Here is a 142,742-nt window from a genome sequence, read left to right on the forward strand (position 1 = left end):
AGACTTGTGATATTGCCATAGGTTGAATACAGGAAAACAGTATCGAATTATACTAATAACTGAAGATCTACCATGCAGCTTATTCTTTCATCACTAACGATCTCATTGGATAGCTGAAGCAGAAAACCTCTGCCTTCACCAGAGTACAACTGCATGCGTGTCAGTGATGGGTCATGAGCAAAACGCTTTGTAGTGAATCAGAAGAGCCGACTCCCATTGAGTGAGAGCCGGTGTTGTCTATAATATGTGAAACATATGTCAAATGTATCCCTCATGAATGATATCAAATCAACTTGAGCCACAGACAACATTCCCGTAACAAGGTAGAAGCCGCAGTCAGTTTTTGGCAGTGACTTTTATATATCCTTTATTTATGCAGTTAAAAAACCAATCTTGTTGACATTAAAAATGGCTTTTGTCATTGTCTTTTGGACAGCAGAAATTGGCCCTGATCCCTCACTCTGATCAGTGTTGGGAAGATGTGGCCATGGATGGGCCAGCGCATCCAGTGTGACAGGGAGAAAAACAGTGGGCAATGTGTGTTTTCTCGTGAGGCGAAGAGATCTATGACAGCCCGGCCGTATCTCTGCCAAATCTGCTCCACCACCTGTGGGTGAAGCCTCCATTCTCAGAACAGTGGATTCCCCCTGATCAGGAGGTCCGCCCCCCTGTTCAGAATTACTGGCAAGTGAGTTGCTTGAAGGGAGAGGAGCCGTGTGCTGCTCCACACAATTATTTCCCTGGCTAACCTGTATAGCTGTTGGGAACGGGTACCGCCCTGGTTGATATGAGCAACTACAGTGGAGTTGTCTGTTTTCACTAAAACATGTTGAGCTTCTGAAAATACTTCTGAGCATCACCTAAGCCTGACAGGTTTAGCCACAAGGCTCTCTCACCCGAGACTGCAAGGCCCATAACTTGCGACACCCTTGGACTGCTCCCCTGGAGGAGCGAAGAATGAGCTCATTAACCACGCAGATTTCATCTCAGAGAGCTGGGTTTGGGGAACCAGAGTCAAGCTGACGGCTCATGTCTTCCAGAATTTCTGCCTGATATGCTGATAGCAGTGTGACTGCATTAAGCAAGCATACTGACTGTGCAGCATATTTGTACATCCTTTGATAAATAGATGCCGTGAAGCAATCCATCTTGCTGGGCAAAGAAATGCCAGAAGAAGCTGAGACTGCCCTGCGGTTAGGGTGAAGGTGATATGCCACTGAAGGCTCCACTGCTGGGGGTTCAGTCAGCCCCAGTTCACCCATCCCCTGGATCTCAAGCTTAGAGCAGCCCTTGGTCGGAAGCTTGCTTTTAAAAGGGCTTGACCAGGAGTGACTCATTTCTTTCATGCAGGCAGAGACTGCTGGCAGAAGCTGCTTTGATGGCAGCAGGGCTGGTGGGAGCCTCTTGCCATCATACAGGTCGCGTTCTGCCCCTTCGGTATCCCGGGCAGCTGGCCATGGGATGCCTAGCTTGGTAGAAGCCCGTTTGCAGACCTCGTACAAATAGCTGTCCTCCGGGGGTGCAACTTCAGCCCCACTCGGTGGCCTGGACTGCTGAGGAGGGAAGGTAGAGTCATCCTCCTCCTCATCCATGTCCTCTAGGTTGAGGAGGTCGGAGTTGGCATCGCCCTCCGCATCTTCGCCACCCGGCTTGCCCACATTTTGATCGAGAAGGTCCTCGAACAATGGGGGCATGAGCGGGGACTCTTCTTCCATCATGTCTGCCCAGCTGGAGGCTCGCGGATGACGGATATCACTCATAGCAGTAGCAGCCGACAGGCAGGGGTCCTGACTGTTCGTTACTGCTACCCTCAGCCTCCTTTCCAGGACTTTCTCTGGCATCAACGCACAGTGTGGGCATCCCTGGGGGTCTGCCAGTGAAGCCTGAGCATGCTTGGCACCCATACAGACAATGCACGTTGGATGAGGGTTCCTGCCCGAGATGGTGGCACCGCATGATGCAGGGCATGGGCGGGATACAGCCTCTTTGGCCTTCGGTTCCGACCCTTTGGCGGGGGTAGGAGCCGTAGACATGGTTAGCGGAAAGGGGTGAGACTAGCCTACACAAGGCTCATCGCGACACGTTAGCCCGTACGTAGCTAGGACTAGCAGCGGGGGTTAAATCCGAGCTAGTCGCCACGGGAGTCAGCTCGTCGTGTCATCTTAGCTGCACTCCGCTAGCAACTTAATACTAACCAAACCGTAGGTTGACTAACAAGCTAATGCTAGTGAGATGCTAATATGGTTTGTGGCTTGCTAACAAGTTAATGCTAGCCGGACACTGAAAAAATAGCTCGTCGTAATGCGTTAGCCCGAGTTACACAACGTCGGCTACCTCGCTAGCTAAAACCAGGTTTCTCACGGGAAGAAAGCGAGAATGAGTTAGGAGGGGCTGGTCAGCCGTGTTAGAATGAAGGGGCGGAGCCCTGAGCACGGCTCGACATGTCTGTCATAGACAGACATGTTGTCATTGGAGTAATTCCCGTAGTGAAACACCGAGCGTAGAAAAAGAACTGAAAATTCTAGATCTCAGAATTATACAAAAAAGTCTTTTTCAGGGAACACAAAATGGGTTAAGAATTTAAAGCTGTTCTGCAGCAATGGAGGTTGATCAAGCCTTGAAAGTTGGTGCTACTCATTGTTACAAGTGGTGCAACTTTTCGGGATTAGTTACAACCCCCTTTGACTGCACAAAAGCAGTCTTGCAACACACTGTGGTGCCATAATCTTGTGTGCATCAGTAGAATGGTATTGTGCTGTAGAAAGTAGTGTGTTGCTACAAAAAAATGGTGTGAAAAGGGGAACTTTTCCATGTTTATTATATTTTCTTGCTGCGATTGTTCTTGTTTTATTGTAAGGTGACCTTGAGGGTCTTAAAGGCGCCTATAAATAAAATGTATTATTATTATTATTATTATTATTATTATTAACTAACAATGGAAGAGAGACGGACCATCATACCACTTAAAAAAGGTAGGTCTTTCCTACAATGAAGTTGCAAAGAAAGTCAAGGTGTCAGTGAGTACAGTTTCCTTCACCATCAAAGGGCACTCAGAAACTGGGTTAAACTCATACAGGAAGAGATCTGACAGACCCAAAGCCATAACTGAATCAGAGGACAAGTGTCTGAGAGTTGAAAGCTTCCATGATAAGCGGCTCAGAGGATCACAGCTTAATTGTGGTCATAGTAAGCATATTAAGTTTCAGTCTCAACTCTGAAGAGAAGACTTCAAGTTGCAGGTTTGACAGGACGAGTTGCAGCAAGAAAACCACTGGTAAGACGTCAGAATAAAACAAAGGGGCTTGCCTGGGCCATAAAACAGTGGATTACTGAAGACAGGAAGACGGTTTTATGGACTGGTCAATCAAAATGTGAAATCTTCAGTTTATCACGCAGGATCTTTGTACACCGTTGACTAGGCGAAAGGATGGTTCCACAGTGTGTGGTGTCAACTGTCAAATATGGAGGATGAAGTGTGATGTCTGGGGTTGTATTGCTGGATCCAGGGTTGGTGACTTGTACAGAGTGAGAGGCACCCTGACCCAAATTGGCTACTGCAGTACACTGCAGCCCCATCCAATATTCTCTGGTATGTACCTATTTGGTCATGGGTTCATCCTACAGCAAGACCCAAAACACAAGCCCGAGGTATGACAGAACTACCTCAGGAAAAACAGAACAAGATGGTAAGCTTGAAAACATGGAGTGGCCAGCACAGCCTCCAAACTTAAACCACATTGGGTTGTTTTGAGATGAACTGGACAGAAGAGTGAAAGCAAACGTACATACAATGCCACACATTTATGGTAACTTCTGCAACAGATATGGGAAGAACTTTCTGAAGAACCTTTGATTTCTATTGTAGAAAGAAGGCCATGGGTGTGTTCAGCTGTTATATCTGCCAAAGATGGCTACTTTGAACAGTCAAAAGTTTATATAAATTATTATAAATTGATTCCATGATTTCTTTTTAAACTCCAATTGCTTATTTGTACTATGCTTTTATTTCAGAGTGCAATGAGACAAACTGCAGAATTTTCAATAAAAAAATAAAATAAAACAAAGTTGGGGTTGATCGCTTGATCTTTAGTGTATGTCATTTTACGGAGTTTATAAGTTAAACTTGAAAACCACTTCAAAGCATTTTCTTCTTTTCAGTTAATGTGAAAACAGCTAATTCCACCACATTTGAACATTCAGTCACATATTTAAACATATATTTACTTAATGTTTCATTTACTTTAGGTAATTCTATTTCAATTACATTTGTATTCAGCATCAGCTGAACATAATACACTTTCAATTCAAATGCAGAGGGATATTTTGTTTCAAAAGAGATAAGTTAATTCTCCCCAAAAAGAGAACTCTAGCTAAAATCAACTCCGTCCACATGTAAACCCAAAGAACGAAGTCAAACGCTGCCAAGAACATGCCAAATCCTAACTGTGTAGAAATGTTGGCGAATCAGAAGTCTAGAAGCCTGGGAGGGAAAGCGGAAACGGGTTTGTTAAGTACTTCTGAAAAGCTTTGGAGGTTTTCTGGAAAAACCAGCTAATTTTTTGTTACTTTTTAAGTGCCTTCACTATTTCAGATGTTAATAACTGAAGACAGTATTTTGGCTGGTGTAGACTCACAACTTAGGAATGAACAAAATGCATACAGAGCGTGCAGAGCGTGGGGAGTGAGTTGGAGGGTGGGGTGGGCTGCTTTTAACTATGTAAAGCACTTTGTGCTACATTTTTTATATGAAAAGTGCTTTATAAATAAAGATTGATTGATTGATACAGCATACACGAGTTTCATTTAAAAAAAGAAATGTATTCAAAACCGACGTGGGGATTTGGGTTTTGAGAGCATCTGTGTTGAATATAGAAGCCACTACGAAAGTTCACCCTGACTCCTTTGTCTTTCTAAATAGAGGGACAGTGTGTGTAACTGCGTGTGTATATGTAAGCGTGTAAAAACTGCAGGTAGTAAGATTAAAAGCAACACTATTATCCGCATGTGGGGAAGTAGAACTTCATCTCATGTAAAAAAAAAAACGTGGCGCACAGCGTGACGTCAAAAACGGCGCACAAATTTGACATAAATAACTAAATCTCCGTTTTCCTTGACCACGCCTAACCGCAAAACAGGCGTTGCGGTTTCGAGCATCTCCGCCGTGGCAGGAATTTTTTAAAATCTAAACACAGGGATACAAGTATAAAGCACCATTGACGTTGCAGTGACGACGTCAAGGGTGAGTAATGGATGGCACCTCTCACGCCACAAGTAGCCTGACTTTAGCCATATTGTTTTGTTAAGCTTGCTCTTTTAATTAGCGTCTGGAAAGTGTTTTAATTTCAGGTCTGGTGGTATCAAGGGCGGAGATTTCGGTTTTGGCATTGGTGGGGACGGATGATTGGGGCGAACTCTGCCCTGTTTCTTCTTGTTTTTTTTCCTTCTTGTCTTTGCTTCTTGAAAAAGAAAGAGAAATATACTTGCCTACATATGCTATTCTACATGTTTTTAAACCATTTAAAATTACAATTCATAGTTTTATATGTGAATTATATATGTTAAATTACTATTAAACAAATTACTAAGTATTTTAGACTTTAGTTTACTTCAGCCATATTCCATATAAATCAGATATCATACAAAAATAAAAAAATAGCTTCAAATACAGTCATGACAATAAAAGAATATGACTTTAAGGACTTAACAACATTACTTCAGTTATAGTACACCAACATCTCTTATACATGAGCACTAAGGGAACACTGAATGACCTGGTGGTTTTTGTCCATAAAACTACTCATCTAAGATTACCACAAAGTAAAAGATCTCTCAGCAAAATTAAGCAACATTTTAGGCGCACTATTGCCCCCATCAAATCAGTGAGCTGGGTTTTTTTTTTTAATTCTGAACATAAACTACTGTTACAGCAACAGACATGGACTACTGGTGCCCCACACAACAACTCAGTGTCCACTATGTGAAGGAGCCAAACACATGCCTGCTCCTCTCTTTAGCTGAAATGAACTGCTGGCATATTTGTTTTACATCTATACTGTCCAGTCTCTCCTGGTGGACATGGCAACACGTTATTCATGGTTACATACAATTTTAGACTGATGTGGGCCAAAGCCTAGCACATACTTGCCCTGTTGGGGGGGGAGTGGTATACATATACATTAGTGATGGGTAGATGAGGCCTCGTGAAGCGTTTCAGCACATTCCCCAAACTGTATTGATACTGTGTCGACACAGTGTTGCTGTTTTGCTCCATACTGACACCTGCTGGACCTTAAATATCATTGCAGGCAACTTACTTGAGACTCACAACAGACACTGATTCAATGACCTAGTCATTCTTGTATACACTGTAAGGTATTGTACTTTCCATGGAATCATTTTATATCTTTTTTTTTTTTGACACCATTTCCCCAGCTTTGGAAAACACACGCTCACAGGGCACAGATGAAGCTGGGGTACACAAAAACTGTAAAGCCAGGTGGAAAAGGTTCGAATAAGATGTCTTCCTATTCCCCCAGTACGTTAAAGGATCCTCTGATCTTGGAATGTTTCTCTCTGCCAAGTAGCGCTTTTGTTTGTGTAAGGAAGCTTCGCAGAACAGATGTGACATTTAACCTGCATAAAATAAAATAAATAATTTACCCTGCAAGTCACATTGCTTTTTTTCCTATTCTGATAGATTACACTGAAACAAAGACAGATAAACAGCTACACAATTATACAGTGAAGTCGCGTTTATTATTATATTTACAAATATTTACAAAATATCACAGTTTTTGTCTTGGTCGTATCATTTTATTTTGTTGTATTTATCCGCGACACCTTAAAGGCCGGTCTGTAAAAATATTGTCTGACATTAAACTGGTCTGTGACGCAAAAAAGGTTGGGACCACTGAAGTACAGAATCAGAGAGTTGCTAGTTTGTTTTGCTGTGACACTTATCCTCAGATATCCTCAGATCTGAACAGACTAATGAGTACCGGGAACACTGAATTTCCCGGCGGAACCCACCGGAGGGTTTATTAATTTTTATCTAATCTAATCTAATCTAATCAATGAACCTCGTGACTCATTTCTCTCAAACAAACCATTTTCTGAGCTGGTAGAAAAACCTTTTTCTGTTTGTTGATGTGAAAGTTTGCTTTGATTCTGTGCAGAAGAGACAGACTCCAGAAAAAGCTGATAAATGAAATATACTATATATACTATGTAAACTTAAATGTTTCATTGCGAGATTCTGTCTGTGGTGTTTGTCTCTTATACAGGTACAATGATGACATCATGTGGTCTGCTAACTGCCCAGAACAAACCAGGTAAAAATCTGATAAACATTAAAATGAATTTTCTCTTTATCATCAAAAATTAGTAGAGTTACATGGACAGATTACTCGGCAGGAGAACAATCTAATTTTGACTTTAAAAAATAAAAGTGTGACTGCTGGAATTATGCTTGTCTGTTAGTTCCTCTGAAGAGCATTGAGGTGGAGCTGGAGGTGAGGGACCATGTGGCTACAGTGGTCTCCATTCTGAACTATAAGAATAAGGAGGACAAACCATTAGAGGCTGTTTTTGTCTTCCCTCTGCCTGGAGACGCTGCTGTCTGTCATTTCAGTGCTAAGATCGGACAGACACAGATTGTAGCTGAGGTGATGGAAAAACAGAAGGTGAGCTGGACAGTAAATATAACCTGATTATTGTTATTTTTAATCTTACTTATAAACACAGTGAATGTCACTGACATGTGCCACCTGTCCTTCAGGCTCGTGAGGAGTATGATGATGCTCTGAGCTCGGGTCAGCAGGCCTTCCTATTGGAGGAGAGTGATCAGAGTCCAGATATATTCTCTCTGAGTGTGGGCAGTCTGCCTCCAGGAGAGAGCGCCTCCATCAGGTTGGAGTACGTGACTGAGCTGGCTGTGCAGGCTGATGATGGTCTGAGGTTCTGTCTGCCTGCTGTGCTCAACCCTCGATACCAGCCTCGGGGTAGGAAAAAACGTTGACACTAACAGAAAGCCTCAAACTCACACCTCTGCATAGAAAAAGGTTTCATAACTGCAACTATGGTGGTGGAGGAATTTCCAACCTCTTTCTCTCTCTCCGTCTCTCTTCCTCCATAAATAAAATATTTTTGAATTTGTTATGTAGACAAAAAAGATAAACTTGAAAAGAATTAAGCGTAACATGGAAACATAAACATTGAAAGCAACTGTCTTTCTCAACACTTTATTTTCAAGTCCAGAATCTATAACATGATTAGGGGATGGACTTTGGGGTTACGGAGTATCTGTGCTGTGTTAGGCTATGTCATTCTTTCTTTCTCATTCTGCATTTATTCTGTCTTTCAAACATACAAAATTATTTGATTGCCCTTCCACCATTACTATAACTGCAGTTTCTTTGCTCTTTGTGTCATTTCTAGCCACAATTTAAACACAGGGGTTACTGTGGCTCCTCTGAAAGAGAACACCTCAAATCAGAAGTACTTGACTCCCTGGTATAACTCGCAAATGTGCACCTTAAAGCAGATAAAGTAAGCTAGAAACAGTGTCTCACTAATTAAGAAGATCATCATTTAGCTTAAAAAATAGTTTTTTGCTTTATAAAAAAGCCTTCAGTAAAGCTAGAAGGTTACTATTCATCACTGATTGAAGGAAATAAGAGCAACCCTAGGTTTCTCTGCAGCATTTTATTCTATTACATTGTCTACAATTGTGTACAGTATCTTATTCTTATCCTTTTCCAGTGTTTTTCTAATTTTTACTATGTAACTTTGCACTGTCCACTTTCTGCTGTAACAAAACAAATTTCCCACAGGTTGGACTAATAAAGGTTATCTTATTGTATCTTATCTTAGCACTGTAGTCAAGCTGACAAAAAGTCAGAGCTCTGCTGAGCCAACCATTCCTTTAACGTTAAATAGTAATGAATTCATGAATGTCTTCACAAATACAATTTTAACTACTAGAGGAAAAACATACTCATAATCATCTCACTGACTTAACAATGTGTAGAGTTACTTTCAGTACCAGTGGTATTTATTTCATCTTTTTCTTCAATTGATCTTTCTGAGTTAACTTCAGTAATTACTTCATTACTTCCTCCTGCTACGATTTGTTCCCCCGGTTCAAATCACGGACAAACAGTATCCCACAGTTGTTTATGTTTTTAAACCCATTTTGCACAGAGAGGCATTTTTTGAAAAATGTATTGATAGCAATGTTGAATATTATTACAGAGGGAAAAAAAAACTACACACACACCGTGACGCCTTTGTAAATGGAGGAACAGTAACTGCGTGTGTGTATGTAAGCGTGTAAAACCTGCAGATAGTCAGATTAACAGTATTTTGTGTCTATCTGCAATTCATCTCATGTAAACAATAACGTGGCGCACAGTGTGACGTGAAGAAAGCCGCATACCGTTGTTGTTGCGTGGCAAACGCTGTATTCCTCGTCCACGTGTAAATGCAAAAAAGGAGTTTTAAAAAATCTCAGTTATCGGTGATTCAAAAACGTCGTTTACGTGTGGACGAAACAGCTGCGTTTTCAAAAATACCTGTGTAGGTACGGACGTAGCGTAAAAGAGTTAGTAGTTACTCTCTTACTACCTGTCATTTATTGCAGATTACTTGTATTTGCTTAATTGTTTACTAAATGTTTGAGATGTGAAATAAACCGCAATGGAGCAAAATATGGGTGTGTGTGGTTGGAGGATGTGTTTGTGTGTGTGTGGGGGGGCGCGAACAGTTCTCTTGTAAAACAAAGGGGGGCCTAGCAAAAAAAGTTTGGGAACCACTGCCTTAGTTACACTGCAATAGGTCAAGGTTCCAATGAAGCATTAAGTGTTTTTCTTCACTGAGTGTTTTTTCACTCACTATACGTTTACACATACCTCTGCATTTAATTCAAGTTCTCTTCCATGGCATGTCTTTGTCCTGTTTTCCTCCTCTCACCCTGAACCGGTCTTGGCAAATGGCTGGCCCTCCCTCAACCTGGTTCTGCTGGACGTTTCTTCCTGTAAATAGGGAGCTTTTCCCTCTCATTGTTGCCAAGGAACTTGCTCATAGGGGGTCTTTCGAGTGTGGGGTTAGTGCCCTACAGTCTGTCTTTCTCTGCCCGAGTGTCCTCTCCTCGTCCAATCTCTAAAGTAGAGTCCAACTGTTCCCTGGACCCTCTCCAGTACCTCAACACTGATCAAACCCAGGCCACGGTAGGTAGAATGCTGATGTTTCTGCTGTGTGTGGTTGTTACTTATAACTGAGAATTAAATATGAATGTGTTTGTGGTGTGCAGGTCAAACTGGCTGCAGGACACAAGTTTGACAGAGATGTTGAACTGCTGATTTATTACAAAGATGCTCACCAGCCCACTGCTGTGGTGGAGGCAGGACAGGCCTCTGCTGAGCCGGGTGAGTGGAAATGATAGGAGTAGTTGGTTTGAAAATGTAAAAAAAAAATTGCTTATCTACTGCTGCTTGGAAGTTCAATTTGTTGGCATAAACCAAAAACAATTTCTCCCATTTTTTATTTTTCAGGCTCTCTGATGGGTGATCCAGTGGTGATGGTGAGTCTGTACCCTGAGTTCCCCCAGTCTGCGATGTCTTCATGTGGAGAGTTTGTGTTCTTAATGGATCGATCTGGAAGTATGAGTAATACTCGCATCCGCAGTGCCAAGGTATTCATAATATATTTAGTCATAAACTCATAAAAAGTTTCATGTTGTTCCTCTCACACAGTGGCTTCACCATCTTATCCATGTTCCCTTAAGGATACTCTGCTGCTCCTGTTGAAGAGCTTACCAAAGGGCTGCTGTTTCAACATTTACAGTTTTGGGTCCAGATATGAACACATCTTCCCGTGAGTCTCTCCCAGCCCAACAAAGGTCCTTTTGTCCTTGACATGAAATACATGCATGTTTGTATTGGTGTCTGTGTGATGGCAGTAAGAGTGTGGAGTACAGCCAGCAGACCATGGAGGAGGCTCTAAATACAGTTGAGCAGATGGAGGCTAATCTTGGAGAAACAGAGATCCTGGAGCCCCTAAAACATATTTACAACCAGCCCTGCATTCCCAATCAGCCTCGACAGGTAACACACACTCACATGCTCTTCTGGTTTGCTGTCCTCGTGGGGACATCCCAATAACATAATGCTTTCCCTAAACTTAACCATTAACCATAAACCAATTGTAACCCTAAAACACTAAAACCACAATTTAAGTGTGAAAAATGCCTCCAACAACGTGGGGACCTGGATTTTGGTCCCCACCAGTACAGTAAATTTCAGACTTTGGTCCCCACCAAGATAGTAAGAACCCATATGCGCACACACACACACACACACACACACACACACACACACACACACACACACACACACACACACACACACAAACTGCTTTGCATTAATCTCCTGGAAATTTCCTTTGAACTTAATTTTACTTTCTGCTTGCCTTGCTTTAGCCTTAGAATCAGAATAACTTAGAACAACTTCATCTTAAAATATAATGATTTGGGATATTTTAGCTTTTTTTATATCACCATGAAGATGCTTTATAGGGATGTATCTACATAGAGCAGATTCAGTTTCATAAAAACATTGGACAAAACTTGGACCACACACGCTCTACAAATGTTTCTCAGCATTGGCATTAGTGTACAATCTAACTTTTAATATATCACATATTTTAACCCTGTGAATATAATCGTTGTTCATGTAACAGCTTTGTTCTTTAGTTTGGAGTTCATACTAACTGTACATTGTTCTTTGCACACTACCACAAAAACATTTGTGTTTCTGAAACCTAACTCAGCTCTCAGAACAAGCTGTGTGTTTCTGGGTCTGATGTTATGTCTTCATGTGCCAACTCTCCTCTCTAGCTGTTTGTCTTTACTGATGGAGAGGTGAGGAACACCAAAGAAGTGATAGATCTGGTGAAGAAGAACTCAGATTCTCACAGGTGAAACCACAAAAACACAAGTACGTCTACACAATTACAGAATGTCCAACATGTCCTCTATGTAGAAAACTGTTGTATTGCAGGTGTTTCTCTTTTGGGATTGGGGAAGGGGCCAGCTCTGCTCTCATCAATGGGATGGCCAAAGAAGGAGGAGGTCACGCTCAGTTCATCACAGGGACTGACAGGATGCAACCAAAAGTAAGACATTAAACACAATTAAAAGTCAAGTTAAGCATTGCAGCAGCAGCAGCAGATACATATTTGTGATCAGACCTGCAATGAGTAAAATGTCTGTTCCAACTGTTTGTATATATTTGGAGAGTTTTTCATTATTTTTCAGGTGATGCAGTCGCTGCGATTTGCTCTGCAGCCGACTGTGGTCGACATCTCAGTCACATGGGATTTACCAAAGGAAGTGTCTGTCACTGTCCTCTCTCCACCAATCACAGCACTTTTCCAGGGTCAGAGGTCACTGATTTATTCCCAGCTCAGTGGACAGGTAGGAGCAGCAGCCTCTCATGTTGTTGTTTAACTATTTCATGACTTCTGACCCTGTGATGCTGTGTCAGAGCTCAGAGGCAGCAGAGGGCTGTGTGACGGTGAAGTACAGTCTGGCAGGTCATCCCTCTGAGAACCAGCTGCACTTCAGTCTCAGACCTGCAGAGGACACTGGGTAAAACAGAGTTTAAGAAACTCAGTACTTTTCAATGGTTCATGACTTTAGATATATTGGGTTGAAAATAGCAGTAGATTACAATGAATATGAACTGAAATATGTTGTGTTCACATCTGAAATAAAGTATTTAAATAGGTCAACCACTGACATTTACTTCTTATTGCATAATCTTGGTGACTAAGAGTCGACATGAGTAATTAACCCTCTCAAGGCAGGCGTTGCCGATTTGCAACAGTTAAAAACTAACAACCTGATTACCCCACATACATATTTTATGACTTCTTTTTACTCAGAAGTGATTGAATGCAATAGGATATTAACCCTCTCAGGCTCAAATTAAACTTTTTGTTGCTAATGCACAACCAAGTCCTGCAGTGGTACTTCTGAGTCTCTTCATAACTTCTACTCCGCATGCTGAGCTTATCCACAAACCTTTTAAATAAAGTAAAAAAGATAACATTCTCTTGTTTGCTGTAATTACTAACCACTCACACAGGAGGAGACACTTCTTTCTCACTATCAGTGAGAATGAATCAGTGGAATTTGCTCATTGAGATATTAATTATAAATTCTTTTAGTCTTAATCACAAATATTGTAACAATCCAAACTCTAATATCAGCGCTATCAGCAGGTTTAAAACCTGAAGAAAGTGCTCATGTGTCATTTGGATTTTGATTACTTCTAGGTATGAGCATTTGTTTTCAATCATGGTATCTGATGTGATTTTTGGGGAGTTTGACTCCAACTCTATATAACCTTTAAAAAATACAATGGTAAAAAAAACAAAGAAACACTTAAGTCACCCATCTCTTGGTGTGTTCCTTCTTATCTGCAGATTAACAGTCCACAGGTTGGGTGCTCGAACTCTGATTCGCTCCCTGGAGATGGAGGAGAGAGAGCACAGAGGACAGCAAGTTGGAGGTGTGAAGGAGAAGGTGGTGCATCTCAGTGTCCAAACAGGAGTGAGCAGTTCTTTCACTGCCTTCATTGCTGTCAACAAAGACAACAGCGAAGTGATTCAAGGACCTCTTGTGTGCAGAAATGTTCCGACACCCTGTGAGTTTTTGCCAAAAGCAAAGCTAAAAGTCAGCCACAGCTCTGAAGCAAAGATGGTTGAGCATGAATAAAACCAGTAAAATGTTTGGTTTAAGAGAAGGTCAGACCCAAATGAAAAGAATGATTAGCAACAAGATGGTAAAAATAATGTAGGTACTGATCAGACAGCAGTATGAGAGAGAGGGATGCATGTAAAAAAGCATTGGTTACCCAATAAATTTGTTCCCTAATACTTTTAAGTGTTGATGGAGTCTTTACGTCATCTTACAGTAGTTTTGACCCAGAGGATTCTGCAAATCGTTATAATATTGTCAGCCAGCAACTTTTGGTGTGTATGAGTTATGTAGGAGTTATGTTATGTTATTTTAGTTATAAAATCTATGGCATTATTTTTGTGCCTCTGCTCTGAGTGTATGTATATTATTTTTGTAAGTACAAATGTTGCATTTTCAGGAGAAAATTATTTTGAATGAAGAAAAGCTTAATTTGAGCGAACAAAATTCATTGCTGCTAAATGTATTTCAGTGTTTGCTAATATCTATATACACACACAATAACAGCCCCTCTCGCTCAGTTGTTGGCATTTTCTCCTGCTCAGATCTCTGCTCTGTGTGCTCATAGACATCTACCGTCCTGCTCTCAGTGTGACGATCATGCTTTCAACACCTCTGCTTACTGCACGCTCAACTCTTTCTGTACACTGTTGTAAATGTGCCACAAAACCAACCAATCACAGTTTTGGATGCAAAAATTCTGGTTGGCTCGCTAGCTACTGTATTCCAAAAAACACTGTCCAAAATGTAGCTAAATCCAGTGGACTGGTTTGGTTTAAACTAGACTAAAACCAACAATGGTCTTAAAAAATAATATTTTTTAAAATAAAATAATTAAACATACTAACTGAAATGGGTTGGGCTACACCTTGGACAGTGTTTCTGGAATGCAGTAGCTAGCAAGCTGATTGGAGACCAATACAGCCAATTGTTTGTGGTGAGTCATGTATGAAGCACAACAGCCAAAAGGTTTGAAAATTCTTTTTACTAACGTGTTTTCACCTTTCTTTCTTTTTTCTTGTTCTTTTTTTGCGTTCTCAGCATTCAAGGGATTAGGTAAGGAAAAATGTCTTCTTTTGTTTGTTTGTTTTTTTTAATATTTTGTGTTTTGTAATTATAAGCATACCCACTTAGCAAAATTGGTATGGCCTGGATCTGGCCCACACAATGTGCTTACACATGGCCCACATACCGCAAAGAATGACGGCCCTTTGGTGGTCCAGATCTGGTTTGCCAGAGATGGCCCACACATGGGCCAGAACAAGGTCAGTTGCAGGCACACTGGTGGTCCTGTGCCTTATGTCAGCCTTATGTGTACTTTAATCAAGCCATGTAATAACAACATGTGCCGGAACATAATAGCGCAAAAGTAACATGACGAAACTCTGTTCAGAGAATGGACTAATTCTTTTATAGCTGCCATGACACCAGTCAGTCAGAAGTGCCGGCTTGATACCAGATCTGGGCCAGACCTGCTTGCTATTTGGGTAGGCTGCTGTCTAAAGCAACAAAAAACATATGAACCAGTTCCTGACATATAGCAGTTGAAGAGTTTTCATTGTCCTACATTTAAGAGAGATGCCATTGCATTTGTTGCACATTTGTTTAGTCAGGGCTTCCACAGCCAGTGGAATTGGAGCAGCTTTACTTTGTTTAGATGACCATCACTGCACTGGATGGATGCGGATTTCTATTTATCAGGAAGGAATGAACTTAATCTCAGTGTTAGTCATATGAAAGTAATGAATTACCAGATCACCCAATTGGACTGTAGTGTGTGTGTGTGTGTGTTTTTTATAATAATGACTTGAGCTTTACTGAGTTGCGGTCTCTCTAATCTCTCAGCAGCTCATTGCTATGAACCAACAAAGTCTCACAGCAAAAAAGGGCTATTTCCTCACATGAAGAAGAAACTACCTGTCTTTTGGAACTCTCATAAGATGCCTGCCAAGCATTATGCTGCTTCACATATGTTTGTTTACGAAGGTAATGTTGGTTAAAAGTAGACACATAAATCTTTTAGTTTCCATCTTTTACAGAATATCAGGGCACCCAATAAATTCTTCATTGTTGTTGCCACATCAGACTCATCTTACCATAACACTGCACTGCAAAACTTTACATGGGAAGAAGTGAGCGCAGTTTGGTACCACAAAAAAAGGAGCAAAAAGTGCCTTACTGTAAATTTACTGTATAATATTTATTTTTTTTAATTAGATAGAAAGGCCATGACTGGACACTTGATGTTCAGTTATTATTTCATCTTTGTACTTTTTTTTTCCCAGCTGCTGTGCATGAGCACCTATCCAGAGACCCTTTGCTACAGTTAGTCTCCCTCCAGGAGGCGTCTGGCTGCTGGCTGCTTGATCCAGCTCTGGCTACTGCACTGGGAAAGACCAGCAAGGAGGTGAAAAAGTCAAAGCCTGAAAAGGTGGGTTTTTGTCAGTTTCAGTCATTACAAAAAGTGATGATATGCATGTTAATCAAATTTTATGGTACAAAATATAGAAAGAAATTACAAATATTAAACATAACATAACCCAAAAGATGAAAATGAAGTCAGCTGTAGTAAAAACTGGCAAAAAGTATTTCCCTCATAAGAGGTGTCCGTGAAGGTATTTGCCTTATGTTACATTAGTTATGTTATCACAATTGTAAAAACTAAGATCAGAACCCTTTTATGTAAAGGTAGTTTGTTGAGATTATGTGTGTAGAAGCATTAATTTGTCTTGGTGTACCTACATTCACATGTAACTGGCTGCCTGTTGCTGTTTTAACTCCATTACTTTCTGTTGTTGCCCGTTCTCTGTGCCATGTATTGCCTGGTGTTCATATAAGAGCCGGAAAGCCCTGGGTTTCATGGGGGCAGGGTTGGTTGTAATTGAAGGGACCCAGGCTTCTCATTCCAAGTACCACAGGGGTCACTGAATGAAAAATTGCTTCCTTGAAAAAGACTAAAATTACAGTTCAGTGTAGAATATTACCTAAAATAAACTATATACAAAATGCCTTCAAATGACAGAGATGCAGAAATGTGTGGATTTCCTCCAGAGCCATGGCTCAGTGTCTGTGTGTCTAAATTAGTCTCACAGACCTGAATATGACACTGGAAGCCATTTATATTTCTGAACCTGTTTAAACTGCTGCTCACCACTAACAAGCACAAGCATCAATTTTGGACTTTTAAACCTTTTCATAAGTTTTGCATCTTTTCCTTCTGATTTAAAATCTCCCTTATGGTCATTCATACTACACAAAGTAATTAAGCAATAAACAATTAAATGACCGAGAAGTTAATTTTTCACTTTCATCTATAGAAATTTGTTTGGTTTTTTTGTGACTAACAAAAACTGGACAGTCTAGAGAATTTTACACATTTATTTACTATAATTTAAGTTCAAAGAGTCGTACTGACAGGTTTCCTTCTATGTTACAGCAGGTTTTTCTTCATTATGTAGAAAAACGGTTAAATATGTAACAACTTTAGTTTCAGTGGTCCGACCCACTTAAGATCAAAGTGGGCTGAACGTGGCCTACGGTGTAAAATTAGACACATCTGGTCTAAACAGAGTATTGCAGGAGATGATGCTCTATCAAATACCTTCAGAAATACCCCAGGATAACAGCAATAACACTGCAGGAGAGAGAAGCCTCTGGCAAAACACACAAAATAAGTGTGCATGGCTTGTTTATTGTACTGAATAAAGTCAATTGCTCTCAGGCTCGGTGTGTGTGTGTGTGTGTTTGTGCTCCCTGTTTTATTTGTCTTTTATTGGGGAATTAGGGCAACAATGAAGTGTGGGCCACCGTTCTGGCTCTGATCTGGCTTCATGCTTTCAAGATGGATGCAAAGGACGAGTGGGAGCTTCTGGCTATGAAGGCTGCCTCATGGCTCCGTGCTCAGAATGGTAGTAACACGATAATAACAGAAAATGCTGCATATCCATGACACAAAGTTAAAGTGAGCTATTCTTGCAAATTCATTCTTTAATCCTTGTGTTTTGTGTTCTTAGCACCATGTGAGTCAGAGTGTGTGGACGCTGGAAATGTCCTGTTGGGTTCCAGCGTGAAGAAAGAAGCTCTGGGACTCTGAGAGTTTTCTCAAAGAGCTAGTTATGCCAAATGCCTTTTGATTCAGTGTTGTGTCTTCTTCATTCACGTTTTTCACTGACTGTGTGTTTATACATAATTCTGCATTTAATCATCAGTTATTATTAATCTCTGGCTCTCTTCCATAGCGTGTCTTTTGTCCTGCTCCCTCCACTCAGAAATAAGAGAGAAAGCACACTAATGTGCACACTAATGTACACGCTTAATGTGCCCTACACGCTTGTGCCTTGGGAAACGTTCGTCTTTGTGATTAAGATGTGTATATTAGCAAGCAATTTATTTTTAATTTTTTTGTACATTTCAGTTAGAAAAACGAGGAGAAGCCTTAAGAAAGGAAAGGGTTTAAAAAGCTCTTCAAAGTCAAGAAAAGCAAGCCTTGTGGAGATCTCTTCTGTTGTGTTTGCTGGCTGTCAAGCTTCACATTGTTACGTGGTGTGAGGGCAGCACGAGGCAACTACTGTTGTGATTTGGAGCTATATAAACAAAACTGAATTAAATTGTACTGAATGATGTCTCCGCTGTTATATTTATTGTTCATGTTTCATTTTTATTTTGTTGCAATTGTTCTAAATGCTTTTTGAACTTAATCAAACTATTTTATTTGTATTTCCATTTGTGCCTTGAACTGAAAATTAAAAATTAAAATTGGTGCTTGGAAGATTAAGAATTTTTCTTTGGTTTAACTCAGTCCTTCTGAGTAAAGATCTATAGCTTCAGTTCAAGAAAATGAATAATGGTATACAGGAGTACAGTATCAAATTACACTGATAACTGAAGAACTACCATGCGGCTTATTCCTTCATTCTTTATTAACAGGACAAGTCACATTAAAGCTTTACAATAAAAAAGACATGTAACAAACACAAAACATCAGAGAATAATAAGTTTATCAAAACACAAGTTCTAATAAGTAAACGTGAGCAAAGGCTGTAAATGTAAAAGCTACACTTTAGCATAAAATATAATGCGTAAACATACCATTACAGACATATCTGAAACCGAACTGGAACTCTTAAACTCACTACTATCGTTAAAGCTTTTAATGTGTAAAGATAAAGTTGATAAGTTAATTTCCTGTTAGGGCATCTGTGAAGCCTCGCTCACTAAATGATCTCATTGGAGGGATGCAGCAGAAAGCCTCTGACGTCACCGGAGTAGAACTGCGTGCGCGTATTGTAGACGCATAAGCTTGAACTTCACACACATACTACAGATCGGTGCTTATCGGACACACAAATCCCTCTATTCAAAGGTATGCTTTTCTCCAATTCATTGTAACTTTTCTTTAGACGTTGTAACCTGACGCACTTCATAAAAAACGCCGTAAGAAGTGTGCTGACAGGAGCTGTATACAGATGCAGTCTGTATTTTCCTTTTTATTTACTGGCAGAATAATATCAAAACTTGTTCTGAGTCCAAAAAAAAATCTCAACCAGGGCTGCTGCAGTAGGCGGTGAAACGTAACGAGTTTGGGTACCTCATATTTCAGTGGCGAGAAACACAATTTGTTGTCTTTTCAAGCTAAATCGCGATGCTGTGGCCCAGTTAAACACGTTAATGCAGGGGTTTAAGACCCAAATAAACCCGGCGTGGTTTGCAGCGCCGCTGCAGGGGAGACGGACGCACCTGAGCTGCAACCAATCACGCCTCGCCGCCTTAACGTCTGTGCTATCTATGCTGTTGTGTTGGTATGTGTCGGGCTGTGAGCTGAAAAGCTACAGCCGGCTGTGCGTGAAAAGTGGTCAATAAAGAGATGCTGAAAAGCATGTTCATGCAAACATCATCGGGTCTGCCTGATATGTTTACAATGGGACTTCTACTCCTGAACCTCTGCGCATATCCCATATGCGCACAGCGTCTGCAAATCGGGGCTGTATGAAGTCACTTTAATCTTTACCAGGACTGTAAGCTGTCATCTGTGAGGCATGAGCGGTGTTTGTTTGTAACATAGTTACAGAGATATGCAAGCAGTTTCTTGAGCGTTTCTGTAAAAGTAACAATCAATAAATTTGCATCATTTGCAAAAATCTTCTCACCTGTACTTAACCTTTTGTTTTTTTCTAACTCATCAGCCTGTCAATTAGACATCATCCCTGCTATATTTGTTGTTGGGGGGGGGGGGGGGGGGGGGAGTCAGAGATGATATAAATAATTAAGTAAAAAAAATAAGCTAGATTAGACATCTACATTATTGTAAATTATCCATCTTGATTTTTAGCACTTCTGATGATACGCTGTAACAGAAGTAAATCCTCTCCGGTGTCCCAGAACTTCCATTTGTCCAGCATATAAGATGACACAAAGCTGCTGCCATAAACACACACATTACTGGGAATATAGTTACTCAAAGATGACAAACTGGGGAAAAAAGAGATGGAAGCCCTGACTAAAACAAACAAAGAGGAAGAAGACCATGAATCAACCACACAATGTGCCATTGGATCCAGGCTTCTGTTCTGTAAAACTAGACTAACAGAAACCAAAACCAGGAGTAACGGTAACTCTCAACTCAACCTATACTTGATAAATAAAACTATTAAAGGAACAGAAAGATGAAACCGATGCTGATGGATTTTAGGTAGATGGAGAGGACCGAAACACCAGTTGGCGACCCCCATGTTGTGCTGTCTTCATGAGCGCCCACATTCAGCACTAAGAATAAATCACAGATGTGAGAGAGCAGGTTAATGAAGGTGACAATATAAACACAACAAGACGATGACCGGACCGATGCTCTCATGCCGCACATAGCAGCGCCCCAAACTTAATGCATGACCTGATGTGTATGATCGTGAAACATTAGGTCTGCTCCTAAACAGGGTGTCATTTCTAGCTTTGGACTTTATTTGGATTTAAGCTACAAATTAAGGTCATACAATCATCCTTATTTTTAATAAGAATTGTGGGAAAAGTAAAAAAAAAAAAAGGTTTAAATTACAAGTGAAAGACATGAACATGCCTTCATTTTATCTACTCCAATTCTGTCTGCTAAAGTTACAGCCAAAAGTTCATCCCCTACTTCCAGTTTATTTAAAGTTCAGCTGCCAGATGTTGAAAAAATTTATAGAGAAAAGGCTCTTGGATGCTTAATTGTTTTCTTTAAAACTTTGCAAAGCTTTTAAATCCTTATATTACGTAACTATTCCCTAGTTCTAGATTTAGATCTTAACTGTTTCTCAGTCAGATCCTCCTAACTATCATTGTCATCTGTTAGTTATTTGGCTTCTGGAGCCAAAATGAAAGCAACACTAAATTCTTTTATTTGGAGTAAATCTCTGTGGTGGTTGTCTCTTGCACAGGAACAATGGTGAGAGCCTGTGGTCTGCTAACTGCCCAAAAGGAACCAGGTAAAAAGTTGATGAAAATCCAAAATGGGCAGGAGACTAAACTAATTTTGAAGTTAATCAAAAACAGTTGTTTGGATGTTTATGTTTTTCTTTTAGTTCCTCTGAAGAGCATTGAGGTGGAGCTGGAGGTGAGGGACCATGTGGCTACAGTGGTCTCCACCCTGAACTACGAGAATAAGGAGAACAAACCATTAGAGGCTGTTGTTGTCTTCCCTCTGCCTGGAGACGCTGCTGTCTGTCATTTCAGTGCTAAGATCGGACAGACACAGATTGTAGCTGAGGTGAAGGAGAAACAGAAGGTGAGCTGGACAGTAAATATAACCTGATTATAAGTAAGATTCAAAATAACAATAAACACAGTGAATGTCACTGACATGTGTCACCTGTCCTTCAGGCTCGTGAGGAGTATGATGATGCTCTGAGCTCCGGTCAGCAGGCCTTCCTATTGGAGGAGAGTGATCAGAGTCCAGATATATTCTCTCTGAGTGTGGGCAGTCTGCCTCCAGGAGAGAGCGCCTCCATCAGGTTGGAGTACGTGACTGAGCTGGCTGTGCAGGCTGATGATGGTCTGAGGTTCTGTCTGCCTGCTGTGCTCAACCCTCGATACCAGCCTCAGGGTAGGAACACTTCAAAATACTTGGACCAGAAATGGTTAAACCATATTAGGTCTTGAACCAACCTCACAACAGTGACAGAACACAATATATGGCAGAAAAAGCATCAAAGTTCAACTTTATTTTCTCGAAGAAAAGATACCACATAACACTGTGACTGTCAAACATATTTATCAGATTAGAAAAAATGTAAAAGACTTGTGCCAGCCTTGTACCTAATTTCCCTGAAACCTTTAATTGGACCAGATGTTTTTAGAAGCTTTAATATTTAATGCCTTATTGTTCACAGCATTTCTAACCTGATGTTGTGTACAGGTAGTGAAGGTGTTCAGGTGACTTCTGTTCCAGCCTCTCTGGTGCCCTACAGTCTGTCTTTCTCTGCCCGAGTGTCCTCTCCTCGTCCAATCTCTAAAGTAGAGTCCAACTGTTCCCTGGACCCTCTCCAGGACCTCAACACTGATCAAACCCAGGCCACGGTAGGTAGAGTGCTGATGTGTCTGCTCTGTACTTATAACTGAGAACTAAATATGAATGTGTTTGTGGTGTGCAGGTCAAGCTGGCTGCAGGACACAAGTTTGACAGAGATGTTGAACTGCTGATTTATTACAAAGACGCCCACCAGCCCACCGCTGTGGTGGAGGCAGGACAGGCCTCTGCTGAGCCGGGTGAGTGGAAATGATAGGAGTAGTTGGTTTTCAAAGACAGATTTTTAATATCCCCATTCTTTCACTCAAAAGTTTGAATATGTATGAAAAAACCACTGAAAAGCAAATTTATATAAACTTTTTTTTGTCTGTTATTTTTCAGGCTCTCTGATGGCTGATTCAGTGGTGATGGTGAGTCTGTACCCTGAGTTTCCCCAGTCTGTGACGTCTTCAGTGGCTTCATGTGGAGAGTTTGTGTTGTTAATGGATCGATCTGGAAGTATGAGTAATTCTCGCATCAGCAGTGCCAGGGTATCTGTAACCCAGAGTGATTTCCTGCACTTATTTCCTGCCATTGAACGCATCACAAATGCATGACTCCAACCACATGACTTTGCTCAGCCAATCGAATGGCATGTAGGTCATAGTAAGCCTGTCCCGACTTCCTCCCGTCAGATGCGTGGAGGCAAGCCAGGTGACAGAGCTGTTGCAGGTGTGTATTGGCAAACATTTGCTTTTCCCGTTTTAATGCATTTTCTTAACACCAACTAACTTATGCAACTTAGATGCTGATTACTGTGAGCCAGAGCCATAATGTTGTTGTGCACTGAACAGTAGTGATGGGCAGATGAAGCCCCATGAAGCACTGAAGCTTTTCATCCAATTGGTTCACCCCAACGCGAAGCTTCATGAAGCTTCATTTGCTCTAGCAGGACACCTACTGGACGTAAAAATAATAGCTGGCATGAATTTGAAGAGTGTGGCATTTTGCACACAGCCTGTAAATGTCAACAACAAAAGGAGTGTGTAAAACATGTATATTGTAGTGATGGCAGTATACTGTGTATATTTATAGTGGCAGTATGGGAAATGATTATTTGGAAATGCTTGAAATGGAAATGATCATTTACTGTGAGGTGAGGTGTGGTTGGGGTGTGGACAGTAGTTGTGCTTTTGTAACGTTGAGGTATGGACAGCTACACACTGAGGCTTTGAGCCTCAGTCCTGCCTGTTCACATTTTATTCTGTAAAAACTAAATTTTCACTGCTTTTACGACCTTTTTAGTGGGGAGAACATAGCTAGGATTTAATGATTTAACAAATCTTTTGAATCCTTTGTACTTATTACAGTTGTATAATATTGTTATATCATTTAGTAACATTACTGCATCCTATATTATCATTGCATTTGATGGCTCACCTGGTCTTGCTCCACAATCGGTGTTCCCCTTATTCTCATGCAAAGCTCTGTAGTGCCTAAGCATGGATGAGGTGTTGTTGTTATATCCCAGCTCCCTGGCACATAGCAAACACTTCACCTTGTACAAAAGTAAAGACAGCTTAACATAAATTGTATTGCACCATCAGTATCATGAAAATACATCTTCTGTAGAAATTTACATACCTTGTTGGGAGGAATAAGATCAAAATGTTCCCTCACAGGGGAGGACATCCTCCTCTTCTTAACTGGCTCCATTCTCTCCAGACTTTCTCTCCTCACTCTCATAAACCTCCAAACGGTCTCCAAACTCACACTAACCGCAACTCTCCATCAAACACCCACATTTTTGAATGAAGTCTGAGGGGTTTATATCGCTGTCATAGCTCGCGGCAAAGTTCGAACCACTTCATGAACCAGTCACGTGGTACAGCCGGGCAGCGAGGCTTCGGACGTCATCATTTTCAGCTCCTCCCATAAATGAAGCAAGCCTCGATACGCGCTTCGCGGAAACGCCCCCTCCATTACTCGACACACGCTCCGAAGCCTCGATACAGAACGTCCCATCACTACTGAACAGAATGGAATTGGTGAGTTTGAACTTTTAATTGACTGTTTGTATTGCTACCAGCTGACCCTAATCGGCTGCTGCCGGTCCAAACAATTTGATTTTGATTTGACTGATAGTTGTTGAATAACAAATGTTGTGGAGCTACATAGTATGTATGTATGTATGTATGTAGCAGTTGAAATGTTTTCAGTTAAATCCTTATTGGTTAGAAATATTATATTTAACCAATATATTGTTTGTTTATTTTTATAAATTGTGTACACAGGAACAAGAATAACTTAATGTATTTAGCTTAATTGGCTGACATTTTTGTATGTTATTCTTGTGATTTCTTATTGGCCTTGTTTATTTAATGCAGGCCAGGTGAACCTTTTTTGGGTATGGAAAAGGATGGCGAGCCAATGAACGGCTAGGAGCAGGACTCATTCTGCATTGAAGCTTCCACTGGACTGGTAGGAAGCTATCAAAGGCGACGCTCTGTCCCGTAATTTCCGAATACACTGATTTCCACAATCATACACACCAGTTCCCCCGTTTATGGACAATAGCGCTTGGACATCTCTCATGGATATTCAGATAAAACTCATGGACTTCAGTGTGGATCAGTGTTTTCGATGTTAACATGTGTTATTTATGGGGAACTTTTTTTTGAGAATCTATATTGCTTGGTATAAGCCGGAAGAATTTGCTTAGTTGTTTTTGTGCACCCCCACTGGGTTTTTCTATTAATTAAATAGCTACAGCAGGAATGATTATTTAAGCTTTCATTTTCTTTTCTTAATTTTCTTTGCTTTCGGTTAAATACATGGTACCTGCAAAAGCATTTTGTGTTGTGTGTATTTAATTACTGCCCATCAGCTCCGGTAGCATTCCTAAATCTTCTGATTAATAATAACCACAAAATCACACTCAATCCCTAGCCTGTATTAACTCATTAGCGCTACATCAGTGTTACATATCCATAATATACTTACTCATAAACTCTTTAGTTTCAAATTGTTCCTCTCACACAGTGGCCTCACTATATTTTCAATGTTCTCTTAAGGATACTCTGCTGCTCCTGTTGAAGAGCTTACCAATGGGCTGCTATTTCAATATTTACAGTTTTGGGTCCAGATATGAACACATCTTCCCGTGAGTCTCTCCCAGCCCAACAAAGGTCCTTTTGTCCTTGACATGAAATACGTGCATGTTTGTATTGGTATTTGTGTGATGGCAGTAAGAGTGTGGAGTACAGCCAGCAGACCATGGAGGAGGCTCTAAATACAGTTGTGCAGATGGAAGCTAATCTCGGAGGAACAGAGATGCTGCAGCCCCTCAAACATATTTACAGCCAGCCCTGCATTCCCAATCAGCCTCGACAGGTAACACACCAGGTTAGGTTCAAACTTTCAGAGGGAGCTCAGCTCCCAAACATAATTTCATCCATACAGTTTCTTGTGATTAATATTAATGAAATATGCTTTTGCAAATGTCATCAACTGTTACCTTCTAAAGCAGCCTAACTGGTACGATGATCTATTCAGAGTGACTAATCAGAGATTTCTATCTAATCCACCCGTTGAAGCAAACTGGTAATAGCGTTGTTTTATATTAATTCATACAAACCCTCCCTTTATGATGCAGACTCAGCATTATATACCCCAATTTCACGAGTGGATAATAGATTTGTATTCCCTCACATGAATGTAATGACAGCCATCCTGTTCACCATGTTTAGATTGGTATGAATCCTGTAAAATGGACCCTTGTGCACCTCTTCCACCTCTGGCTGGAGCAGCTTCCCCACGTGGCTCCTCCACTGCTCTCGGCTGAGAAGTTTGAGGACACAGTAGTTGCTCTGTGGCACTCCTCCGCGGGTCCGATATGAGCGCAGACACTGCGCCGGGCACTAGCCGCTCCCGCCCGAGGAGTGGGGATGGGTGCGGCAGCAGGCTGCATCTTGGTTGTTCGCACCCTGCTGCATGCCTGCCGCTGGGGAACCTGGTGGGGGTGTTGGTGGTGTGTGTCAGAACTGGATTAGAGCTGCCAGATTCGCAATCCTTTGTGTGCTGCAGTCAATCCAGTACCGGAGTTCTTTCTGCTTACGCTTCCTGGTTTCTGCACCACTGTGGCAAGAATGAGGCATGATGCGACCACGATTCTGCATTCTGAAACATCTTACTTTATTAAACGGTTGCTTTTTGTACAACTCGGCTCAGCTTCCCAGCTGCCAGCCACACGTACACAACAACAATACAACAGGACTTCACACCGCGCTTAAGCTGGGCAGGCGTGATTGCGATGCCACGCAGATGTGTCCACCTTCGCTGCTGTGGCACCGCCAGCCACGCCCTGCCAGAGTGCTCTGATGGAAATTTCCTTGAGCGCCCCCCAAAAGAGTCCAAACTCAACTATCTAACACACACACACACAGTATGTTTGACTTCAGAAGACATTTCACTGACTTGAAAAAACTGAATAATAGCTGAATAATATAAACATGTTGTACATATGTCTCTTACCTCTGTGACATTATCATACTACCCTTCTTCCATCTTCTTAAGTACCATATTTTGAGTTCATATTAACCGTACATTGTTCTTTGCACATTACCATTAAAACATTTGTGTTTCTGAACCTAACTCAGCTCTCAGAACAAGCTGTGTGTTTCTGGGTCTGATGTTCTGCCCTTATGTGCCAACTCTCCTCTCTAGCTGTTTGTCTTTACTGATGGAGAGGTGTGGGACACCAAGGAAGTGATAGATCTGGTGAAGAGGAACTCAGATTCTCACAGGTGAAACCACAAAAACACAAGTACGTCTACACAATTACAGAATGTCCAACATGTCCTCTATGTACTTAAAGAAAACTGTTGTATTGCAGGTGTTTCTCTTTTGGGATTGGGGAAGGGGCCAGCTCTGCTCTCATCAATGGGATGGCCAAAGAAGGAGGAGGTCACGCTCAGTTCATCACAGACACTGACAGGATGCAAGCAAAAGTAAGATATTTAACACAATTAGAAGTCAAGCTAAACATCGCAGCAGCAGCAGCAGCAGCAGATCCATATTTGAGATCAGACCTGCAGTGAGTAAAATGTCTGTTCCAGCTGTTTGTGTATATTTGGAGAGTTTTTCTTTATTTTTCAGGCGATGCAGTCGCTGCGATTTGCTCTGCAGCCGGCTGTGGTCGACATCTCAGTCACATGGGATTTACCAAAGGAAGTGTCTGTCACTGTCCTCTCTCCACCAATCACTGCACTTTTCCAGGGTCAAAGGTCACTGATTTATGCCCAGCTCAGTGGACAGGTAGGAGCAGCAGCCTCTCATGTTGTTGTTTAGATATTTGATGACAGTAATTAACGTGACTTCTGACCCTGTGGTTTTGTGTCAGAGCTCAGAGGCAGCAGAGGGCTGTGTGACGGTGAAGTACAGCCTGGCAGGTCATCCCTCTGAGAACCAGCTGCACTTCAGTCTCAGACCTGCAGAGGACACTGGGTAAAACAGAGTTTTGATATAAACAGCACTGTTCTGTGGATCATGACTTTAGACTTAAAGTTGCTAAGTGTGAAACATATGACACTATCCAGTTAATCCCTCCCATGTTCTATTTCTAACCTCTTTTACTTGACCTTGACGATCACGTCAATGAGGTCATAAATAACTTATAAATTGAAATTTTATTTGTTCCATACACAGTACAACATGTAGTGAAATACTTGTGTTTGAGCTGCGGACAGGCTGCAGACGTAGCCGCTCCATCCCCGGGCTTTGTTTTAACATGGGGGTCTAGCCAGGACCCTTACTGGATACCGGATACTGGAGTCTATTTTCAGGAGGGAAGATGTTATCAGAACTAGTGTGTAATCGGGACTTTGCATAGATGCTTAAAGCTCTTATTGCAGTGCCAAAACTTTGTCTCTGTCCTAAAACTCCTCCCTCTGTCCTCACGCTGACTGTTTAGAGGTGAACCCCACTTATTGTTCCACTTATTGCTGTGCCATTAGCAAATGTTGGTGCGCAGCTGTGTTTATTATGTTTATTTTCATGAATGGTCGGATGGTCCTCACAGTGAATTATGGGAGAGCATTTTCTCCTCCCTTTCTGTAAAGGATGGTCCAGTGTATCCTCTGCTCAAGGAAGCAATAAAAGAAGCATTGAAGCGCCATTCCTTAGTACTTACAGAATTGAGCAGCTCTTATTATGGTCGCTTTGCCGATATTTCAGTCATGTCTCTCAGTTAAGAACCCTCCAAAGCAAAATTAACTTTTGGAACGTATCTATTGCCTCAGTCTATTTTTGTCCTTTGTCAGAACATCAGCTCACTTTCCCTTCCTGTCTCTTAGCTCCAGTGCTTCTTACTGTAAGTATTAGTTCCCAGTTTAGGTTTCAGTAGTTTATAGCTTTCCGTTTCCTTTTGAACTTTATGTTCCACATTTCATCAGTTTCACCTTCAGTTTAATAAAAGGCTCGCATGTTGAATTTAGGTCATAATAGAGGCCTCCTGTCCATATACTGCACAGTGCAACGAGTGGAAAATAATTATATCGTTTTATCTGTTTTCACTTGAAATGCCACCATGAGCTTCTGTTCTGTGGACTGAGATTTCCACTAGGAGATTTTCTCTTGGTGTGAGCATTTGTCACCATTCATGTTATCACTGTGATTCTTATATAAAGCAGTGGGTTTATCTCCATCTATGTTTGACCTTAGAAAGCATACAATATAATAAAAACAGAGAAGTCACTGGTAAACAGCTGTAGTAAAAATATGTCCGTACTTCTTTACAGATTAACAGTCCACAAGTTGGGTGCTCGGACTCTGATTCGTTCCCTGGAGGAGGGAGAACACAGAGGATGGCAAGACACAAAAGTGAAGGAGAAGGTGGTGCAGCTCAGTGTCCAATCGGGAATAAGCAGTTCACTGACTGCCTTCATTGCTGTCTTCAATAACAATGGCGAGGCGATTCAAGGACCTCTTCTGCACAAAAATATTTTAAAACACGGTGAGTTTTTAAAAGCAAGAACTAAAACTTTCACCCACAACTCTGAAGATCAAAATTACGGTGCACGAATAAAGGGAGTGCAGTGATTAAAAATAGTTTTATAAGATGACTTGAAAACAAGCTCATTAAACTAAAAACCAAAATATTAAGGGGGGAAAAACCCATTGGTCAACACTGACAGTGTACCAAATAAAGGATGGCCAGCTAGAGGTCTATATACTGTGGGGCCCATTCAGGAGGCAGCTGAATGGGTTTGCAGAGAGGGCAGACTGAACAAGGGACTAAATAGATGAATGAAAAACATATAAAACAGCAATGACATCCAAATGTCATTCCGACTGGTGACGTGTAGTCGGATGGTAACAAAGACAGAGAGGGTAGTCAGAACGGACACGATTGAACTGCCAGAAACTACTTTGGAATCTCACAGGCAAATGGGAACCATCAAGAGGCCTCTAGAAGACACCGAGGGTAAGGCAAGTCCTGAGGAGTATGCTAAATGAGAAGAACAAGATCTGGGAATCAACACCTACAAGAAAGCTCCTTATCATGCATGGGGTTTCAGCCCAAGTCCAGCATCCTGAAACTTTTCGCTAAGCGAAAGGAAGCGGGCCAAGGACTGGTGAGTGTCAGAACCACTATCCAGGATGAAAAAAAGAAAAAAGAGCCATGAGTATATCAGGAAGATGACCACAACTGATCACGTACATAGGGAATACTCCAGGCAGCAGAAACCTGAGAAAGAAAAGGAGGAAAAAGAAGAACCATCATGGAAGTATAGGTCCATGCAGGGCAAGTAGCACTGACAGATAGAAGAAGTGACTGATATCGAGAAATCCGAACAGTGGCTGGACAAAACTGAACTGAAAGACTAATCATGGCAACACAAGATTCATAATGGCTGGAGTCTACCACACCAGGCAAGACCCCAGGTGTAGGTTATGCAAAGTTTTCCCTGAGACCTTCCAGCACGTAATTGCAGGGTTTAAGATGCTAGCAGGCGGGGCTTACAAGGAAGACCATAACCAAGTTGCCGGCATAGTATAGAGGAATATCTGCGCCGAGTATGGCCTGGAAGTTGAGTTCAAAATGGGTGGTTGAGAGAGACCAGACTAAGATCCTGTGGGACCAGATACAGATGGACAAACTCACTTGGTGATGGCTAACCAATCAGACCTAGTAGTGCTAGAAAAGAAGAGGAAAACCAGCCATAGTGATAGATGTAGCTATACCAATCAATAGCAAAATCAGGCAGAAGGAAACTCAAGAAAGTCGAGAAATACAAATGGCTGAGAGAGGAGCTTTAGAAGATTTGGAGGTTGAAGACAACAGTGGTCCCAGTGGTAACTGGAGCATTTGGAAGTGACTTCCAAACTGGTTGACTTGCTCCAGGAGATCCCAGGATTGACATCTGAGATCTTAACAGATATCTACTCACACATTTTTTGGGGGGTCAGAAATATAAATTAACACAATACTGTCCGTGCTATGGAAAAAGAATTTGTCACAATATAAACAGGCAATAGAGCAACAATCCTCACAATCTCTGTGATCCAGGACCTTCTAATTACTCAAATTATAAAATGTTGAAAAACATCAGTTGTTTGATGCTAAATGTTTTACTGCCATAATTTTAGTTAATGTATTTTATTTTGCATTACGCATATTTTCTGTCAATAGGACATTTATTTTAGAAATTCTCATGTAGGATCTATGAGATGCACACCCATTTTGAAGCATGAGCATGGCAAGTTGAAGCCGGGAATGTTAAAGGTTTCTTAAAAGTATCTGTACATTGCTCATTTCAGCCTCTAAACATGGGTCAGCCCGCGAGGTATGTTTTATGTCATATAGATCATTTTATGTCTCTATTGTACCTGTTTTACTATCTCATTGAATGTTATGGTTTTTTTTAGTTTGATGGTAGCGTAGTTTGTGATCAAGGTGATGCTGTAACAATATCAACCCAAGATTGTACAACTCGCATAAAAGTCAACTTCATGCCATCAGTAAAAAGAACTCTTTACTGACTTTAAGAAGAGGTGGAAGTCATGATATCCAAACATCCATCTAACCATTAAAAAAGATTCAATGGACCTGATCTATGAAAACATTAACCATTAACTAGCCTGTAAACACTGAATAAACCAATAATTCTGTTGCAAAGTTAACATGATTGGAACTGAAATATGAAACATGTTTTTATACACTGTTTCTATAACTTTTTGTGATATTTTAAATATTGTTAAATGGCACTTATTAAATCACAGTTTGCAAAAAGCCCCACTTTGTTGACATTTTAATCAGCTTCATTTTATTCGTACATTTTACAACCGACTGTTATGATTGATGGTATGATGTTTAACTTAATGTGTTTACCGTCCATCTTTAGGATCTAAAAATGCCTTCTTTTCTTGCTACAGATTACGTTGATTGCACTCTGAGTCCTTACCAGGATTATGAAGGTAAGCAAGTAGCTAAATACAACAGATATTGTTTCTCTAAACTTTTGATATTTTAAATATTACTGAAAAACTTGTACCTTTGGTTATGAATCATTGTGCATAAAAAAAAACAGTGATTTATAACACTTTGAACATTTTTATGAATACATTTTAAACTGTTGTCATGATTTTAGTTTTAGATTTCTTTATAATTTCTTTACCTCCCCTCTCTTTTAGATCTCCAAGAGCCTTCCCTTCTTACCATGGGTTACATGTATGCTGATCAGGAATCTTATGGCAAGCTAAGTTTTGTCTGTTTTTTATTTCTCTAAATGCTGGTGAACACTGAACAAACCAACATTTCTGTGGCACAGTTACTGCTGAACCCATTTGCAACATTAATGAAAAGAATTGTTACTATACATTTTTGTGATACTTTAAATCTTACTGAAAGTTGCACTGTTGTAATGAGTTATAAATCACAGTGTGTGAAAAGAAAAACGTTTTTGACATTTTGAACATTTTAACAAGCTTATTATTGTAAATACATTTTAAACTGATTGCTGTGATTCATAGTATGAGGCTTAGCGTAATGTCTTTAACTTCTCGCTTTTGGATCTGAAAATGCCTTTCTTAATTGCAACAGATTACGTTGGTTGCACCCTGAATCCTTATCAGAATTGTGAAGGTAAGTAAACGGCTAATTATAGCACAACATTCATAAATAGATTTCTATAAATGGAATAACTGCCTGTAAACACTGACCGAACCAATATTCCTGTGGGACAGTCGGTATTTAACTGGTTTGCAGCTTTATTGTGAAAAGCTGTTCCTCTAAATTACGGTAATATTACTGAAGAACCTGCAGCCTTGTAATGGCATATGAATCACTGTATAAAAATAAATAAATAAATAATCACACTATTTTGATATTTTAATAACCTTTTTATTATAAGAACAGGCTAAACTGATCATTGCCATTGGTGGTACAAAATTTAGTTGTAATGTTGTCACTTCTCCCTTCGTTTTGTGCCTGGAAAAACCTTCTTTAGTTACTGCAGATTACAGTCGTTTCATGCTAAAGTGTTCTTGGACTACTTCTACAAGGGAGTCATAGATAGATTGATAGATAACTCATAACATTATTACTCCCTACCTAATATTGTGTTGGTCCCCCATTTCCTATAAAACAGTCCTGACAGTCCAGTTCCCGGATGGTATACTGGGGTATCTGGTCTTACATCCCAGTCTCGGGGAACAGAAGCACAACATAAGGGTTAACCCTCAAGGTGGAGTTTTATTGCTACCAAAACTAACAGTGCTAACTCTGGGGTGAACAAAGGCTAAAATAATAAACAAAACAAGCTATTCCAAAAGAAGCTGCTACCTAAACCCTGCATGAAACAAAAGCCAAATAAAAGACAACCACTACCCTAACTCCCTAATTTAATGAACAAGAGAAAAGGTAAAGAAAACAATTAGGCAGTTCATCCCTTCTGCTTTAGTGCTTATTTAGTGGAAAAGAGTATTTACAACACTGTTTACAAAACTTGACGGTTCTCTGAAGACACGCACAAAAATTTGTCACAGAGGGTTTGGAGGCCAACGACAGGTCTATGTAATTATTTTTGTGCCATTGTTCTGAGCACATGTTAAAAAAAATTTGCAAGTACAAGTGTTGCATTTTGAGGAGAAATTTATTTTGAGCGAAGAAAAACTAAATTTGAGCGAACAAAATTCTTCTTCTTTGCTATTATCCATATACACACACAATAACAGCCCCTCTCGCTCGATTGATAACGACACCACATATTTGCAAAAGTGTTCTAATGTTTTTGGAGATGCCCGTTACCCACCAGCTGACTGCACAGCTGGAGTGGCCATTGGCCGATAGTGATTTTTTGTTTTTATGTTTGTTTGTTTTTGTAACAATATAAACTATGAAGGTGGTGGATTTGCAAAGTGGTCATGATGGACTCTGGACTCAGGGATCCATATCCTGCTGAATGAGACTGTAGTCATTGGAGTTTCTTTTTTTTTTTCTTGCCTTGATTGACCTGATCTATTATTTAAGAATAAAAAAACAAAAAGCTGAATGAGAAAGAACAAGACATGATTTTCTATAAAAGAACAACATAACTGCCTGGAAACACATGAAAAAATAAATGCTATTTAACTTGTTTGGGACTTAAAAACAAACAAAACAAACAAAACAAACAAAACGCTGTTCCTCTACATTTTTGTGATATTTTAAATATTACTGAAGAACATACACACTTGGAATGAGTTATGAATCACTGTGTGTAAAAGCCCCACATTTAAAAATTTTTATTATAAATACCTTTTAAACTGATTTTTATGATTCATTATGAGATTTTTAGTTATGTCTTCCCCTACCCTCTTTTATATATCTCAAAGAACCTTCCTTTCTTGCCATAGGTTACATGGATGCTGATCAGGAATCTGGTGGTAGGCAAAAAGCTAACCTTTTTGTTGGTTTGTTTTGGTTTGTTTTTCTTCTCTAAATGCTGGTAAACACTGAACAAACCAACATTTCTTTGTGATACAAATACTATGCTATTCATTTGCAATTTACATATAAAATGTTGCCCCTATAAATCTTTGCGACACATTAAATCCTGTGGAAAAAAGTTGCACTGTTGTAAGGAATCACAGTGTGTTAAAATGTTCACTTTTTTTTTCTTTTTTTTTTTTTACAATTTTGAACATTTAACAAGCTTATTTATTTTAAGTTTTTAAGTTTTAAATGGATTGTTGCGAGTCATGGCATGAAGCTTAGCGTAATCTCTTTACCTTCTTTGTTTTCCACAGATTACATGGATTGCGCACTGCCTCTTGATCAGGATTATGAAAGTGAGCAAAAATTCTAAATAAAACAGAAATACAGATGTGTGTTTATGTTCTGTAATTAGAGTGACTGCCTGTAAACACTGAACAAAACATTTCTGTAGCACAGTTACTGTTTAACTTTTTTGCAACTTTAACATGAAAAGTTAATTCTTTTTTGTGATATTTTAAATCCTGCTAAAGAACTTGTGCCTTTGAAATTAGTCATTAAACAGTGTAAAAAGCCACACATTTAAATATTTTCAGGTATTTCAACAATCTTATATTATTATAGTATAGCATTATAGTTATTAAGTTGAAGTCTTGAAGACACAAACGTTTCAGTTATTCTAAAATTATGTTTAACTTACTTATCTCAATCAGAAGACATGCCCTGTGCTAAAGTTAAATTTAAAAGCTAAATGCTATAGAAAGTGTTTTTTTTTATTTTTTTATGAATACATGGCTGTAAACACTGAAATAACTACCGCCTTTTTGTGGAACAGTTGACATTTGCCTTTTCCTTTGTAGTCATTAACAATTTGCCCATGTTAAGTAGTACTTAAGGTGAATCATTTTATTACCATAAAAATCCAGTTTTTAGTAGTTTCATTTCTTAATTCTCATGTCAGAAACATTTACTATTTATTTTAAAACCTTGAAGTGAAAAAGTGTTTTTAGTGTTGTGACACATCTTTTAAAAAAGAAAAGAAAAACAGAACAATGAAAAAAATAACCTTTCCAAAGAAATTGTCCTACATTACAAGTTACAAACCATTACACTGGGTGACAGTTTACTTAGTTAAGACCCCCACATTACGTGGAATTGGAGGGCTTTTATTTGCCTTGTTTTAGACAGGCATTGTTGCCCATGGTCATGGATGTGGATTTCTGTTTATTGTGGAGGAATGAACTTAATCAAATGTTCATCATTTTAAAGGAAGCTTGTATCAAAACACCAAAATCCGATGTATTATGCATTTAATAACAGTAAATTGATCTATATCAGGGTTTTGTTTATCTGTTCTCTCACCAGCTTGTAGCTACAAACCTAGAAATAAGTCTGACAGCAAGACAGGGGTATTTACTCAGATGAAGAAGATACTAAGTGACTTTTGGAAATCTTGTAAGACGGTGGCTGATGGTGCTCTAAAATCTGTGTCTGAAGGTAATGTTAGATGTAAGTAGATAAATCCAATAAACTATCAGCTTCCATCATTTACAGAATGTCAGACAGTTGTAGTTGGCTCATCACATGTATGTGTAGTGTGTGCTAGTGGATCAGGAAAAAGAAAATAATAATATGAAAATATAGTCAACAAAAACTTAAATGAGGCATTTAAATATATTACAAATGTTTCAAAGTTTATGGTGGTTTATGGATTGCTTTATATTGTAGACTTTTTATGTCTTCACATGTAGAATAATTATAATCAGGTCCAGCTTTTGTTTCATCTTTGGTTTTTCAGCTTCTGTGTCTGAGCAGCAAACCAGAGATCCTTTGCTGCAGTTAGTCTCCCTCCAGGAGGCAACTGGCAAGTGGTTGCTTGATCCAGCTCTGCCTACTGCACTGGGAAAGACGAACGAGGAGGTGGAGAAGTCAAAGCCAGTATTGGTGGGTTGCTGTAAATTTAAATCATTATATAAAGTGATAATATAAGATTTCATAGTATGAAACCTAATTAAAAATGTTCATATATAACACAAAGTTTTTGGGTGCCGTCATGGAAGGGACTGTACCTGGAGACATTGTGAAAGGAGTGATTGGGGGGAATGGCCTGTTTGCTCTAAATGAGAATGATGTTTTGTTATTGGACTTCTGTACTAGGTACAGGTTGGCCAACCAAACAATATGTTTTAGTGTAAGGTTGATTGTAAGTGTACTTTGTGCCAGAGCAAAAGGTCAGTGGTTGGTTTTGTTTTTGTATCTGATCAGAGGCAGTATGTCTTGCACACTTTGGTGGAGAGCAATGCTGTCAACTGACTGCCTAATGGTGAGTCGGACTAGATGGCAGGGAGGACTGCTAGACAGTCCTAGAAAACCTAAATGGGTAAAGAGGGAGGTTTTGGACCTCCCACGGGATGCAAGAGTAATGAGAGAGGCTGTAAAGGTTAAGGAGTAGGCTTTCTAGACTGGGTTGGCCCAGGGATACTCCCGAAGCAGGTATTGTGGGGCCAAATGGGGTGGCTTCAACAGTTGAACAGAACTTCAAGCAAAAACCTGGGTGTGGGATGAGTTCAGAGAAGCTATGGAGGAGGACTTTTGGCAGGCATCAAAGAAGGTCTGTCAAGCTATCTCAGTACTCAGGAGGGAAAAGCTGGGTTTGGCCCAAGCCATGTTTAGTTGGGGAGGAGAACTGCTGTCCCGTGGAGGAAAAGGCATGTTGAGGAACTCTAAAACCCAAGCAAAACGTTCCATATGAAGGAAGGAGAGCCTGAACACTTGGGGTAAGTCTCACCGGTTACACTTGCAGACGGTCACCAGGATTGTTGAGAAGCAGGAGGAAGGGTTACCTATATGCGCTTTTAATGTTGGGACAGTGCCTGTGGAGTGGCAGTCCAGGGTGGTGGTTCTCATTTTATTATTATTATAAGAAATTATTGGGGTATTATGCTGCTTAGCCTCCCAGGGAAAACTTAATTCAGGGTATTTTGAAAAGATGTTCCGTCCAATCATTGAACAGGAGGAGGAGCAGGAAGGTTGCCTGTTGTTTTCGATCCTATTCTAAAATTTCAAGAAGGACATCTGCTTTGGGAATCTCAGAATAACATCTGTTTTTTTGCAAAAAAAAAAAAAAATATATATATATATATATATATATATATAGCTGGATAGCGTAGTGGTTAGACTACACGCCTTTGGAACAGAGGATCGCAAGTTCGATTCCTGCCTGGGGCGTCTGTATCCAGTAAGGGTCCTAAGGCTAGACCCCCTATGCTAAGCAAGCCTACCGCAGACATGAGCGAGACAGATAAATATGAAGGCATGCCGGCTCGGACGTCGCCCGGATCAACAAGGTCCGCGTCAGGTGTTGAGGAACCAGGGCACCCTGACGAAAAGTGGGCTACTGGAACAAGAAGGCATCGGTGGGCAAGGGACGAAAACAGGGCGTTGTTGGAATGCTACTACGCAAGTAACCCCGGCGGAAGGGGCTACATGAATAGGATGAGGGACCTATGGATTCTTCGATACCCAACATCCACAATGACGGCGAAACAACTAGTAGCTCAGTGTTCCAACATTCGAAAGAAGGGACTGCTCTCACAGCTAGAGATTGACGAGGTACAACACAAATGCTACGGCAAGGAGGAGTCAGGACGCCAGGTCAGGGGGGAGATATCATCACCCCCACCCGAGATTGGGTACATAGCCCCAAGTGTGATAGGAGAAGGATCGTTGAGTGCGAGAGGAACTGACCTGAAAAATAGGATCATGGCCAAGCTTGAAACCTGGATCCCCCGTAGCCGGTTACCAAGATTACGTGAAGTACCCTCAGAAGGTCTGCTAGATGATGTTAATGCAGCACTACGGGCAATACCTACAACCACGATTACCGACACTAACAAGCTGATCTACATTACGGCAGCAGTGATCAGTGAGATGCTTGGCTACAAGTTGAACAGCCACAAGGGGCAGTACCCTCCATGGAGAAGGAGGCTAGAGGGCAAGATCAAAGTAGCACGGAGAGAGGTTAGCCAACTAACGGAGTTGCAGAAAGGTGCGACGAATAAGGTGCCTAAGAAATACAGCAAGCTGTCCATACCTGAGGCCTTGGAAACTGCCAAGCAAAGACTCACAGCCTTGGCCAGCCGCTTGAGGAGGTACACCAGAGAGATAGAAGGCAGGAGAATAAACCAGCTGTTCTCCACAGAACCAGCAAAGGTGTACTCTCAGTGGCAAGGGAACAATAAGAGAACAGCACCACCAAGGCTGGAGACGGAGCAATACTGGAAGAGCATATGGGAGAAGGATGCAACCCATAACGGCAATGCTCAGTGGCTAGAGGATCTGAGGGCAGACCACAGCGACCTCCCTGAACAGGGTCCAGTAACCATCACAGTGGCAGATATCCAAGAAAGGGTCTCCAGTATGAAGAGTTGGACAGCACCAGGGCCCGACATGGTTCACGCCTACTGGCTGAAGAAGCTAACTGCACTCCACGAGCGTCTGGCAGCACAAATGAACCAGCTGCTAGTTAACGAGAGACACCCGGAATGGCTAACTGAAGGCCGGACGGTCCTGATCCCCAAGGACCCCAAGAAGGGACCGGTCCCCTCCAACTACCGACCAATAACCTGCCTCAGTACTACATGGAAGCTCCTGTCAGGCATCATATCGGCTAAGATGAACAGGCACATGGGTCAATACATGAGCGGGACACAGAAAGGAATTGGCAAGAATACCAGAGGCGCAAAACACCAGCTACTGGTAGACAGAACAATCAGCCGAGACTGCAAGACCAGACTGACCAACCTGTGCACTGCCTGGATTGATTACAAGAAGGCCTATGACTCAATGCCCCACAGCTGGATACTGGAATGCCTAGAATTGTACAAGATCAATGGGACCCTAAGAGCCTTCATCAGGAACTCAATGGGGATGTGGCGTACAACACTAGAGGCCAACTCCAAGCCCATAGCACAAGTCACCATCAAGTGCGGGATCTACCAAGGAGATGCTCTGTCCCCACTGCTGTTCTGCATAGGCCTGAACCCCCTCAGTGAGATCATTAACAAGACTGGCTACGGATACCGACTACGGAACGGAGCAGTTGTCAGCCACCTCCTGTACATGGATGACATCAAGCTGTATGCCAAGAGTGAACGAGACATCGATTCACTGATCCACACTACCAGGCTATACAGCAATGACATTGGAATGTCGTTCGGACTGGAGAAGTGTAGTCGGATGGTAACAAAGAGAGGGAAGGTAGTCAGAACTGAGGGGATTGAACTACCAGAAGGCAACATTGCAGACATAGAGGACAGTTACAAGTACTTGGGGATCCCGCAGGCAAATGGGAACCATGAAGAGGCCGCTAGAAAAGCTGCAACCACCAAGTACCTGCAGAGGGTCAGGCAAGTCCTGAGGAGTCAGCTGAATGGTAAGAACAAGATCCGGGCCATCAACACGTACGCCCTGCCCGTGATCAGGTACCCTGCTGGGGTAATAGGCTGGCCAAAGGAGGAGATAGAAGCCACTGACATAATGATGGCCCCAACTGACCGAGTGCTCAGTGAATACCTCAGGCAGCAGAAACCCAAGAAAGAGGAGGGAGACGAGGAACTATCATGGAAGGACAGGCCTCTGCACGGTATGTACCACCGGCAGATAGAGGAGGTGGCTGATATCCAGAAATCCTACCAGTGGCTGGACAAAGCTGGACTGAAAGACAGCACAGAGGCACTAATCATGGCATCACAAGAACAAGCTCTGAGCACAAGATCCATAGAGGCTGGGGTCTATCACACCAGGCAAGACCCCAGGTGCAGGCTGTGTAAAGATGCCCCAGAGACAATCCAGCACATAACAGCAGGGTGCAAGATGCTAGCAGGCAAGGCATACATGGAACGCCATAACCAAGTGGCCGGCATAGTGTACAGGAACATCTGTGCCGAGTATAACCTGGAAGTCCCGAGGTCAAAATGGGAGATGCCCCCAAGGGTGGTGGAGAATGACCGAGCTAAGATCCTGTGGGACTTCCAGATACAGACGGACAAAATGGTGGTGGCTAACCAACCGGACATAGTGGTGGTAGACAAACAGAAGAAGACGGCCGTAGTGATCGATGTAGCGGTTCCGAATGACAGCAATATCAGGAAGAAGGAACACGAGAAGCTCGAGAAATACCAAGGGCTCAGAGAAGAGCTCGAGAGGATGTGGAGGGTGAAGGTAACGGTGGTCCCCGTGGTAATCGGAGCACTAGGTGCGGTGACTCCCAAGATAGGCGAGTGGCTCCAGCAGATCCCGGGAACAACATCGGAGATCTCTGTCCAGAAGAGCGCAGTCCTGGGAACAGCTAAGATACTGCGCAGGACCCTCAAGCTCCCAGGCCTCTGGTAGAGGACCCGAGCTTGAAGGATAAACCGCCCGCAGGGGCGTGCTGGGTGTTTTTATATATATATATATATATATATATATATATGAGAATGATGTATATATATATATATACACACATATATATATATATATATATATATATATATATATATATATATATCTCAACCAACATAATCTGTCGCAATTAAGTGATATATGTGGTTCTGTATGCTTCATTGGAGCGTGACCTTCTGTGTTACATTAGCACACATCTATTCCATTCAACCACTGATACTTTTCACTTCTCATATCCCATGCTTGTTATTTCCTTTTTTTGAATAAAGTAATGATTAGCAACACAATCTGTCTTGTCTTCCCTCTGTCATTTGCCATGGGCCAGCTTGTGACAGTATCCACTGGAGCAATTTGTCACAGTTTGAAATGGTTGGTATGAGAGTCAGCACCTCCAAGTCTGAAGTCATGATTCTTTGTTGGAAAGTGGTGGGATATTTCCTGGATTCTTGTGGTTAAGAGAAATGTGAGCCAAAACGTGAATCTTTCAATATTTAGAGCATGACCAAAAGGGAAGAGACCCCGGGAATCTGCTGGAGAAATTATATTCCTTGTCTGGTCCTGGAATGCACTTGGATCTCCCAGAAGGAACTGGAAAATATATGGATTAGTCTGCTGCCACTATGACCTACTTCAGATGAGCATAACATAAAGATGGATACAACTATAACATAAACAAATTACATTGAAGGGAGCAAATGGAGCAAAAAATATTTATTATCAGTCAAAGTATTTCAGTGCCTTCTTTCAGATTATTTATGTTTTCAAAGTGGTAGGAAACAAGATCATAATCATTGGGTAGCATTTTCCATGTGAAGGATTGTGTTCTGTCTATATCATTTGATTTTGTTTGATTTGGTGAATTAGGCCAACAAGGAAATTTGGGCTACCATTCTGGCTCTGATCTGGCTTCATGGTTTAAAGATGGATTCAAAGAATGAGTGGGATCTTCTGGCTATGAAGGCTGCCTCATGGCTCCGTGCTCAGAATGGTAGTAACCCTTATGAAAGTGCTAAAGTGCTTTTTAACACTGGTTGATGCCACACTCAGCTGTCTTTCTTTGTTTTGTGTTTTCAGCACCATGGGTGACAGAGTGTGTGGAAGCTGCAAATTTACTGTTGGGTTGCAGCGTGATGAAAGAAGCTCTGGGACTCTGAGGGATTTCTTATGAACCCTTTTCCAATAGTACCTACTTGATTTGGGGTCAGCACGGCTCAACTCTGTTTTTAGCCTTTTCCATTAAGTGATAGTATCTGGTAGTGGATAGTTTTTTTAGTACCTCCTCAGCCGGGGTTCCAAGCGATCCATGCAAGTAGAAAATGTGACATCAACAGACTGCGTGCCACAAATTGATTAGTCAGAGGTGTCACTCGATGAATCATGAGAGCGTCTATTTAATGACTAACCAACTAAACTGTCATTTTTGAAACCTAACAACAAGGGCAATGGCTACACTAAAGACAACACTGTGATCACTGACTCTGCCAAAAAGCCACAGACTGAGCAACAGGTATAACACTACCTTTCTTGTGGCGTTCGTGTCACATACAAATGATATTACAGTCATGCCTGCTTACCTGATGAATGGTTGTTGTCTGCCACTAATTTTAGTATATCACCTTTGTGATTCATTTTAATACTTTGGTTCAAAAATGTCGTGCAGAGAAAGGGACACTCCAAAACAAACAACAAACACATCTCCCACTACTGTCCAAGTTGCGGCATTTTTTTATTTACTTAGTCAGTTATTAGTTATCGGTGCAAAATCTCCACGTACTGACAAGTACTGTAATTCTATGAATACATCGAGAAGTTAAACAAGAGAAACTGTATGCAGGTGGATTATGGCAGTTCTGTTTTTACAATAATAAAAATCAATAATCAGCAAGTAAAACCTTGATTTGTGACTTTTATTCTATTTCATTATTTATTTTTTAAATCCTGTCTGGCAGCTTTGCAATCAGAATTGTGATCTGAATGCATTTTTGCTTTTTTTTTTAATAACATTAAACTTTTGGATATATGCTACTATAGTAGCATAGGGCCACTGAAGGTAGAAAAAAATAAAGGGGAAGGCTGTGCGTGTGTGTCAGTTATTTTTTTGTGCAGTGGTTTTTATGCACTGGTTTATCTGGTAGGTATTAAATATTATAAATATTTAAATACACCAAATATTTAATAATTTAATAAAAAAAATTTCTACCTGTTGTAGCTAAGAAGCCACCCACAGGCCCTTTGCTGACATTAATCTCCCTCCAGCAGGCGTCTGGCTGCTGATTGCTTGATGCGCCTCTGGCTATTGCACTGGGTAAGACCAGCAGTGAGGTGGAGAAATCAGTGCCTGGAAAGGTGACTTGTTCATCTTAATAAATAAAATCAAAAACTGATAATTTGAGATATTGTTATAATAATAATAATGATAATATAGCAAAATTTGAATACAAACACATGATGTATAAAAATGTATGGAACGACCAGACAACATTATGTGTGCGTTATCATTTGTTTTAATTATATAATTAGAATTGTTATATATTTGTATTGTACATTGGTATTTGAAATTTGTGTTTACCGTTGTAAACAAATAAATAGATAAATCAGAATTGTTCTCATAACATTGATAAAGTAAAGACAGCTACTGTAGCAGCTCTTTCAGAAAGACTGTTCCTTACTTTTCTCTCCCCCTTTCTGGTGATGAAATTCATACTTTGTTACTTGTTTAACACATAAAGACTATAAGAACATTTTCCCAGGTTTCCCTCTGTAGCCACCCTACAGTCTTCTGTACCAAGACTTTTAAACGCAGGGTTCAGGTCCTGATGACTGTGTTCTCAGAGCTAAGGCTGCCTAAGGCTGCGAAAAAAGCTCCACCCACATCTCAACAAGTAAGTGGAGAATATCAGATAGAGGTGACATATCAGTTGAGTCTGTGCTGTGTGAACACTTTGGCCTTTAATATTTACAAACGGGGACGGCAGTAAACCATCTGACATCTGCCACACATGTTGGGCTTTAGAGGTAAGCTCCTACCGTGCATTTATTTAAGCAGCCTGATCACTTGCTGTTCAGCAACACATTACTGCACACTGACACGAAAACCTTAAAACTAAGGATAGCAACCTGGATGCTGTCACATTGAAATTCTTTATTAATTTTGTTTATATGTTTTTATCGTGATATAAAGAAATGTGGTTGTGCTGCAACAGACAACTGCATTTACAGAGAGACATCTGTGTGTGTGTGTGTGTGTGTGTGTGTGTGTGTGTGTGTGTGTGTGTGTGTGTGTGTGTGTGTGTGTGTTGGGGTGGTGGTGGTTGGGGTGTTGCTCTTTATTTTTAATTCGATGATGCAAACAACAGGAAGAACTAAACCGGAAGGCGCTTCAGGCTAGCTGTTACCTGTCATCAAAACAGTGGTATGCGGTGACGATTCCGCCCACCTCACCCACCACACATACACATAAGAAAAACACATTCCTCCACCATGTAACAATTTCACAACATAAATTGGACCAGTTTAAAGCACTATTTATGCTGCCTGTCTGCTTTCAAACACAGAGATCTTAAGCCTAACTAAATATCTACTATAATACCAAGAGTATTCACTGTTAGCTGACAATGCTGACAAGTGACAAACCATTCCCTTAGGAAAAGAAACAAGAAAACAAAATGAAAACACCTCACTATAAAAAAAAAAACTGTATGACTGGAAAACTGTGCATAAGTAATCAAATTAATAATGCAATTAAAATTTAACTAACTATTAAGATGTTCCTATTAGCATTAAAATAATGTTCTTGGTTCATAGGTACAAAGATGAACTTCTACAGTCCGCTAACTCTCCAAAAGGAACGAGGAACTGATTCAAAGAGACTTCTGTTTTCTCTCTGACCACATTTGGATTTTGTAATATTTTAATGTAACTGGTTACTGGTTATAATGGCACATAATATCTTGCTTCACATATTGTTTGTGATAGAGATAATATCTAATTAAAAACAGTATTTGAAAAGAGGGACAAATAGCAGAAATACAGTCTGCAATGTCATACATTTCGTGTTTGTCTTTGTGTAGTTCTTTAAAAAAAATGAAAAATTAAAGTATAAAAACTCAGAACTACAAAAATCTAGTCTTTCATGTTAATTCAGTTTGAATAATATTACTATTGAATAGTCAAATGAAAGTCTGTTTAAATTAAATGTAACTTCCAGAATAAACATTAAAGAAAGTGTCTTATATAGTTAACACAGTCAAAGTTATGATTCAACTCAAAAATCCATGAAGGATGAAAGCAGTCTTAACAACAACCTCAAATATCGGGGTACGAAAAACACTTGACACTAGCAGAAACCCTCAAATTCAAACATGTAAAAGGTTTCATAACTACATATGTGGAAATAAGTAAGATATTACATGGAATTATTTACATGTTAACCGAAAAATAACTACTGTAAGTCATTCCATCTCAAATTGGGCAATTTGTAGAATCTTTTCTGCTTGATTGTCACTGATTTGAATAAAATTTTTATGATACAAAATTTGAGCAGCTATAATTATTGCAGTCAAAATTTTGTTTTATAACTAAAATACTTTTCAACATACATATTTTTGAAAAATGACTCATGCACCTACTTAAATGGTATTTTTTTCATACATTGAAACTGCAGCAATGTTTGAACATGAAGGTTGATTCTGTTCATCTGGTTGTAGCGTTTTCAGCGAGAGAAACGTTTCATCACTCATCAAAGTGACTTCTTCAGTCTCACCTGACTGCACGTTTCCCCAACCTTATTGACAGTACATTTGCATAATGACTGAAACCAGCACCACTGAAGGAACAATGGGCTGGGAGGTCAGTTCCTTCATCATGATTATGCAAATTCTCATGACCACTGATCAACAGCTGAAGTCTGAAGAAGTCACTTTGATGAGTGACGAAACGTTTCTCCCACTGAAAACGCTACGTCCAGATGAACAGAATCAACCTTTGGAGATTTACTTACCTGGATGACTGAGAATGCATCAAGATCTCTGAACATAAATATCTAAAAGATGTTTAAAAATAAAAGCCAGTATATGTGTATACTGGTCTTTCTTACTATCAAAACAAATCAGAATCTATACTCTTGGACAAATATAAACATGTACTGGCTAAAAGAAAAAATTCTGTCAAAACAGATTTAGCTGAAATGTTTATGATATAAAGTTGGAATATATATAATGAATCTTATAAAATTATTGTAAATTGTTTAAATGTATGAAATGCTCTGTCAACCCACTTCCAGGCACATGTTTGTTTTTTTTTTTTGAAAAGTTTAAACATGAATACCTCAATGAAGGAGTTTCTACATAAATTTTGGTTACAGATGAGCATATTTTTCATTTTCTCGACCTGGATCACTTTTCTATTCTGTTATACATATTCTGCTTATAACTGAGAATATATCTTAGTGTTAACCTGAATTAACTCTCTTCGGAATCACATGACTGACAATCTTTTGTTTGAAATATGGAATTTATAAAGTGATTGGAGGATGGACATGGCATTCTGTACTGGTGCTGTCCTTTAAGAATATTGAAAGAAAACATTTGACTGACTCTCATCATACCTGCAGTTCTCTTTCTGCTGAAGTTACAGCTGTAAAAAAAAAAAAAAAAAAAAAAGGTTTACTTCTAATCAGTCACATTTGTTTACAGGTAAGAAATGTAAATCTTTCGAGGTGGTTTATGTTCCAGCCTCTTGGGTGCCCTACAGTCTGCCTTTCTCTGCCCGAGTGTCCTCTCCTCGTCCAATCTCTAAAGTAGAGTCCAACTGTTCCCTGGACCCTCTCCAGGACCTCAACACTGATCAAACCCAGGCCACGGTAGGTAGAGTGCTAATATTTCTGCTGTGTGTGGTTGTTATTTATAACTGAGAACTAAATATGAATGTGTTTGTGGTGTGCAGGTCAAACTGGCTGCAGGACACAAGTTTGACAGAGATGTTGAACTGCTGATTTATTACAAAGATGCTCACCAGCCCACTGCTGTGGTGGAGGCAGGACAGGCCTCTGCTGAGCCGGGTGAGTGAAAATGAGTGAAGTTGTTTGCTGCAATTTGTTGGAATAAACAGTAAAAACTGCTTTGCGTCATTTTTCTGTCCCTTTCATTTTTCAGGCACTCTGATGGGTGATCCAGTGGTGATGGTGAGTTTGTACCCTGAGTTCCCCCAGTCTGTGATGTCTTCAGGGACTTCTTGTGGAGAGTTTGTGTTCTTAATGGATCGATCTGGAAGTATGAACTATGCTATCAGTAAGAGTGAGCAGGAGGAAACTCATATGAGCTCTGCCTGGGTATCCTTAATACGTTATTACAGTCATAACATCTTTAATAGTGTCCCTCTCCGCTCTGCTGCTCCTGTTAAAGAACTTACCAATGGGCTGCTATTTCAACATTTACAGTTTTGGGTCCAGTTATGAACACATCTTCCCGTGAGTCTCTCCCTCGTATCAGTCAGCCCAACAAAAGACTTTCTGTTTTTGGTATGAAGTGCATGTAATTGTGTACTGATATTTATGTGAGGGCAGTAAGAGTGTGGAGTATAGCCAAGAGACCATGCAGGAGGCGCTGAAGAATGTTGATCACATGGAGGCTGATTTGGGAGGATCAGGGATGCTGGAGCCCCTCAAACATATTTACAACCAGCCTTGCATTCCCAGTCACCCTAGACAGGTAACATGCACAGTGGCTCTAATTAATTTTCTGGGGACTTCTTGTAATCATAACCTTACTGCTTGCCTAACTCTTACCTTAACCTCCTAAGACCCGAGCTCTTTCATGGCATGCATTTTTAATTTCTCTTTATTATTTGGGCTGATTGGATGTAAAAACTGATGAATGTAAAAACAAAGAAATATCTTTTTACCTGATTTTGCTCTACAAGAGCCTGATAGTCACATACAAGGACATTCGTTTTGGCAGTTTTGGCAGTATGGCCTCGTAAGTGGTATCAGGCCCTTGTAGAGCAAAATTGTGTATTGTGGTCTAGACAACCCAAAATGTCATGTCCACATATGTGGATGCCAAGTCCTAGGAAGTTAAAACAACCATTTGCCTTGGAATGTAATTACTTATGTCATTGCACATGTCTTTCTTTACATCTCCATAACAGGACTGTATAAACAGACATAATTTCTACAACATGAGTAAAACTGACATCAAACACAAATGTTCCAAGAACGAGTTGATGGTGGATTTTGCAATTTGTACCATAGTTGCATCTACTAAACATATCAGACACGTTTGAATCTCAGTGACCTCAACTTCAAGATGGAGGTCAGAATCAGAATCAGAATCAGAATACTTTATTCATCCCGAGGGAAATTAGGGGTCAGGTTTTCAGAAAAATACTTAAGATTTGCACATCTTTATGGCCTATTTCACCTATCATGTAGTACAGGCACTATCTACTAGGAGGCTAAGAGGACTGGCAACTGCCTGTATTTTGTTGTTTCGTTTTTGTTGCAGGTACTAACTGTGCATTGTTCTTTGCACATTACAATACAAACATTTGTGCTTCTGAAATCTAACTCAGCTCTCAGAACAAGCTGTGTGTTTCTGGATGTAATGTTATGTGCCAACTCTCCTGTCTAGCTGTTTGTCTTTACTGATGGAGAGGTGTGGGACACCAAAGAAGTGATAGATCTGGTAAAGAAGAACTCAGATTCTCACAGGTGAAACCACAAAAACACAACTATATCTACACAATTCCCAGAATGTCCAACATGTCCTCTATGTACTCAAAGAAAACTGTTGTATTGCAGGTTTTTCTCTTTTGGGATTGGGGAAGGGGCCAGCTCTGCTCTCATCAATGGGATGGCCAACGAAGGAGGAGGTCACGCTCAGTTCATCACAGGGACTGACAGGATGCAAGCAAAAGTAAGACATGAAACACAATTAAAAGTCACATTAAACATTGCAGCAGCAGCAGATCCATATTTGAGATCAGACCTGCAGTGAGTAAAATGTGCGTTCCAGCTGTTTGTGTATATTTGGAGAGATTTTCATTATTTTTCAGGTGATGCAGTCGCTGTGATTTGCTCTGCACCCTATTGTCACAGTCATATGGGATTTACCAAAGGAAGGGTCTGTCACTGTCCTCTCTCCACCAATCACAATACTTTTCAAGGGTCAGAGGTCACTGATTTATGCCCAGCTCACTGGACAGGTAAGAGCAGCACCTTCTCGTTTTGTTGTTTAGGTATTTGATGACAGTAATTAACGTGACTTCTGACCCTGTGATTCTGTGTCAGAGCTCAGAGGCAGCAGAGGGCTGTGTGACGGTGAAGTACAGCCTGGCAGGTCATCCCTCTGAGAACCAGCTGCACTTCAGTCTCAGACCTGCAGAGGACACTGGGTAAAACAGTCTAATAATGACAACACTGTGAGAAAGGCTACACTATTTAGTAAAATTTAGTTTGCCAATTACAAAATACCAATGTGTGCTAGTACTGATTATAAATATGATATAAACAAAAGACAGAAGAATCTCACTTCCAGCACAGGTGCAGTCATTGTTTGATTCGTCCAGCTTATCTTGGTTCTCTTTCCTTTCAGCAATGCCTGAACTTGCAGCCTGATCTCATCTAACACTTTATGATAAAATGAAACTGACATCATGCACTTTATTTTTCTGCAGATATTTCTTTCACACTAAACAAGTGACTCATTTCTCACAATAAACATTAGACTGAAACATTCACACACATGTGGTCAGGCTCCTGAGTGAAGTCACAGGTGTTTTGACTGTTTGTGGTTTGCTGACTGAGTGACTGCAGTTTAGGTAATTTTGTTTAAGATGCACAAAGTGCACATATCGCTGACGTCTTTTAAAAGCTGGCTTAACCAAGTACTCATTTTACTCTTTACCTCGTTTTTATGGTTTTTACATTTTACATTCTGATGACAGCATTTACTGATTTAATATTCCAGCTTTAGCCACCATCAACCAACTGGTTCATGTTTCCCTTAGCTCAAACTTCATGATTCACAAAACACAGGAATAATTAAATTATTTTAATTAAAAAATTAAAAGAAAAAGAAAAAAATAGTTTGCAGTCTGCTATCTGTGACATCCTGCAGCTATAAGAGGCATTTCTGAAGGAACTGACAGAATCTTCCATTTATCCTACAGTATATTTATCATTGTAAAGTATTTTACGCCGTAATGCTGTAAAAATTATATTTATCTCTGCTGATGAGTAAGAAAACACAGCAGTTACACTCCTGTGTTTAAAGATCAACCCTAATCATTGACAGTCAGAATTCTCTGCAAAGGTAAACTCTGCAGCTTGTTGTTTCAAACTGTTGACTTGCAGTTATGCATGGGGGTGCTGTCTGTGATATCCTGCAGCTATGAAGGCCATCGCTGAAGAAATGTTATGTCTGTGGTTTGTTGGTTTTGAAAGTGCTGCGGCATCAGTTGTAATAGGTTGATAGAGAGGAGCAGTTACACTCCTGTGTTTAAAGATCAACCCTAATCTGACCATTATTCACTGTAACATTGACAGTTAGAAACTGTCTGCAATGCTGTAAAACACATTAAAGTGTCATTTAATGTCATTTTATTGAGTCGTAAACACAGAATGTCTGCTGCTGATCTCAGTAAATGTAACAGGGAACCTCAATCTTTCACTTTCAGTCTGTGCAAATATATAGGTCTGGGTAAACGGGGGAGGTTTGCTATAGATTTGCTGTAGATGACACTCTGTTTGAAAGTACAATAAAACTGTCATCAAAGCAGATTCTTTTTTAGGACCCTGTTTTAGTAGAATATTTACTACTTCTTTCTTTCTGTAAATGGAAGAGGAATGTAACGCTCTTAAACCGTTTGTATTGTTGTGTTTGATTATGAGTGCCTAAAGAGGAAATCATCAGGTAGGAATGTAGCTCATATTAATTTTATTAAAAAAATACCAATGTGCACAATGTGTTTAAAACTTTAAGACCTGAAGTTGAATAATTAAAGTTCATAAACACATCCATATATTGTACTGTATGTCTGTATCCATATATAGATTGGGTTGGACTATTATTTTGAAAGAAATAGGAATTTATATTTCTGTTCCATCTATTCTTCCATTTATTTTCTTCCACCACCAGTTGGTGAGTTGGATAGTGAGCTGTCAGTTCAGATCATCTCTTTACGCAAGTGTCCAGAATATATGGCTGCAGATCCGATGATGAGATTACAAAATTGATCATCAACTGAAAACCTAGGATGTCCGGGTGACACATGCACTTATTGCCATTCTCATGTTAAAACATGGTGGTCATTATGGACAAAGTCTGATAACAAAACACTACTCAGGTTCAGATAAGGCAGGCTGGTCCTCCCAATCACAATGCTTCAGGTCTCTCTGTCATTGCCCACGTGAGTGTTAGGGTCAAGTCTTCCTGTAAAAAAACACCAGGGCCTCCGCCCCAATAACAGCCCTAACTTTGATTACAAAATTAATGGCAAGTTAATCCCCAGAGTTTGAGTCTGTTCATCTGGACGTAACGTTTTCAGTGAGAGAAACGTTTTGTCACTCATCAAAGGGACTTCTTCAGTCTCAGCTGACTGCACGTTTCCCCAACCTTATGAACAGTACATTTTTATAATGACTGAAACTAGCACCAGTGAAGGAACAATGGGCTGGGAGGTCAGTTCCTTGATCATTAATATGCAAATTCTCATGACCATTGATCAACAACCACTGATCAAAGCTTATTGATCAAAGACCGCTGATCAGTCGCCATGAGTACCATTCACAGAGATTTGGGAAATGGCTGCAATCACAGCATTGCAAGATGGCGAAAGATGTACCCTCAGGCCCCCTCCTCGACTCCGATATAGTCTTTCCCTTTTCACGTAAATGGCAAGTTTGAAAGAAATCTACACCAGGTGTTCACTTGTCTGTTGAATTTAGACCCCTTGTAGGTAGCATTTACCTCCAAACGTTTTATTAATGTGATGGTGGATTAGACTCTATTTATGTATGAAACTAAAGAGGATACAATGGTATAAAACAGACACTAATAAATGAATGTAGTAAAATGATAAACATTACAACTGTAGCTGTTTTCCTTCTTGTCTGCCGACTAACAGTCCACAGGTTGGGTGCTCGGACTCTGATTTGCTCCCTGGAGATAGAGGAGAGAGAGCACAAAGAACATGAAGATGGAGGAGTGAAGGAGACGCTGGTGCAGCTCAGTGTCCAGTCAGGAGTGAGCAGCTCTTTCACCGCCTTCATTCCTGTCAACAAAGACAACGGAGACACAATTCAAGGACGTTTTCTGCTGAGAAATATTGCAACACCCTGTGAGTTTACTGGCAGAAACTTTACTGGCAGATATAGCAGACAGTTTGTGAAATGACGTAACAACCAGACTTAACAAACAAATTAGAAGTTTTAAATGGTATTTAAAGTATTTATATATTTTTTCAAAAATATTGCAAAAAAGTCTTTATTTGTTCTTTTTAACTGCTTTTTGTAAAATTGCTGACTTCACGTTTCTCATCTGGACTTCATGTAGTTGAAATGGAGAGTGATTGTCCATGGCGTGTATGTAAGTAAAAGCTTCATATTTATGCATTTCTAAAAATAAATGTAAACAAAACCATCTAATTTTTGTTTTAACTTATTTGAAACATTAAATGTAAAAAAAAACCCAGACTGTAATAAACATAGACTGTCTCCTAAAGCAGCGATTAAAGAAGTTTAAAGGAGTTTTTTTTATAAATAGTACTATTGGTAGTATTTAGCGAATCACTATAATAACCGCATTTGATATTTCCTGTAATGCCTTAACCTCATACTAACCTATTTCCTCTTTCCTTTTTTCCTGTTATGGTTATCAATACCTACTCTGCAGCAAGACGTGCAAGGAGCTGGAGTAAGTAAAAAGCTGACTGAAAGCTCAAGAAATATTTAGCCTTTTCTATTCAAATGTTTCAAATAGTGCTGTCAGCGTTAATCTCGTTAAAATGACATTAACACCATAACCTCATTAAGGTGGCAAATCTCCGTTAGCGCGGTGGGGCTGCATGGTGCTAACGCGTTGCCTTGGTGGATTTCTGGGCTTCTCTGCTTAGGCTGCTGCCCTCAGGACCCGATAATGGATAAAAGGATACATTTATTTTTAATACAAGTCCTCAAATATTCTTGGTTCACAGGTACGAGGATGAACTACTCTGGTCTGTTAAATCTCCAAAAGGAACCAGGTACTGATACAAAGAGACTTACGTTTTTCTAAATGAACGTTTTTCTAAATGAACGTTTTTCAGAATGAACGTAAGTTCATTAAATAAATGACAATCGGTCATTAAATAAATTACCATTGTCATTTATTTAATCCTTAATTGTAAAGACTCGCTGCTTGGCATGTAATATTTTGCTTCACATACTTTTGTGATAGAGAGGATAATTGTAAATAAATAAATAAATAAATAAAAATAAAAACTGGGGATAATAGTACAAATACGTGTACGAGCAGCCTACATGTGGTTGTTGTGGCTGTTCTTTCAACATCAAATTTATATTAATTTAGATATCATTTTTATACTGCTTCTGTAGGCTCTTTAGTAACATGTTTTCAGAAGGTGGAGGACATATAATGAAATAAATAACCAGTTAAAAAAAATCCCCCCCAAAACCCCACATGTACTGAACAAATACATAGGCTAATAAATTTTGTTTTCTTATGAATAGTTTGTACTCATATGTATCATGTTCATAACAACGAGCTTGATATTTCTAAACAAAAAAATATTACATTTATCAATCATGTAAATTTCCTGCACCTCTCATAGACGTCCATGCGATGTCCAGAAAAATTAGCTAGTCCAAAGTTAAAATGTTGAAAGTCATGTTAACGTCTAACTTGGGTCATTGTTGGATATCCAGATTGTGGGCCTAGTTTGGATGTTGCATAGATGTCCAGAATTGGTAATGAACTGACGGACCCAATATAGACATGATCTGCACGTTTATGTTTTGCAAGTACAGTTCCTACAAAAAAACTAAATAATATGAAAGTTCTTTAAAAAAAATAGACTGGATAAGTTAAATATAAATATTAACAAAATTACACTTTTTCTTCTTTTTTTTGTTTTAAGTTGACACTTTGTTGGACAGAACCATGTTTAAATATCAACTTGGTTAACAAGTTTCTTTTGCTGAAATGTAAAAAGAAGAAACAAACAACCATTTTCAAAACATCTCTGATTTATGGTTTTTTGGTAATTCGGTTTGAATGTCAGTTCCTCTGAAGAGCATTGAGGTGGAGCTGAAGGTGAGGGACCATGTGGCTACAGTGGTCTCCACCCTGAACTACGAGAATAAGGAGGACAAACCATCAGAGGCTGTTTTTGTCTTCCCTCTGCCTGGAGATGCTGCTGTCTGTCATTTCAGTGCTAAGATTGGACAGACACAGATTGTAGCTGAGGTGAAGGAGAAACAGAAGGTGAGCTGGACAGTAAATATAACCTCATTATAAGTAAGATAATAATAATGGATTGGATTTATATAGCACCTTTCAAGGCACCCAAAGCACTTTACAATGCCACTATTCATTCACTCTCGCATTCACACACTGGTGGAGGCAAGCTACTGTTGTAGCCACAGCTGCCCTGGGGCAGACTGACAGATTAATCTGAAAATATTGTTATAATATCTACATAGCTAAGGAATGCCTGGAATGTACAGCCGCTATAAATTTTATTTCACAGTCCTTAAATGTTTCTGTTTCACAGATACGATGATAAACCGCTGTGGAACCAGGTACTGATGGAAAATAAAGTCTTCTGTTTTCTCTGCATTCTCTGCATATTTACTAATTCCACACTTGCCCTGTGGACAGTCTTTATCCTTCAACCTTGGGTCCTCTACCAGAGGCCTGGGAGCCTGAGGGTCCTGTGCAATATCTTTGCAGTTCCTAGGACTGCGCTCTTCTGGACAGATGTTGTTTTCTGGGATCTGCTGGAGCCACTCGCCTAGCTTGGGAGTCACCGCACCTAGTGCTCCGATTACCACTGGGACCACCGTTACCTTCACCCTCCACATCCTCTCGAGCTCTTCTCTGAGCCCTTGGTATTTCTCCAGCTTCTCGTGTTCCTTCTTCCTGATATTGCTGATATTGCTGTCCGAATGAACCGCTACATCGATCACTACGGCCGTCTTCTTCTGTTTGTCTACCACCACTATGTCCGGTTGGTTAGCCACCACCATTTTGTCCGTCTGTATCTGGAAGTCCCACAGGATCTTAGCTCGGTCATTCTCCACCACCCTTGGGGGCATCTCCCATTTTGACCTTGGGACTTCCAGGTTATACTCGGCACAGATGTTCCTGTACACTATGCCGGCCACTTGGTTATGGCGTTCCATGTATGCCTTGCCTGCTAGCATCTTGCACCCTGCTGTTATGTGCTGGATTGTTTCTGGGGCATCTTTACACAGCCTGCACCTGGGGTCTTGCCTGGTGTGATAGACCCCAGCCTCTATGGATCTTGTACTCAGAGCTTGTTCTTGTGCTGCCATGATTAGTGCCTCTGTGCTGTCTTTCAGTCCAGCTTTGTCCAGCCACTGGTAGGATTTCTGGATATCAGCCACCTCCTCTATCTGCCGGTGGTACATGCCGTGCAGGGGCCTGTCCTTCCATGATGGTTCCTCGTCTCCCTCCTCTTTCTTGGGTTTCTGCTGCCTGAGGTATTCACTGAGCACTCGGTCAGTTGGGGCCATCTTCCCAATGTATTCTTGGATGTTCGTTGTCTCATCCTGGACTGTGGTGCTGACACTCACCAGTCCCCGGCCCCCTTCCTTCCGCTTAGCGTACAGCCTCAGGGTGCTGGACTTGGGGTGAAACCCTCCATGCATGGTAAGGAGCTTTCTTGTCTTTATGTCAGTGGCTTCTATCTCCTCCTTTGGCCAGCCTTCAAAAAAGATTTGTGTGTGGAAAGGAAGAAAAACAGGGTCAAAATTCGTACTTGTAACTTGAAACTTGAGTGCAGAGTTTCACACGTATTTTTTGGCTAAGTCCACACACAAATCTTTTTTACGCACACGCAAATTCTTTTTACACATACAAATGCTGATTTACAAGTACAAAATATTTATGACCACAGTTTGAGCCCATAGGACTGGCCCTCAGCATGAAAAGGAACCGTATTTTGCATGCCCTCCAAGTGAAGGAAGCTCAAGCCAAACCCAGTATATGTTGGCGACATTACATTTCTGGGCTGGCATTTATTTTATACTGAATGAATGATTTTGTTGTGTAAAAGATACAAGTTTTATTATAGAAAAATATTAAGTTTTGTTTTATAAAATATGTAAATTAATTGTAATGTTGCAAAATTAATAATGATTGTTGTTTTTCTTTGGATAAAATTAATTAGATAAGTAAAATGATTTGTAAAGAAACATGTTTTGATGCTATAATAAACTTTCTTCTTCCAATAAATTATTGTTGGGGTCCCCGGGGCCTCAGATCAGTCATCTATGTAATGTTTGGAACGAGGGTTACATAGTGTGATGTAGATATCTTTTTATCAGACACCAAAATTGGTAATACGTATTTGAGATAAATTGTGTTTGCACAGTTGTTTCATTTGATTGTCTTTGATTTGTTGAAGTAGGCCAACAATGAAGTGTGGGCCACCATTCCATCCATGCCACATTATCTGAATTTCTTTGAATTTTCTTTTTAACTAGTTCTATAATCATTGAGCCAACTAAATGGAGACAACCTATTAGTGCTGATTAATGAAAGTTTGCACCGTAAAATAAAGAATAAGGAGGAGGAAGTACAATTATTTTTAGTGTAAGAGTGTGAGCATGAGACCTTTCAGGACTTCAGAGCTATTGCAAAGTAAAAATGTAAACCACATGTAACAAGTGTCACCTGGCAGTTTGTTGCTCTCTGCCAGGTGATTGGCTGAAGAGCTGTGAAAAGGTAGTGGGTGTGTGGGGTGAAGTCAGCGCTCTTCTGTGGAAAAACCCAGAGGCAATTAATTCACTCAGGTGCGAGTGGGTATACTGTCGGTAAGAGACTTTTGCTATTTTTGTTTGGATCGTTTGCTATTGCATGTGCCTATTTTTAATGTGTCATTGGACTTTTTTAGTGTAACCACGAATTTTAATAGAAGAATTGATCAAGCCCTAGATCGACTGCGCGCAGGGAAACTGATCAATATTGTAGGTATATTGAGTATTTGTTTTAGCTTCATGATTTTGAATGGTTTTATAAAATTGCTATTTTATTGGGTAATATTTTAATTGATAATGTTGTTTGTTTTTCAGCTGTGCTGTCTCTGCTGTCCTTTTTTTCGTTCTTTTGATTGATTTGTAATTTTGTTTTGGTTAGTCCGTCCAGTCGTAAAGGCGGTTATTGATTGAGAGTAAGTTGTGTAAGGGCGGACTAACCTCCCTTTTGTTTTGTTTTTTTGTTTAATTGTTTGTGCCACTTCCCTTTTTCTCCCAGATCACAGGCCATACATAGCACTGATTCCCAGCTGCGCTGAGACCCGAATTGTTTGCAGTGTGTGCCACGATTGCAGTGTCGCTAAGCGGGGTGTGACAGGTTGCAGTGTTGTTATTTTCGCACAGTTTGTGTGGTAAGTCTCATGTGCAGCTGGGATATCAGCAGGATGTGTTGTAAGTCCTGTCTGGAAATGACTGGGAATTATTATGTCTAACTTATGTAATAAATAAACGATCAATTTATTTCTTTGCCCCGTTTACTCATCCTTTGTCCTCGGTTACACACAGAAGGAATTCTAAAAAAAAAAAAAAAAACAATCCAAAGGAAAAATGTTTTGCAATTTGACGCTCCGCCCACCCAGTGCATATCGGTTGGTGGAAAAAACAAGGAAATGGGACGTACCCGGTAGCAGTGACTTTTTTTCAATAAAGTCTGCTGTTTGTGGCGTAAACATTGCTACAAGAACAGAGGAGTGCAGTAAACCTATCAGGATACACCCGTCTATCAATAGAGGTAAGCTTCTATTGCGCATCATTCTTCACTGGCGGCCATATTTTCATATCTCACGTGTTGATTTTACCTAATTCCATTTTTTATGAGTTTGTCGCTCAGTTCATTGTCACGTCATTGGTTGCTTTTTCAGTTTTCATTACTGCCTTTTAACAAATGTTTTCGGGTCCCAGACAAAACAGTTTCAAAACTATTCAGTGGCACAAAACTGCATAATTTTGTGTGTAGTGAAAAAGAGCTATTGCCTTAGATTCTGAAAGTGTCACGTACTAGCAGGTAGGTGCACAGTCACTCTGTCACAATAACAAAGAGATGCCATTAATTGTCTGCACAGAAAACGCCTCCGACTGGAAGTTATCAGAGCGTAGAAGACCCCGGTGTTCCTGCTTAACTGGTTTTGGTGTTTTCTGATGGCGTTTTCCAACATTTCACTGCGTGGTAACGTGATCCAGATGTTTCTAGTGGCATCTAATGCGAATCTTTGTAGATGCCAAGATTCAATTTTTGCAATGTTTCAGAGTTCTAATATGCAGATGTGGCGTTAGAAATAAACAGCAGTACTGAGAGCGCACTCAGCATTAAAATAAAATTTTAAAAAAACTCACATTGTGTGTAAAATGAGAAGAAATTTTCTGCACAAAGAAGTATTTCTTTATTTCCAAGTATTCGTGTCACTATCAAATTCTGTTCGCTATAGATTTTTAATCATCTTCACCTGATTAAATCTCTTAATGTATTGAGCAGAATCCATTAGAAGTGTCACGTGAGCAGTAAAGCGCCAGCCACCCCCTTTTTTTTTATGAGCGCGCACAGAACAACCGCGGTCAAGTGAACCATCATTTGTGCGTCGGGGTGAAACCAGCCGCCTCTTATCCTACCGTGAAGCGTTGGATATCTTCTTGTTCGCTAATCGAGACACCCACACAAACGCACAGAGGAAGTTAAGAGAAATAAAGCTCCAGGACCATTGTTTTCCCCAGTGAAGTTTTCATTTATTTTTCTTTTCACTTTCGCTGGTAATGTGCTTCATACTTCACAATTCAATGGAATCTTCAATGTGACCGCAACAACACTCAGTTTCATCTCAATCAACTGCAAAATTCCTGAGAAGTTAAAAGACAGTTACTCAAATTCAACCAGGGCTGTAACTATAGATTATTAATCTATCGATTATTCCATTGAGTAATCTGATAAGAAATACTTTGTCGTATTAATGAGAAATAATAAATATCGTAAAGAAAAAGAAAATACGTGTCTATCAAAATGAGCTGCTCACTGTTTTCTATTAGAAATTGCATTTTTCTTTTCGTTTCATCCGTCATGTTTCATTTGTCAGTCTCTTTCTCCCCCAACTAATGGCTCTGCCTCTTTGCTCATTCGGTGCGTAAACAGACTCCAGCTCCACTTTAAACTGTGCCTGCACCATCAAAAATATTTTAGTTATTTATCCGCCATTTTTCAATTGGTCTTAACCTTTTGATCAGGACTGTGACATATTCAAAAATTGGCACACATGTAGCGGAGTAACCCAGAGGAGTAATCAACTGAGGATTTCATGTCAACTATCAAGGATGCTTTTAATTAATTTTTATGTGATGTTATATTTGATTGGATATGTTGAATTAGACCAGAAATGTCCGTTAAATTTCTCCAGAATTATGCAGTGGAATGAGGGAAAAAAAAAAAACCTGCACACGTGAGTGTTCAAGAAGAAAAATCCAATTTCATTTAACTGTCATGTATAATTTTAAATACATTTTTAACATGATGTTGACACATTGCTTTGAAATGTTTTTTCAGTTGAGTAGTTGTCCTTTAATTTCTTGGGTGTTTAAGCAGTTTAAGATCCAACTTCTAGAGTAAGTGAACCAAAGTAGAAATATGTTGAAAGTATCATGTCAACTGTGAAGGATGGCTTTTAATGAATTTTGGAATATGATGGAATAATTGCGTGATTGTGTTGAATTTTACTTGCCCTCTAACTTCTCAGAAATTTTGTTGACTAAACCAAAACAACGCAGGGCCGACATTGACTGAGAAAAAGAAGGCATCGTGTTTGTCATGTAAAAACGTATTAGTCTAACTATTAAATCCAGTGTTTTCAGGCAGAAACGTGTGAAACCTGTACTTCCAAAGTCTTATTATGTTGTCATGTGACTCTGCTGGTTTTCGAGCAGCTAGTCTGCTCTGCTCCTGGTGAATTTCTGATCATTCTTGAAATGATCTGGTGTTGTTTATAAACTGAACTTTTCCCACAATTTGAGGCATTCAGAAAATACTGGTTGAGGCTATGTGGATGAATATTCAAACAGGCCAAACAGGACAGTTTCCTGGACTTTTAGAACCGAGAACAAAGCACTGATGCTCACACAATATCAGTGTGAAAAACTGGTGAAGAAAATATGGTACATTGTTCCAGGATGCATAGAGGAGGTATTTCCTGCATGTCTTACCAGGAGGACGTCTTAGGGCTAACCCCACAGATGCTGGACAGATTGCATTTCTGGGTTGGATGGTTGTGTCATAAATACAACATAAATAATATGTATTTGATATTCTTGAAAACTCACTTTGTGTTCAGATGATAGTAAATAAGCTTTTGAGTAAACTACATTGAATAAAAGTGCAAGTAACAGAAAAATAAACATTTTTGTTTTACAATGAATTAACATGTTTTTATAACTTTGCAAAATGAATGATATTTTGTACATTATGTGTAACATCAGATTTCTGTATGCTTGCATGACAACCTTAGGGTAGTAATATAGATGCTTTCACAATGATTTATATGTATATGATGTGATTCCATAAGCAAAGTCTGTGTGGCTACAATTAACCATTAAATCTGAGATATTCATGCTGTTTTTAAACTCGGTGAGGTCGATCACAGGAAGAAGATAACAAGAGTGAAAGTAATGGTTGGTTCCAACTTGGATTTTTGAGAGGAGGTCCTGCTGTCGTTGTTTGTTATTGTCATCAGAGGAACACAAAAAAAATAAAAAAAAATCTGCAACCTTCCCTGTGGTCAACAACAGACACACATTTTGCCCCTATCATGGACTAAACCAATCAGAGATAGTCAGGGGCGGGACCTCTCTGATTGGCCGTGGTCCAGTTGAAAGTGCAGGTGGAAGTGGGAGGTGAGTAGCTTGAATAAAGCGATATTATTCATTAAATCCTGAATAGACTTTTAAATATAACTGTGTTTGGCCAGAAACGCCAGATTCTCAGATTAAAGCTCACAAAACCATTTCAACAACAACCAAACAGCAAATGAGAGCAGGTACACGGACTCCACACAAAGACGTAAACACAGAACGGACCATCAGAATCAACTTTGTCTTTCTCGGGCGGCCCTTAGACGGACACGCTGTCGGAGCTTAGCGATTCTGATGCGTCCGGTCCGTGCTGTGATTACGTCTTTTTGCGCTGATTCTGAGCTGCAGGTTTTGTCTCTCTCCAACCAAAATTCACCGAGCCAGCAGCAAAAGAAGCAGCAAACTGCGCTTCACATTTGATCAATGTCGTCATGAATTTTGCTGTTTTGCTTCCACGACTATTAAAATCACACTTCATGCACAGCTATCTCTCTTTACTTCAAGAAAAGTTTTATTCATTCGCTTATTGCCCACCAGTCTACCGTTGTTTACAGCGGTAGACTGGTGTCTTTTTCTTTTTTTCACTTAAATGACCTCGGACAAGAAAGCCAATTTTTTTCTGTTGTTCAATACTGAAGAAATTTAAACTTTATATGCAGAACATTGTAGAATATTTTTAAGGTTATCTACTATAAAAAGCCAGACCAGGAAAATCTCCTTCATGTTTTTCTGTGTTTTATTCTCAGTTACTTTCACACAAAGGCATCTGCTGTGATGTTTACAATTCTGATGAAGTCAGTACTGATAAATGATCAGAATTATAATATTTCTGACTGTCTGAGGCTAAGTTGAATCGAATCGGGACTTTGAAAACCGGAATCGAATGGATTATAGAAATCAGTGATGATACCCAGCCCTTGTGAGCAGCCTAGGCACGACAGAAGTGGATGTAGCTGTAATAGGAAAAGAACTATTGCTAACTTTTCTGTTAAGTTAAGGCCTGATCCTTCTGAAATTCATAGCCAGTGCTCTGACACGGTGTCATCAATCTTTGAATGCTGAAAAAGCACAGTGTATCCAGAAAAACACATTATATTGTATAAATTATTATAAAATTTGTGTGCGCCTAACTTTTGTGCCGGTACGCCTAACTTTTTAAAGTTAGGCGTACCGGTACGCCCATGGCAAAAAGTTAGTCTAGAGCCCTGTAGCTAAAGAATGTCTGAAATGTAGAGCACCTATGAATGTTATTTCAACACTAAGTCCTCAGATGTTTCTGTTTCACAGGTACAATGATGAACCGCTGTGGTCTGCTAACTCTCCAGAAGGAACCAGGTACTGACAGAAAGTAAAGGGGCTTCTGTTTACTCTCCAGCCTCTTTTCATTCATCTAAAATTCAAATGTAATGACTTTTTTATTTGTAGTGGCTCATAATAATAAATGATTATTTCCCCATGACTGAGACAATACTCAACAAACCCATTTCAATAGCTGGATGGTCATTTGCTCTTTAGGTTATCAACATGAAAATTGCATTGAGGTTCATGGCCATTTTCACCTTCTGCTGACCAAAGTATACATAAGAAAATGTTGTGCTTCTCCCACACCCACTGGTGAAAAGTTCTGGATGGCATCAAGCTTACTCTGTGAAGTTGATCATATGCATCTTGGACAGTAGTGTACTGCTGCATATGGCTACGATTAATGCAGAGTATATCCTTGTGATACAAAAGCACAGAAGAAAAATGATGGATACAAGAAACAGCCAAAAATAAATAAATGAATAATAATATAAATAAATTTTGCAACACTGTTGGACAGTCATGTTTAAGTACCAGCTTGGTTTAATGGCTAACTTTTGTGTGGCTGAAATGTAACACAAGAAACAACCATTTTTAAAACGTGTATGGTTTATGTATTTATGATTGTTCTGTTTCTTTTAGTTCCTCTGAAGAGCATTGAGGTGGAGCTGGAGGTGAGGAACCATGTGGCTACAGTGGTCTCCACCCTGAACTACGAGAATAAGGAGGACAAACCATTAGAGGCTGTTTTTGTCTTCCCTCTGCCTGGAGATGCTGCTGTCTGTCATTTCAGTGCTAAGATCGGACAGACACAGATTGTAGCTGAGGTGAAGGAGAAACAGAAGGTGAGCTGGACAGTAAATATAACCTGATTATAAGTAAGATTCAAAATAACAATAAACACAGTGAATGTCACTGACATGTGTCACCTGTCCTTCAGGCTCGTGAGGAGTATGATGATGCTCTGAGCTCTGGTCAGCAGGCCTTCCTATTGGAGGAGAGCGATCAGAGTCCAGATATATTCTCTCTGAGTGTGGGCAGTCTGCCTCCAGGAGAGAGCGCCTCCATCAGGTTGGAGTACGTGACTGAGCTGGCTGTGCAGGCTGATGATGGTCTGAGGTTCTGTCTGCCTGCTGTGCTCAACCCTCGATACCAGCCTCAGGGTAGGAAAATCATCCAACACTTATTAATTTAGTTAAATATTTATCACAAAACAATCATGCTTGTAACAAGCATGAGTCCCAGTAAAAATGTACCACAGTGATTTGCAACTATCTCTAATGTCAAGTACAGGTAGTGAAGGTGCAGGAGTCCAGGTGACTTCTGTTCCAGCCTCTCTGGTGCCCTACAGTCTGTCTTTCTCTGCCCGAGTGTCCTCTCCTCATCCAATCTCTAAAGTAGAGTCCAACTGTTCCCTGGACCCTCTCCAGTACCTCAACACTGATCAAACCCAGGCCACGGTAGGTAGAGTGCTGCTGTGTCTGCTCTGTACTTATAACTGAGAACTAAATATGAATGTGTTTGTGGTGTGCAGGTCAAGCTGGCTGCAGGACACAAGTTTGACAGAGATGTTGAACTGCTGATTTATTACAAAGACGCCCACCAGCCCACTGCTGTGGTGGAGGCAGGACAGGCTTCTGCTGAGCCGGGTGAGTGAAAATGAGATTTGCTGTTTTGAAATTTAAAAAAAAAAAAATCATTATCCGTCTTCTTTAACTCAGTAGTTAAAGATGTTGGAGTAAACAGCAAAAACAATTTTTGGTTATTTTTCTGTCCGTAATGTTTTTCAGGCTCTCTGATGGGTGATCCAGTGGTGATGGTGAGTCTGTACCCTGAGTTCTCCCAGTCTGTGATGTCTTCAGTGGCTTCATGTGGAGAGTTTGTGTTCTTAATGGATCGATCTGGAAGTATGAGTAATACTCGGATCCGCAGTGCCAAGGTATCTGTTCTTACAGTCATAAATTTTTTATAGTGTTCCTCTCACACAGTGGACTCACCATCTTTTCCCTGTTCTCTTAAGGATACTCTACTGCTCCTGTTGAAGAGCTTACCAATGGGATGCTATTTTAACATCTATGGTTTTGGGTCCAGATATGAACACATCTTCCCGTAAGGCTCAGATCTGTCAGCCCAACACAATTATTCCTTTCATGTTTTTGTGTCTTTTGTGTTACATGCGTGTGTATTGGTGTCTGTGTGATGGCAGTAAGAGTGTGGAGTACACTCAGCAGACCATGGAAGAGGCCCTGAAGAGCGTTGAGCAGATCCAGGCTAATCTTGGAGGAACAGCGATCCTGGAGCCCCTCAAACATATTTACAGTCAGCCTTGCATTCCCAGTCAGCCTAGACAGGTAACGCACACACTGGCTTGGATCAGTTTCCTCAAGACTTCCTTGAAACTTAACCTTACTTACCGCTTGCCTAACTCTGACGTTAATAAAAGGATTGCGAGGACTGCACAGTGTCTCGTCTTCTGGTTTTACTATACTGGCAGTTAAGTTCTGTTTTTCTGACTATTTATCTTTTTTCTCTTGTTTTTTTCTTTTTGTTTTCGTCTCGCCTAACTGCTTCTTCTTTCCAGGCCTGGAAGTATTGTGATTCTTGCGTGCGTTTTCCTTTCCTTTCTCTCCTAATTCTTTTAAAGAGCCTCCTTCAGCTGTGTTAGCACTGAGGGGCTGCATTTCCCTTCCCAAGTGGGACATTTTGTTTTCTTAGGATTTCTTCATCTACAAGCACTGATTTGTCCGGCGCCTGGACATTTCTTTTCTAGCCACTGCTCGTCAGCAGTGAGTTTGGTGGGCTGATTCCCCATTGTCACAGAACTGCAGAGCCTTCTCTGGTACACTTGACTCGGGGGTGGTGGCTGACACGCCCTTCTACTCCGCGCGATTCACGGAGCGGTGTCAGTTTTATGAGGCGGAACTCAACCTTTCCCCTTTGTCACCAGTACGTGGGCTTTTGCAGGATACACAAAGATGGAAGTAGTTCAGCAGTTTATTTGTGCTGTAAAATCAACTTACTTCCAAAACACATATAGACATAGACATTCACTCGTTTTTATAATTTGTCACAAAGTACTTTCAGCTACTTCTGAAACCAGTCTAAATTTAGTTCCTTTCGGCGAACTCAACCTATTTCACGTGTTTATTTCTTTAGACCCTTGCGGCGGGTTAGACCTACTGCGTTCTTTATTTATACAAGCTTGTGTGTGTACAAAGGTAACAAAGTTATTCCGGGAACTCAGAGCTGAGGTTCCTCTTCTCTAAGTCTGTTCTCAGAAAACAGGAAGCGGTTAGTTGCTAAATAAGTTTATCACACAAGAGTTTATGTGAAAAGTCATGTAGACATGTGGATTGCTTAGTGATCCATAAAATCCAGCATATTTCATGTAGCTGGATACACTATGTACAATTTTCCTTTGACAGAAACCTAACTCAGCTCTCAGAACAAGCTGTGTGTTTCTGGGTCTGATGTTATGTCTTCATGTGCCAACTCTCCTCTCTAGCTGTTTGTCTTTACTGATGGAGAGGTGGGAAACACCAAAGAAGTGATAGATCTGGTGAAGAGGAACTCAGATTCCCACAGGTGAAACCACAAACCCACAACTATATCTACACAATACATGTCCTCTGTGTACTTAAAGAAAACTGTTGTATTGCAGGTGTTTCTCTTTTGGGATTGGGGAAGGGGCCAGTTCTGCTCTCATCAATGGGATGGCAAAGGAAGGAGGAGGTCATGCTCAGTTCATCACAGGGACTGACAGGATGCAAGCAAAAGTAAGACATGAAACACAATTAGAAGTCACATTAAAGATTGCAGCAGATACATATTTGTTATATGTATAGGATGTATATTTGGAGAGTTTTTCTTTATTTTTCAGGTGATGCAGTCGCTGCGATTTGCTTTGCAGCCGACTGTGGTCGACTTCTCAGTCACATGGGATTTACCAAAGGAAGTGTCTGTCACTGTCCTCTCTCCACCAATCACTGCACTTTTCCAGGGTCAAAGGTCACTGATTTATGCCCAGCTTACTGGACAGGTAAGAGCAGCATCTTCTCGTTTTGTTGTTTAGATATTTGATGACAGTAATTAACGTGACTTCTGACCCTGTGATGCTGTGTCAGTGCTCAGAGGCAGCAGAGGGCTGTGTGACGGTGAAGTACAGCCTGGCAGGTCATCCCTCTGAGAACCAGCTGCACTTCAGTCTCAGACCTGCAGAGGACACTGGGTAAAACAAAGTTTAATAACAACAGCACCCTTTTGGTTTGGTTTACTTTATTTAAGATGCACAAACATATTACTGTGCATATCTTTGATATTTTTATGACCTGGTTTTACCACATCCTTTTTTTCCATCTATACATCATTAGAAACAATGATGAATTACAGTGTATTTCTATGTTTGATATTCTGACAATAGGGTTTACTCATTTAATATTCCAGTTGCAGCCATGGCTGGACTGGGACAAAAAATCGGCCCGGGCATTTTGACTAGAGACAAGCCCACCAGGATAAAGATTGAAAATGTGATGTCATTCAGGGGTAAAACCGCAAAGGATTCTGGGAACTTGTGGCAAGAGGTACTAGCGCACGCAGGCTTTCAATTGAACTCAGTTACACAGCGATAAAAAGAAACCCAAAAAATGGAAAGAAGCTGTTGTATTATTAACTGCAATAGCCGGTCGCATGACAGCCACGGGAAGCCGACGGGTAAAGAGATTGTTTTTTGCTTTTTATCGGATTACGTCGTTGAAGAGAAATTTTTTAAGCCATGTTTCCGAAGTAAGAGCCGACGGATGGTCTGGATATACCAAATATAACGTCTCAGAACACTCCAGCTCACATGTTAGTCTGCTCCAAGCATTCCCACAAAGGTCAGAGTTTTGTAGTCGTTAATGCGTCATTTTTCTTAACATAATTGGTGATATAGGTTACAAGCAAGTCTGGCGCTGAACAGAAATTGTCGTGCTATGCTCCTTTATTTATTGTGCATAAATAGTGAATTGTCCATCCATCTTCATCCATCTTCATCCGCTTTATCCGAGGCCGGGTCGCGGAGGCAGCAGCCTAAGCAAAGAGGCCCAGACCTCCCTCTCCCCAGCCACCTCCTCCAGCTTATCCGGGGGAATGCCAAGGCGTTCCCAGGCCAGCCGAGAGATATAATCTCTCCAGCGTGTCCTGGGTCTGCCCCGGGGCCTCCTCCCGGTGGGACATGCCTGGAACACCTCACCCAGGAGGCGCCCAGGGGGCATCCTTGTCAGATGCCCGAACCACCTCAGCTGGCTCCTTTCACACAATATTGCGTTTCGCTTCTGTTATTATGGTACATTGACAAAAACATATACTTTTATTCACAAGATAAAACAGTTGTTTTGTATCACTAATTGTCCGGTGCGATTACAACATACAATATTATTGTCACTGCTACATTTCTGTGATGCTACCAGAAATTATTTCCACTACTAATTAATTACCGTTGAGCTCAAAGGTCCTATTAATAAATGGTTAACGAATGTGTGTTTATGACGACGATTTGTGAGACTGGTAAACTTACCTTTGTTCTTACGATGGTCCTTTCGTTCTACACGGTGCATTTCAAGGTCCTGCACCCATCCGTCGGTAAACTGTACCTGGGCTTGTTGCAGTGACCTGAAGTTACTAAACTTCATGAGTGTATGCGCTCACTCCAAGAACCGTATAATTATAAATCTGAGCGTGGTGAAAGTTGGGCAGCACGCTAACGTCTTTTGTCCATTCTGTGTGCTCGTAAGGGTCTGACCCTTTCACTCCTTTGATTTTTTCCTCGTATCTTTTCTTTGACTTTTCATCAAGTCTGTCTTTGTACGGACCGGCATTGTTCTCCTTTTGTTTTGTACATTCCTTTTTTGTGCGGCAAAGAAAACCTTAACAGTAAACACTTTATAATGTTTAAGAACTAAACTTGATTAACTAAAGTTCATGAATGCATGCATGCATTTCAATGTATGTATGTTTGTATCCTTGAATATATTGGATCACTCTACTGTCTTCAGATAAACTTGGTATGTTATCATTGTGATTCTTTACCAAAGTGGTGGATTAAACTTCACCTCTGTAGGACCCTGAAGAGGATGCAGTGGTATAGACAAAGTTACTGATAAGTTAATCTAGTAAAATGATAGACATTAGAACAGAAGATGTTTTTTTTGTGTCATGTCTGCAGATTAACAGTCCACAGGTTGGGTGCTCGTACTCTGATTCGCTCACTGGAGTTGGAGGAGAGAGAGAGTAGAGGACAGCAAGATGGAGAAGTGAAGAAAAAGTTGGTGCGGCTCAGTGTCCAATCAGGAGTGAGCAGTTCTTTCACTGCCTTCATTGCTGTCAACAAAGACAACAGCAGGGTGATCCAAGGACCTCTTGTGCGCAGAAATATTCCGACACCCAGTGAGTTTATTTTAAATCCCCAAACTAAAACTCTGTGAGCCACAGCTCTGAAGATAAAGATGGCTGAACTTCAATGAGGTGAATGTAATGACTGCTTTAATTGCAGAATAATAGAGTTAATTCTAAATCCTAAAAAACTTAACTTAAAAACAAAGTAGTTAGGTAGTAGTTGCTTGTTTTCCAAAGTGATCTCCAAAGATCAGAAACTAGCAAGAAGTAAAAACCTGAATGAAAGTACAACAAACAATTTTTGCATTTCTTCCTGTCCAATCCAGACCTCATACCCTCACTCTTTTTTTTTTTTTTTTTTTTTTTTTTTATCTTAAAGTGACACTAAGATTTGGATCAGTATTGCATGGTCATCCTATAAGAAGAGGTAAGTACAAAGCAGAGTTATTGGCGTTGGAAGGTACGTGTGTGCATGGACGTTTGCTGCATCCCTGAGATTTAATGTATACCTGCAGCTGAGTGAATGAAAGCAGGGCAGTGATAATGTTAAGAGCAGAGAGACATGGCAGTATCCCCGTATTTTTAAAAAATAGCAATCAGAAGATTTTAGTTTTGAGTATGAAGAGTATTAGAGGAATTATACATTTGTTACTACAAAAGCAAAAACTAATTGTCACACACAACCTGAAGACAAAGGCGGATGAACATGAATAAAAGTACTTCAATGATAACTTGGAGCAGAACATTAGAACCAGTTTAGAGGTTCCTGAAGTCAGAATCCAAAAACATGCCAGTTAAAGCAAAATGTGGCTTGTTTTCTTCAAAGGGTTTGTTACAAAGAATCAAAAATACTGATAGGAAGAAACTAAACACAGAAGAACAATGAATAATTAAACAATCTGACAAATCAAGCATGGTGATCAAGCTTTGTAAATACTGCAGGGACCATGGAGGTAGGTGAGCAAGCATCCGGACTGACCACATGAAGATCCCATACATTTAATCAGTGTTTAAATCAATGACATGAAAAACGCCCTTTGAAAAAATTCTTATAAAAGATTTTAATCTCATTTTTTAACATCCTGGTTGGCTCCTGCAGGGCAATGTGTTCAATACCAGATACGTGTAAGTAAAAGCTGAATGTCAGTGTAACACACATCTGCACATCAGTGCATTTCTAAAAATAAATGTTTTCTGTTTTACTCTGTTTAACTTGAAAATTTTAAATATGAAATGCTCTATGGACAGCATCAGCAGTATTTGCTATCATAGTCATTGTATTGGGCTGTTTATAATGTCTGTACTTTATTTGTTCTTTTTCATTTACTATTATGAAATTGCTGATTCCATGTTTTTCATCTTGATTTCATGGTAGATGGAAAGAAAAACGGTAATCCGCGGCGTGGGGGTAAGTAAAGAGTGAATGACAGAACACCACACATCTGCGCAGTAAAATCACAATCCAGTAATTGTTTTTATTTCTTAATAAAAACCTGAAATCGTTCCCTGCATGACTGTAAGTACAAGCTGAATGGAAGTTTAAGACAAGCTATCTAAAGTTCTAAAATGAAATGTGGGATGGGTAACTGGTCAAAACAAGTTAAAGGATTTGAAATGTCTCATTTTTATCTACATTTTAATACAGAGTTCATCTTCCGTCCGTGATTCCACCTGTGTGAAAGTCATTTTCTTATTTAGTCATATTTTAAATGTTAAATTGTTATGTCAAATTTAAGATTGTGTTAAAACTGTGATTTCAAATCTGAAACTTGTATTTTTATTTTATTTAACCAGGAATGTCCCGTTGAGATCAAAAACCTCTTTTTCAAGGGAGTCCTGGCCAAGAGGCAGCACATTTCCAAACAAATACATACGAACAAACAAAGTTAAACAATTACACAAAACAATTACACATTATTGAGGCAGTCTGTAGGCCTTTGAGTTTAGTTTTAAAAACATTTAAAGACAACAGTTCAGTCAATTTCCAGTCTTTCTGTAACAGGTTACCTGAAAAAGGCGCGCAGTGGACAAAGGCTTTCTTACCCAACTCTGTGCGGACAAGGGGAACAGACAGCAGCAGCTGATCATTTGAACGCAAGGAGTAAGAACCACTATTTGTCCTTGTGACCAAAGTACAAATATAAGGAGGCAGCAATCCAAGCATAGCTTTATAAATAAAAGTGTACCAATGCCCCTGTCTTCTAATGGCCAAAGAAGGCCATTTTACTCTTAAGTACAAGTCACAGTGATGGGTCAGATATCTACAGTTGGTAATAAACCTCAAGGAAGCATGATACATCCTGTCCAACATTAGAAGACATGAAGAAGAAGCGTTCATATACAGAATGTCACCATAATCTAACACAGATAAAAAGGTTGCAGTGACAAGATGTTTTTTTTTTTACTGCAAAAGAAAAGCACTGTTTATTACGGAAGAAAAAACGAAGTTTAAGTCTCAGTTTCTTTACAAGTCTCTCTATATGTGGTTTGTATTTCCAGCTGCCATGTCTTTGTGGGATTTAGAGAGGATTTAGATCATATGTGTACACGTGGGCCGTAGGAGGTGTTAATGTGTCACTTTATAGTTTGGAACTTTTCAGTTTTTTCTGTAGAAAAGAGTAAAAACTATGAAAGTCCCTTTAAGTCCAATTAATGACAAATTCTTCAGCAAATGTCTTGACCCAACTTTTAAACAATATTTGAACAAATTCAAATATAATATTTTAAATATACTGTTTTTATGTAAACATCATGGTGATGAATGCCTACCTTACAGTAAAATCTATGTTGGGTACGAAAAAAGCTGACTGTAAGCTCCAAAAAATATTTGTTCTATAAATATGGCTCATATAATACCCACAGAGGAAATTATATGATCCTCAGTATGTGTGTGCGTCATCTCAAATCTACTTGCTGTTTACATTCAGAAGCTATTGTTTGATAAAAACATTAATAATATCAACCTATTTGTGGTATACACATTGAAAAAAATAAAGCTATCTTTTTTTTCTTTCCAGTTTTAGTCTTTCTTCAGTTTCTGTTTAAAACCCTTAATTTGCTGTGTGGAAGCCTTATGTACACTGTTTGTTACATTTTTACTTTCCTCTGTCATGTAGAATTGTGTTTTCTTATCTATCACCATATTGAGGTCTGGTTTTTGTTTAATCTTTGATTTTCCAGTTGTGTTGCCCAAGCAACTACCCAGAGACCCTTTCATGCACTTAGTCTCCCTCCAGAAGGCGTCTGGTTCCTGGCTGCTTGATCCAGATCTGGCTACTGCACTGGGAAAGACCAGTGAGCAGGTGGAAAAGATCAAACCCAGAACGGTGGGCCGAATTTTGCTGACTAATCATTTTTGTCATAATTTTCATCAATAACCTTTGTGAGGGAAAAACAGAACACAATAAAAACGAACGCAGGAAGACAAAAACTTGAAATGTATTAACAGTTTCACTGACGAATAAAAACGAGATGAAAATTTTCTAGAGAGACGAAATCCAATCAGAACTTAAGTTGTGTAGGAAGGTGAGACGAATTTGGAAGTGATAAAATCAGAAGGAATCTCCTTGTTAGATTAGTTAGACACCCACAATTTGATCTGCCACCGACAAGCAGGAGGAAACTCCCATGCTCCCTGTTTATCATCAAAACATGATAAAAGTTAAAAACTCGGAAGGAAAAGAAGACCTGGACAGGTTTTGCATGTGATATCAAAGAAAATAAGATGCTTTGTAAACCATTTGGAGCATCTCTTACCAGCAAAAACACATCAAAGCTTTACACTTTACATTAGATTTTAATCAGCTGAATAAACTACATCTACTATAATCTTATAATATTTAGCTGACCACATCTGAATTTAGACGGCTAAATTATAAATAAAAATAAATGTTTAGTAAAACAACTGACTAAAACTAAATCAACATTTTCTCTCAAAGTTAACACTGGCTGTCAATTTACGTAATAACACAAAATGATAATATGAGATTTAAAACAAAATTGATTGGATAATTTGATCAAAAAAACATAGGATGCAATTAAAAACATGGGAGTACAATATAACAAACATAACAAAAAGAAGTAAACTAAATGTAGCCCCTGCCTTGCTGCATGAAAACAAATCTGTAAATATTAGAGGATAAAATATTGGTTGTAATGACTCCTAACTATCCACGGAGCTGCACTGCAGAGTGTTTTCTCATCAGTCAGAACTTCTACTGAACATTTCAGTGCCTTATTTTACTTTATGTTAGCAAAGTTGTAGAAAGTGAGATCATGATTTTCATGTGTTCATTTGATGAATTAGGCCAACAGTGAAGTGTGGGCCACCATTCTGGCTCTGGTCTGGCTTCATGCTTTCAAGGTGGATGCAAAGGATGAGTGGGAGTTTCTGGCTATGAAGGCTGCCTCATGGATCCATGCTCAAAATGGTAGAAACAATGATAATATCAAATCAAGTATTCTTTTAAACACTGTTTGAAACCACAAAAAAAATCTGCCCTCACCTTATTCATATAATAACTTACGTTTACATTTTAGCGCCATGTGTGTCAGAGTGTGTGGAATCTGGAAATGTCCTGTTGGGTTGCAGCATAAAGAAAGAAGATCTGGGACTCTAGGTTTTCTCGAAGTGGATTCACCTTCAGGATTGGCAAATCATGCCATATGGCTTTTAATTCATTATTGTGCTATTTACCCTACTGTAATTGTTATGTAATCAGAATCGTTTCAAAAAACAAGCAGTTATCATGGCAACTCATTTAAATTGTATGTTTTTATTCCTGTTTTCCATCACCATATGGTGATGTTGTTCATAATTTGTTACTTTTTACTTGTTTTTATACATTCCACTTCATGTTGTTCTTCTGAAAAAGGTTCTAATTCAAAATGCTTGTGTTACAGTCCCAAATCAAAGTTAACTTTTTATGCCTCTAGACAAAGTCCTAATTTTATCTTATAGTGGAGTGAATGTTTTATTTACAGGATTTGTCATAGTTTGTAATCAGGTTTATCTGTCTGCTTAATGTTTAGATAGAAATGCTATGAAATCTAATGCAACTCAATAAATATATATATATTTCTATAATCTGACAGACTACTAAATGTTTGGGAAAAATTGTGTATGCTGAATAATAAAAGGTATGCACATTAACATTTTAGCACTTAAGCCATATTGTATAGTACAGGCAATATACCCAATTGCCCAGGTCCTCATCTACAAGGAACTAGCACAGTCAGTCTGTGATTCATAGTGTAAACACTGTTACAAGAACAGGGACCTGCAGTAAAACTGTCCAGATAATCTTTCTGGCCCTGCAGGCCAAAAGTACAGAATCTTTTCAGTAAAGTTTTAATAAATGGAGCTAATGGATTGAGCTAATGTTTGCCATGTCCTAGGATAAAGTGTCACATAGTATTGGGTGGGTGCACAGTCACTAATTTACAAGAAGAAATACTGTGAAAAAAATTTTTATAGTAAAGTTTGAACATGTGCAATGTTTGCAGTGAAACTTTAGTTTTCAATAAACTACACACACACACACACACACACACACACACACACACACTATTTCTTTGCACATTCACATCTGCAGCAATGTTTGAACACGAATAGCTCAAAGACCACTAAAGATAATAGCCAGACATTTTCAATGTTCTTTCTTACAAGCCAAACGAGCCTCGCTTGTGAGTTTGTGGTTTCTGCGTAGACTGTGTGGTTGTTGTATTTTTTTTTTAATCTAACTTCAGCAATAAAGCCACTTTTGATTTTTACATCTTGTTTTCAAAGTGGCTTAACCTTCAGGGCTAGTCAACAGAAGCAGATCTAATTACACCATACTGCCTTCAATTCGCTGTTGTATTATATACCCTGTTATGAGTGCTATATAATCAGAATTTATTGGAATTTTCTTTTGAACAATTTCTACATCTGGGCCAACTAAATGTTTATAGGGGTATTTATGCTGATTAATGAAAGATATATACAGTAAAAATTAATTCTCTTTTTATTGCTTGTTGACTTTATTATATTTTTGATGTTGGTGTTCTGCATTGTTTACTGTTATTGTATTTTTATTTTTAGTATATATATTGATAAGTAAGAAAAGGAATCAGTGATGTTTCATCAGTGTACATGGGAGAAGTAGTTTCAATACCGTTGGCTGTCTAGTGGACTGACGATGCAAGACCACTAAGATCAGTGATATGCTCAGACTCAAGTTCATCATTCGTTAGTTTGCAAGACAGTCACTCAGATTGCAGACCTGACATTCTGATAGAGATTCAGCAAACATTATATAGAATTACTATGATGGGGCTTATGGTCAACCTCATATGGTTACCAGCGCATCATAGAGTTAAGGGAAATGATTATGGCAGACAGAACAGCAAAGGAAGCTGCAAAGAGACCATTATGGATATGGAAATCAGTGTTAGTAGGACAGCAATCAAGAGTAGAATATGGCACAAAATAAAAGAAAGGTGGCAAAGGCAATGGGAGGAAGAGAGGTAAGGGAGATGGTTTTATAAAATACAAAGGGAAATAAAAAAAATGAGAAGCACAGGGAGGAACAGGAGAGAGGAGACAGTTATCTCTCGATACTACACACCAGTTGGTCGCGATAATGCACCATTTTGCTGTTTGCCAGCCGCCACTAAACAGTATAAAGAGGAAGAAAAAGAAAACGAAACCTGTCAGGATACACACGTCTGTTTTCTACAGTCATTGTCCATTGAAGTAAGCCTCTATTACACATCATTCTTCACTAGCGGTCTCCAGCGCCACACTTTCATATCTCACAGGTTTATCTTAACCATTCCGTTCTTTATGAGTTAGTTCATTCCTAATGTCACATCATCGGTTTTTATTTCCGGATTCATTATTGTCTTTTTTAAAAAATGTTTTCGGATCACAGTCAAAAACACACAGTATAACCTATGCAGTTTCACAAAACGGAGCGTTTTCCAATGTGTATAATAATCCGTGACAACATAATCCAGATGCTTCTGGTCGCAGAGTCGCCATATTAATGCGAATCTTTGTAGAAGCGAAGGCTCAATTTTAGTAGACGTGTGTCAAGTCATTAAAATTATGTTTAGACGATTTAAATGTTTAATGAGACGTCACGTTGGGAGTAAACAGCAGCACTGAGAGCGCACTCCGAGTTTTCTGCAACAGCAAATGTTTTCTTATTTCCAGCGGTGCTCTTTTTACTATGATATACTGTTTGTTTGTTTTTTTATAGATTTTTAATTGCCGTTTTATTATCATCACCTGATAAAGTCTCTGACTGGATTGCGCTGTACGCGTAAGAAGCGTCACGTGACTAGTTAAACGCCCTTTCTATCGCGAGTGCTCGCAGACCCTCGTGCGGAAAGACTGACTTAAAAAAAAAAGTTAACAGGTATCATGAATGTAGTTATTATCTCCAACGAGGGTTTTAGATGTTTTTCTTGTCCAGTTTGTGAAAAGAAAGGAGTGTTGTGTTGAACTTCGTATCTGTTCCTGGAGACACAGCAACGCACGACACAGACCAAACCAAACAAAAAGATGTCAAACTAAACGTAGGCTTGCCTCACAGCATGAAAGTAAACATCTGTATATCAGAAGATAAAACACAGTAACCACACACAGCAAAAATACTTTTCTCATCATCAGTTCTTGACAAAGTATTTCAGCACATTATTTTAGAGCATCACAGTTTGTGATTACATCAGGAACAGCATCCAGTGTAATAATCGGCCAAATCAAATATGCAGAGCTACACATCTTGGTGACACCTTGTGACAAGGAAGCAGCCAAAAATATTTAATACTACTGGTTGAAGAAAGTAAAATCATGTAGCGTGTTTTTATGTGTTTTATTTTATTGTCTTTGATTTGTTCAATTAGGCCAACAGTGACGTGTGGGCATAGCTGGACTGGCCATCGGGCATACCGGGCATTTGCCCGGTGGGCCGCTGGCGATTTTTTTGTTTTTATGGGCCGATGGATTTTTTTTTTAGGAAGGGTATATATAATGAAAGGTGTTGGATTGGGTAATTGGTCATGATCGACTCTGGGCTGGACCAATTACAGCCGAGGAGACGGATTTACCCTCCCCCTTGTTTAGCAATCACGTGATTTTCGCGCATTGCATGCCGGGCACTAGTGGCAAAACAATCCAAGTACCGCATCAAATGCAAGCATTTGCAGCACCGCTAAACGTTCATTCTCCGGTTCCAATACCTTCTTGTTTTTTCTTTGCCGCACAAAAAAGGAATGTACAAAACAAAAGGAGAACAATGCCGGTCCGTACAAAGACAGACTCGACGAAAAGACAAAGAAAAGATACGAGAAAAAAATCAAAGGAGTGAAAGGGTCAGACCCTTACGAGCACACAGAGTGGACAAAAGACGTTAGCGTGCTGCCCAACTTTCACCACGCTCAGATTTATAATTATACGCTTCTTGGAGTGAGTGCATACACTCATGAAGTTTAGTAACTTCAGGCCACTGCAACAAGCCCAGGTACAGTTTACTGACGGATGGGTGCAGGACCTTGAAATGCACCGTGTAGAACGAAAGACCATCGTACGAACAAAGGTAAGTTTACCAGTCTCACAAATCGTCGTCATAAATACACATTCGTTAACAGTTTATTAATATAACCTTTGAGCTCAACGGTAATTAATTAGCAGTGGAAATAATTTCTGGTTCATTACAGAAATGTAGCAGTGACAATAATATTGTATGTTGTAATCGCACTGGAGAATTAGTGATACAAAACAACTGTTTTATCCTGTGAATAAAAGTATATGTTTTTGTCAATGTACCATAATAACAGAAGCGAAACGCAATATTGTGTCAGGACAATTCACTATTTATGCACAATAAATAAAGGAGCATAGCGCGACAATTTCTGTTCAGCGCCAGACTTGCTTGTAACCTATATCACCAATTATGTTAAGAAAAATGACGTATTAACTACTACAAAACTCTGACCTTTGTGGGAATGCTTGGAGCAGACTAACCTGTGAGCTGGAGTGTTCTGGGACGTTATATTTGGTATATCCAGACCATCCGTCGGCTCTTACTTCGGAAACATGGCTTAAATTTCTCTTCAACGACGTAATCCGATTAAAAAAAAACGATCTCTTTACCCGTCGGCTTCCCGTGGCTGTCATGCAACCGGCAGTTAATAATACAACAGCTTCTTGCCATTTTTTGGGTTTCTTTTTATCGCTGTGTAACTGAGTTCGCTAGTACCTCTTGCCACAAGTTCCCAGAATCCTTTGCGGTTTTACCCCTGAATGACGTCACATTTTCAATCTTTATCCTGGTGGGCCGGTCTCTAGTCAAAATGCCCGGGCCGATTTTTTGTCCCAGTCCAGCCTTGCGTGTGGGCCACCATTCTGGCTCTGATCTGGCTTCCTGCTTTCAAGATGGATGCAAAGGACGAGTGGGAGCTTCTGGCTATGAAAGCTGTTTCATGGCTCCGTGCTCAGAATGGTAGTAACACGCTAATTAAAGAATAAAATGTTTTAAAAATAGTTTCATGCTACAGTCAACTTTTCTCCAACATTCATTATTTTAATATCTGTTTTCTGTTTTCAGCGCCGCGTGTGACAGAGTGTGTGGATGCTGGAAATGTCCTGTTGGGTTGCAGCGTGAGGAAAGAAGCTCTGGGCCTCTGAGGGGTTTCTTAAAGTGGCTTCACCTTCAGGGTGATCAGAAGCAGATCTGCGTACACCTTACTGCCTTTGATCCAGTGCTGTTTTATGTTACATACCCTGCTGCTGTTATGCAGTCAGAATTGTTATATATTCTTTTTCATGCTTAGTTCTTAGTGTTAAGAGGCATTTTGTATTTTGTGAATCACTCCCTGTAAACCAGTGTGGGGAACTCCAGGCCTCAAATGATTAGTTCATTACCAGGCCTCTGGAGAACTTCAAGACAAGTTGAGGATGTAATTTAGCCATTTAAATGAGCTGTGTTGGATCAAGGACACATCCAAACCTTGCAGGAAACCGGGCCTTGAGGTCTGGAGTTCCCTACCCCAGCTGTAAACCAATGCACCTTTCGAGGTCCTCCTTCTTAGTTGCATTGAGGATTTTGTGCACGCTTCTTATGACAGAGAGGATAGAAGAGGCACAAAACTGTGCCCAGTCTGTGACATCAAACAAATTGGTTGTGAATCAAAACTCTTTATTCCTACTTTTCTAAGTAATCTTAAAATTTCAAGTAAACCTTTTCTGAGTAATCTGTTTCTCCCGTTGCAGTTGTGCTCACCAGTCAAAACACAACGTCTATACACCACTAAACATTCAACACTTCTATAGCAAAGTCCGTGAGCTGAACACATACAAGGTGCCTGAACATAACTAACAAATTATAATTTGTCACTCCAAGTTAACATGTTTGTTTTTTATTTTTAAAAAGCAAACTTTTTCAACCACCACTGGTTTATTATTCTTTTTGTTCAGTTTGTTCTTGTCTTAATGTGTCTACTCAGACAAAAACTGTGTGCATTTCTTTTCTTTGCTCGGTCACTGAACGCTAATGCAGAAAGCAGTGCAGGGTTGAGTCAAACCGATATCATCAGGTGCTGGAGGCAACCATCATGGTTTCATGTTTCATGACAAAGAAGGATACTGTTCAAAATTATACATGATGATGTGCTCCCAATAATATTTGGAAGACCTACACACATTTTTTTAAATACTGGATTCTTTGTGTGCAAACAGTTCTTGAAAGATCGATTGACGGGGGCCAGTCTCTTTCTGTCATGGTCCTGGGTCTGGTGACCCAGTGTTCATGTGTTTTCGAGTTTTGTTAATATTCTTTGATTTTGTGTCATTTGTGGTTTTGGTTCTCTTAATTGTTTTGTGCTCATGTTATAGTTTTTAGCCTTTAGGTTTTCATCCTTTGTGTCTTGCCTGTCTTTCACATTTCTTGTTTAGTTCCAGTTTGTTCTTGGTTTACTTATATTTTGGGGTTATCAAAAATGTTTTTTTTGTAGGTTAATAAATATTAGGTTTATATTGTTGGATTGTCATTTATGCTTAGAAATATATAACCATATATTCTTAGAGGTGTATAACCGATTGTGTAGTGATAGGATGTGTGATCCTTAGTAGTCTGCAAAGACTGTGTGTGCATTCCAGAGTGCTCTGGCATATACACACACATCTTAAGGAGATGAGAGAGGTCGTACCTTCTCTTACTGTTTTATGGTATGGTAAACACATCTATGTCCGTTTAGGTGTAAGTGCCTTTTGTTTAGATGAACTGCTGGACTTCCACGCCCAGCAGATTTAGGGGAGTCATTCACGGGGTCAGATCTTGACCCACACACACACATGCACACCTACACGTATACACAGACTGGTACTCTTTGTTCCCATGTATGCCTATGTAAGATGTCATATGTTAATGAACTAATGCATATTCATGAGTTACTTCAATAAAGAGCAGTACTACGGGGGAGCTAACTGAGAGTGACTGGGGTTCGAGCGTCAGGAACAGCGCTCATCACAGTTCTCTCCCTCGTGCACGTGATTACCAAAGAACTTTGGTGACTTGTGTCTTGTTTTTGCTGGTGTAGTAGCATTGTCTCATTTCAGCAACAGGTCTGTGCTAGGCAAACCTATCAATAATTGCTTAATTTTTTGTTTTGTTTTTGTTCTTTATCTTTATAAGTAAGGCAGGAAGAAGTATAGGGCCATTTTCTATAAGGGTTTGTATCAGTCCAGCATGAACTGGAGTGGGCCTTTGGGACAGAGCAGGAGAAACAGCAGGAAACAATAAAAATTGATCTTTGGTTATCGCTTGCCAAACTGGATAAACTGACCATAAAACGCAACTTTCAAATTTTGCACATTGGACTGCTTTTGCCTGTTTACAAACTATCACCACAGTGCAGCAGTGGTTTGTTGATTTGAAATTATTGGATGTTTGGTTGGACAAACAGTGGACACTCTTGGTCTCACCAGTAAGTCATGTCCCAATGCTCCCCTTGTTTCCAGTGTTAAGCTTGTGTGTCTTTCTCCGCTTCTCCGTATTTGTTGTGCTTCCAGTTTGATTGCCCACTATACAGCTGAATTGACAGCGTCTGTTTAACATCATGGGACAGTTCTGTTTGATATTGTTCTGAAGCATTGAAGCTCATATTGAAAAACGTTTCATTACTCAGAGCTTTTCAACACAGTCATGTTTGGTGACATCTGCTGGCCAAAAGCAGCTTGAATCTAAAACTTCTAATGAACGGTTTCATTATGATTGCCCACTATACAGCTGAATTGACAGCGTCTGTTTAACATCATGTGGCAGTTCTGTTTGATATTGTGCTGATGTGGTTCTTTGAATATGTAGTTTTTGTGGATTGAAAAAATGATGTCTATTTTGATAATAAATCAAAGATGAATAAACCTTCCTTGTTTAAACATGTGCCATGGTGTGTTGTCCTTTTGCTTGTGACTTCTTGTTAGTTTTTTACTAATAAAAAAGCCAGGAAGAGCATTCACTTTTCCTGTACCCATGTTCTGATGATGTTTACTATCGCTTACAGTATAAGTATAGACACTGCTGCTTCATTTTACTTAGCAAAACTTAAAAACAATTATTCTGATCTAGAAATTTGGTATTTAGATTGTGAGACACACGCCTGACTGGTATATCACAGGAAGGTGGTGTGTGTCTGTTTAAACACGGATGAGATCGGTCACAGGTAGGTGATTACATCAGGGGCTTCAGGTGGAAACCCAGAGAGGGACCCACCCGGGAGCACAGACCACAAACAGTGTAGTTTTGTGTTGGACAAGTGAAAACATTTGCTTAGACTTTTTACTTTATTCAAAATTGTAATCATAGTTAATTATCTTAATACTGAACAAGTTGCGTGACAAAAATACATTTACATCATCTTAAATAATTAAAAGCAACATGTAGAATGGGACATTTCAGAATTATATACAATACTATATACTTTTTATTGGATCATAATTATCCATTGATATGTAAGCTCTAGATGATGATTTGTATGATGAGTTTAATAACTCTATACTCCTGATTAGCCAGTCCACCTCTGACTGTTTTAGCCATGGGCGATGTGTGACCTGAACAAATTCAGAAGCCAAACTAAACTAATCAAATTAAGTTTGATTACTTGCTTTTTTTATGGAAACTAAGTCCATGTGTTACCTTATCCTGTGTAGGTAATGTCCTGTGTTAAGGTGTGACTATTGTGTTAAAGAAATCTCAGTTGAATGTCTGATTTACTCTTTAAACTACATGCAACTTAATAAAGTATCTTTTACTGCTTTTTTGCTTTGGTATAACTGAGGTGTAAACTTTCTCTAATAAAGACACTGATTAATTAATGAATAAGCAGTGATTGCACTTTTTCTACATTTCAAACTGAAATGGGTCAACAGTTAAAGTTTACATATTCACAAAACGCTATTCTGTTTCCTAAATGTTTCTCTTGTTCACAAGAGGATGCAATAATGCCATATATTATAAGCAAAGACTTTCACGTGAAGTACAATTATTTTTAGTGTAAGAGTGTGAGCGTGAGACCTTTCAGGACTTCAGAGCTATTGCAAAGTAAAAATGTAAACCACAGAAGGAATTCTAAAAAAAATAATCCAAAGGAAAAATGTTTTGCAATTTGACGCTCCGCCCACCCAGTGCATATCGGTTGGTGGAAAAAACAAGGAAATGGGACGTACCCGGTAGCAGTGACTTTTTTCAATAAAGTCTGCTGTTTGTGGCGTAAACATTGCTACAAGAACAGAGGAGTGCAGTAAACCTATCAGGATACACCCGTCTATCAATAGAGGTAAGCTTCTATTGCGCATCATTCTTCACTGGCGGCCATATTTTCATATCTCACGTGTTGATTTTACCTAATTCCATTTTTTATGAGTTTGTCGCTCAGTTCATTGTCACGTCATTGGTTGCTTTTTCAGTTTTCATTACTGCCTTTTAACAAATGTTTTCGGGTCCCAGACAAAGCAGTTTCAAAACTATTCAGTGGCACAAAACTGCATAATTTTGTGTGTAGTGAAAAAGAGCTATTGCCTTAGATTCTGAAAGTGTCACGTACTAGCAGGTAGGTGCACAGTCACTCTGTCACAATAACAAAGAGATGCCATTAATTGTCTGCACAGAAAACGCCTCCGACTGGAAGTTATCAGAGCGTAGAAGTCCCCGGTGTTCCTGCTTAACTGGTTTTGGTGTTTTCTGATGGCATTTTCCAACATTTCACTGCGTGGTAACGTGATCCAGATGTTTCTAGTGGCATCTAATGCGAATCTTTGTAGATGCCAAGATTCAATTTTTGCGATACGTGTGTCGAGTCATTAAAATTATGTTTAGATAATTTAAAGGATAAATGATATTTTTATTTTTAAGTAACTTAAACGGGTTCTAATTGCTGACCAAAGTAAGTTTAGCCTGCGAACTGCCCTGCATGATGAGTCACAGGCACACCCTGTGCTGACAACTACAAGGGTTATTCATTGTTATTTGTGTGCGGATTATCGCTGAATGAATTCAGATAAATTACTAATGCAGTGTTTTCTTCTTTAAAATGCAGAGCTCATACAGGACTATAGAAACAAAAGAGAACCACCCCCTAAAGCATGCACTCTTTATAACGCACTCTATTGTGTTGGTAAGGAGCAGGTTATGTTCAGAGTTGCAGTTTTAAATTCTGCTGCTAACACAGAACGCCCTCAAGAATACTAATTTAATCAACACAATTATCAAGCAAGGTGGTTAGCACTGTTGCCGCACAGCAAGAAGGTCCTGAGTTCAATTCCACCATCAGGCCGGGGTCTTTCTGTGTGGAGTTTGCATGTTCTCCCCGTGTTTGCGTGGGTTCTCTCCGGGAACTCCGGCTTCCCCCCACCGTCCTATCCCCACAAGCTGCATGTCTTTACATGCAGCTTGTGGGGATAGGTTAATTGCATAATCCAAATTGCCACTAGGTGTGAATGTGAATGGTTGTCTGTTCCTGTGTGTTGGCCCTGCGACAGACTGGCGACCTGTCCAGGGTGTACCCTGCTTCTCGCCCTATGACAGCTGGGATAGGCTCCAGCGCCCCCCCCGCGACCCTGAAAAGGATAAGCGGAAGCGGATGGATGGAATTATCAATTTGGTCAATTTTATTGATTGAATTGAGTATTTCATTGATCTATTTAAAATGTATTGATTTGATTTCTTAACAAATCGAAGCGTCTACAGGTTAGTAATGTTAAAATGTTTAATGTTTCAGAGTTCTAATATGCAGATGTGGCGTTAAATAAACAGCAGTACTGAGAGCGCACTCAGCATTAAAATAAAATAAAAAAAAAACTCAATATTTTAATTTCAACATTGTGTGTAAAATGAGAAGAAATTTTCTGCACAAAGAAGTATTTCTTTATTTCCAAGTATTCGTGTCACTATCAAATTCTGTTCGCTATAGATTTTTAATCATCTTCACCTGATTAAATCTCTTAATGTATTGAGCGGAATCCATTAGAAGTGTCACGTGAGCAGTAAAGCGCCAGCCACCCCCTTTTTTTATGAGCGCGCACAGAACAACCACCATCATTTGTGCGTCGGGGTGAAACCTATGGAACGCCAGGACTGCCATAATGAATTAATTAAATACACCATTAAATAATTAATTAAATGTGGCAATAATTAATTAAAATTGGAATTAATTAATTAAATAAATAGTTATGACACATTTAATTAATTATTGACACATTTAATTAATTATTTATGTATTTCACATTTTAATTAATTATTGACACATTTAATTAATTATTTAATGATATATTTATTTATTTCATTTTGGCAGTCCTGACGCCTGGCTCTCATCATGAAATAATTTTATCTGTCAGCCTCACCCATCAAACTCAGGGGGCGGGGTTAACGCTGATCGAGTCAAAACCATTGCTTTGGCCTGGTGGCCATTGTTTCTAGCACACAACAACCGGCATGTGGAAGCTAACAGAACTGAGCTTTGAAAAACCCTGTTTGTGTGTTACCAAATACCGTTTTAATATTTTTTTAGCCGAGAATGTAGTGGTTTAATCTTCATGTGTCTGGTCGGTTTGTCAAGATACAGCCTCTTTGCAAAAGTGTTTCGATGATTTCGGAGATGTCTGCCCAGTCTCACGGCAAAGCGTGGGATAGACCCGCTCGCCTCGCAAGCAATCCCACCGACAAAGCGCAGGCCCCGGTACACAGCTGTAGTAACCCCCGCTGACTTCTTTTACTGAGGTTATATTTATCGATGTTTTATTTCCTGATGTTCTTATGTGTCCTACGTGTTTCAGTCGCCAATTCTGAATTATAACTAACATTAAAAACATGTTTAAGGAGGAGAGAGAGCAAATAAATCTGTTTAACATCTGATCTTTGGGTTTTTGTTCAGTAATCAGCGTGACCTGTGTATAAACACATAAAAGAGATAACGTTGGTGTTTCCGTCATGTAGTAACTGCTGGCTTTAACTGTACAAAGGTTGTTCGACACTATGAAACACATACAGACTTCATGATGTTCGGCTAATATTTTTATTGTGAATATTAATCATGCTGACCTCGCTCTGTACACCACGCAGCGAGGTCAGCATATCCACGATATCCTCAGCTCCATGAGTTAACACAAAGTTTCCCAGCTGACTATCTAACTGCCAACTATTCCAGAGACGTGAAAATATACAGCATAAAGAAAAGTGTAAGAGACTCAGCAGCAGATTAGAATAACAGTTATACATTTAATAAATCACCAAATGAATCCAAGAAACGAGCAAACCTGTTCCGACAATTTGAATTTGTATTCCCTCAGCTGCAGACTCGCTGCTGTTTAAATGTTTGAAAAGGAAGATTAGATATAAACAAACGTCAAACATAGACTCAGTCTGCCTTCACATTTGATATGAGGCCAGCACGTATAGTGGCCTCAGCAGGCTATTACTGAAATACACGTGCTATATCATAAACTATGACATAAATAGGGAGGTCCTATTAACATGTTTAGTTTTAAAGGACACCTTCCTGCCTTTAGTCTCATTCATGAGCAGTATTAGTTTTCTTCTAACATCCAGAAGTCTGCACGATGTGTTTCATAGTTTGTAACAAGCCTTTGACAGGTAAACATAACATGACCGAAAAAGCAAAAAAAAAAGAAAAAGAAAAGAGAGAGAGTGTTGACATAAGAAGAGAAAATTCTCTCAATTATGGAGACAGACAAATGGTTCATTTATGTTTGATGTGTGTTTATTCCTCCCTAAATATCGTCGGTGAAGTTCGCCATGCATGTCAGATTTTCCTGCGCATTTTTATACCTCTGCCAACAGAGAGAGAAAAAAAATCACATTCTAACAGACAGCTGGTGCTTAGAATACAGTTGAATAACTATTAAAAAACAGATGATATTTAGATGATAGTTCAGTCTAACACATGTGCCAGTGAACCATTAAACGTCTGTGAAACTATGCAGTTATGAAACGTAACTTTAACCTCAGCCAAACCGATTTGCTCAGTTGTAAATAAAACAGCGAAGTAAACGTGACCCGACAGACAGAACCTGAGTGAATGTAGTCCAGCGTTTAACCACTGAGAGCTAAAACTCAGCTGAGGTTTCAAAGCTGTGTGCTGGTGATTGGACATCAGCCGCTGATAAAGCTGTTCGCCTATAAAGTGCTCTGTAAGGAAACGAGCTCCAGCAGCTCTGCGCTCGGGGAAAACACTATATTTACTTATCTTGTGCAGAAAAATGCGCTGACATTGCGTTATATCGAGCACCGGCTGCCCAGTTAAACTGTGACTATCACCAGGTAACGTAGGCGTGTTTCTTGAATTAGCAGCAGGTGTTAAACAGCTGACAGATGAGGAGGAGGATGCATGCAGGTAAACTGAGGGTCTGCTGAGCTGATCGCTGGTTTCGTGAGAAAAATGTCAGCTCGTTCTTTATGTTACAGAAGCACAGAGACACAAGACCAGGCGGAAAGAGACGATCGTTCGGTGAAAATGAGAATCTGCGAATGCAACATGTGGAACACGGAGAGTGGAATATGTAAACAAACCGGTTAACGTAACCCCCTCGGTGCACTCTGCATGCTAACTGTTAGCAGAGCTAGTGAAATCTCTGAAAACATCTGAGCACTTTTGCAAACATGTTCTATGTTGACAACCTGACCAGACATACGTCGCGACATTCGCGGCTAAAACACTGTTAAAAGTGTAGCTGGTGACAGAAAAACGGGGTATTTTAAAACTACACCACCACCATTGCTGCTTGTGATTTGATCTGCATTCTGGGATAACTGGCTGCCCCAAGTCTACACAAGCAATCGATTTTCTAGGATCGACCTGTTTTGACTTACTTTGCACGGCAACCAATCAAATGTTAGAGAAGCTGCATGGGCAGCGTTAACCCCGCCCCCTGAGTTTGATGGGTGAGGCTGACAGATAAAATTATTTCATGACGAGAGCCAGGCGTCAGGACTGCCAAAATGAAATAAATAAATATATCATTAAATAATTAATTAAATGTGTCAATAATTAATTAAATGTGTCAATAATTAATTAAATGTGTCAATAATTAATTAAAATGTGAAATACATAAATAATTAATTAAATGTGTCAATAATTAATTAATTACATGTGTCATAACTATTTATTTAATTAATTAATTCCAATTTTAATTAATTATTGCCACATTTAATTAATTATTTAATGGTGTATTTAATTAATTCATTATGGCAGTCCTGGCGTTCCATAGAAACCAGCCGCCTCTTATCCTACCGTGAAGCGTTGGATATCTTCTTGTTCGCTAATCGAGACACCCACACAAACGCACAGAGGAAGTTAAGAGAAATAAAGCTCCAGGACCATTGTTTTCCCCAGTGAAGTTTTCATTTATTTTTCTTTTCACTTTCGCTGGTAATGTGCTTCTTACTTCACAATTCAATGGAATCTTCAATGTGACCGCAACAACACTCAGTTTCATCTCAATCAACTGCAAAATTCCCGAGAAGTTAAAAGACAGTTACTCAAATTCAACCAGGGCTGTAACTATAGATTATTAATCTATCGATTATTCCATTGAGTAATCTGATAAGAAATACTTTGTCGTATTAATGAGAAATAATAAATATCGTAAAGAAAAAGAAAATACGTGTCTATCAAAATGAGCTGCTCACTGTTTTCTATTAGAAATTGCATTTTTCTTTTCGTTTCATCCGTCATGTTTCATTTGTCAGTCTCTTTCTCCCCCAACTAATGGCTCTGCCTCTTTGCTCATTCGGTGCGTAAACAGACTCCAGCTCCACTTTAAACTGTGCCTGCACCATCAAAAATATTTTAGTTATTTATCCGCCATTTTTCAATTGGTCTTAACCTTTTGATCAGGACTGTGTCATATTCAAAAATTGGCACACATGTAGCGGAGTAACCCAGAGGAGTAATCAACTGAGAATTTCATGTCAAGGATGATTTTAATTAATTTTTTATGTGATGTTATATTTGATTGGATATGTTGAATTAGACCAGAAATGTCCGTTAAATTTCTCCAGAATTATGCAGTGGAATGAGGAAAAAAAAAAACCTGCACACGTGAGTGTTCAAGAAGAAAAATCCAATTTCATTTAACTGTCATGTATAATTTTAAATACATTTTTAACATGATGTTGACACATTGCTTTGAAATGTTTTTTCAGTTGAGTAGTTGTCCTTTAATTTCTTGGGTGTTTAAGCAGTTTAAGATCCAACTTCTAGAGTAAGTGAACCAAAGTAGAAATATGTTGAAAGTATCATGTCAACTGTGAAGGATGGCTTTTAATGAATTTTGGAATATGATGGAATAATTGCGTGATTGTGTTGAATTTTACTTGCCCTCTAACTTCTCAGAAATTTTGTTGACTAAACCAAAACAACGCAGGGCCGACATTGACTGAGAAAAAGAAGGCATCGTGTTTGTCATGTAAAAATGTATTAGTCTAACTATTAAATCCAGTGTTTTCAGGCAGAAACGTGTGAAACCTGTACTTCCAAAGTCTTATTATGTTGTCATGTGACTCTGCTGGTTTTCGAGCAGCTAGTTTGCTCTGCTCCTGGTGAATTTCTGATCATTCTTGAAATGATCTGGTGTTGTTTATAAACTGAACTTTCCCACAATTTGAGGCATTCAGAAAATACTGGTTGAGGCTATGTGGATGAATATTCATACAGGCCAAACAGGGCAGTTTCCTGGGCTTTTAGAACCGAGAACAAAGCACTGATGCTCACACAATATCAGTGTGAAAAACTGGTGAAGAAAATATGGTACATTGTTCCAGGATGCATAGAGGAGGTATTTCCTGCATGTCTTACCAAATTCAAATTCAAATTTTATTTGTCACGTACACAGTCATACACAGTACGATATGTAGTGAAATGCTTGGACAACTGCTCGTGACCTAAAGAGAACAAAAAAGGAAAAGGCTATGAATAAGATAGGAAATAAATATGAAAAATTAAAAAGGGTAAATTTAACTAGGAAGGAATAAAATATAAATTAAGGTTAAAAATGAAATAACTGTACAACACAAATTAGAATGAAGGGTAAATTTAACTGGGAAGAATAAGATAAATATATAAATTAAAGTTGAAAATAAAATAACTGTACAACAAAATACACAATACACAATATAGAACTATATAAGAATGTATGAAGAAATCTAAATATAAATAAATATATACACAATAACAGCAGCTGTACAAGTATTAACCGGAAATGAAGAATATAGTGACCAGTGTTGTGCAAAACCAAAGTCCAGAAAGTCCAGTGTGTGTGTAAGAACCATATGTGTGGGTCAGTACTGTGTGGTGGTGTGATTGAGAGACCGTATCGCCTGCGGGAAGAAGCTCCTCCTCAGTCTCTCTGTGTTGGTCTTCAGGGAGCGGAATCGCTTTCCTGACCTCAACAGAGAGAACAGTCTGTTGTTGGGATGGCTGAGGTCCTTCACGATCTTCCTGGCCTTGGTCCAGCACCGCCTGCTGTAGATTGAGTGCAGGTCAGGGAGCTCGGAGCGGATGGTGCGCTCAGCTGACCGCACAACCCTCTGTAGAGCTCGTCTGTCCTGCATGGTGCTGTTCCCGAACCAGGTTAAGATGTTTCCCGTCAGGATGCTCTCTATGGTGCACGAGTAAAAGTTCCTGAGCACCTTGGAGGGCAGTTGGAAGTCTCTCAAGCGTCTGAGGTGGTAGAGATGCTGTCGGGCCTTTTTCACCACGGTGTTGATGTGACAGGACCATGACAGGTCCTGCGTGATGTGAACTCCGAGGTATTTGAAGCTGTCCACTCTCTCCACTGGGCACTCGTTGATGACGGGGGTCTGGTAGTTCCTCTCCTGCTTAGTGCTGAAGTCCACTATCAGCTCCTTTGTCTTACTGACGTTTAGAAGGAGGTTGTTCCTCTGGCACCAGTTCTCCAGATTCCTAATCTCCTTCAGGTAGGCCGTCTCGTTGTTATCAGAGATCAGGCCCACCACGACGGTGTCGTCAGCAAACTTGATGATGGTGGTGGAGCTGGTAGTGGCCACACAGTCATATGTGTACAAAGAGTACAGCAGGGGGCTCAGAACACACCCCTGGGGGGCTCCAGTGCTGAGAGTGGTGGAGGCTGAGACATGTCCGCCCATCCTTACTGCCTGTGGTCTGCCAGTTAGGAAGTTGGAGATCCACTGACACATAGATGAGCTGAGTCCCAGATGCTCCAGCTTGGTGGTGAGTGTGGAGGGAATTATGGTGTTAAATGCAGAGCTGTAGTCTATGAAGAGCATTTTAACATAATTCCCCCTTCTAGTGTCCAAGTGAGTAAGTGATGTGTGGAGGAGATGAGAGATGGCATCGTCTGTGGAACGATTTGGACGGTAAGCGAACTGTAGTGGGTCCAGTGTGTCTGGTAGTGAAGAAATGATGAAGTCTCTGACCAGGCGTTCAAAGCACTTCATCACTACTGAGGTGAGGGCTACAGGGCGATAGTCATTGAGAGAAGCAGGGTGGGGTTTCTTCGGGACAGGAACAATGATGGACTCTTTGAAGCATGTGGGGATCACCGACTGAGATAAAGAGATGTTGAATATCTCAGTGAACACAGGAGCTAGCTGGTATGCGCAGTCTCTTAGGATACGACCTGGGATGCCGTCTGGTCCTGCTGCTTTCCTGGTGTTCACTCTCTTGAAGGCTCTCCTTACTTCATGCTCGGAGATGACGAGCACGTTTCCGGTGCTGGCAGTATCTTCCTGTCTGCAGCCGTTAGCGCCGCTAACACTAGCATTGTTGGAGACCTTAGCTGCAGCCTCGAAGCGAGCATAGAAAGTGTTCAGCTCGTCTGCCAGAGTCACGGCCGCGTTCGTCATACCGGTTGTTGGTGCTTTATAGTCCGTTATTGTCCTTAGTCCCCGCCACAGGCTCCTAGAGTCACTCTGTTGGAGTTGTGACTCTAGTTTCCTCCCGTAGCGCTGCTTCGCCTCTTTCACCGCCCTCCGCACGTTATATGACGCGGCTTTGTACGGGTCCATGTCCCCCGTCATGAGTCCCGTGTTGTAGGCAGCGGTGCGGGATCTCAGAGCGTCGCGGATGGTTTTATCCACCCACGGCTTCTGGTTGGGAAACGTTGTGATAGTCTTTGTCTCCACGGTATCATCCGCTAGTTTCCCGATGAATCCCACAACCGCTTCCGTAAACACGTTGACGTCATCGTCGGAGCTGTTTCTGAACATGCCCCAGTCTGCGTCATCGAGTGCGTCCTGTAACGCGGCCACCGATTGATCCGTCCAGCGCGCGACCTTCCTCTGAACCGGAACTTCCTGTTTCAGCCTTTGTTTGTATTGTACCAGGAGGACGTCTTAGGGCTAACCCCACAGATGCTGGACAGATTGCATTTCTGGGTTGGATGGTTGTGTGTATACTTTAGTTCTTTTATAGTGGCATCAAAATAACAAATGGTAGATTTTGTCATAAATGCAACATAAATAACATGTACTTGATATTATGGAAAACTCACTTTGTGTCAGGTTAAGGCTGTGTGCAGGCAGGAGTGGAAGTAGAAGGACCCAAAGTGCAGACACTCGGAGACGGAAAGTAGCTCAAAACTCAGCTTTTATTAGTGATGTGTCCTGTGTGTCGAAGCTTCGAATCGGGTAATCGCGGGGGCGTTTTTCTGAAGCGCGTATCGAGGCTTGCGTTGATTACGTATGCAGTGACGTTCGAGGCCTCGCGGGCAGTCCGTACCACGTGACTGATTCAGGAACTGGTTCACCGGTTCGCGCCAGATTCGAAATAAAATGGGCAGCAAAACACAGCTGATTCCCTCATCACATCGTGTTGTGGAATTGGATTACGTACGTGTTACATAGCTACTGGAGTACTGGACACAAATTTCTTTATCCAAACTTGTATAAACTTGCTGTAGTTTTTCTTGCAACCCCTGCTTCATCTGTGCCCTGTGAGAGGATATTTTCAAAAGCAGGAGAAATCCTCTCAAAAAAGAGGAACCGTCTTAAGCCCAGCACTGTGGGAAAGCTGCTATTTTTGAATAAAAACAAATGAAAACTTTTCCCTAGTGTCATGAGCACTGTTATACAAGCACATTCACATCACAACTCCCTCCCTTTTTGTTTCCATGTACATTCCTGTGTTAAGCTGCCAATTTATTATACACAAATATTAATTAAATTAATATAATATAAAATTAGTATTATATTAAATATAACTAATATTTAGAGTTCAGTTATTGGTGTCATGAACAATAGTAATTCCTTTATTCATTCAACTTGAAGTGCCACACACTAGTTTGTGTCATTATTGAGATGTACATAAGAATGATTACGCAGTTACACAATCATCCCAAAAACTGTGTACTGATAGTTTCCACTTTCTCTTTTGTATCAGACATACTGAGACAATATTCGGGATAAATAACCATGAAAAACAATTTATTTATTCGGTTTAGCGGTTTACACATCACATCATTATAATCATTGAGCCCGTTTCACTTGAATTGTCCACTTGATGGCGCAGTAGAGCAAATGAATCATCACAATGCTTCGAACCATGAGTCGACCAGTTGGATGGGAAGCTTCAGTTCATCATGAGGCTTCATCTCACCATCACTAGCTTTTATCGCTGGATGGCAAAAAGTGGCAAAAACGTAACCAAAAGCCAAATAAACTTACATGACCAGGCAGACAGAACACACAGCATAAATGAGAGTAGATCACAACACAGACACAAAGAAACACGGGCCTTAAATACACAGAGGGAGCAATCAGGGAATGGGTAACAGGAGGGAAACACAGCTGGGGCAAATCAGGCCTAACGAGACAAGGGGAAGCAAAACCAGACACATTAACATCAGATATGGACTTTCAAAGTAAAACAGGAAACATAACACAGACTCACAGGCAGGCACTATAACAAAGGGAACAGAGACGTGGGACCAGGGCAGACACAGACACTGACTGGATGTGGGGATACAGCAGACAGGGGAGACGGCAACTATGGAACACAGACAGAAAACCAGAACACTAAAACTCTAACCAAACCCCACCCAGAGAACCTAAACTAAGAATGATCCTAAAACCCATAAAGCAAAGCTAGAATATAATGAAATAACAAAATCAAAGAACCAAAAACACAAAACACTGGGTCAACGACCCAGGGACCCTAACACTTTGTGTTCAGATGATAGTAAATAAGCTTTTGAGTAAACTACATTGAATAAAAGTGCAAGCAACAGAAAAATAAACATTTTTGTTTTACAATTAATTAACATGTTTTATAACTTTGCAAAATGAATGATATTTTGTACATTATGTGCAACATCAGATTTCTGTATGTTTACATGACAACCTTAGGGTAGTAATATAGATGCTTTCACAATGATTTATATGTATATGATGTGATTCCATAAGCAAAGTCTGTGTGGCTACAATTAACCATTAAATCTGAGATATTCATGCTGTTTTTAAACTCGGTGAGGTCGATCACAGGAAGAAGATAACAAGAGTGAAAGTAATGGTTGGTTCAAACTTGGATTTTTGAGAGGAGGTCCTGCTGTCGTTGTTTATTATAGTCACCAGTGGAACATTAAGTGAACATTTTAACCCTCAACCAATAAGTATTAAAACAATTATAATACTGGAAGTCCGATCATCAAAATGTGTGATAGTCATAACCACAACATTATCTGATAAGATTAATTTGGAAATATTTATTTTTTTTATATAGATAGATAGCTAAAGAATGTCTGAAATGTAGAGCACCTATGAATGTTATTTCAACACTAAGTCCTCAGATGTTTCTGTTTCACAGGTACAATGATGAACCGCTGTGGTCTGCTAACTCTCCAGAAGGAACCAGGTACTGACAGAAAGTAAAGGGGCTTCTGTTTACTCTCCAGCCTCTTTTCATTCATCTAAAATTCAAATGTAATGACTTTTTTTATTTGTAGTGGCTCATAATAATAAATGATTATTTCCCCATGACTGAGACAATACTCAACAAACCGATTTCAATAGCTGGATGGTCATTTGCTCTTTAGGTTATCAACATGAAAATTGCATTGAGGTTCATGGCCATTTTCACCTTCTGCTGACCAAAGTATACATAAGAAAATGTTGTGCTTCTCCCACACCCACTGGTGAAAAGTTCTGGATGGCATCAAGCTTACTCTGTGAAGTTGATCATATGCATCTTGGACAGTAGTGTACTGCTGCATATGGCTACGATTAATGCAGAGTATATCCTTGTGATACAAAAGCACAGAAGAAAAATGATGGATACAAGAAACAAACAAAAATAAATAAATGAATAATAATATAAATAAACAAATAAACTTTGCAACACTGTTGGACAGTCATGTTTAAGTACCAGCTTGGTTTAATGGCTAACTTTTGTGTGGCTGAAATGTAACACAAGAAACAACCATTTTTAAAACGTGTATGGTTTATGTATTTATGATTGTTCTGTTTCTTTTAGTTCCTCTGAAGAGCATTGAGGTGGAGCTGGAGGTGAGGGACCATGTGGCTACAGTGGTCTCCACCCTGAACTACGAGAATAAGGAGGACAAACCATTAGAGGCTGTTTTTGTCTTCCCTCTGCCTGGAGATGCTGCTGTCTGTCATTTCAGTGCTAAGATCGGACAGACACAGATTGTAGCTGAGGTGAAGGAGAAACAGAAGGTGAGCTGGACAGTAAATATAACCTGATTATAAGTAAGATTCAAAATAACAATAAACACAGTGAATGTCACTGACATGTGTCACCTGTCCTTCAGGCTCGTGAGGAGTATGATGATGCTCTGAGCTCCGGTCAGCAGGCCTTCCTATTGGAGGAGAGCGATCAGAGTCCAGATATATTCTCTCTGAGTGTGGGCAGTCTGCCTCCAGGAGAGAGCGCCTCCATCAGGTTGGAGTACGTGACTGAGCTGGCTGTGCAGGCTGATGATGGTCTGAGGTTCTGTCTGCCTGCTGTGCTCAACCCTCGATACCAGCCTCAGGGTAGGAAAATCATCCAACACTTATTAATTTAGTTAAATATTTATCACAAAACAATCATGCTTGTAACAAGCATGAGTCCCAGTAAAAATGTACCACAGTGATTTGCAACTATCTCTAATGTCAAGTACAGGTAGTGAAGGTGCAGGAGTCCAGGTGACTTCTGTTCCAGCCTCTCTGGTGCCCTACAGTCTGTCTTTCTCTGCCCGAGTGTCCTCTCCTCGTCCAATCTCTAAAGTAGAGTCCAACTGTTCCCTGGACCCTCTCCAGTACCTCAACACTGATCAAACCCAGGCCACGGTAGGTAGAGTGCTGCTGTGTCTGCTCTGTACTTATAACTGAGAATTAAATATGAATGTGTGTGTGGTGTGCAGGTCAAGCTGGCTGCAGGACACAAGTTTGACAGAGATGTTGAACTGCTGATTTATTACAAAGATGCTCACCAGCCCACTGCTGTGGTGGAGGCAGGACAGGCCTCTGCTGAGCCGGGTGAGTGAAAATGAGTGAAGTAGTTGGTCTGCAAATACAGATTTTATTATCTATACTCTTTAGGTTTTTGAACAAACAATGAAAAGCAAATTTAGGTAATTTTTAAAATTTGTTTATTTTTCAGGCTCTCTGATGGGTGATTCAGTGGTGATGGTGAGTCTGTACCCTGAGTTCCCCCAGTCTGTGATGTCTTCAATGGCTTCATGTGGAGAGTTTGTGTTCTTAATGGATCGATCTGGAAGTATGGGCTGTCCTATCACAAACAGCAAGCAGCAGGAAACTCGCATCAGCAGTGCCAGGGTATCTGTATTAAGTTATTACAGTCAGAAAATCTGTCATAGTGTTCCTCTCACATAGTGGGCTCACCATATTTTCCATCCCTCACAATCCTGTTCTCTTAAGGATACTCTGCTGCTCCTGTTGAAGAGCTTACCAATGGGCTGCTATTTCAACATTTACAGTTTTGGGTCTGGATATGAACACATCTTCCCGTGAGTCTCCCCTCATATCGGTCACCCCAAGAAAGGGCCTCTTTAATATCTGAATGGATGTTTTGGTCATGTGTTTATGTGATGGCAGTAAGAGTGTGGAGTACAGCCAGCAGACCATGGAGGAGGCTCTGAAGAAAGTTGAGCAGATGGAGGCTAATCTTGGAGGAACTGAGATCCTGCAGCCCCTCAAACATATTTACAGCCAGCCCTGCATTCCCAATCAGCCAAGACAGGTAACACACACAGTCTGACACTTTCCTGGTTATGGCTCATGTTGGGGATGATCTGCTCATAATAATGTTGGTGGTTCGATCACTGGCTGCACACCAGTGTGTTCTTGAGCCCCAATGCACATGATGCAGAGTGAGTATGTGTGCGAGTAAATGCTTGATAGAAAGTGCTTGGATATAGAAAAAGATCCTGGAGCCCTTCAAACGTACTTACAACCAGCCCTGCATTCCCAGTCAGCTTAGACAGGTAACACAGACACTGGCTTACATTCATTTACTGGAGACTTTAGAAACGTTAGCTAGAGAAAAGTGCTTTGACATAGAACAAAGTGTTTGTATTCACCCATTTTTGTGACTATGTGAAAGAGACATGTTGTATGAAGAGTTAACCCATATGGAAAAGATATATATAAATCTTATAAAGTTTGTATCTGTCTTGTGTGAAACTTGTATGAAAAGCATATAAGTGTGAAAACACATATAAGATCCCTTGAAAAATTATATAATGAAACTTGTATGTTTTGGATAGTTACTAAAACAATGTATGAAAGTAATGCGAAAGTGGCCACTTTCTCAGAACAAGTTGTGTGTTTGTGGGTCTGATGTTATGTCCTTTTGTGCCAACTCTCCTCTCTAGCTGTTTGTCTTTACTGATGGAGAGGTGGGGAACACCAAAGAAGTGATAGATCTGGTGAAGACTAATTCAGGTTCTCACAGGTGAAACCACAAAAACACAACTATATCTACACAATTCCCAGAATGTCCAACATGTACTTAAAGAAAACTGTTGTATTGCAGGTGTTTCTCTTTTGGGATTGGGGAAGGGGCCAGCTCTGCTCTCATCAATGGGATGGCCAAAGAAGGAGGAGGTCACGCTCAGTTCATCACAGGGACTGACAGGATGCAACCAAAAGTAAGACATTTAACACAATTATGAAGTAGGATAATAACACTATATGAAGGACTTACTAAACATACTTCACCAACTTATAAAAGATATTACATCTTATTTTGCTGGTTTGACTAATGGTAATAAACTTAATCCAATATTTTTGTTTGACACCATCAGCAGATTCCTTAATCTCCCTCAATCTGCTTTACCTGCCATGTATTCCAGTGACTGCATCAAGTCTGTGTGTCTTCAACTGACTCAAATCTCTTGATCAGTTCTCTTCATAGAGTTTAAACTAATTTTCTCAACATATCTCCTTGACATTATTTCACCCACTTTTGTCCCATACGTCCCATTATTGCACACGTTTTCCTGCCCAGTGGACATTGTCTGTCCTAAATTCATTAGCAGGTTCTACTTGTCATCTGTCCTTGGCTTTTCTCTATTATAAATCATTCCATTTATCTTACCCAGCGTCTTTCCTCTAGGGAAAACATCCCTCCTTAGATTCCACTGTTTTAGGTCATTATGGGCCAATTTCCAGTCTTCGAGAAAGTTGTTGCTTCTCAATCTGGTTATTGACAAAACCACAGCACTGAAACAACTTTATTAAAAAGAAAAAAAAATTGCTAATGGTATTCTTATGCACTCGGATAAGAGAAAATATTTCATGTTAGTTGTGCTTGACTTATCTGCAGTCTTTGATACCACTGATCATGCTACTCTTATCACCAGAATACAAAACTAGATGGCATCACTGGTACTGCTTGCAAATGGTTTTCTGCATATTTATTCAACAAATTCATATTAATCAATGTAGTGGTGTGAAAATGTGTTTTCCCCCTTATTTTATATTTGTCTATTTGTCACACTTAAATATGTCAGATCATCAAACAAATTTGAATATTAGACAAAGATAACACAAATAAACACAAAATGAAGTTTCTAAATTAACCAGTTTTATATTAAAGGGGGAAAAGTCCAAACCTACATCGCCCTGTGTGATAACTGGTTGGGCCACCCTTAGCAGCAACTATGTTTCTATGTTTTTAACTAGATTTTTGCATCTTTGCACTCTTTTAATGTTCCTGTACTCATATTAGCTTTTAATTTGTATTTTTTATATTAAGTTATTTGGATTTTTCTGTGCAATATTGATTATGTATTATGTTAAGAAATGTTGGGATTTCCCCCCCCCTTCCCTTTTAATTTGTAGTGGTTTAGTCCAGAATCTATTTTGGCTGTAGCTTAACCAATGAACCAATACCACCTCGTTAATGTCAATTGGTCAGCTGGTTTATTTCTTGAGTTGTAATTGGTCCACTTGGAAATTCTCTTTTTCTGTTTCCTTTTTTTTTTTCTTTAAACATTAACTCTTGGACATTTTGCAACAACCCTGATGAAGGCCACAAGACAAAACGCGTTGTTCACTTAATAAAGTTGCTCCCTAGAATCTTAAGCGTCGCTGGAGTCTCGGTGTCATCAGATCTTTGTCTTCTCCATGCACTTTGGAAGTTGGTGAAGTTGTGCCAGAAATATTTGTTGCTATCAATGTTCACCAGTGTCCCGTGTTATTGCCATTTGTGGATAATGGCTTTTACTGTGGTTCGCTGGAGTCCCACAGCTTTACAAATGGCTTTCAACACTGACAGATCTAATTACTTTGTTTCTCATATGTCCCTGAATTTCCTTGGATCACAGCTTGATGTCTGGCTTTTGAAGATCTTTTGGCCTACTCCACTTTGTCATGCAGCTCCTATTTAAGTGATTTCGTCATTAAGAACAGGTGTGGAAGTAATCAGGTTCAGAAACTGAACTCAGTTTTCCAAAGATGTGATACACAGCAGATCATTTCTGGGCCATATAGGTTTTGTTTTTTTTGTTTTTTTCCCCTCTGACTTTGAGGTGATCATGCTTTTGAGGTCGTGGTGCCCAAACCCTGGAATACTCTTCAGCTTATCTGGAATTTTTGTAATTGTTTTAAACGACTGATGAAAGCACATTTTTATTGGTTAACTTTCCCTTAATCTTTTCCTCTCTATTTTGGGCCATAGTTTGTATGTTGGAATAAATGTTTGACTGTAAGGTTGATTATGTGTCTGTTTATGTGTATGTTCAGACATGCATACTAATATTTAATATGTGGTTGTTAATCAAAAACTGAAGTGCTATACATATAGAATAAAAGTAATTGAATTGATTTGATATACCTTTAGTCCCACAAGGGGAAATTTCATAAGGCTGCCGACCTATTGCACGCAATGGCGGCGCCATCTTACCCTCCGACCATACATACATTACACAAACATCACATGGGGAAGACAGGTCAGAGAGGTATAACAATGGAAAATGCACCACATGAGGAAAGATAAGGAGAAAAATAACTCCCCCAGACTGAGCTCCAACAGGGAGATCAGTTTGAGAACAGAAAAAAACACCACTGCACATAGCACATGAAAAAACTCTTAATACACCAAAGAAACACATGACAAGCAACAGGGGTGGGTAAAGGGTGCAGCATCAGAAGGGAATAAGCGTCGAAGGCGTTTGGAAAGGGAGGGGGGATGAGTGTGTGCATATCAGTGTATATGTATGTGTGTGCGTGTCCAGAGTTCAGCTGAGACAGTGTCCTTCGCCCTGCTAGGCTAAGTAAACAGCTTCCAGCCAACCCAGGTGGCCTTGCATGGAATGGGAAGGAACAGACTAAACACAGTTGTTATCAGGGTGTTGTTGTTCAGCTCCAGCCTTGAGACTGCAGCTGGCGCCAAAGGGGCTATCCGCATGAAGTGATGGTGCTTTTTACTTTAGTGCCAACAGCTCATATGAATTTCAAAGCAGTTCTACAGTCCAACACTGGTCTCTCAATCTCTCGTTGGAGAGCCGCGAGCTTCGCCATACTTGCGTTCTGTGATGTTGTCATTTCTTGTGCTCAAGGAGCCGATTTCTGAGAACTCACGGCAGTGTGCCTCCCCGAGATGTCATCCAATTTCCGCCCAGAGATGTTATTCCGAGCTAGCCCTTCCGAGATGTATCCAGTCTGCAGTCAGAGATCTTATTCTGAGTATTCACAGCAGCCGTAGCCTCTCCAAGATCTTATCCGTGCTGACTCAATGAGCCCATTTTGAGAAACTCACGCCTCTCCCAGCAGGCAGCCTTGCGGGGGTTTGAACAGCCGGTTCTGCTTTCTTAATTCTTCGATAAGCCAGGGCCAAGCCAGCTCCGATCAGCCAGAACCCTGTTACCATGGTTCCGAATAGGTAGATATCTTCAGCACTCAGGCTCACCCAAGCCCAGACTTCTCATTGAGAAAGGGGTGTCAATTGCATTTCGGGACCAGTTGATCCAATTCATAATTCCTCTTTTAGGTTTTAGAGAACAGACTGTGAGAGAATGTTCCAGGGAAAAGTAACACAAAAAACACGAGACTAGACAAGGACATAAGAGGCTAAGCAGGGAAGCTAAGGGAGAGGAGTAAAGGAGAAAAGTGCGACCGCCTTCGTCAAGAGCAAGAGCAGTCAAGCATGTCAAGTTAAACATTGAAGCAGCAAATTTGGAGAGTTTTTCTTTATTTTTCAGGTGATGCAGTCGCTGCGATTTGCTCTGCAGCCGGCTGTGGTCGACATCTCAGTCACATGGGATTTACCAAAGGAAGTGTCTGTCACTGTCCTCTCTCCACCAATCACAGCACTTTTCCAGGGTCAGAGGTCACTGATTTATGCCCAGCTCAGTGGACAGGTAAGAGCAGCACCTTCTCATGTTGTTGTTTAGGTATTTGATGACAGTAATTAACGTGACTTCTAACCCTGTGATTCTGTGTCAGAGCTCAGAGTCAGCAGAGGGCTGTGTGACGGTGAAGTACAGCCTGGCAGGTCATCCCTCTGAGAACCAGCTGCACTTCAGTCTCAGCCCTGCAGAGGACACTGGGTAAAACAGTTTAACACAAACGGCACACTTCTGTTTTGAAATGCGATTGTTGAATTTAAAACAATATTTTCAGAAACATAACTCTACTTACTAGAAAACAGTTAATAATACACAGACCTAATGGTGTTTGTCTAGTTTTAAACATGTTTCACTTTTTCTAATCTTATTTTCTTGGATTAGGGGTATCATAATATCTAATAGTATATGAATACTGATCACAAACATTTAGACATGACAGAGGAATCTCAGTCTGCAGTTTCTGGGAAATCAAGAAGCCATTTCTTGACCTCAAGTGAAAAAACTACTGTGCAACAATCTGCCATTTTTACTGTAAAGTACATGAAGAGCACACAGCTTGACCCACACAGGTACCTCTCCAACAGCAACTAATTTGTGCCCTCAGTGCCTCTTTTTGTAAAGCGTGACAGTCATAGTGTTTGTTTAGAGAAGAAAACATAGTCTGTCTGACCTTTAGAGGCAAATCTGTCAGAAGCAAAAAGGAATCTATGCAAGATGCTGTTTCGACTCCTTTAGCCTGATAACTGGGGTTAAGTAGAGAAAGACGCAGCACATCTGTCTGGACTATTGGTCACCATCCTCTGTCAATGTGAGTGATATAAAGAGAAAATATAGCACAAAGGTAAGTGGTAACTTTATTCCATAATAGATCTTGAAATTATAGCCACTGGCAATACTGCTTCTTTATCTTTTAAAAGCATTTTTGGACTTAAATAGCAAAATAACACCTACATTTTACAGTAAGTTCGACACACTGTTATCCATGTTTATCAGATTCTCTTTAAAAATCTTAAAATTTCATTTTGCTTTCTTAACATTGTCTCCATGAAGCCCAGTGACACAAATCAATAGATCAAACTACAGTCATGTCTTTAAGACATCAAGACCTCGGTGAACTCTAATTTCCTGCTTCTAAATTCAGACTAAACTGATGTTATGAGATAGCCTTTATTTGTCAGTTGCAGGTCTTTAACCCACAACCAAGATGACAGACCTTGCTAACCGTACATACAATACAAACATCACATTGGGGAGACAGGTCAGGCCAGGTAGCGAGGAAAAAAACATTGAAATGTGCAACACAAAAGGATAATACAGGAATGCACAGGTATCAACACACCATAACACAATAAACACAGACAAGCAACATGGGAAAGTGTTCCAGTGTGTACATCTGATCTGGGACCGCTGCAATCTTCGACTGTGCCTCCAGCTGTCCACATCATGGGGGAGGTAAGCGTTGGAGGTGGCGTTGGATAGGGAGGGTGATAGTGAGTGCTTATCAGTATCAGTATATGTATGCATGTCCAGAGTTCAGCTGAGACAGTGTCCTTCGCCCCGCCAGGCTAAGTAAACAGTCTTCCAGCCAACCCAGGTGGCCTTGTAGGGAATGGGAAGGAACAGACTCAACACAGTCGTTATCAGGGAGTTTTTGTTTGGCTCCAGCCTTGAGCCCACCGCTGGCGCCGAAGGGGTAGCCGCATTATGATGGTGATTTTTCTTTTGCAAACAACTCATGAGAATTTCAAGCTGTTTTTAACACTCCGACACTGGTCTCTCAATCTCCCGTTAATAGCTGCGAGTTTCTCCATGATGTTATTAGCCGTCGATTCCGTGGTCTTGTCTCTCTTGTGCTCACATAGCAGGTTCTGTAATCTGATGTAATCCAGCTTCCGCCCAGAGATGTTGTTCTGAGTTGATTCTTTCCTGATGTAATCCAACATACATACGCTCAGAGGTGTTATTCTGAGCATTCACTGCAGTCGTAAGCGCCTCCAAGCTCTTAACCATGCTGCCTTCAGTGAGCCCTTTCTGAGAAGTCGCACCTGTCGTTCCAATCCCAGCGGTCAGCCTTGTGGGGGTTTGAACAGCCGGTTCTGCTCTCTTAATTCTCCGATAAGCCAGGGCCAAGTCAGCTCCGATCAGCAAGAACCCTGTTATCATGGTTCCGAATAGGTAGATATCTTCAGCGTCCTCGATCGACAGTCCCGCCAGGCACACAATCCTCTGCCACCTTTCCATTGTGTATCCGGCAGGGGAAGTCCCTCCAGGGCACTTGGGTTCTCCCGAGCCCAGACTTCTCATTAAAGGGTGTCAATAGCATTCAGAGACCAGTTGATCAAATCCATAATTCTCTTTTAGGTTTTAGATACAGACTGTGAGAGAGTGTTCCAGGGAAAGTAATACAAAAAAGACACGAGACTAGACAAGGACATAAGAACTAGCAGGGAAGATAAGGGAGAGGAGAAAAAGTGCGTCCGCCTCCTCCGAGAGCCAAAGAAAGAAATAGCTTTGTCTTTGACCCTAAAAATCTTCACAACATTGTGTCTGACCAGATATTTAATAGCTTTACTTTGAACTACAGCAAGGCTGTGAAGAATCCTGGAGCCAGTTTTGATCTGATATATCTTTTAATTGACATGTTAACCAAATATTTAGCACTATTTTCATTTATTTGTGCAAGATGTCTAAAACGAGAAACATCCTGTCTCAAAGTGATGCTGAGAAATTTGTTAATGAAAAAATTAGAGCATTTATTGCTTTAGGTTGGACTATTGTAATTCATTATTATTCATCACTGCAAAAGCTCCACAAAAAAAACTTCAGTTAATCGAAAACACTGCAGCGAGAGTACTAAAAGTACCAACTCTCACTCTCTCTCACACTTTCTCAAGTGCACACACACTCACTGACTCTGTCTGCCTCCTTCTCACCCCCAAACAGTCTCAACAGACGATTGTCTCTCCATGACCCTGGTTCTGCCAAAGGTTTATTCTTGTTTAAAGAGAACTTTTCCTTCCTCCTATTGCCAAGTGCTTGCTCATGGGGAGCATCTGGTCATTATTTTTTTCTCTAATATTTTTAAGCTTATATCCAAATTGAATTAAATTAACTGCCTAATTGCAAATTATAATAATTTATACTGCCTATCAAAGTGACCCTGGGTTTTTTTGCTAAGCTGCAGCCTTTCTTTACTGTTACTCCTGTTTAAAACTATTTTAATTATGTCTATATCCAAAACAAATACCACAACACTGAAGTCTAGGAAATGGGTCCAGTTTTTGTTTCAACTGAAGCACAGCTCAGGGATCTCTTAAACTGATTTATTCTTTTTGTACTTCTCAAAGTACGAAAAAACAAAACAAAAAACGTTTCCAAAGTAACTTCAAATTTCGCACAGCCAGTAAAACCAACCAGCTCAGTGTATACATGGGTAACTCCGTAAAATCAACACGGGACTTCTGCCTATCCGTCTACGATTTTCATAAAAATGTTATGGTGTGGGCACATATGAGTGCTGTGAAAATTTCACTTCAAAATTGAAATATTACTCAAGATATGTTTCTTTGAAAAATGCTCTGTCAAGCCTCTTTTTTTCTTTTTCTCAAACAGCCACTTCTGCGCTTGTGAAGTGGCTGTTTGGTCTCTCCAATGTAGAGGTCTGGGCATTCCTCGCTGCACTGTACAGCATACACCACATTCTTAAGTCTGTGTTTTGGAGTTTTGTCTCATAGAGATTTGTCTATGTTGCGCATGGCACAACACAGAAGAGCCACCTCCACAGGACAAGACTCAGCAGTCCATCTGCATCTTAAGGATAAAGGACACTCTTTCGAGGATGCCAATGTTCACATTTTGGACAGAGAGGACAGATGGTTTGAAAGAGGAGTGAAAGAAGCCATCTATGTCCACTGTGAGCGACCATCTTTGAACAGAGGCGGTGGTTTACGACACCAACTGTCTGCCATCTATTATCCAGTTTTGAGATCCCTTCCCAGACGCCTTAACGCCCACTCACATCCTGGGCCATCTGACCTCAGGAATTTGCATAATAGGGTGGGGCCAGGTTTCACAATGAGCTCACCCGAAACTCTGGCTGATTGGGACCCACACCCAGTTTCACACCTTGGCTCAGGCGATTAGAGGATCATCAGGGGGTCCTCTTGTCCCTCTGTGGGGGGACACTCCCACTAGGTTTAAATCTGGGACTCCCCACCATTTGACCTTAGAACTGAAGAAGCTTCTCGGATGAGAGGTGAAACGGCTTCAAGCAACTTAAAGAAGTCCAGACGCTTTTCTTTCCAAGCTCCTTTGAATACACAGATATGGGTATACAGATTTGGTAAATTTTGTTCATTCTTCCAAAAGGACATTTGTTAGGTCACACATCGATCACGTTGAGTTCAGGACTCTGTGCAGGTCAGTTCTCACCAGTCTCGCTCATCATGTCTTTATGGACCTCACTTTGTGCACTGTTGCACAGTCATTCTAGAACAGCGAGGGGTTATCCCCAAATTGTTCCTGCAAAGTTGGGAGCATGAAACTGCAATTTTAGGAGAAATTATACTTTTGTTAGCTTTGGCTGGTTTTGTCACATCACAGTACTGTTTGTTTGAAAGGTAAACGTGAGTACAAAGTTGTTCTGAAGTGAAGACTGAGAGATTTGTTTGACTATCCTGACTGGGCGTGGTTTAAATTTTCTTTTGTGGTGATATACTATTTTATCCAGTACCAAGCTGTCTATTAGCAAATGCACTTGCACATTATTTTTGGCAGGAGAGGTCCTTTTATAAAGGAGATAAAATTACAAAAAGAGATGTATTGATTACCAAAAACATAGATAAGTCTAAGTAAAATCAGCTACTGGTAGAGGATGAGATAAAGAAGGAACATTCAAGGAACTATGTCAATTGTGGTGATGCCGAACAAGATAAAAATGTTGTGTAGTTTTCTGATTAATCTTATTCTGAATTAGTTTAACACTCAGTTTAACACTTTTTGTTCTAGGTTACATGTATTTGATTTAAATAAAGAACGTTCTCATTTTGGGAAAGCAGTGGATCAAAATTGTTAGCCTGCTTGTGTGTAAATCTTTGTTGTTTTAAAGTGATGAAAAGGAAATGGATGGAAAGGAAATTATTGTGGTTTTGTGCCTTCTTGTCTGCAGGCTAACAGTCCACAGGTTGGGTGCTCGGACTCTGATTCGCTCCCTGGAGATGGATGAGAGAGAGAACAGAGGACAGCAAGATGGAGGAGTGAAGGAGAAGGTGGTGCAACTCAGTGTCCAATCAGGAGTGAGCAGTTCTTTCACTGCCTTCATTGCTGTCAACAAAGACAACAGCGAAATGATTCAAGGACCTCTTGTGCGCAGAAATATTCCAACACCCCGTGAGTTTATTTCAAAAGAAAAAATAAAACTCTGTCAGGCACAGACTGAAGATGAAGATAGACTTGAATTAAGGGGTATTCATTGTAAGGGGTACAATGATATGTTGAAAAGCAGACTATAAGAGTCACAGACAGTACAAATATAAAGAAAAGTTGGTTATGGCAAAAAGTAAGATTCAGTAGCAAAAAAATGATGCAAGGAATCAAGATACCAAGATGGATGTTAACACCACGGACCCACACAGCGTTCGAACACAGTTAAATTGTCTTTGTTGTACAGATTTTACACACACACACACACAATATTTCCTCTTCTGCAACTTGACCACCAATCCTCCTGTTCGGCACCTTATGTTTCCCAAAAGCTTGCAGCTGGCCCTCTCTCTGCTGGTCCCCAGCATAACTAAAAACGTTAGAGTGTTCGTGAGCCTAATTCCCTCCACCTGGACCTCAGCCTCCCTGGGACTGGCCCTGGAGTCTGCTGCACCACCCTTCCACTGCAGCGGAGCCATAGACCACACCCCTGCCACACAATCCCAATGTCTGACTGAGGCCCAGGCCGCATCTGGCTCCCCCTGTGTAAACGGGAGAGGAAATTGTCCATGACCATCTGTGGCCTATGGACCACCTTGAACCTAAAGGGCTGTAAAGTCAGGTACCACCGAGTGACCCAGGTGCACTGTAGCGGGGCGTGGTCTGAGCCGAGTGCGAACGAGTGTCCCAGGAGGTAATAACGAAGGGAATTGACTGCCTACCGGATCACCAGACAATCGTTCTCCACCATGCTGTATTTTGCTTCCGGCTGATGTAAAGAACAAGGCGGTTAACCCCTCTTACCTGCTGGGACAAAGCGTCCCCCAGCCTTCTGTTCGAGGCATCCGTGTGCAGGATGAAAGGGAGGGAAAAGTTTGTGGAGGAGTAGCTCCCCACAGAGAGCCTTTTTCACCTGCACAAACACTGCTTGGCATTGCTCCACCCACTGGATCAGATCTGCGGCACCCTTTCAGGTGAGATCTGTCAAAGGACTGAAACTAGGCATGAACTGGTTATGGTACCCCACCAGGCCCAGGAACTGCCTCACCTCCTTTTAGGTCTTGGGGCGCGGGGAGGATACAGTGGCAGTTGTCTTCTCCATCTGTACGCACCTGCCCACACCCCAAGTGCTAACCCAGATGCTGTACTTCCCTCCATCTAAATGCACATTTCTTAGGGTTTGCCCTGAGCCCTGCCTGCTGCAGAGTCTTCAGGACCGCAACCACCTGCTGCACATGTGCACCCAGGTGTTACTGTGGATGATAACATCATCTAGGTGAGGCCGCCCCACCCAGTCCATGGGGCTTTGGGCAAGCCGAACAAAAGTGTGAAGAATTGGTACAAACCATACACAGTGGAGAAGGCTTTTTTTGCAGACAAGGGAATGTGCCAGTAGCCCTTGGTTAAATCTAGCATTGTGCAAAATTTTGGCAGTGCCTAACTCGTCCAGAAGCTCGTCTATCCTGGGCCATGGGGTAGGCCTCAAACCGTGACATTTCGTACATTATGTGCCGTGCGACTTTTCTATTAACCCTATTTTCAGCATCTCGGTGGCTTTTAAGCACCAACAACTGGGTGTGTTCCTCCTCTGTGCGAGTGTCACGGCTTACTCGTTCAATGATACAAAGTACGGGTAGGGCCACACGGCTTTAGGGCACACCAAGTGACCATCAATTACTATCTTGGTCAAAGGCTGAGCGTAGGGTGTCGTCACGAGACTGCTCCAGTGGAAAATCTTCTGTGGGGCGAATGATCCACTCAGGCGGGGCCTCATGAAAAGGACCACCACTTCTCCCCAGGAGTCAGCGTTGGACAACCCCGCGTCACCACGTAGCACCACGCAGACACTACAACCTACAACTGGTCGTGATCACATCCCAACATACTGGCCCAAAAGTTTATTAAATCTCAGCCAATTCATCCCCAAAGTCAGGGATGCGACAGGTGCCAACTAACTGCAGCCTTTATTCTATGTGTGTTTCCCTTAACTTAAATACGCAGCGGCACTATGGGATATTTGTGGATGTCCCCATGCACACATCTAACCTCCACCCGCTCCGCCTCCAACAATGTGCAACGGGAAACAAGGGTTTGGTGGAGCAGAGTCTGCGTGGCCCTGTCATCACAGTAGTGACTGCCACCGCTGTGGCCCAGAAGATTTCCAAGAACATCTGGGGAGTCATCATCACAGATCCACACAACGTTCGATCACACATGATGCCTCCTAATCAGCAACTTGACCCCCGAGCTTCCTGTTCAGCACTTTGTTTCCCAGGGCATCTTGCAGCACTTTTTTAAAATTTTGTTTACAGGGAGTGCAGAATTATTAGGCAAGTTGTATTTTTGAGGAATAATGTTATTATTGAACAACAACCATGTTCTCAATGAACCCAAAAAACTCATTAATATCAAAGCTGAATGTTTTTGGAAGTAGTTTTTAGTTTGTTTGTAGTTTTAGCTATTTTAGGGGGATATCTGTGTGTGCAGGTGACTATTACTGTGCATAATTATTAGGCAACTTAACAAAAAACAAATATATACCCATTTCAATTATTTATTTTTACCAGTGAAACCAATATAACATCTCCACATTCACAAATATACATTTCTGACATTCAAAAACAAAACAAAAACAAATCAGCGACCAATATAGCCACCTTTCTTTGCAAGGACACTCAAAAGCCTGCCATCCATGGATTCTGTCAGTGTTTTGATCTGTTCACCATCAACATTGCGTGCAGCAGCAACCACAGCCTCCCAGACACTGTTCAGAGAGGTGTACTGTTTTCCCTCCTTGTAAATCTCACATTTGATGATGGACCACAGGTTCTCAATGGGGTTCAGATCAGGTGAACAAGGAGGCCATGTCATTAGTTTTTCTTCTTTTATACCCTTTCTTGCCAGCCACGCTGTGGAGTACTTGGACGCGTGTGATGGAGCATTGTCCTGCATGGAAATCATGTTTTTCTTGAAGGATGCAGACTTCTTCCTGTACCACTGCTTGAAGAAGGTGTCTTCCAGAAACTGGCAGTAGGACTGGGAGTTGAGCTTGACTCCCTCCTCAACCCGAAAAGGCCCCACAAGCTTATCTTTGATGATACCAGCCCAAACCAGTACTCCACCTCCACCTTGCTGGCGTCTGAGTCGGACTGGAGCTCTCTGCCCTTTACCAATCCAGCCACGGGCCCATCCATCTGGCCCATCAAGACTCACTCTCATTTCATCAGTCCATAAAACCTTAGAAAAACCAGTCTTGAGATATTTCTTGGCCCAGTCTTGACGTTTCAGCTTGTGTGTCTTGTTCAGTGGTGGTCGTCTTTCAGCCTTTCTTACCTTGGCCATGTCTCTGAGTATTGCACACCTTGTGCTTTTGGGCACTCCAGTGATGTTGCAGCTCTGAAATATGGCCAAACTGGTGGCAAGTGGCATCTTGGCAGCTGCACGCTTGACTTTTCTCAGTTCATGGGCAGTTATTTTGCACCTTGGTTTTTCCACACGCTTCTTGCGACCCTGTTGACTATTTTGAATGAAACGCTTGATTGTTCGATGATCACGCTTCAGAAGCTTTGCAATTTTGAGACTGCTGCATCCCTCTGCAAGATATCTCACTATTTTTGACTTTTCTGAGCCTGTCAAGTCCTTCTTTTGACCCATTTTGCCAAAGGAAAGGACGTTGCCTAATAATTATGCACACCTGATATAGGGTGTTGATGTCATTAGACCACACCCCTTGTCATTACAGAGATGCACATCACCTAATATGCTTAATTGTTAGTAGGCTTTCGAGCCTATACAGCTTGGAGTAAGACAACATGCATGAAGAGGATGATGTGGGCAAAATACTCATTTGCCTAATAATTCTGCACTCCCTGTAGTATGTAAATCAATGCCAATGTGTGCTCAAGCAGCCATGGGTAATTAAAAGCATTCAATCTGGCTCTTAAAGGATAATAAACAAGTGCTATAAATGCTGCAGCGACCAATAAGACTAAGCTTTACTTGCAGACACATTTGGGAAGTGAGAGTAATAAGTTCTGAAATGCCACAGTATTGTATTGCATCGCATCACATCACAAATACTGTTTGTAGTGTTTGTGTTATATTTCTACTTCCCTAAAATAACATAAAGTTCTTTTTAACAAATTCTTATGAAATATTTGACTTTTTTTTTTTTTTTAACATCCTAGGTGTCTTCGCCATGGCATGTAGTAAGTAGAAGTTGAATATCAGAATAACACACATCTGCACATCTATACATTTCTAACAATAAATAGAAACAAGCCAAAATATTTCTGTTTTAACTTATTCGAAATGTTTTGTTATATTTGGGATATTAGTGAACATCTTTAATACTTACAATACTACCTGTGAGGCACTGCAGTAATATTATAATCCAGTAGCAGTTCATTCTATCTCCCATGAAAACAGAAAAAACAGATTAAACACATGAAGATCTTATATACTTTAAATAATGCTAGTATTGTTGTAGTATAGTTGTAGTACTTGTATTATTTTTCTGTATAACCAAACAATGTAAATAAGTCAGTACTCAACTTTTTATGCAGTTGTTGACCTATTGTGTTTCATCTTGTCTTCATGGGAGTTTACACTTCAAAATAATGGTGAACATCTTTTACACTTTAAATACGACTTATAATACTACCTGTGAGGCACTGCAGTAATATCAGAATTTAATCATTTTACTAGTTTAATTATTTATTATTGTTGGCTAATCCTCTAGGTTTTTTTGTTTTTGTTTTGTTTTTTGTTTTTTAAATTATTATAACCTGGTGAAGTGAGGCTGAGTGATTTTTGTGGCACACAGTGGTTGATGCAGAATGACCACAAAATGAGAGAAAAAAATTAACTGGGAAAAAAAAAATCTAAACACTAGAGAACAAATTGGAATTAACAAGTTGTATAAACCAAGGTGTTGAGCAAGAGGTAAATACAGCAGGGATCAATCAGACAACATGATGCAGGTGAGGAAACTTTACTGGTAGACATGTCAGGAACGTTACGACATGAAAACGGAATAACCAGACTGAACAGATAGACATTGTATATATTTTGAACACTGTTTGTATTATTTGTGTTGCATTGGTATATCAGCCTGTGAATGTTAAAAAGTATGAAATTAAATGTCTGGACCTGTTCGTTTGTTTACATAATAGGGAAGATGGCCAGGCCAATGTGTAAGTAAAAAGTGAATGACAATACACCACATATTTGTGCGTTTTTTTTTTTTTTTTAGGTTTTTTTTTTTTTGTTTGTTTTTTAAAAAAGAGGACTAACTTGTTAACCTTTTTGAAATGTTAGATGTGCAATACTGTATGCAAACAGCTGCAATATTTGCTTGGATAACCTTTGTAATGGGCTGTGTCCCAAAGTGAAGGCTTTTATCTGATAACCTCAGTCTGTTTAAGATCGATTTATACATTTTTAAAGCGGTGTTGTTCAGACTGTTGTAATCATTCACCCTGAATTTTTTATTTTTTATTTTTTTTTGTAAATATAGTGTGCATGGATGCTGCTCCATTTCCTGCTCCATCCGCTTTTAGTAAGTAAAAGCTGAGTGACAACACACATCTACACATACACATTTCTGAGAATAAAAACAAAGAAACCAACATATTTGTTTTTGCACTTATTTGAAATGTTAAATGTCAAACATTAACTACACAGTTGCTGCAGTATTTGTTTTGACAGTTGTTGTAATTGGCTGATTCCTTAGTCAGCAATTAAAGATGTGCAAGCTTTTACAGTGGCTTGCAAAAGTATTCGGCCCCCTTGAACTTTTCCACATTTTGTCACATTACAGCCACAAACATGAATCAATTTTATTGGAATTCCACGTGAAAGACCAACACAAAGTGGTGTACATGTGAGAAGTGGAATGAAAATCATACATGATTCCAAACATTTTTTTTTTTTTTACAAATAAATAACTGAAAAGTGGGGTGTGCGTAATTATTCAGCCCCCCCGAGTCAATTGAGGGGGCTGCAATTACCCTAAAAGACTGGCAGCTGTATGTCTCTACCAGCTTTGCACATCTAGAGACTGAAATCCTTGCCCATTCTTCTTTGCAAAACAGCTCCAGCTCAGTCAGATTTGATGGACAGCGTTTGTGAACAGCAGTTTTCAGATCTTGCCACAGATTCTTGATTGGATTTAGATCTGGACTTTGACTGGGCCATTCTAACACATGGATGTGTTTTGTTTTAAACCATTCCATTGTTGCTCTGGCTTTATGTTTAGGGTTGTTGTCCTGCTGGAAGGTGAACCTCCGCCCCAGTCTCAAGTCTTTTGCAGACTCCAAGAGGTTTTCTTCCAATACTGCCCTGTATTTGGCTCCATCCATCTTCCCATCAACTCTGACCAGCTTCCCTGTCCCTGCTGAAGAGAAGCCCCCCCAGAGCATGATGCTGCCACCACCATATTTGACAGTGGGGATAGTGTGTTCAGAGTGATGTGCAGTGTTAGTTTTCCGCCACACATAGCGTTTTGCATTTTGGCCAAAAAGTTCCATTTTGGTCTCATCTGACCAGAGCACCTTCTTCCACATGTTTGCTGTGTCCCCCACATGGCTTGTGGCAAACTGCAAACGGGACTTCTTGTGGTTTTCTGTTAACAATGGCATTCTTCTTGCCTCTCTTCCATAAAGGCCAACTTTGTGCAGTGCACAACTAATAGTTGTCCTATGGACAGATTCCCCCACCTGAGCTGTAGATCTCTGCAGCTCGTCCAGAGTCACCATGGGCCTCTTGGCTGCATTTCTGATCAGCGCTCTCCTTGTTCGGCCTGTGAGTTTAGGTGGACGGCCTCGTCTTGGTAGGTCTACAGTTGTGCCATACTCCTTCCATTTCTGAATGATCGCTTGAACAGTGCTCCCTGGGATGTTCAAGGCTTGAGAAATCTTTTTGTAGCCTAAGCCTGCTTTAAATTTCTCAATAACTTTATCCCTGACCTGTCTGGTGTCTAAATCCAATCGAGAATCTATGGCAAGATCTGAAAACTGCTGTTCACAAACGCTGTCCATCTAATCTGACTGAGCTGGAGCTGTTTTGCAAAGAAGAATGGGCAAGGATTTCAGTCTCTAGATGTGCAAAGCTGGTAGAGACATAGCCTAAAAGACTGGCAGCTGTAATTGCAGCAAAGGTGGTTCTACAAAGTATTGACTCAGAGGGCTGAATAATTACGCACACCCCACTTTTCAGTTATTTTTTTTTGTAAAAAATTTTTGGAATCATGTATGATTTTCGTTCCACTTCTCACGTGTACACCACTTTGTGTTGGTCTTTCACGTGGAATTCCAATAAAATTTATTCATGTTTGTGGCTGTAATGTGACAAAATTTTCGTCCCCCTTGACAAAAGTTCAAGGGGGGCGAATACTTTTGCAAACCACTGTACTTATAGTACAATTTATGACAAGCTGCAAGTCACAATAATGACCTCAGAAGCTTAACTTGACTTACTGATCTAAACAGCAAATGAAATGTCTAACTTTCACAACATTTTCATACAAGCATCATAATCTAGCTGCGATTCCTTCCATGTGAAATGTATTTTTCTGAATTAGTAAATAATTAGAAATCTAACTTATTAAAATGTGGCCCTATTAAAACTGTGACAGATACCATCCCTTTGTGAGATTCAGAGAAGGCCGTATGTGTATGTTTGGCTCCTTCAACAATGCAGTGATTTCTTCTTCACTGCACAAAAGAGTAAAAACAATGAAAGAGATCATTTAATAAGTCAATGTGTCCAAAATTTGAATGTTTAAATGTAGGTGATGTTTATCAGCATTTAGATTTAAATATTGTAGTAATGTTTTAACTTGCTGTGAGACTCTCCGAAGACGAAAACTTAGTATGATGTGGATCATCACATGTTAACATGAAATATTAACCTGATTTTCTCATGGTAATTTGCTTTCCTTAAAGATAAAGACCGATGAATGTGAATAAAAGGACAGAATATCTGAGTCATGTTCAGATTATCTAAAAGCAAAAAGTGAGATTGACTTTAAAATATTTGTTCCAAGAAATCAAGATTCTAATTAGAAAGGTTACAATGATATACACTTAAATACTTTTATACTATTTGTTTTGTATTTGTATATCAACAGGTCAGTAATTTAGTGTTCCTTAGTACGTTTCATAAGAATTTGCTGACGTGTTTTTTTGTGCGTGTGTTAAATTCTTTCTTTCTTTCTTTTTTACATTATAGTGCCCAACTCCATGGCAAAGTGTGAGAGAACTGCCAAGGGTAAATAGAACCTAAATGACACATTTAAACATCTATGTAAATGTGTAGATGTGTGTAGATGTACATGTGGAAAAAAACCCATCATGTTTTGTTTTGTTTTTTTTGTTTTGTTTTTTTAACTTATTTCACATGTGAAATATGCAGTACTTTATGTATAAGACCATTATTACTGCTGGTTATAATGGGCTGTATCTTTAAAGAGAAAGTGAAGGTTGAGTCATGTATTTTATTTTATTTTTTTAATTTGTGTGTGTGTGTGTGTGTGTGTGTGTGTGTGTGTGTGTGTGTGTGTGTGTGTGTGTGTGTGTGTGTGTGTGTGTGTGTGTGTGTGTGTGAGTAATAATTTTCAAGTCACTAATCACCTCAGAAGCAAGAAATATTGCCTGATATTTCTTAAGTAAATCAAATGTAATGTCTTCATCTCATGCCATCCTCTTTTGTTTTATCATTTTAATCTTGTGATGTAGAGGCTATCTTTCGAGGAGTTGTACATGACATGGGTAAGTAAAACACATTTCTATTCATATGGTAGTAATCACATAGTGTGGTCCTCCATGTGTGTATGTGTATAAGTAACATATGTATGTAGAGACAGTACGTAGTCTCAAAAGGGTTGCAAATGCATATTGATGTACAGATGTACGCATTTTGAAATTAGTTTTAGGTGAGGTCAGATTGCTTCGTATTTGTGTGTGAATTCAAGCTGGTGTGAGTCTTCAAAAGTCACACCCAAGTCATTGTACACACTTGTGTGGTTTAGGTTTATGGATCGATCCTTTTGAACACATTTTTCTTCATATATGCATCAGTTAGAGGAGCAAACAAGCAATAAAAAGAGTACATACAGAAAAACCAATTTTAATAAATGTAAGAATCCATGTTTTGTACTTGTAATTTAGGCATTTCTGTGAATACACAAACGGTTAGACACAGAGGAAATTATGTGAGCTGTTACATGTAGGAGTTGGTATGGTGGTCCGGAACATCATGTATGTCAGGGTTTGTTTGTGCCTCTGGAAATTACTATTTTCTTAATGTGTGTGAACCCATCAGTTATAATTGCAGGGTTAGAATAAAATAAGAAAAAAAAAGCATGTATATTCTTGGTAGACATGAAGGGAATTTAACATCGAATGGAAGTGACTGTACAATGTTTAGTTCAGTTGCTTAGATAATGAGATCCAGTTTTCTGCCATTGAATAATTAGTCTTGTATTCCAATAAATCAGATCAAAACAATTTAATTCATTGGCCATATATTTTCTCTGTTAAGCATGTGAACCGCATACTTTATATCATAATTTATCAAGCTTTCAACTCACTTACTTTCAGATGGTATTCATTAAAACCTCGGTAATTGATGGCGTGTTATTGCCAGCTTTTATTTTTATTTAATAAGTTCACACTGTTGAAAACATTTTATTTGTGATGTTGATCTCAAATACAAAAATGCTTATTTGTTGCATAGTTTACAAGAAGGTGGTTTATGCACTGGTTTATAAAGTTCTGTCTTCTCATCTAACACCATAATCGGGTCTAGTTTTTATTTCATTTTTGGTTTTCCAGCTGCTGCCCCCGAGCAGCCACCCAGAGACCCTTTGCTGCACTTAGTCTCCCTGCAGGGGGCGTCTGGCTGCTGGCTGCTTGATCCAGCTCTGGCTACTGCACTGGGAAAGACCAGCGAGGAGGTGGAAAAGTCAAAGCCTGAAAAGGTGGACTGTTTTCATTTTCAATAATAACACACTAAATGTTAGTTATTGTAGGGTGGCACAGTTCCCCCCCCTTTTGGTGGTCCTCCTCGGGTCCTCGTACTCTGGGGCCTCTGGATATCTGGGGCCTGGATCTCCTCCATACCTGCTTCATGCCCTGGTGGACGTGGCTATGGCTCCCCACACTCCCTAGCAGATCGTTACATGGAGAAACCTTTGGAATACAAGCATGCTGATCGACACAGGTGTACACACGGGTGTTCACAGACGCGGACTACACCTTTCTTGGCTGCTGCCTCAAAGCACATTGTGCGCTGTCTATCTTGCGTGCTGCACAATATCGTTTATTATTTAGTGTCTACTGTTATCTACTGCTAGCTAGTTTATTGTGATGGTGCTGTATTTATTATGTTGCTTTTATTTTTATTTATTTATTTATTTTTTCTTACTTCCCCCTTTTCTCACCGTCTCTTCTCCCCTCTGGTTTTCTTTCTCTCCCTGTCTTTCTTTCATTCTTTCTCCCTGTCCTATCCCCCAGTCATGTCTGTCCCGTTTGTAGCAACCAAAAATAAAATAAATACATAATTATAATAAAGGTCAATCAAATGGACCAATATTGCAAGGCCATGATGATCCACTTGGTAAAATAAATCCGCTTGGCATCTTTCTTGGCCTTAAGACAACAATTCTGATGGCTAAAGATCCAAACGGGACACAAAAAAAAAAGAAAAAAAAAGGGTTAGTTATTCATGCTCATGTTCCATGATTTGAACAGAAACACATGATGTAATTAAAAACACAACAAAAAAACAAATGACAATGAAGTCAAACTAAATGTAGGCCTTGAAAATAAACATCTGTATATCAGAAGCTAAAACACTGGTGGTAATCACACATCTAGACAGAAATTCCTTTGTGATTACATCAGGAACAGCATCCAGTGTAATAATCTGCCAAATCAAATTTGCAGAGCTACACAACTTGGTGACCCCTTGTGACTAGTAAGCAGCCAGAAATAACTAATACTACTGGTTGTAGAAAGTAAAATCATGTAGGATGTTGGTTTTGTTGGGGGGGGGGGTTCTTTTCTTTGTGTGTCCTCTCTGTTTTATTTTATTGTCTTTGATTTGTTGAATTAGGCCAACAGTGACGTGTGGGCCACCATTCTGGCTCTGATCTGGCTTCATGCTTTCAAGATGGATGCAAAGGACGAGTGGGAGCTTCTGGCTATGAAGGCTGCCTCATGGCTCCGTGCTCAGAATGGTAGTAACACGCTAATTAAAGAATAAAATGTTTTAAAAATTGTTTCATGCTACAATCTACTTTTTTGTCTTCCCTCCATACATTCATTGCTTTAATGTCTGTGTTGTGTTTTCAGCACCGTGTGTGAGAGAGTGTGTGGATGCTGGAAATGTCCTGTTGGGCTGCAGTGTGAAGAAAGAAGCTCTGGGCCTATGAGGGTTTCCTGAAAGTGGCTTGGTGAACAGAAGCATTTCTGCATTAGACTCGGTGTTGCTTTGTGAAATCTAACATTTTATAATTGTTATAAAAACAGAACTGTTCTTTGACTATAAAATGTTATTTTACATTTGAGCCCAATTTGACTTTAATGTTCAGAATGATCTGAAAACCCATAATACACTGTAAAGATTAGACATCTACTGTGTGTGCGTGTGTCCATTCTTTTTCTCTCCCACTAGATCCCACCCCCTGCGCGCACAAACACATCCTCCAACCACACACACCCATATTTTGCTCCATTGCGGTTTATTTACACCTCAAACATTTAGTAAACAATTAAGCAAATACAAGTAATCTGCAATAATTTACAGGTAGTAATAAAATAAATTACTACGTCCGCACCTACACGGGTATTTTTGAAAACGCAGCTGTTTTGTCCACCCGTAAACGACGCTTTGAATCACCGAAAATGGAGATTTTTTAAAAACTCCTTTTTTGTGTTTACGTGTGGACGAGGAATACAGAGTTGGTCACACAACGTCAAAGGTATGTGCCTTTTTCACGTCACGCTGTGCGCACGGTATTGTTTACATGAGATGAATGACAGAATGGCAGATAGTGAGATTAACAGTATTTTGTCTCTATCTGCAGGTTTTACACGCTTACATACACACACGCAGTTACTGTCCCTCTATTTACAAAGGCAGAGGCGTCACGGTATGATTATTTTACATGTAGTTGGTTTTTTTTTCCTGTGTAACAATATTCAACATTACTATCAATACATTTTTCAACAAATGCCTCTCTGTGCAAAATGGGTTTAAAAACATAAACAACTGTGGGACACTGTCCATGATTTGAACAGCCTAGTGCTGCTCCTGACGAAGAGAAAACCAATTCTGCAGGGGAGACCTACTTGTGCAGGTGAAGTCAAAGGGAAGATAATCTTTACCATAGTTTCTAGTCTTTGGCTTAGAATGAAGTTGGTTCATATTCAGCGATGCTTCATCTCCTGCTTTGCGTTTGTGTGGGCGCCCCGTGCTAGCAGTGTCCAAGCGTTTTTGGTTGTCCCCCCCCCCCCCCCCCCCCTTTCATAACGCACCCCTCCTGCAATGGCTCTGTGCCCCCCCTAGGGGGCGGGCGCCACACTTTGGGAAGGTCTACACTAGATGGTGATAATGTGCATACTTGGTTACTTTTGACTTGTTTCACAAACCAAAGCCAATTTCAGCCGTTCCACTTCCTTCAGTTCAGGATGCTTGTGAGATACTTTTAACAATGGGAAAACTGAAAGAAAGTCCATGAAGATTTAGGAAGGAGAATTTTAGATTTGGATAAACTAAACAACTGCAAACTGTGATTATCAGTTTGAAAAAATGCATGTATGAAAAAGTTATTTGGATGTTCATCCTGATAGGACGTTCAGGAACACCCAAGCATCCCAACTCATCAGCAGTACACTAACAGTGTTTTGAACACATTTAAATTTAATGAGTGCTTTTTAATTATTCTGTGGAGTTGAGGACGGCAAACAGATTTTTCCGTGTAAGAAAAAATGTACAGCTGGTGATGAAAAAGCATGCATCACAAGCAATTCTTTAAAAAATACCGCTGCGATGTTTAATAACGGAGTACAACTAAGACATATTTACTGTTGTGCAACATTGATAAACTGGTTGTTGACAAAGACTTGCAATGGTTTGGAGGTGGAGCTCCCCTCGCAGTTGTCTTTACCTTCACAAGTCAGGGTAATACTTCCTGATGTATGTAAACAAAATGTAAAAATCAACAAGTTACAGTGTAGATACATTTAAATTCTTTAAATGTGTCTGTTTCTCACACTCACTTAACATATATTTACAGTAGTAAAAGGATTATGTGTTAAAGTGCACAGAGCTTAAGTGGGACTTATCAGTTCACACCAGTCACCAGCTGACCAAATATTCTGTGTGAGGAAGCTGGAGTACCCGGAAACAACATGCAAATTTCTTATTTATTGCTGTGAGGTGACAGTGCTAAACATCACATGAACATGCTTCCTGAAATACAGACAAACGTCTGGAAATCAACTCACAGGAAAGTCCAGATGAGGATTCAGTTTCTCTTGCTTGAACTGAAAAGTGATCCTTAATAAAACAGCTCAGGTACCTCATCTCTTTGCAGCTTGTCTAATGTGGTTTGAATACTTTTGAGACATACCTAGAGTACTATCACAATAATTGAGTTGCAAATTTAATTTTTCCTCTTTTGCTATATTGTATCATTTCAATTATACAAAGTAAATCTTGAGAATTTACTGCATACATAATCATTCTGTGGTAATGACTGCTCATTGTATCTGCCTTGGACTTAACCAGTCAGTGAGGACTTGCTGTCAGTCTGCAAAATCTGATAGAAAGCTGGAATGTGCATGGGAGTCACTTTATAGAACTGTTTACTTCATCCCTTATTTAACTACAGAAACAAACCTGCCTAAACACACTGCGGATATACAATGCGAACAAAATTTTTAAAATGTAACAAAATAAGAAAAAGTAATAAAGGCTTAAATGAGGGAATACAAATGTATGATGTGACATGGATCATTATTAATGTAAGTACTATCTATCCATCTGGTTCAACCTAACACAGCATATGAAAAATCTACCAGAAACGGTTAATCCTGTTGTTATGTTATTGTTACGTCCAGTCACCTTTTGGCCTCTTCATGAAAGAGAGCTGCTCTCTCTGTATTCCTTGTTTGCCACACCTGAACAGCTGCTCATTTGTGTACATGCATATCTAGCTCCAGCAGCAACACTGGGCTCTGTGTTTTGTGGTTGCAGGATTATTGCTGGTCAGTGTGAACTTGACGTCATCTTGGAAAGTGAAACATAAAACCTGTGGAATCTGTCACACTGTGGTCAGACTTGCATATGTTAGTGGAAGATTAGCATAGTTCTTTGCCATTTTACTTATGTGAGTTTGCTCCTGTTTTGTGGACAGCCAGAGTGATTAGGCACTGTGTTTGTGTTTTTGCATGTTTTTGTTTCTTTGCTGGTAAAAACATTTCCACACACATGGAAGTAAATGAGGGCCATGGTTTATCTGACTCTTCTTATAATGGATGTACTTTTTGACATGTTGACATGAAGAAAGAACAAACTTGCGAGATCCCAGCGTAAGACATGGGAACATGTGCATAGTGCTTCCTGCTGCAGGACTGACCCCCAACGTCACAGCCACAGGTGTCAAACCTGCTCTTTGATTAATCAATCAATCAATCAATCTTTATTTATAAAGCAGTTTTCATACAAAACTGTAGCACAACGTGCTTTACAAGGTTAAAAGCAGCCCACCCCACCCTCCAACTCACTCCCCACACTCTCATTAACATGAACGATCATGGATACACACACACATATCCCCCCCCCCCCCCCCCCCCACACACACACACACACACACACACACACACACACACACACACACACACACACACTTAAAGACTAAAATTGGGCTGGGGACACATGAGCCAGGTGAGGAAACTCTATCACAGGGAGCCGTCTGCACCGGGAGCCGGTCACAGACCACAGCCTCCATGCTGGGCACACAGCAGGAGGGAGGCAGAGAAGCCCCCCAGCCAGGCTGAGAAGACCCACAGAACCCCAGCAGACATGGTCGATCACAGCCCCGGTGCAGAGAGCCCCCTCCGAGGAAACACTGGAGATATGACCCAATAAGGATATATACAGGATAAAAAGATAAAATAAATAAGAATGGGATACAATATAAATACAAATAGAGTAAGAAGATAAAAAATGAATAAGAATAAAATCAATAAATATTAGGTAAAACCTAAATTAATAATATAAATAGAACAGGATAGAATAAATAAGCATAAAATAAATAAACGTTAGGTGAAAGCTAAATTAAAAAGGTGGGTCTTGAGCCTGTTCTTAAAAACATGTACGTTCTCTGCGGCCCTGAGCTCCTCCGGCAGGCTGTTCCACAGACGAGGACCATACCACTGAAAAGCTGCCTCTCCGTGAGTATGTGTCCTGACTTTAGGAACAATCAAAAGGCCAGTACCAGAGGACCTCAAGGTCCGCGAGGGTTCATATGGTAAAAGCAAATGTGAGAGATAAGAAGGCCCAAGACCATTAAGACATTTAAAAACCAATAAAAGAACTTTAAAATCGATCCTGAAACACACGGGGAGCCAATGCAGCGATTCTAAAAACCGGTGTAATGTGGGCCCGCCCTCTGGTCTTCGTCAGAACACGAGCTGCAGAGTTTTGTAAAAGTTGTAAAGGTGAAATATTCATTTTGGGGAGACCAGAGAGCAGGGCATTACAGTAATTAATGCGACTGGTAAAAGCATGCATCAACATCTCCGTGTTGGCCCGAGAGAGAATAGGAGGGACTCTGGCTATATGTTTTAGATGATAAAATCCAATTTTGGTTACATGTTTAATATGTGGGATAAAACCAAGCTCAGAGTCAAAAATAACACCCAGGGTTTGTTTTTTTTAGGCTTAACAGCTTTAAATCATTTGGTTAAAAAAGTATCAGCCCTCTGAGATGTCACTAGTTCCTGCCTAACTGGCTTAAGGGGTATTTCAGCAGACACATCTGGGTTACACAAAGTTCAACAACTTCAAATGAAATGGAGGTTTAATTTGAGGCTGAAGGTTAAACTGGCCTTAAAACTTTATTTTTTTAACATTTATTTTTAAGCTATGTTTTTCCAGACATCTTTTTGACGTACTATTTTTTTTTTATGTTGACAACAGGAAATTTCATATTAAAATTAAATTATCTGGCTTCCCCTCTTTCCTGAAAAAAACAAATTCCTGTGTCTGTGTAGCTAATACAAATATGAATACAGAGACTGTATTGTGAGATAACATGAAAGTTGTTTTTTCAGTCGAATAGAATGCAAATATGTGCTTTTCACTTTTTTAAGAATAGCATGTAAGTTCAACATATCAGGACATGATAAATCATCTGATCAGTTTTAAACTAAGTAAATACAGCCTAAAATGATAAACAACATATGGGATATTACTCTGTGTTATTATTTATTTTATAAAAACTAAACCAAAATGCAGAAGAAAACTAGGTACACTAGGTGCACTGTTACTGCCTCCATAGGAATTAACAGAGTAAGAAGCAGCCAGGTTCTGCTATTTAATGCACTTGATTACAGCCAGTTTCTTTTCTGATCATCAGATGATCTTAGGGAACATGTTGTTGCTGCTTGTCAGTCTGTGAATGGTTATAAAACCATTTTCAAACAATTTGAAGTCAGTTTTTCTACCGTGAGAAAAAAATATTGACATGTGGAAAGCAAGACCCCAGCCAATCTCTCTAGGAGTGAGAAAGCTGGAATGTGCATACAGGGCTGGACTTGGACAAAAAATCAGCCCGGGCATTTTGACTAGAGACCGGCCCACCATGGTATTATAGGAAAAACCATAAAGCCTTTGAATGAAAACAAACGCTGTTGTCACAGTGATATAAACTGTCATGTTGGTATATATGTATAAATCTAATAAACTTAAAGTTTGTTATATTGATACATAAACACCATCCTCCCTATGCTGGTATTCTAAACATACAGAAACCCAAAAACTGCTTGGTCAGTTAATCTCCTGAACTATCTACAACACATGGTGGAAACCTGAAATTAAGACAGAGAAGACTAGAGGTGAGACATGATCATTACTGATTACTGATGACAGATTTAGATATATTTTCATAAACTATTCATTTACCACATCAATAAACAGCATGGCAGGACAAAATATTTTTTTTAAACATGGCAACCTTTAAAAAGTGAAAGGTGACAGAAAGACAGGTGAGAAATTTTACACACAGTACTGGTACAGAATCTAGAAAATGTGGGAAAATACTGGCATCATATACAGTACTTATTTCTGAAGAAATTATGATGGGACCCTGAAAAAATTACTATGTACAATAATGGATTTCTATACATTTTACATCAGATGAAAACGTTTGTTGTAAGATTCAGATAATTATTTGTTAAAACTGAGATATTTTAAATGAGAATAAGAAAGAAAAGTATTTTTTGTGCCCCCTTTTCCCTGTTAATGCCCTACCTGGCCCCCTGGCAAAACTTTGCTAGACCTGCTGTCAGCTATGTAAAAAAGGATCCTGGTGTTATTTGTCTCTCAGAAACAGTTCATAACTTCCCTTCAACTTATTCGTGTCACCTAAAAGGTAAACTTGTTTCTCCATCACCAGTTCAGCTGATGATTCAGTAAGGACATCTCCTGGTTTCATCTTCATGTTTCCCTCTCACCAGATATACAAACCGATATCATGACCAGCAGCTTTTACAGCTGTGGCTCCAGCAAACATCAGCTGATAGTAGACAGTAATATTAAATAAATTCTAACAACAGCTGATCAAGCTTAAACGTGCTGCTGTTGTTAACGCGACCTCTGCTGCTTTCTTCTTTCTGGTGCAAAGTGGGCGATAAAAATAATAAGAGAGAGGGGACCTGGAACAGAAAAGCTGATCAGCTGATCATTGATCAGTTTCATGATTGAAATAACAACAGGAGAGGGGGGGAGAGAATGAGAGAAGAAGATGCAGCTGTGCAGCATAAAGACAGAATAAATCAAGCTTTGTGTCTTTTTCATTGTAGCTGAAGTACGGGACAAATCACGTTCCTTTTCAGCTCAATACCAAACGCGTAATATTTTCTGTGAATACGAGACGATTCTGCCAAGTTATAGTGCACAATCCCTTTTTGGCAGCTTGAAAATGGCATATTATCAGTTTTATTGTTCATGTTCAAGTTATTCAGCAGTTCTAATGGACTGTTTGGGATAATATGGAACATGTAGCCCTTCTGGATGATACCCAACAAGTTTGAAGCAGAAATATTGTTTCAGTCACAAGTTATAGACCACAATCATTTTTGGTAGCCCTAAAATGGCATGTTCTCAGCCGTTATTCTGAACAAACAAGAAAGAGTCATGGTGATACTGGCACAATAGGTCTTTATTGTTTTAACTACTATTCGACAGTCTTATATAAAAAAAAATATGAACAACGCGAGTAGATATACTAAACCTGTAGGTATTAATTATTCCATCGTGATGCATGCCATTCGTGATGCATGTCATTCGTGACTGCGCTACACACTGAAAGCAACCTTCTGACAAGCGTCATAATTCGGTTACAAGAAACGTTAAAGTTCCATAAATGCATACATTTGACTAACAACAAAGGCATAAATGTGTTTGGGCTTTTTCCCACATTATATCAGTTGCACGGAAGTAGCTGTCAACGCAAGTAATCCGGGCGCTGCAGCTTTAAGCGGCCGCGCGCGCTCCCGCGGACGGCAATCACTTTCTGGCAGACAATCACTTTTTGGCACAACACTATCAGTAACATCAAAGCACCCACCCAGCAGTATAGAAACTCCATCATGCTACCTAGTACGCAGTTAGAGTTATTGTAACTGATTGTAAAAACTCAGCATAACGAAAATAAACTTCACCTAAACTTGGTTTATATCTGACCCAAATAGACTGCAGGTCATAACTTCTCACCTAAAGTTCAGTTCACCTGACACTCGGATCGGCGGCCGCCTCGGGTCTCTGCTCCTCCTGCCAGCCTCCACCACTTGCTAATAATAATAATAATAATAATAATAATAATGGATACTTTATTGATCCCCATGGGGAAATTACTTGTTTTTCTCTGCATTTGACCCATTCACTCAGTGAAGCAGTGGGCAGCCCACTAAGCAGGCGCCCGGGGAGCAGTGTGTAGGGACGGTACCTTGCTAATGTTACGGAATCTGTGGAAGCTCCGCAATAGCCACCACCAAACGAGTTATACACATCCCCCAGCATCTGGCCAATCCACCAGCTTTCAGTGTTTATACCATTACGAAAAAAAAACAAACAAACAAAAACCATCAGCCCATAAAAAACAAAAAATCACCATCGGCCCACCGGGCAGGCCGATGGCCAGTCCAGCTATGCTGAAAGCTGTCATTTCAAACTCACATAACTTTTTTTCTGTCTCTGAGGATTTGTCTTTTGATAACACTGACTGTTGCTGGTCAAGAGTCCAGCAGCTTCTTTTTGGTGATTTGCACATGTGCATTTTGGATGAATACAGTGTGTGATGCAAGCTGCCGTTGGTCTGCTTGCACATCTCTATGAATCTTATGGAAACAGAGCTAGCATTAGAAAATAAACCTAGCTTTAGTAATTTAGTATTGTAGCTGTATTGTAAGTGCTTAAAATGAGTCAATCTTAAACCTATTTAGCAGTAATATTAATTACTTTAACGCTGATGCTAAACATTTCTCTGCATAAATAGTTTTTTCTCTTTCACTCATGAACTGAAGAAGCTTCTTGGATGAGAGGTGAAACATCTTCAAGAAACTTAGTCCAGTCGCTTTCTTTCCAAGCTCCTTAGATCATTTTTACTCATACTTTATGCACAATTTTCCAGTAATACAGTTTTATGTGTTTTCAGTAGTGTATTGTTTCTTTTCGGAAAAAAATGGTTCAAAAAAATTCCTCCGCCACTTGTATTTTTCACCTAATAATAAAAAATAATTGTTGATAATAGATGTTTATTCAATTACAGAATAATATTTTACAATTCATCAGTCAGGAAGGATTGCAGAAAGATATCCATGCAGTGTACATATACATACAGATAGCACAAACGTTATGTACAAAAAATCAAGCACCAGCTCAGGCTCTTTCCATATTCTATATTCTATAGTCTTGGATGCCGGGAATTGGAGTGCCATGACCTCAGCGTCTGACGGCATCACAGTCCACAGAGCACACAATCACTATTTCTTTCCGTTATTGTGGAACTTCTTTTAATGTTTTAAGTAGAAAAATTCAGTTGAATACATACAACATGGAAAGATTAAAGTTTTTCAGTTTGACAGAAAAACAAATAAATTATAAATATCAAACATGTATTCATTTACTTATTTTTAACTAAATATATATTATGTCATACAACAAAAATTACGTTCAAAAAAGATTTACCTTTTACATGCAAACACCATTGAAAAATTCAGCATTTCTATATATTGACCCTCTTATTAATTTTTCTCTAAACATTAAACAGCATTATACAATATGTATATTCTATATGTATGCAATTCTCCAGCTGTCTCATGTTTTCCACAATCACAAGAGATCTTTGGTATTTTATTATTTATAGGGACAGCGGCCAACACAGAGGGTCCCAGACCTCCATGTACCCCTGGCACCCGCTCTCACCTCAACTGTGGGGATATTGAGACATTCTCTGCAATCATTCTCGGGGGAGCTGTGGTGTATATCATGGTCCATGCAAATCTCTGTAGCCCAAAATATAAAACAATCCTTATATAGATTAAAAGAATGCAAAACAAAATGAGGAGGAAAATTGTGCTTCCAAACTGCAAACATTTAAACTTTCAGTTAATATACCTGCATGCAGTGTAGTCACATGATTATGGCAGGGTATTTCATTCGAACCTGGAAAAGAAGAGAAAAAATAATAATACCAATCTGCTTCTTGTGTCTAACTGCAAAATGAAGAGCAACTTACTTTTACAGATGAAAGGCAATTTGGCGTGACAGTTGTCATTCATCCACTTGATTTCTTTTGTCTCATTAACCAAGATTATCTTTCCACAGTTGTAGTTTAAGGAGTTGAGAGAATAGCTGTTTTTCCACTGATTATACTCTACTTTAGACCCTGAAATCCACTTCCACTCAGGATTCTTGCCAAAAATTGACCGTTCTAGGCCAATCCACACCCCATTCTTTAAGTCTTTTGTATATTTCCACAGACCCTTTAATTTATCATTATCTGTCTGGTTGGTAATTTCAACTACAGAGGAATCCCCTCTCTGGCAGTGCTCCATCGCATCAATCCAACTTTTTGCTTCCTGGTAGAGATTCAAATTTGTACCTGGACACAAAAATGCAAAATCATATATTTTACATACACATAAGATTTCATATTTTCTTTCTTAAAGCAGCCTGAGCATTTATTGTGTTAAATAAACCTTACTGTTATCATTATCAGCACATAGACTAACATTGTTTTGAGCACATTTAAATTTAATCTGTACTTTTTTATTATTCTGTGGAGGTGAGAATGGCAAACAGATTTTTCTGTGGAAGAAAAAAATGTACAGCTGGTGATGAAAAAGCATGCATCACAAGCAATTCTTAAAAATAATACTGCAGCAATGTTTAATAACTGAGTACAACTAAGACATATTTACTGTTGTGCAGTGTTGATAAACTGGTTGTTGACAAAGATTTGCACTGGTTTGGAGCTGGAGCTTCTCTCGCAGTTATGTTTAGCATCACAAGCCAGGTTAATGCTTCCTGATACAAACAAAATGTAAAAATCAACCAGTTAAAGTATAGATGTATTTAAAATCTTTAAACATTCCTCTGTTTCCCACACTCACTGGATACTTTTCCTAATGTAAATATATATTATGTGTTATGTGAACAGTTCGCATATCTCGCTTAATATCTTACACGAAGGCAAATTATTTTGTAGAGAAAATAACAGACTGTTCTGGTTTGAAGTACTTACCATCTCCCTCCTTCAGACACAAATGGACACATTTATTGTTTTTGTATTTAATATCAAGGCACATCTCAGAGCTATTTAGCATACACTGATCCAATGCTTCAGACATGATTTCCAGTGTAACATCGTCAATGTTCCAAGTATAATTACCAGCTGTTAAACGTTCTATTTTTTTATGTTTGCCTTTGCACTCTGTACTGGAACCTTGAGCAAAGACTGGTAGAGTTGTTGCTGTAACAAAAAAACATCACAAGATTACGTCTGGATTTTGCATTTATTTATGTATGTATTATAATTCATTTTAAAGTAAATAAATAAATTAAAATGCTGAGGAAATATGCAGATATGAATAAAATCGCTAATTTACACAGCATTACAAACTTTTAAATGTGTTTTTACATACAATGAGGACCACAAACTAAAGTAAGTCAATTCCATGTTTTGGGCAGGAAGTAACATCAATATCAATGGTGACAAGAAAGGTATTTATTTTATAATTTAGACAAACTCTTAAGATTTCTAGCAATGATAAATCAGTTAAAAACATACCTAAAAGCTGTGACAGAAGAATTGTCAGGGCCATGGCTGGCAACTGAAAAGGAGGGAAAACTGAGAAAGTTTAGGACAAAAATTTTACATAACACCAGATAAGAAGACCGCAAACATATGATAAGCACTTACAGACTAACACACCTTCAGTAATATTAAAGTGTATATATTCAAAGTTAATAATCACATTATTTGTATCATGGTACACCTACTAATATACAGATATCCACCCATCCATTAAACAATGTTATTCTGATAATCTAATTCAAGGTCAGGAGCCTATCACACCCCTCATAGGGTGAGAGGCAGGCCACATGCTGCACAGGTCGCCAGTCTGTTCAGGATTAACACAGACTCACCAGCCGAATAATCATGCATGTCTTTGGACTGTGTGAGGAATCTAGAGTACCCGGAAAGAACACAGAGATTTCTTAGTTATTGCTGAAAGGTGACAGTGCTAAACATCACATCAACATGCTGCCCGAAATACAGACAAACGTCTGGAAATCAACTCAGAGGAAAGTCATTTTCTCTTACTTGATCTGAGAAGTGATCCTTAATAAAATGGCTCAATTACCTCATTTCTTTGCAGCTTGTCTAACATGGCTTGAATACTTTTGAGACATACCTAGACTACTACAATAATGATTCAGTTTTTTTTAAAGACTTCAAGTTGTTCTCTATTTGCCTGTTTATGATACCAAACACATTGCCCAAGTTGAAGGATATTGATTTATAGATTTCTTATGTAAATATCTACCAAGTTTTCACAAGTTTAATTCGTTTGTCTTCATTTGTGACATTGAATAATTTCAATTACACAAAGTAAATCTTGAGAATTTACTTCATACATAATCATTCTGTGCTAAAGACTGCTTATCGCATCTGTCTTGAACTTACCCATTCAGTGAGGACTTGCTGTCAGTCTGCAAAATCTGATAGAAATGAAAGCTGGGATGTGCATGGGAGTCACTTTATGGAGCTTTATGGATTTACCTCATCCCTTATTTGACTACAGAAACACACCCACCAAAACATCGAGAACACACTACAGATATGCAATGTGAATAATTTTTTAAAAGCTAGCAAAATAAGAAAAAGTAATAAAGGCTTAAATGATGGGATCATAGCACTTGGAAAATCTACAAGAAACAGTTAATCCAGTTGATTAAATGTTATTGTTACATCCAATCACCTTTTGGCCTCTGTGTGTGATTGTGGACATGTGCAGAGAGTAGCGTGTGGCTGAATTTGAAGGAGAAAAGGTGTGTGTGGGGGTGCTCCTTTGAGGACAAAGGAAAGGTGTGTAGGTGTGTGTGTGTGTGTGTTCCTTTGAGGGGCAAAAGGGGAGACAGAGTGGATTACAGGGGATTATTGGTGAAACAATAATAGTAATAAAATAAATAATAAAATAAACAGTGGATTAGTGATAAGGTAATAATAAATAAATAAAATTAACTGAGATTTAAAGGTGATCAAGTATGGATGGAGAATTTAATCAAGAACTAGATGAGAGCAGTTGGGGAGAAAGGAAAAGAGAAGTTGGAGAAGTGAATTAAGAGGTTGATGTGTGTGTGTGTAAAACAACGGGGTAAAAAAAACGGGAAAAATGAAAAAGAAAAACTAATGAAAACAAAACAAAAAAAGAGTGTGGAATTGTGAGAGGGGAATTGTCTCCAACTGGGGAGCGGGTGATACTGCAGGTCACCATCTGCCCTTAGTGGACACAAAAGAAAAAACTGAATAGGAGTGTGGTTGATGAAAGTAAGTAATAATAATACGAAGAGGGTCAAGAACCACTAAAATCTTACTTTCAGGGCTTTTAAGACAGGAGAGAGACACGGCTGGAATTAATTGGACATTACGACACAAGGGGAAGTGAAACACTGAAAAGAGGCACGGACCTTCAAAATAAAACAGGAAACACCGACTGAACTTTACACGCGCAAACTTAACACAGACTGGGGAGACGGAACATAGGAACCTGAAACGTGGAACAGGAGGGCACAGAGGACACAAAAAACCAGTGATAATCACAAACAACCCAAAATAAACAAAACCACAGAATGGTAATAAGCTTAAACATAAACACAGGGAGTCCACAGACTGGACCAGGACAGTGAATGATCAAGTTGTCTCAGTGTGTCACTTGCAGGTGGGGAAATGGACCTGGATCAATTCTCCATGAGAAGCAGTAGGAAGAAGATTATAGGTTAACATCATTAGAAACACCCAGCTCGAGTTTTGGCTGAATTGTTTTGCAGCTTCCCTTCCTCATCCTGAAAAAGCAAGCTCCAAGGAAGCTAATCTCTTCTTGAAGACATGGAGTGCAGTTCCAGAAGCACAGCCATGAACATTAACAGTGGACAGAAGTCCAAGAGACAACAGCAGAGTCCTGAGCGGAGAGATCCAGCAGCGCTATGGGCAAACAACATCAGAGAGAGAAACAGAACATCCATCATCACGACTGGATGGATGGAGAGATGCGGTTCCAGCAAGCTGCAACTTCACTATGGGTGAAGGACTTTTAAGGAGACTGTCTGAGTTTGACATTTGCCATGTTTGGAGCAAAATGGCAATGAAAGAGACAGTGGGAGAATACACAGGACAAAGCTGAAATGAAGAACTGCCACTGGACTGCTGGGGAAGAAGAGACCACAGTGAAAGAAGGAGCAGGTGAAGACACAGAGGAATGCTGTTGTTTTAGTGTGGGAAATCAAATTGGGTTAAGGAATCCGGGGAGACAAACGACTATGTTGAGGTCGAGAACTGAGAAAGTGTCCAGACCACCACAAAAGGGGGAGGAAGACAAGCACTGAGGTATGCAAGTGGACTGCTGGACAAAACGGAAAGGCAACACCTCACATGCACACAACATGTACTGGGCGTAGCACAAAATCATACAGGAAGTGGCACACATCACAAGAGGGTACCTGTAGAGGGGGTTAACAAAACACAGCGTGGTTGCCTATGGTAACTCGCAAGCATTAGGATTTAGCTCTGCCTGACTATGATAGAGATTTTTTTAATTTTTATTTAGGTGTTTCTGGAACAAAAAGGTGGAGCAAAAGAAGTTTTGTTTCAGAAAAAAAGGGGGAAGGTAAATAAAATGTTCTTTTTGAAATGTCGTCATATTGCTGGCAGTAGAAACTTAATGCGACACGAGAGGTTCTGCTATTAGCAATAAACATGGGGACTGACTGGACTGACAAAAACTTGACTGACTTGACACCAATATGCAAGATTGCAACTCCACCCACAGAGCAAAAAGGGTGGATGTTTCTTTTTTACAGGAACAGGATGAAAGCGACATCTTAGTTTTGCATGACTTGTAGGCCATGCAAATCTTTTGGTTGCCAGTTTTTCTGTGTCTATTTACAAGCAGTGTGTTAATATGACCTTGTATTGTTTACAGTGCAAAGGTCCACTTTCAGAAAGTGTGCATTTAAGATGCACTGGGCTAACATCTACATCTACTTTTCTACAGCAGAGGGTTAATCATATGATTTAATCACATGATTTGCAGCAGGAAACACCACTGGCCAATTTTTTTAAACATCTATGTAAATGTGTAGATGTACATGTGGAAAAAACCCATCATGTTTTTTTTTTTGGTTTTTTTTACTTATTTCACATGTGAAATATGCAGTACTTTATGTATAAGACCATTATTACTGCCGGTTATAATGGGCTGTATCTTTAAACAGAAAGTGAAGGTTGAGTCATGTATTTTATTTTATTTTTTTGATTTGTGTGTGTGTGTGTATATGTGTGTATCGATCGATCGATATCTATATATATCTATATAAACACCCAGCACGCCCCTGCGGGCGGTTTATTCTTCAAGCTCGGGTCCTCTACCAGAGGCCTGGGAGCTTGAGGGTCCTGCGCAGTATCTTAGCTGTTCCCAGGACTGCGCTCTTCTGGACAGAGATCTCCGATGTTGTTCCCAGGATCTGCTGGAGCCACTCGCCTAGCTTGGGAGTCACCGCACCTAGTGCTCCGATTACCACGGGGACCACCGTTACCTTCACCCTCCACATCCTCTCGAGCTCTTCTCTGAGCCCTTGGTATTTCTCCAGCTTCTCGTGTTCCTTCTTCCTGATATTGCTGTCATTCGGAACCGCTACATCGATCACTACGGCCGTCTTCTTCTGTTTGTCTACCACCACTATGTCCGGTTGGTTAGCCACCACCATTTTGTCCGTCTGTATCTGGAAGTCCCACAGGATCTTAGCTCGGTCATTCTCCACCACCCTTGGGGGCATCTCCCATTTTGACCTTGGGACTTCCAGGTTATACTCGGCACAGATGTTCCTGTACACTATGCCGGCCACTTGGTTATGGCGTTCCATGTATGCCTTGCCTGCTAGCATCTTGCACCCTGCTGTTATGTGCTGGATTGTCTCTGGGGCATCTTTACACAGCCTGCACCTGGGGTCTTGCCTGGTGTGATAGACCCCAGCCTCTATGAATCTTGTGCTCAGAGCTTGTTCTTGTGCTGCCATGCTTAGTGCCTCTGTGTTGTCTTTCAGTCCAGCTTTGTCCAGCCACTGGTAGGATTTCTGGATATCAGCCACCTCCTCTATCTGCCGGTGGTACATACCGTGCAGGGGCCTGTCCTTCCATGATGGTTCCTCGTCTCCCTCCTCTTTCTTGGGTTTCTGCTGCCTGAGGTATTCACTGAGCACTCGGTCAGTTGGGGCCATCTTCCCAATGTATTCTTGGATGTTCGTTGTCTCATCCTGGACTGTGGTGCTGACACTCACCAGTCCCCGGCCCCCTTCCTTCCGCTTAGCGTACAGCCTCAGGGTGCTGGATTTGGGGTGAAACCCTCCATGCATGGTAAGGAGCTTTCTTGTCTTTATGTCAGTGGCTTCTATCTCCTCCTTTGGCCAGCCTATTACCCCAGCAGGGTACCTGATCACGGGCAGGGCGTACGTGTTGATGGCCCGGATCTTGTTCTTACCATTCAGCTGACTCCTCAGGACTTGCCTGACCCTCTGCAGGTACTTGGTGGTTGCAGCTTTTCTAGCGGCCTCTTCATGGTTCCCATTCGCCTGCGGGATCCCCAGGTACTTGTAACTGTCCTCTATGTCTGCAATGTTGCCTTCTAGTACTGAGGGGGTTCAGGCCTATGCAGAACAGCAGTGGGGACAGAGCATCTCCTTGGTAGATCCCGCACTTGATGGTGACTTGTGCTATGGGCTTGGAGTTGGCCTCTAGTGTTGTACGCCACTCTAGTGTTGAAGGCTCTTAGGGTCCCATTGATCTTGTACAATTCTAGGCATTCCAGTATCCAGCTGTGGGGCATTGAGTCATAGGCCTTCTTGTAATCAATCCAGGCAGTGCACAGGTTGGTGAGTCTGGTCTTGCAGTCTCGGCTGATTGTTCTGTCTACCAGTAGCTGGTGTTTTGCGCCTCTGGTATTCTTGCCAATTCCTTTCTGTGTCCCGCTCATGTATTGACCCATGTGCCTGTTCATCTTAGCCGATATGATGCCTGACAGGAGCTTCCATGTAGTACTGAGGCAGGTTATTGGTCGGTAGTAGTCCTTCTTTTCAAACGAAAACGTATCAGTGTGGACATGGCCACAAACTATTTTCATAGCACTCTGTCTTATAGTTCTCAGAGGTAACACCATTTACCACTTGGATGTTAGTACTTTGTAGGGGCGATCGTGGCTCAAGAGTTGGGAGTTCGCCTTGTAATCGGAAGGTTGCCGGTTCGAGCCCCGGCTTGGACAGTCTCGGTCGTTGTGTCCTTGGGCAAGACACTTCACCCGTTGCCTACTGGAGGTGGTCAGAGGGCCCGGTGGCGCCAGTGTCCGGCAGCCTCGCCTCTGTCAGTGCGCCCCAGGGTGGCTGTGGCTACAATGTAGCTTACCATCATCAGTGTGTGAATGTGTGTGTGAATGGGTGGATGACTGGATATGTAAAGCGCTTTGGGGTCCTTAGGGACTAGTAAGGCGCTATATAAATACAGGCCATTTACCATTTTTACCATTTACGAGCTAGAGTTGTTAGCCCCAAGCTCAAACCTGCAGGCCCCAGGTGTCTGACCTCTAACCCTTGCTGCAGGCCCCATGTCCATTCAAGGCCCTTGTGCGGTAGCAGTAACAGGAGTAGTAGGAATGGTAGTTGTACTAGTATTGTGCAACACACATGCAAGCAGGCTTCAGAAACTGGCATTCTTCTGACCTGCAAATGGTGAAAACATCCCACATATGCATGTCATACTCGTAATTGAAATTTTGATAAGTAAAATGTCATCATAAAAAGAGTTTAAAGCTCAATTTGGCATAGACACAGACTTTATTAATCACCCAGCAGGGACATTCACAGTTACAGCAGTACATGGGTCAGGAAGAGAAAGTGAATCAGAAATATAATATAAAAATAAACAAATTACAAAAAACGGTGCACAAATTTAAAATTAGCCAAACAATCTATACGAGAGTAATTACTACTAATCTATAAATGACTGTTATATATATATATATATAACAGTATAACAAATACACTCCATGTCAGTATAAAGATGAGTGTCATTCCTGATCAGTTGATGCAGGACTTATAAATTAAAGCTGTCTGCAAATAATAAGCAACCAGTTTGTTCAAAAAGTAGCACAAACAAAGAAATGACTCAAAATTTATAACTGGAACTCGGCTGATATTCCAGCAGACAATAATTAAAAGTTTTTTCTGCCTCCATAGATTAAGAATTTTATGTTTAATTATTTAACAAGACCTGTGACTTCAAAGCATGTGCATTCAAATTTCGGAACAGGCCCAACATTGTTGTTGTTGTTTTTTTTAATTGGATTTTACTTTGCTGCAGTCTGGTTTTCTTTTCTTTCTTTTTTTCTTTTTTTTTACATTTTGTCTTGCGAGTGTGTATTTTTCTAAAGAAATCTGCATCAGTTTGATTTCATTAACACAAACTTTGTATGCAGTTTACAACAGAGGTAAAGAGATTTAAACACACCAGAATCAAACAGCTAGGAACAAAACTAAATGTACTAAAGAACAAACCAAAAAAATCTAACTTGATATTTAAATAGCACAGCAAGAAAGTCAAAACTATGATCTTGGGTAAACTATTCCAGGTTCATGGCATGTCTAAAATCTGTCACAAATAATTCTATTTTCAGTTCAGTTTAATTACATAGTGCCAAATCACAACAACACTTGTCTCAAGGTGTTTGTAATTTAAGCTAAAGAACCTACAATAATACAAACTATTAAAAATAATGACATCCAAAATAGGTTTCCTGTGAAACACAACAGTAGCTTGAAGAGAGTATTTATACACTGGACATGTTGGGTCATTCATCTGTTTCCTCAGGAATTTCATCTCAGTGTGACCAGGGAGATGCAGTATATCCTGTTCTCGATTCATTTATTAGCAACTATCCTTGTCGATGTCAATGCAAAGCACTGTGACCCAAAACACAAATGTGAATTTAAAATGATAAAAACCAAATAACAGAATGACTTGTGTTTTTAGTTTGCATACATTCTTTCTAAGGAACATGAAGTGAACATAAAGTTACAAGTTTCTGCTTTCAAACTAGAAATAGTTTCAGTAGATTTACCTGGATTCAGAGTAGGTGCTTTAGTAGAGCAAATGTTGTTTTTCAGACCTGGCAATTGCAGAAAGGTGAGATTTAAAAACATTCGGGTGCTTATACCTGACCTAATCTTAATCAAAACAGCAGCTTACGTTGACAGATGAATGGCAGTTTTTTATGGCAGTTTGCATCCAGCAACTTGATTTCTTTTGCCTCATTAACTGAGATGATCTTTCCACAGTGGTTGTTTAAGGAGTTTACAGGAAAACTGTTGTTCCACTGAGAATATAAAACCTTTGACCCTGAAATCCATTTCCATTCAGGATTTTTGCCAAAAATGGATCGTTCCAGGCCAACCCACACCCCTGTGTGTGACTCTGTTTTATTTTGCAGCAGATTTTTAACTTCAACACCGACTGCATCATTGTAGATTTCAACCAAGGAGGAATTGTCTTGCCAACAGTGCTCCAATGCATCAATCCAAGTTTTGTTTACTGAGTGGAACTGCAGATCTGAACACAGAAAGGGTAGGTTAAGGTTTTTGCAACACAGATTTTAGGATGTGGTGACACAAAACAATCTTCTGCCTCACTGCTGCAAATGCAAAGCTGTTTTTAGTTTTCTACATTGGGCATTCAATTAAAAAAATCTGGTTCAATGCAGGTAAATATACATCATCTTACAATGACTATAATTTTATTTTAGCATGTACAAAGTCTCATCTCTACGTTATTCTTTTATTTCTTCTGACTAGTCTAGTGCTACATTTCTCCTGGAGGCACATCTTATGTTGAGTCATATTTCAATGATAAACAACAGTCAGCAGTGATTTTTTTTAATTACAGAGTAATTTCTATTTTGTGTGTGTGGTAAAGCTCTAAGTTGAAAAAGTTCTAAAAACTGCTTCAAACGCAGTAAGATGGTTTCATTTTGTTGAATAAAACTTATCCGTGTCATTACAGATACTGCCTGGGTGTTCTTGAGTGCAGTTAAATTCCATCCTTACCTTCCCATTAGATCCCAAGGAGATACATATTTTCTCTCTGTAAGAAAAAATAATTACCTGTAATGTACACTATGTAGGATTCTTAAGATTACATTAACAGCAGAATGGATGCAAGACATATTTACCCTGGTGTAAAGTTAATACACCTGTCATTAGTAAGATTTTTGTCACAATGATTTCTACTGTCAGCTGGAATGTATATGCTTCTGTTGCACTTCTGAGCAGTGTCAGGTTTAATGCTGGATCCTTGGAAACCATATGTAAGAACACACAGCATGCAGACATCTTGTTTTATGTTGGGGTTTTTTTTTAAACTATGGACATTTAGTAGAGATAAGAACAAAAATGTGGTTTGGAGAGCTTACCTCCGTTTACCTTCAGAGACAAACAGCTAGTTTTGTTCATATTAAAGCTGTTCCCAGGCATACAGTGATCCAATGTCTGACCCACAACCATTAGTGTGTCAGGCTTTGTGCTGGTTTGAAAACATTGAAGTGTCCAGTTCCAACTGTCAACTATGCAGTTAGCAGGGCAATCTATGTTTGGATCTTCTGAGGAACAGCTGAACATCTGGACTGTTGATCACACCAAAACTGTATTTAGTTTCCTTGTATATATATATTACCATAGGTGTTTTGCTTTCCCTTTCCCTTTTATTTTATCAATAAATTAGAGAAAATGATATGCAGTAAAAAATAAATTGTTTTGCAAAAATAAGAAATGCAGGAACAAATGTATAAAATAAATAATAGACAAGCACGAACTTTACAAGAAACATGGATTTTAAAGCTTCAGAGGGATTGAACAAAACCAAATAACGTTTTCTTAAAATGAAAATAGTGCATTTACTAGAGCAGAGAATAGGTTCTTCTTCTGTGTGAATTGCTACAGTGATTGGGTTTGATAATTGTAATTTTGATAAAATAACGTTTTAAGGTTTCTAACTATGACCAATCAGTTAGTGACATACCCAACAGCAGTGATAGATAGGTCAGTCTTGCCATGACCTGTAAACATGACCAGAAAAATATTGGAAAGTTATGAAAAAAACATACACAGCACATTCACGTAGAAAAGTTAAAATACTTTCACCCTTTGCCCAAGTGTTAATGTAACTGTGAAAATTACATATCCAAGGTGCAAAACTAGAGTTAGGGTACAATCTAGGCATTCAAATAGATACACAAATAGATACACATTATATACTGTACACTTGTTTTCATGATACAGAAACACTTAATAATGATAACTTGGATTCTAGTACTTAGTGCAAATGTCGAAACAGTTTGTCCATTAATCATAAAATCATCATAGCCAGAAGTTTTGAGTACAGTAGTTTATTTGTATAAACATATATAAACTACTGTAATAATGATTCAATTCTCTTAAGACTGTAGCTGGTATAGAAAACGAATAGCTCCTCTAATCAAACACGTTGCTTAGACCTACCAAACCAAATGTTCCTTTTCTTTTTAAACTAAATGAGTAAGTTTATTTTTAAAGATCAATCACATATAACCAAATTTCTATATTTGTGTTCTTCAGACAGATCTTGTACTTACCCCATTAAGATTTTTTAGTTGTTGTGATATAAATGCAGGCATAGAAATGTGATGTTGTTTTATAGAGATCCTGTATGCCCGTCCTCTGATTTAAAAGAAGATACATAATTTGATTATTAAACTAAATCTAATCTGTATCACTGTGGGGGTGACGTTCCACCGAGACATCCCATTGGAGTCTAACCACCAAATACCTCCATCTAAATTCTGTACATCAATACATTATGCTTGTTTCTCTTCTTCATGAAATCAAGGGTGCTTCTGTTATTACTCTCTCAATAAATGCTGTATTGAGAGAGACAGTCATTCTTATTTGTTTACTGTATGCTTTACATGATGCTTGCAATGGGTTCCACTGAAATGTAGACATTTAGCTCTGATGGTTTCTGTAATATAACACCATATACCTGTCTGCCTATAGTGTACCAGCTTTGCAGTGAAGTCAATTTCTTAGCTACAGTTTACAAAATAGCAAAGGCTGGAACCATTTATGCAGCATGTTTTGTTGTTGTTGTTTTTTAATATTTCTTGATAGTGGGTCAGATTTCTTTATAATTGTCTCAGAGTATGCAACAAATCTAAACAAGCATATTTTACTATTGTTTTTTTCAGCTGCTGTTTCAAGTCATCCTTAAAAACTGATAACAGGAAACTCATACTGGAATTAGTTCACAGTGTTGTACTTCCCTTTTTTACCCTATGTAAGTATGTATGTAAATCTAGATCCAGAGACCTTACAGTGAGAAAGTGTGTTCAGTCAAATGGGAAACAAATATGTGGTTATCAGTTTTCATGACAAGCAAACCAATATATTGAGTCACAGCCACAATATGAAAAAGCTTGTATTTTTAGTATTATGTTTACAGGAAGTGTTGTTGAATCACTAGTTAATCTGCCACCACCTGCATGTATACTTGTAGAATTAATTTAGTGCTTTAGATTTCACATTATGACTCATTTTTCATGTTTTCAAATGTGATTTAAAAGGTTCACTTGCCTGCTTATCTACCAGTACTGCAGACATAAAGCTGGGTAAGGTGGATAGCACACATTTACCTTATCTCTATGCCACATTATCCCATGCGAAGTATAATTTGCATTCAGAAAAGTAATCTCTATATTTAAGTTGTGTTTTTTTTAATTCATATAAGGAAGCATTCCTCCTTAAAAGTTAGTAGCTATATAATTTTCAGTTCATTTCCTTTTAATCTTTGCTGTATAAAGGTACTTTATATTGACCTGATCTGTCACGGTTACTGCAGTAGCAAGTCAACATTTTCTCTGTTTAAAATAAAGTCTCCCTTCCTCTGATGACTGTTTACTAATCTTATTCCATGAGATAATGAAAGGAAGGAGAACGAGGATGTGGTTTATATATAGTCTGACACTTGAATGAATCACTAACAGTTGATTTGCCACTGTGGTTACACATCTAGAGAGGAGCTACATAAACATACACATGGCGACTCTCTAGTTAACCCTGTAAAGGCAAGTGTATCATGAGTTTTTGGGATAACTAATATAAATAACTTTTTATTAAAACAATAAATATTTATGTGAAAATATATTAAAGACAAATCTAATTGAAGTAGAACTGCTGAAGGAAACATGAAGTAAATTCTATCTATTTGTGACTGTATGCGCAGTGATGTGAATTCTTTATGTTTGTAATTTTTACTATTTGAATTTTCTTTGCTCTTGCTAAATTTCTTTCTGCAGTTAAATTCTAAATTGTGGACATTCACTTTCTAACCTTTTCTAAAATACTAAAGGTAGAAGTCTGAGTATTGTTTACTATAAGTGCCACGATCAATAGGGGAGCTACTGTTAAAAAGAGGAATTGACAGGATTTGACCTCCATGGCTACTCGGGTTTCTTCTTATCAGGGTTAGCAAGGAAGACACCTGGACAATTTCAAGGTAGTTAGTACTGGGCACATGTGCATTTTCAAGCTACTGTTGTGTTTCACAGGAAAACTATTTTGGATGTCATTATTTTTAATAGTTTGTATTATTGTAGGTTCTTTAGCTTAAATTACAAACACCTTGAGACAAGTGTTGTTGTGATTTGGCACTATGTAATTAAACTGAACTGAAAATAGAATTATTTGTGACAGATTTTAGACATGCCATAAACCTGGAATAGTTTACCTAAGATCATAGTTTTGACTTTCTTGCTGTGCTATTTAAATATCAAGTTAGATTTTTTTGGTTTGTTCTTTAGTACATTTAGTTTTGTTCCTAGCTGTTTGATTCTGGTGTGTTTAAATCTCTTTACCTCTGTTGTAAACTGCATACAAAGTTTGTGTTAATGAAATCAAACTGATGCACACTCGCAAGACAAAATGTAAAAAAAACCAAACAAAAAAAAGAAAAAAAGAAAACCAGACTGCTCAAAGTAAAGCAGCAAAGTAAAATCCAATAAACAACAACGATGTTGAGCCTGTTCTGAAATTTGAATGCACATGCTTTGAAGTCACAGGTCTTGTTAAATAATTAAACATAAAATTCTTAATCTATGGAGGCAGAAAAAACTTTTAATTATTGTCTGCTGGAATATCAGCCGAGTTCCAGTTATAAATTTTGAGTCATTTCTTTGTTTGTGCTACTTTTTGAACAAACAGGTTGCTTATTATTTGCAGACAGCTTTAATTTATAAGTCTTGCATCAACTGATCAGGAATGACACTCAGCTTTATACTGACATGGAGTGTATTTGTTATATATAACAGTCATTTATAGATTAGTAGTAATTACTCTCGTATAGATTGTTTGGCTAATTTTAAATTTGTGCACCGTTTTTTGTAATTTGTTTATTTTTATATTATATTTCTGATTCACTTTCTCTTCCTGACCCATGTACTGCTGTAACTGTGAATGTCCCTGCTGGGTGATTAATAAAGTCTGTGTCTATGCCAAATTGAGCTTTAAACTCTTTTTATGATGACATTTTACTTATCAAAATTTCAATTACGAGTATGACATGCATATGTGGGATGTTTTCACCATTTGCAGGTCAGAAGAATGCCAGTTTCTGAAGCCTGCTTGCATGTGTGTTGCACAATACTAGTACAACTACCATTCCTACTACTCCTGTTACTGCTACCGCACAAGGGCCTTGAATGGACATGGGGCCTGCAGCAAGGGTTAGAGGTCAGACACCTGGGGCCTGCAGGTTGGAGCTTGGGGCTAACAACTCTAGCTCGTACAAAGTACTAACATCCAAGTGGTAAATGGTGTTACCTCTGAGAACTATAAGACAGAGTGCTATGAAAATAGTTTGTGGCCATGTCCACACTGATACGTTTTAGTTTGAAAACGCATCGTTTTCTCTCCATTTTGGCCTTCCGTCCACACTGATACGCCTTTTGTGGTCAAGGAAAACTGAGCTTTTTGAAAACGTTCTCTAAAGTGGATAATTTTGAAAAAAGCATTTTCGCGTAGCAGTGAGGACTGGGAAAACGGAGGCTTTCCCAGTCCTCACTGCATTTGATGCAGTGCAATGATGCATTTTAGTAATATGATGCAGTCTGATCCAGAAGTCTTTTGGTTTGGTGAGATGCAGTTTGGTCAGTCTAAGCCTCCTTTATGAATTTTTGGGATGTCCACTCCTAGAGAGATTGGCTGCTGTCTTGCTTTCCATGTGTCAATATCTTTTCTCACTGTAGAAAAACTGACTTCAAATATAAAATTGTTTTGTAACCATTCACAGACTGACAGGCAGCAACAACATGTTTCCTAAGATTATCTGATGATCAGAAAAGACACTGGCTGTAATCAAGTGCATTAGCAGAACCTGGCTGCTTCTTACTCTGTTAT

At 39.8% G+C, this 142,742-nt stretch overlaps 8 protein-coding genes and 1 pseudogene across 18 annotated transcripts; 6 read left to right on the plus strand and 3 right to left on the minus strand.

Annotated features, from left to right (window-relative positions):
- Positions 1-986: 986 nt before the first annotated feature.
- Positions 987-2,033, minus strand: LOC146693877 (uncharacterized). Its single transcript, XM_085478679.1, has one exon. The coding sequence runs from the start codon at positions 2,031-2,033 to the stop codon at positions 987-989; it is 1,047 nt and encodes a 348-aa protein (XP_085334805.1).
- A 3,085-nt stretch (positions 2,034-5,118) lies between these two features.
- On the plus strand, positions 5,119-18,519 carry LOC146693878 (von Willebrand factor A domain-containing protein 5A-like). 4 transcript variants are annotated; one of them, XM_085429851.1, is made up of 19 exons: positions 5,119-5,239; positions 7,284-7,331; positions 7,480-7,682; positions 7,778-8,000; positions 10,042-10,226; positions 10,310-10,424; positions 10,551-10,690; positions 10,784-10,872; positions 10,958-11,102; positions 11,894-11,973; positions 12,057-12,171; positions 12,314-12,472; positions 12,543-12,646; positions 13,486-13,706; positions 14,801-14,815; positions 15,605-15,745; positions 16,045-16,190; positions 17,544-17,667; positions 17,773-18,519. In XM_085429851.1, exons 2-19 carry the CDS (start codon positions 7,289-7,291, stop codon positions 17,850-17,852), a joined length of 2,328 nt encoding a protein of 775 aa, XP_085285977.1. In that variant the 5' UTR covers positions 5,119-5,239; positions 7,284-7,288; the 3' UTR covers positions 17,853-18,519. The 4 variants fall into 4 exon arrangements, with proteins under 4 accessions (XP_085285977.1, XP_085285979.1, XP_085285980.1 ...); XM_085429853.1 differs by having other exon boundaries at positions 15,608-15,745; XM_085429854.1 differs by lacking the exon at positions 14,801-14,815.
- A 544-nt stretch (positions 18,520-19,063) lies between these two features.
- Positions 19,064-42,550, plus strand: LOC146693879 (von Willebrand factor A domain-containing protein 5A-like). The gene is made up of 23 exons (XM_085429856.1): positions 19,064-19,121; positions 21,169-21,216; positions 21,313-21,515; positions 21,611-21,833; positions 22,146-22,306; positions 22,381-22,495; positions 22,638-22,786; positions 25,310-25,398; positions 25,484-25,628; positions 26,961-27,040; positions 27,130-27,244; positions 27,393-27,551; positions 27,637-27,740; positions 29,033-29,247; positions 31,671-31,712; positions 31,929-31,988; positions 32,338-32,379; positions 34,131-34,160; positions 34,524-34,565; positions 35,575-35,706; positions 36,008-36,153; positions 41,518-41,641; positions 41,728-42,550. Exons 2-23 carry the CDS (start codon positions 21,174-21,176, stop codon positions 41,805-41,807), a joined length of 2,499 nt encoding a protein of 832 aa, XP_085285982.1. The 5' UTR covers positions 19,064-19,121; positions 21,169-21,173; the 3' UTR covers positions 41,808-42,550.
- A 2,377-nt stretch (positions 42,551-44,927) lies between these two features.
- Positions 44,928-49,116, plus strand: LOC146693880 (von Willebrand factor A domain-containing protein 5A-like; annotated as a pseudogene). Its single transcript, XR_014923831.1, has 9 exons — positions 44,928-44,970; positions 46,386-46,513; positions 46,597-46,711; positions 46,806-46,981; positions 47,211-47,360; positions 48,282-48,361; positions 48,452-48,566; positions 48,706-48,855; positions 48,941-49,116. The product of XR_014923831.1 is annotated as a von Willebrand factor A domain-containing protein 5A-like (transcript).
- Positions 49,117-51,479: 2,363 nt separating this feature from the next.
- LOC146693881 (von Willebrand factor A domain-containing protein 5A-like) lies at positions 51,480-53,126 on the plus strand. The gene is made up of 5 exons (XM_085478680.1): positions 51,480-51,540; positions 51,778-51,990; positions 52,206-52,238; positions 52,545-52,565; positions 52,846-53,126. The coding sequence occupies exons 1-5, from the start codon at positions 51,480-51,482 to the stop codon at positions 52,923-52,925; spliced, it is 408 nt and encodes a 135-aa protein (XP_085334806.1). The 3' UTR covers positions 52,926-53,126.
- A 4,428-nt stretch (positions 53,127-57,554) lies between these two features.
- Positions 57,555-74,439, plus strand: LOC146693882 (von Willebrand factor A domain-containing protein 5A-like). 3 transcript variants are annotated; one of them, XM_085429859.1, is made up of 21 exons: positions 57,556-57,662; positions 60,539-60,799; positions 62,045-62,092; positions 62,702-62,904; positions 63,000-63,222; positions 63,353-63,519; positions 63,594-63,708; positions 63,850-63,998; positions 64,080-64,168; positions 64,266-64,410; positions 65,565-65,644; positions 65,721-65,835; positions 65,940-66,098; positions 66,184-66,287; positions 68,262-68,482; positions 68,811-68,858; positions 69,807-69,839; positions 70,434-70,532; positions 71,612-71,757; positions 72,738-72,861; positions 72,971-74,439. In XM_085429859.1, exons 3-21 carry the CDS (start codon positions 62,050-62,052, stop codon positions 73,048-73,050), a joined length of 2,343 nt encoding a protein of 780 aa, XP_085285985.1. In that variant the 5' UTR covers positions 57,556-57,662; positions 60,539-60,799; positions 62,045-62,049; the 3' UTR covers positions 73,051-74,439. The 3 variants fall into 3 exon arrangements, 2 of the variants coding, with proteins under 2 accessions (XP_085285986.1, XP_085285985.1); XM_085429860.1 differs by lacking the exon at positions 60,539-60,799 and having other exon boundaries at positions 57,555-57,662; XR_014914824.1 differs by lacking the exons at positions 60,539-60,799; positions 71,612-71,757; positions 72,738-72,861; positions 72,971-74,439 and having other exon boundaries at positions 57,555-57,662; positions 68,811-69,556; positions 69,807-70,501.
- A 7,687-nt stretch (positions 74,440-82,126) lies between these two features.
- LOC146693883 (von Willebrand factor A domain-containing protein 5A-like) lies at positions 82,127-117,839 on the plus strand. Of its 2 annotated transcripts, XM_085429857.1 has the most exons (22): positions 82,127-82,249; positions 93,770-93,817; positions 94,436-94,638; positions 94,734-94,956; positions 95,087-95,253; positions 95,328-95,442; positions 95,567-95,742; positions 95,845-95,933; positions 96,022-96,166; positions 96,801-96,880; positions 96,962-97,076; positions 100,632-100,790; positions 100,876-100,979; positions 105,946-106,166; positions 110,387-110,407; positions 111,374-111,394; positions 111,718-111,759; positions 114,432-114,470; positions 114,938-114,970; positions 116,036-116,181; positions 117,318-117,441; positions 117,557-117,839. In XM_085429857.1, exons 2-22 carry the CDS (start codon positions 93,775-93,777, stop codon positions 117,634-117,636), a joined length of 2,346 nt encoding a protein of 781 aa, XP_085285983.1. In that variant the 5' UTR covers positions 82,127-82,249; positions 93,770-93,774; the 3' UTR covers positions 117,637-117,839. The 2 variants fall into 2 exon arrangements, with proteins under 2 accessions (XP_085285983.1, XP_085285984.1); XM_085429858.1 differs by lacking the exon at positions 111,374-111,394.
- Positions 117,840-125,965: 8,126 nt separating this feature from the next.
- Positions 125,966-129,732, minus strand: LOC146693884 (lithostathine-like). Of its 4 annotated transcripts, none has more exons than XM_085429863.1 (9): positions 129,685-129,732; positions 129,144-129,184; positions 128,785-128,827; positions 128,386-128,466; positions 127,916-128,021; positions 127,699-127,802; positions 127,231-127,596; positions 127,110-127,157; positions 125,966-126,997 (listed from the first exon to the last, which is right to left on the minus strand). In XM_085429863.1, exons 1-9 carry the CDS (start codon positions 129,686-129,688, stop codon positions 126,849-126,851), a joined length of 942 nt encoding a protein of 313 aa, XP_085285989.1. In that variant the 5' UTR covers positions 129,689-129,732; the 3' UTR covers positions 125,966-126,848. The 4 variants fall into 4 exon arrangements, with proteins under 4 accessions (XP_085285989.1, XP_085285988.1, XP_085285990.1 ...); XM_085429862.1 differs by having other exon boundaries at positions 128,239-128,466; XM_085429864.1 differs by lacking the exons at positions 127,699-127,802; positions 127,916-128,021.
- A 6,436-nt stretch (positions 129,733-136,168) lies between these two features.
- LOC146693885 (secretory phospholipase A2 receptor-like) lies at positions 136,169-138,427 on the minus strand. Its single transcript, XM_085478821.1, has 7 exons — positions 138,334-138,427; positions 137,729-137,938; positions 137,489-137,609; positions 137,309-137,400; positions 136,510-136,872; positions 136,382-136,429; positions 136,169-136,223 (listed from the first exon to the last, which is right to left on the minus strand). The coding sequence occupies exons 1-7, from the start codon at positions 138,425-138,427 to the stop codon at positions 136,189-136,191; spliced, it is 963 nt and encodes a 320-aa protein (XP_085334947.1). The 3' UTR covers positions 136,169-136,188.
- Between the last annotated feature and the right edge of the window lie 4,315 nt (positions 138,428-142,742).

Source organism: Copadichromis virginalis, linkage group LG14 (genome assembly GCF_057382275.1).
Source record: "Copadichromis virginalis isolate Kocher_CV1m ecotype Utaka linkage group LG14, C_Virginalis_male_GT1.1, whole genome shotgun sequence".
Taxonomy (NCBI): Eukaryota; Metazoa; Chordata; class Actinopteri; order Cichliformes; family Cichlidae; genus Copadichromis; species Copadichromis virginalis.

Bases quoted from the DNA above. Each gene is read 5' to 3' on its own strand.
- LOC146693884 (XM_085429862.1), bottom strand. The intron at 127,803-127,915 runs GTAAATATGTCT...TTTCTTCCACAG, and splicing joins TTTATCAACACTGCACAACA to AAAAATCTGTTTGCCATTCT. The intron at 126,998-127,109 runs GTATATTAACTG...TTTGGGCTACAG, and splicing joins TGTGACTACACTGCATGCAG to AGATTTGCATGGACCATGAT.
- LOC146693885 (XM_085478821.1), bottom strand. From the start codon at position 138,427: ATGTGCTGTGTATGTTTTTTTCATAACTTTCCAATATTTTTCTGGTCA. The intron at 137,401-137,488 runs GTAAATATGTCT...TTTTTCTTACAG, and splicing joins TGTATTAACTTTACACCAGG to AGAGAAAATATGTATCTCCT. The intron at 136,224-136,381 runs GTAAATCTACTG...TTTGGGTCACAG, and splicing joins AGCACCTACTCTGAATCCAG to TGCTTTGCATTGACATCGAC.
- LOC146693883 (XM_085429857.1), top strand. From the start codon at position 93,775: ATGATGAACCGCTGTGGTCTGCTAACTCTCCAGAAGGAACCAG. The intron at 95,254-95,327 runs GTAGGTAGAGTG...TGTGGTGTGCAG, and splicing joins CTGATCAAACCCAGGCCACG to GTCAAGCTGGCTGCAGGACA. The intron at 114,971-116,035 runs GTAAGTAAAACA...TTGGTTTTCCAG, and splicing joins AGGAGTTGTACATGACATGG to CTGCTGCCCCCGAGCAGCCA.
- LOC146693881 (XM_085478680.1), top strand. From the start codon at position 51,480: ATGGCGAAAGATGTACCCTCAGGCCCCCTCCTCGACTCCGATATAGTC. The intron at 51,541-51,777 runs GTAAATGGCAAG...GCCGACTAACAG, and splicing joins TATAGTCTTTCCCTTTTCAC to TCCACAGGTTGGGTGCTCGG. The intron at 52,566-52,845 runs GTAAGTAAAAAG...CTTGGTTCACAG, and splicing joins AAGACGTGCAAGGAGCTGGA to GTACGAGGATGAACTACTCT.
- LOC146693879 (XM_085429856.1), top strand. From the start codon at position 21,174: ATGGTGAGAGCCTGTGGTCTGCTAACTGCCCAAAAGGAACCAG. The intron at 27,041-27,129 runs GTGAAACCACAA...GTTGTATTGCAG, and splicing joins AGGAACTCAGATTCTCACAG to GTGTTTCTCTTTTGGGATTG. The intron at 27,741-29,032 runs GTAAAACAGAGT...ACTTCTTTACAG, and splicing joins AGACCTGCAGAGGACACTGG to ATTAACAGTCCACAAGTTGG.
- LOC146693878 (XM_085429851.1), top strand. From the start codon at position 7,289: ATGATGACATCATGTGGTCTGCTAACTGCCCAGAACAAACCAG. The intron at 12,473-12,542 runs GTAGGAGCAGCA...ATGCTGTGTCAG, and splicing joins ATTCCCAGCTCAGTGGACAG to AGCTCAGAGGCAGCAGAGGG. The intron at 15,746-16,044 runs GTAATGTTGGTT...TTTTTTTCCCAG, and splicing joins ACATATGTTTGTTTACGAAG to CTGCTGTGCATGAGCACCTA.
- LOC146693882 (XM_085429860.1), top strand. From the start codon at position 62,050: ATGATGAACCGCTGTGGTCTGCTAACTCTCCAGAAGGAACCAG. The intron at 68,483-68,810 runs GTGAGTTTATTT...TTTATCTTAAAG, and splicing joins CAGAAATATTCCGACACCCA to TGACACTAAGATTTGGATCA. The intron at 71,758-72,737 runs GTGGGCCGAATT...TTGATGAATTAG, and splicing joins AAAAGATCAAACCCAGAACG to GCCAACAGTGAAGTGTGGGC.
- LOC146693877 (XM_085478679.1), bottom strand. From the start codon at position 2,033: ATGTCTACGGCTCCTACCCCCGCCAAAGGGTCGGAACCGAAGGCCAAA.